Consider the following 144,179-nt stretch of genomic DNA (forward strand, 5'->3'; position numbering starts at 1 on the left):
TCCTTTTTAAATCATGCCAATATGCAGGTTCAGGATTGCCTTGTGCATGGATGGTAGGAAGAATCAGTAACTTGGGCCATCCATCCATTAGAAGGTAGAAAGAACAGGGTCAGGCTCTGAAAGCTTTCTCCCAGGTGAGTATTGCAACAGGAGCATTGAGGTATTCGCATTTTGATGCCCCATCTCTTCACTCTGAAAGGAGCTTGTTTATTGCAAGTAGCAACAGGATTTAAAAAAAAAAGAATTTTGTTGGCCTTCTCCACTAATTGCTGTTTTGGCATTCTCCTGTCCACTTCTTTTTTATTACCCTAGAAAATGATGATAAATCTATAGAACGTTTAAGACTGGTGCACACCTGAAGGCAGAGCAATTTCGGTCGGTTCCAGTGAGCTTGAGACGGCCCTATACGAGCAGACACTGAAAGTGGGCTTGGTTTTAAGAAACTTTACAATGAGATGTCAGGTAGGAGCCAGGGCAAGGCAGAATTTCCTGAGCGAGCCTCACTGCCTTATCTTAGTAAATCTGTGCTTCGCTTCAATTAAACCTTACACAGAGACTCCTGCTGAAAAAGTTCAAATGTTTCGAAATAGATAGAAGCAAGCTATAGACTGAGGCAAAAATACATACCGTATTTATCATCCAACACAGCTTTTTATATAATTACATCCTTGTGCACGTTTTATTTTTGGTTCCTGAAGAAAGTCGCTCAGATGAAATTAACGAATATGCGGGAGAAGGTGCTCCGGTGCTTCTTTTAGTTTCTATGGCAACCCTGGGGCATCTTCTTCAGCTGTCTCATTGACTGAGTATGCCCAAGTGAGGAGGGCTGGGACTTTCAGCTGAGCCTGGAAAGGCAGGGAGGAGAGCTCAGGCCACAAAAAAGAGCTCACTGCTGGACCGAAGAAAACCCCTGGCGTGTAGGATGCGCTTTCCCTGGTTTTCATATGAATGGTTGCCATCTGAGTGTGCTTTTGCCAAATGTTGGGAGGGTTGGGTCTGCACGTGCCTTTGAAATATCTCTATTGGTAAATGATCTATTTTTATGGGTCTAAGTACCTAATGCCTAATATTTATATATTTTAAAGGCAACTCTTAAAGATTGAGGGCAGGAGGAGAAGGGAGCGACAGAGGATGAGATGGCTGCATGGCAGCACCGACCCAATGGACTTGAGTTTGAACAAACTCCGGGAGGTGGTGAAGGACAGGGAAACATGCTGTGCTGCAGTCCATGGAGTCACGAAGAGTCCTACAGGACTGAGCAACTGAGCAAGATGCATTTTACTGAAATACACTCTGTCTGCAGGATCAAATAAAAAATTGCTTACCTGGGACTTTAGAAGTAGAAGTAAGTTAGCAAAGAGTTGAAAAACAAAAGCCAAATAAAGCTACACAGTGTGAGATTCCATTCATTTGTTGGTTATATGGGAGTGAACCCAATACCAGCCCAAAGGCAAAGATCATTTCACAGACCGAATCTAAGCAGAGTCTGGGGTCAGAGTGGCGCTAGTGGTAAAGAATCAGCCTGCCAATACAGGAGACACAGGGGACGCAGGTTGGATCCCCGGCTGGGAAGATCCCCTGGAGTAGGAAATGGTAACCCACCCCAGTATTCTTGCCTGAAGAATTCCATGGACAGAGGAGCCTGGAAGGCTGCACTCCATGGGGTCACAAAGAACTGGACACGACTGAGTGACTAACACAGACACAGATTATTAGACAGAAAGTTTTTATATATAAAACTCAATTTTAAGAGAAAGTGTACAACAGTTCCACCCATTTTCCAAACTATGACCTCTTAAAGACAAAGTCCATACCGAAAACTTCAAGTAACCAGAACCATAACATAATTCCTCAGTACATTTTTGGTCAAATTGAATTGAATTTTCTAGAAGTCAAACCACGTAACAGAGTCGACCCTTCAGAATGCAATCTCACACCGGAAACAAGGGACTTCTGAAAATTAGTACCATCACCACAAAAACCCAAAGCTGGAACCTCATCTTTGTGTGGTTCTCAGTCATATGACCTGTAGGATGGATTATCTGATTTCCTCAAAGCAGCAGGGAGAAGCAAGACCCTGAATGACGCTAGGCCAAAGCAGCAGCTGTCTGTTCAATGGACAGACTTCAACACACCCCACCCCCACCCCCAGAAAGAGGTGCCCCTCGCAGCCTGAATCACAAAAGGAAACATTAAATAATACACACTGCTCTTTGAATGAGGCAGAGAATTGTATAATATTTTAGCAAACCATCCCTTCAAAACAATGAATGCCCTCGAGGCCACAAATTTCAGTTACTCGAGGAGAACCACTTACATGTAATTATTCATCATTATTATTCTTACTGTTTAGTAACGCTCGTGCAGAATCTGGCTCATCTTCCTAAACTCCTCCCTTCCACAGGCTCCTTAACTGTCCCTCTTTTCACTTCCCAACTGTTTCTCCTCTGGCTTCCAAAGCAGGTGACTGACTTTTCAGTTCTAGGACTGCCTATATTGCATGCTTGGGAAATCCTTCATCCCAGGCAAACCAGGGCAGCTGGTCACCCTAGTCCAGAGCCAGACAATACGGGAGTTCTGTTGCACCCATGACAGCTAGGTATGGCCTTATAATAACGTAACAAGTTTTGAGCCACTACAACAAGACTCATATAGTAGCTCAAATCATCAGATCCTTAAGGTCCTTGATCCAAACTATTTTGGAAAAAAAAAAAAACTGGCTTCTTGAAATATGCTAATCATGGGCTTAGTTCTTCATTTAAAATGCATAAAACTAGGCTTCTTTTCCTGTATTTTTTCCTTCCTCCTTTCTTTTTCTTCTTCCCATCCTTCCTTCTTCCCTTTCTTTCTTCTTTCAATTTAGGAAACCAAATCTGATTGATGCAGTCAGTGTTTCGAGCTTTAAAATGGACATTGCTAGAGAGAAAGATGCTTTCTCCTTTGGGAGGATTACCTGGGGGGCTGTTCCTTTAAAAGGCTGCAGTTGGGAGGTCTTATTCGGCTGTCACTAAGAAGAAGCCCTAAGGAGAAAAACTCTGAAATTCCACCCTTGATTTTTCCTTTTGTATATATATATATGCGTGTGTGTATATACATTTTTTTTATAGTGGTGAGACATATATATATATATATATATATATATATATATATATATGTCTATATATTTCTTTTTTTTTTTAAGTACTGGTGAGACCCATAAAGCATTGAACTTGTTGCCTGGAGTCACCATTATGCATCTTGTTGAATGGGACCAGCCACCAGGAGGCTCTCCCTAAACTTGGCGGCTCCCAGCTGGAGGAAAACAGAAGCCTGTGATGTGGTGAGGTGCCTGCCGCTTGGTTAGTAACAGGGCTTTGTGGTTTCACCTCGGGACAGGCCTCAGCAATTGCTAGTTAATTGAAATTAATCTGAAGTTTGAAATGTACCCACATCCCACAACTGAAGCTGAAATTTGTCATTAGTCTACCTTTGTGAGCTGTGCCCTCTCCCCAGAAACCGAGGGAGCAATCGTGGAGCAGGTTCTGAAGGAGGTGGGGGGTCCTGTGTTCACGGACTCTATGCAGACAAAAGGCATGTGTGTTCCCCACCGAAGAGAATAACAACGGAGAAGCAGAAAGGCCTGAGACAAAATGCTGAAACTCGCCAAGAAGGCCTCCACATGGAAAGCAGAGAGTAGTGATGAGAAAGCCCAGATAAACGGCCCCAGTTGTTCTTCAATTGAAGTACAGTTGATTTACACATATGTGTACAACTGAATCGCTTTGCTATGTAGCAGAAATTAGCACAACACTATAAATCAACCAAACTTCATATACATATATATTCTTTTTCATCTTCTTTTCCATTACGGTTTATCTTGGGGTACTGAATACAGCTCCCTGTGTTATAGAGTAGGACCTTGTTGCTGATCTAGCCTTTAGGTAACAGTTTGCACCAGCTGACCCCAGACTCCCAGGCCACCCAGCCCCCAGCCCCGCCCCCTGGCAGCCACAAGTCTGCTCTCCCAGTCTGAGAGTCTGTTCCTGGTTCATGGCTAAGTTCGTTTGCGTCAGACTCCATACATAAGTGACATCACATGGTGTTCGTCTTTCTCTTCCTGACTTACTTCACTTGTATGATCATCTCTAGGTTCATCCATGTTGCTGCAAGTTAAATGTCTTCTGTTTAAATCTCAGCTCTAATTCCTAATAGCTGTGTGTATTCACAAAAGACACTCAACCTCCCTGAGCCTCAGTAGCCTCATTTATTAAATAAGGATAATAATAGTGCAGACGCCACTAAGATTAAATTATTTAATACTCATAAAGAGCTTAGAACCACTTTGAATCACACTAAGGACTTTATTGAAGGAAAAATATTTGTTAAAAGGAAAAATATCGAGTATTTATTAAAGGAAAAATTTTAAGGAGCAATCCATATTTCAGAATGGAGATTTTCCGCAGTGTTTCCACTGGTGAAAAACAGTTAAGCTATTCAAAATCTGCCAGAGGAATTGATGTTTTCTCTGAGACCCACATATCCTTGGTAACTATGTTCTCTAAAACACCTATAGAGCTTAGTGGATTAAATGAAATTTAGAGGCAGATAAAACCTGCATTTGAGTATCAGCTCAATGATTCATTAGCTTTAAAATCCAGCCTTGGTTTCTTCATCTATAACAGAGGTCAATAAATTATAGGCCATGGGCCAAGTCTGGCCCACCACCTGTTATAAGTAAAGTTCTATTGTAATACAGCTGCACCTTTTTTTCATATTATCTGTGGCTGCTTTTGTAGTATGAGGGCAGAGCTGCATGGTGGAGACAAAGAACTGTTTCACAAAGCCAAAAATGTTTACTATCTGGCCTTTGATGGGACATATTTGCCAACTCTGATTTATTATACGGGAATATAACAACCTGATTTGGTTTTGGGGAAATGAGCTAATATAAAGCTGAACCCTACACAGAGTTAAGCTCAACAAAGTAACTTTTATCATTACACAGAGGCTTAAAATCTAAGCCTTCTATTCAATAGTTTTTTGTTATTTTTGTTTGCTTGTTTTTTGGTTGTTTCTCTCTCCTCTCCACCCAGGGCATTCTGTCCACAAACAAAATCCGGGCCCGACTTCCTCCTACTGGGATTAAGGTAACTTGCCACTGCCCCACGCCTGTTCTGGAGATTTCTATGGTCCCATTCATCCCATCTATCCGGGTTTATGTCCTCTCATTTGGGAACCTTTGGTTTCTATCTGAGATGCTACAAGAATCACACAGAGAGCCCAAAAATTTCTTGCACTGATTTGTTTTCAATTTTTAACTTTTTATTTAGAAATAATAAAATAAGACATAATATATAAAAATATGTACAATCCATGGTTTGTGCAGTACATTAGGAAGACTTCAGATACAAAAAGATAGGAAATGGGAAGATGATAATTCAGGATTGTCAAAGACTGGGGTTGTTCAGTTCACTGCAGCCCAGAGCTTGAAACCCAACATAACTAGAAAAGGGATTTGTTGGGAGTAAGTGACTATGCAACACTTGTTTTTTTTAAAACAACCTTAACTTTATTAGATACAGAGTGAAAAAAAATCCACTCTGCTTCTCAGAACAGGCTTTTTGCTTTTACTGTGTGGCTTATCATCAAATATGAACCGACATTTGTTTTCTTGCCAGGGTAACAATATTCAGGGGACAAAATGCACTGAATAAACACCGAGGTTTGAGATGGGAGCTGACAGGGAAGAAAGGACAGGAAGGGACGAATAATGCACTGATAGAATTAAAAAAAAAAAAAATAGGTAAAACAAACTGAACAAATTGTCATCAGGAATTTGGAAATGACTTCAGAGTTACGGTGACATCCTTAAAATGTCTGATTCAAGTATAATCCTAGAGGGATAGAAAACTATTAATATTCCTTTCTCAATAATCAAAATAGAATTCACTTTGTCTACCTTTTATTTAAAAATAGGATACCCAGGAATCTAAACCTCCTCCCAAAAATATAATGCCCATCCAGTTACGGGCACAGATTCTTCACAAGGGGATAACTCCTAAATAAATTCAGTGGGGGTTTGCTTGCAACAGAGAAGCAACAAGAATCTGGCAACAGACCCCAGATACTCAGTGTGAGTGTCTTCAGTCTGCTTTCCCACGACATGTGTGCACTAAGTAAGGAGACCCAGTCAATAAAGACCAAGGTTCTGAAGGTAAAATGCAGCAAAAAAAAAAAAAACATTGTGCATTACTGTGTCTTGGCTCTTGACAAAAAAAAAAAAACAAACACAAAAATTGCCATTTAAAGCTTGTAACTGTTAAAATACTAATACCTAGGAAAAGTTTTCAAATGAACAGTCCATGCTGAAATAAATAACAGGAGAACATAGCAAGACAAACCTTATAAGGCTGGTAAATATTTGCTAAAACCATGCTAACCGGTAGCATACAGGTACTAGCTCTCAGAAATTGCTGCACTGAAATTATACTTTCTATGGCAATTTTCTTCCCTTTACAGACTTCTATTTACATTTGGCTTTAAATATGAAAATATCTGATAAACTTTATAAAATGTACACTTTAAAAACATAGCTTCTGCAAAATTTTCTTGAAAAAAAAAAAAAAACAAACCTGTGCACCAGAAATTTTAATTTTTTTTTTCTCTTTTTAGAAAGAAGTTGCAAGAGTTCCCTCCCTCGTTCTTGCCCCCCTCCATCCGCCCCACTGCAAATATGTCAAGTGTTTAAGTGGCAGCACTGTGCGACAAGAAGGTGCCTTTGTCACCCCCATCCTCCACTGTATCTTCATGTAACTTACAGATCACGGAATACTCTTTGGTTTGATTATTTTCCTTTGCAAAAGTATCGGAATAGCAGCAGCTGAAACCCTCAACACCCTCTCCCTATCAATGGCAGGATGGTCGCCATGTACAGAAGGCTGTACATTCTATGTCCACTCCATCCCAATTCCTCTAAGTCTCTAAACAACTTCCCCCATCGGCCTGTAAGTCTGGACTTCACATATCATCCCCTCGCTTGATGGCTCTAATCTGGTTTCCATGCAAATAACCACACAGGGTTCAAACCCACCGACTCGAAAGGCAGACAAGAGCAGAGACTGTCCTCTGACTGCAGGCACCCCATGCAGATACGGCTGGTCAGGAACCAGAGGCCATCCCAGACACGGGCTGATGAAATACAGGATTCTAGAACAAGCTGTTTTTTAATGGCATACAGGGGTGTAATACCGTAAAGAGAGTTGATTTTGAGACTCCCATTGAAAAAGAAAAAAATCAGTGACCCCAGAATTCACAAATAAGGAACTTTAAACCAAAACAGAGTTCCGTTATATCAAGCTAGAGCGGAAAACCAAACCAAACAAAATGTTCCTAGCGAGTCAGGCAGCCAGGCAGGAGAAGCTTCTGGGAAATGATGTGCCCCAAGTAACAGGCTCCAGGTCTGCACAGGCAAAAGGGATCCACTTGGTTCAAAGACGAGTGTGGATCCACCGGAGGGAAAGGACACTTTTAGACCATTATCTCCTTTACTTGTGACGCTGTTAGGATTGTTGTGGCTCTTGTTGACCCTAAAATACTGAGACATTTTCATTCCTGCTCTCTATCATTTAAAAAAAAAAAAAGGCAATGTTCCCCTTCTTCCTAAATACTTAAGTTGATGAGCTACATCAAAACGGCTCTTCCACATCTTGCTAACTTCTCACTGGGGCATTCACAACCCTCTCAGATATTGGAGGACTCGGTCCAAACAGTCTGATGGGAAGAACCAGCCCACGGGCCAGGCGTGGCATCTTTTAGAAAATAAACTCAAGCCAGAGATGCACCCACCACCAGGGCAAGGAACTCAGCCTGAAGGTTTAAACCTACTGATCTTTCGAGTTGGATGGCTCAGCACGGAGGGTGCCAACTCATGTCGACCTAGGTCTTATCTTCTGGGATAAATTTTGGAATGTGCAAAACATGGAAAAATCCAGAAAAAAAAAATCTAAGGGGTCATCATCATCGCTCAAAGTTGTATTCACCTGTCCAGCACCACCTCGAAGGAAAGGAAAGTTGCTTATATCTTTCGTGTGTGTGTATGTGTGAATTTTACTTTCCCCTGTCTTCTTCCTATGACATGAAAGTTACATGAAAGAGCAAAAAATTAAAAGCACCACACTTAACTCTGTGTGTGATGTTCTATTTTCTCAATAAGGTGCAAAAGGAGAGGGTAGTTCAAGGTCTTGCTGAGGTTCAAAGTTCTTGTCTCTTGATTTCAAGGCAGCCGTGGGGCTTTCTTTCCCTTTTAGTGTAAGCTCCACTGTGCAAAAATGTGCATTATCTTTGGTATTTATTTTAGGTAGTCTAACTAAAAATTTGAGATAACCCATTAACATCTTGGAGGGGAAAAAAAAAACAAAAACAAAAACATTAACAACAGCCCGGAGGCTACCATTTGGCTAGTGTTACATAATGCCCTTATGTAACCAGAGAGACAGACAGCACGAGAGGGAGAGAGAGAATCAATTCTAGCAAACAAATTACTGGCCTCAAAAAATCAGGCTCTCGTTTGGCAGCTAATAGCCAAATACTTGCCACTTTGAAGCGCATATCATGAGCTTTCAACAAAGTTCAACACTGACTTTTTAAATTACACACAAGGAAAAAAAAAAAAACTACACTGCAACAATACGACACGTGTTGGTGTAGTTAGCAGCTTTTCAAAAGTTAAGGCAGAGTCTTGCCTTTAAAACATTGAAAAATGTGATGCCATTTAAAAACATTCTTGTTCCCCAAAGAGAAGCGTTCTGGAGAAGTCAAACACCCCACCAACCAAGGCTTGCCTGCAAGTTCAAGTTTGGTTCAAAACACAAAACACAAACACCCCATAACTTATTCTACAACGTGTTATGCGCCTTTGGGCCACGGGGAGGCCTGTTTAGTGCTTTAGGTTCGTCTTCGCGCTTACAGTCTTTCTCTAAAACCACCGCGCTAGCCCCAGTCCCTTGTGGTCACTTGCCTCGAACCACCTGCCCCTGGTACCGTCGTGTGCGTAACTGTTTTGGGCCTTTGACCAACAGACCGTGTTTCAGAGGAAGCACTCCCCAGGAGGACTCAGTCATATCTCCGACTCCCGTCGTAACGGCCTGGGCTCTAGAGGTACACTGGCCTGGTTGTGCAGGTCTATGTCCGGGGGCGTGTCCGTGCTTGTGCTCTCGGGGACCCCGTTCTCACTGTCGTCTTCCTCTTTGCTCGTGAGGGCGACCTCATTTTCGTAGCAAAACGAGTTAGCGTTCGACAGGATGTATTTCTTCTCCGCTAAGTCCCTAGCGCTGCACAGGGGCGTGTTGGGGACTTCGTACGTCTTGTGGAACCTGGAGTAGTCTACTTTGTAGTAGTGTTTCTCCTCGAAGAGCACCGGCTCGTAGCGGTGACCCCAGAGGATCTCGTTGGCCAGGTACGAGCTCCGGCACTGCGTGGTCATGGCCGTGGCCTCCACCATACCCTCGAGGATGACCACGATCTCAAAGTCTGCGTTGTCGATGTCCTGCTTGCTCAGATCGTACAGAGGACTGTCCTCATCGATCTCGTGGACGATGGTGATGGGAGACACCAGAAATATGCGGTCGATGCCGCTGTCGAAGCCCACGTTGATGTCTATCTGATCCAGGGGGATGTACTCCCCCTCGGAGGTGATTCTGGACTTGAGGAGCTGCGCGCGCACGTGCGCCTCCACCAAGTGGCTCTTCCGGAGGTTGCCCACCCGCCACATGAGGCAGAGCTTGCCGTCCCTCATGGCGATCACGGCGTTGTGGCTGAAGACCAGCGTCTCGTTTCTCTTTTTGGGCTTGGCCATCTTGGCCATTACCGCACCGATGATGAAGGCGTCGATGATGCAGCCCACGATGGACTGGAAGACCACCATGAAGACGGCCACAGGGCACTCGTCCGTGACGCAGCGGAAGCCGTAGCCGATGGTGGTCTGCGTCTCGATGGAGAAAAGGAAGGCAGCCGTGAAGCTGTTGACCTCGGACACGCAGGCTTTGCTCTCCTTGGACGCATCCAGGTCCCCGTGGAGCAGCGCGATCAACCAAAACACACAGCCGAAGAAGAGCCAGGAGAGCACGAAAGCCAGGCAGAAGATGACCAGCATCCACCGCCAGCGGATGTCCACGCACGTGGTGAAGATGTCCGCCAGGTACCGCTGGCCCTTCTCGCCCACGTTGATGAACTGCACGTTGCAGTGTCCGTCCTTCTTCACGAAGCGGCTCCTGCACTGCTGGCGGGTGTGGACTTTGCTCTTGCCATTCCCGAATCCGTTGGCCACCGCCAGGGTGGCCAGCTTCATGCCGTCCTCCTCTGAAGAGACGATGCTGTAGCGGTTGGTGCGCACGCTGCCCATCGCTTCTGCTGTGGACGCCAGCGCTTCTGCTTTGGGAAACAGTCTCAGTTTTTGCAAAACCCTTTGGAGAAACAGGTTTGAATGTTCAGTGAGGACCCACACGCACAAAAAAAGAAGGAGGGATGGGGTCTCCAGGGGCCTTGAGATTCTGGCTACCAAGGTCTGTCTCTTGACATGCAGAGTCACCTTAGTAACTCAGCTGACATCCAGAGAACAGGTCCTGCAAAAAAGAGAGAGAGATCTTTTATTACAAAAGAAGTTCATTAGGAAAGGGTTCTACTCTCTAATGCAACAGTTCCTAGCCAGAAACAGAGACAGATACACATCAATGTCCTTTATGCTGAATTGCTGGGGTTTTTATTTCTTTGTGTAGCCCTAAAGAAATAGAAAGAAAATATTTTCCTATATTACTTAAAAACATGATGTGGCTAAACACAGAAGAGGTAGTTGTTCATGAAAATGTTTTTTTCTAACTTTTAAATTTTATATTGGAGTATAGCTGATTGACAATGTTGTGATACTTTCAGGTGGACAGCGAAGGGCCTCAGCCATACTTATACATGTATCCGTTCTCCTCCCAACTCCCCTGCCATCCGGGCTGCCACAGAACATTGAGCGGAGTCCCCTGTGCTGTACAGCAGACTTTTCTTGGTTGTCCATTTTAAATATAGCAGTGCGCACATATCCATCCATCCCTAATTATCCCTTCCCTTCATCCAAAGTCTCAGATTCCTGTTCCCTATTTTTGGCCAGAAATCTAGAATATTCTACTGTCTCCTTTTATGCTCTTCTTTTGCCTTCTCTACTTGCTAGGGTCCCTGGTGATTAAGCAGAAGAAAGACTTTTCTAACTCTCAGGTTTGCCATGAAGCTTTAAGTACTCGGACATGTCAGAGAGCATTTCACATGAATGCAGAATGTTCATATTCATCGGGCAGCAGGTGCATTGTGGAAGAACATGACAGCCCTCAATGACGAGGCTGAAATTCAAAAGCATTGACTAGTTCATTTAACAGACAAAACTGAGCAGACAGCCCTTCCAATCATCTGAAAGGGACGCAGGTTTCTGGAGACATTTTGGGCTTATTCCATCATGTCACACGCTGACAGCAGCCACCAAAAGCGGCAGAAACTCCTGATAACATCTCTGTTCCTGCAAGTGATTCTGACTTGAAGATGCAGGCTCACTCTGGGGGATACAGAGTGATCCTGTTGCTTAGCAATGAGAGACTTGAAATTCTCTGGAGATGGGACTGCCGTGTGTAATGACAGGCAAGGAAGTAAGCACCTTTGTGCTCAAGGATCAGGTCTTCAGTGGATTGAGATAAGGCTGGGACTCATTTCACGGGAGTTCAACTCTGTGTGTTTTCAAACCCAGACACCTCTGTAGCAGTAAGTCACAGGCCCCCCTCAGCTCACTTGCACTTTGCAGCGTTGCTTTCTGACCTCTGTTCCTGTAGAGAAGATGCTCACCTTTACCTAATGTGAACAAATAAACAGCAGTTTCCAGTTTTCCTCTCTCTGCTCATCTCCCACCCCCTGCACCCCCGCCCCTGTAGTTAAAAATCATCTACTGACTTTTGACTTTTCATGTTTGGTCCAAAGGATATAATTTTTCCTGGATTTGCAAAAGGCTGGGAGAAAGTCTAGGGTGTTTTGACAACCAAATATAAATTTTAAAATGAACACAGCAGAGAAATGAAAAATAGGAGGAATGCTTGACTTTCAAACCACCAAAGCTGTCTCCTGGATTAAAGGGGGACAGTGAACAGCAGATAGACAGGATCAGAGATTCATCGACACCCTGATGACGAAGACACCACTTTTTCTTTCTCCCCCTAAACCGCACTCAGATGAAGCAGTTAACAGAACCACGTGCAACCAGACCAGCTGCAAAGACAGCAAATCACTGATTCGTTTTCACGCACCCCCGGAGTAAAAAGGCAAGGTGCACTGTCTTTGAAAATGACTTGTTACAGTCGTTTCACTTCTGCCTCTTTATCCAAGTTATTATGCAAGAATGTGCCCCAACACATTTTTCCTGAGATTAGTCATCTGTGAAAATTGCAATGTGTGTTACATTTTGGCAGCTTTTGACACCTGAATGATGCCCGATTTGAAACTGCCTTTGAATTACTTTATAAAAAGAAAGTACTGTGTCTTCTTACCCTTCCACCTGCTTCAATGTTTTGTCTGCTTCCCATGAAGTTTGCTCTTGGACAAAAGAAACAAGACTCTGATTCCTCAGGGTTCTAGACCCTGGACACAGAAAGAATTTTTTTAAACAAAGATTTCAGCTCATTTGGCTCATATGAAACTGCCAAGCCCTTCGACACACACACAAATATAGACAATAATATGACACCAAGTGCAGGTGCATTTTCCAAGAAAGGGGCAGCAGGGAGGCCTCGTTTAAATAGGCTTGTATCTGTGAGTTCTGACTGACTTCAGGATCTTATAAGCTGACACCAAGAAATTCCCTTTTCATGATTCAAAATAATCGTTCCATCTGAGTTACCATTACGGACCAAGAGTAGACAGTCTCAAATTTCATCTGACTGATTTCTGCTCTTTCCAGATTAAAGCATAACAGTCATATGAAATCTAAAGACCGAATTATGACTTTCTAAAAATCCTGACCCCAGGACATTCGTCTGAATTCCACAAAACACACACGACCAGCTTCCTACGAATGAATAGCTTTCCGCATTTAGATTCTTGAAGAGAGCCTGTATTGAGTGACTATTATTGTCTTATTTCCCTTGCTAATGACAGAATTTGTTCCATATGCGGAGCATCATTTAGAAATTTACCATTTCTGCCTGGAAAGGGGGGGGGAGAAAGATTTTTCTGGCAAAATGGAAACTTTTGTCACCTCCAGCAGATACGTTCCAAAACAGATTCGTGTGTGTATATGTGCACACGCATGATGTGTATTCAGACTTTGGTGGAGCTGATGATACAGCAAAAGCTGAGACGCTGCCAAAGTCTGATAGGGTAACTGTCTTAATATTCCACTCTGAAGACTGTCTTTCCTATTAACCTGCCCACATGCCTGAGTGGCTGCGGGCAAGCAGAAAACTTCCTTGCCTGCACTTCTCACACTGAAAATCACCAATTCATGAGCATCTGGGAAAACACTTTAATTAGGAATAGGGCTTTCGTGCAACTTCATTTTAGGGCCACATTCTAAGTAAGTTCTTGAGAATCATCTGATTAAGAACCGATGAAAACCCCCAGTGATTGCCCTCCTTGAGGGGCACAGCTTGGGAGAATTCACGTGTGATCTGATGAACAATGTGCAAATGCCCCCATTTTCAGCCAGAATATGTAAGGGCCTGAAATAAACTTAATAGACACAAACAATCATTTTTACCCAGGGCATAACCAGTGAGGAAGAAAGTATTTCTGGGAAATGGAGAGGCTACATGTGCTGCTCTTCATGTTAAGACTATTTATAGGCTGAGCCCAAATTAAGCATAAGCAGTGGAAAAAAATACTTCAGGGCTTCCATCTCAAGGTAGATGTTAAAGGAGAGAGAGCTGGAGACAGAGATGAGGCCAAAGAGATAATACGGTGTAATGAATGTATCCAGATCATTTTTACCATCACCGAGATATTCCCAGGATGGATAATCCAAGAACAGAGACATGCTAACCAGGAAGACTAAATGAGAATAAGTGGGCCCCCTCTTATGGTCGTGGTGTGGAGCGGATAAGAAAGTTTCTGAGTAAAGAGAGGAGACAGGGATGGTAAAAGGACTGAACGAGAGGTCTGCTAATGAGTGTTTAGAGCAGCTATTCCCCAGCTGACGCCATATAGACCAGCCTGAGTGTGCTCTGGGCACACGGTTGCTACGAGAGCTCAAGGCTGGCAAAGCAACCTCTCAGAAGCTCAGTAAACAAAAGGGAGGGGGAGGGGCTCTTGGAGAGGAGGGGCACCCACTCATCTATGGGAACCCCACATCTTTCATACTCAACAATGCATATAGCATCACTTGGTATGCGCACATACTGAACTATATATCTCTATAGCAAACAATAATAAAGACTAAAAAAAAAAAAAAAAAGTTTGAAACTGTCCTTCTGTCCAGGTAAAGACATGGTCGGTCTTTTATGCTACTCAAAAAGTCATGCAAGGACTCGACAAGGATTGGGCAGCCGGAAAGTCTGAAGGAAGTAGAAGGAAGCAGAAATACCCCGCGTGCTATTTTTTTTAAGGTCAGTTTACAAGAGCTCAGAACAAATATTCCTATGGAGAGCAATAACACAAAAAGAAAGTGCCAGCAGGGGGGAGGGGCAGGGAGTGCAAGCAAAGTGACATGACCTTGACCCCGACTCTGACCCCTCCCACCATCCTTAGAGTCAGTCTCTTAATTCCTCAGCCTGGGGATTTTTCTGGATCATGACAAATAAAAATAAAACACTTGGAGCAGGCGTGAAAGTGAGAGGGAAAAAGCTAGCAAGCATACAGGTAACACAGAGCAGGCATACAGCAGTCCTTAGTGGGAGAAAATGACAGCCTACCGATTACTAACGGAATGAAAGCAAGTGGCACAAAGCAATAGGCACTCTTTGAATACCCAAAACACGCTTTCAAATCAGGCCTGATTTCCTAAAAGGTAAATTCTTGGTTAATAGAAATCCCAGGATTCACAGCCGCATCTTAGTTACCATCCTGCTGACAGGATCACCCAGACACAGACAATAAACTGCCCACTTCCTATCTCGATTTTTTTTCCAACTGTCATGATGACTCTATGTTATGATGCAATCCTTTGCAGAATCAAGTCGTTTCGACCACCGTGCTTCCCTGAAACCTGACCGTCTTCAAATTTCGGTATTAACGTGATTATTCCAAAGAAGAGCAAGCTGCTTAGGGGAGGTGTGCAAGTTTCGCGATCTTAGGGCTCAGATCCAGCGCGAGCTCCCGTTCTCTTCCCCAGCAAAGCAACTTTGAGAGAAGCTCGCTGGGTTTGGAACTCAAGCTACACTTGAAGCAATGACAGAGGGGGTGGGGAGGAAAGACGCCAAGGATCGAGACCGGCGCTGAGTCCCGAGGTTTGCCAAGGTTTGAGACCGGTTTTCTAGACGCATCCACTGCTTTTTTTTTTTTTTTTTTCCTCCTGAGAGACAGAATCGAACAGAGGCTCCCTCGCCCGGGTCTCCCAACTGAGTATCTCGCTACAGCTGGTGCACTGGAAGTTATGAGCACAAACAGATGCTGCAGAGAAATGTTTCTATTGCTCAACTGTTCCAAGCATGTCTCAGTATTTTTAGCTCTGAGGATGTTCTGGTGCGCACACAAACTCTATAGGCAGGCTCTGGGACTCCGGCGCGTGGGGGAGAACTAAAGGCCGCCTGACAGCTGGGCACCTCTGGGGCGGCCGGGCCGGGCCGGGTCGGGGACGGAAGCCCGAGTCCTCTCCCCGGGACCCACAGGCAAGGAGAGCAAAGGAGGGAAGAAAACACGCAGCAGCCCTTACCTGTTGCTGGCGCAGGAGCATGGGGACATGGAGTGGAAGTGGGGGTTACAGAGGCATGTGAGATCCAGGAGTTTGTACAAGCGAGGGAGCCAAAGCGAACCAGCAATTCCCAAGACCCAGCGGGCCGGCGCCGGGGCGGACTGAGCGCGGGCTGGGTCTCCAGTGCGCTCTGCGCTTTCCTGGGCTCTTTTGAGGCGTCCGCGAGGCACCGGGCCGCCCGGCCCCGCCCCCGGCCGCGCCGGCCAATCGCCGCGCTCCCGGCCCCGCGGGGACCGCGCCGGGGGGAGGATGCTGCGCCCGCGGGGCCCGCGGGGCCGGCGCGAGAACCTGCCGCGGCTCCCGCCCCGCGCGCCCCCAACGCCCGGCCGCCGGGAAGAAGGAGGCGGCCGCGCCCGGCCGGGCCCGCAGCAGGTGGGACGCCGGCGGCCCGGCTCCGGCGGCGGCCTAATTGCAGCCCCGCCTGTGGGCCGAGCTTCCCACCCCGGGGCCAGCCCCACGCTGGCCCCTTCCTGTCCTCGGCGGCGGCGGGGCCGGGCGCGCGCCCCCAGGGGCTAGCGGAGGGCCGGTATCCCGGCCGCCCGGTGGCCGCCTGGGAAGCTTGCCTGTCAGCTGGGGGCGCGTCTTCCTTTCTCCTTCCCTCCCACCCGGGGCAACCTCCCACCCCTGCCCCGCGATCCTTCCCGCCCCCCGAATCCTGGGCTGAACCAGCGGGGCGAGGAGGAGCCGCCGATGCAACGCGGAAAGGGGCCGCGAGCGGCGCGCAGAGCCCGACCGGGGGCCGACGCGCGCCGGGCCGCCCGGCCCTTCCCTCTCCCGACTGGGTGCGAGTTACTTACAGAGCGCCGGGGCTCCTCGGGAGGGTGAACGGCCCGTTCCCTGCCGCGGGGTCCGCCCTCAATCCCGGTATCCACCAGCGCGCCCGGCACGCTCTGCTGATCTAAACCCAGAGCAGTTAGACTCCTGAATTCTCTGCAGGAGCAACTCCTACGGGCGCTCAGCGCTGCCACGCGCCGGCGCCTCCCAGCCCTCCCGCCCAGCAACCGGGCGAGGGCACGGAGACCCTTTCACAAGCGCTGTCAACCGCAGTGTGAACCGGGCGTGGACCCTGGAGCACTGTGTGTGTGTGTGTGTGTGTGTGTGTGTGTGTGTACACTGCGGAGCCGCGCACGCCTGAGCATTTTGGTGTCATCACGAAGCTTTGCTCTTAAAGAATACTTAAGAATCCTCCTTATACCAAGTTTGCCGTCCCTATGTGTGTGTGTGTGTGTGTGTGTGTGTGTGTGTGTGGTGAATGTTTATTTCCTCAAGCGATCAAATGTGTCCTCCGCGTAGTTTAAACCTCTCCAGGGCCTCCTGGAGACGCCAAACAACTTCCACACGCTAGCTCGTCTTTCTGGGCGGTACCGCCGGAGTGGCTGTGCGCGAGCGCGAGAATGAAACCGACCGGGAACCGGGGTTCGCGCCGGGACCCACCTCCGAGCCTCCTTCGCGCGCTCGGCCCCTAGGAGGTGCTGGTGAAGTGCGCTTGGGCTTCGCGGGTCCCTCTGAATCCTGCCTCAGCCAGCGTGCCGCTCTTCCTAGTCACTTTCCTAAGACACAGACATTAAAAGGGCCTGAAATAGGTTCTGCAGGCGGTGTGACTCTGACAGCCAAGCGCCTGGCTGTTTCATTCCATTGGTGGCCATGGTACAGTGGTTCGAGCCCTGCCACCAACTTTCTTACCTTTTAAAGCCCTCTCCGTGGGAATCATGGGTCACACCATGGAGGTCTCATTTAACCTGTGGGAAGCCAAGTGCTATTTATAGGCCGTTTGGATTAACTGTGCCAAAGGGGTGGATGTATAGGAAGCCAGGCCGTAGCCTAAAGCTGAAAGAGCCTGGAGACAGACAAGCTAAGTCTGCGTGACCAGTGGACAAAGGATGCGGTGCGGCTCACTGTGCTGCAATGAGCTGCCTCTCAGACGGGTTTCCTCGTGGATTTCTTAATTGGACCGGAGAGGCCTGATGAATCCTTCAAAGCATATTAAACCTAAATGGAAAGAGGAAATTCATCGTTTATAGATGATCTCTTCTGTTACTGTGATTCAATCTATGCATCTGTAGATGGCTGAGGATTTTCCAAGCCACAAAAATCCAACACTCTTATTTCCAGGTAATGAGCTCTTTTTGAAAACCAGTCACCCAGAAAGGGATACCATTTCTCTGAAATTACGATTGAAATGGTTTTATTTTAATATGCTACTCTAAGTAAATTGAATACACCACAGGTCAGGATGGTTGCATAGGATAGGAAAAATCTTTTTTAAAAAAATGAATGCAAAGTTCTCAGATGATGGTTGTTTGTATAAATTTACTGATGAGAAATAAATTGCAAATAAATACGTGTATCCTAGTCCTTCTTACCAACCTCACTTTCACCTCCCATGGAATGATATGCATCAAGCCTTATTTATTGAAACCAAAAATTAGAGACAGGTTGACTTTTAACAGGAAGCTTCCCAATCTGAATAGACTGTTTCCCTTAGTTATTTAGCTAAATAAGGAAACATGAAGAATTACATTTTGTTTATAACTGAAACTTTATAAATGCAGGAGAGCATTGATTAACTCTATTGCTTCATCTCATAAGAAAAATATAAATGTGCATTTTAATGAATGAGACCTTTCACTATGTCCCTATTAGGAAAATTCTAGTGTTCCAAACCATTCAGTGCTTGGATAAGTGTACTTTTTTGGAGCGAGTATGTGATATAGATTTCTCTGAGAGTATATCTTTTTGGCTGAATCAGTCCTTATTTAGCAAAAAACAAAAAAAAATCTCCAATGCAGTTGGACACCAGTACAGTTGGGTGTTGGGATCCATCTGTAGATTACATTTTTCCAAGGAAGTGACAAGTATGTCCCTACCGATTCCCTCCAGAGTAACCACTTATAATATTAGAGCCAAATATTAGTCACAGTCTAGATCTGCAGTCAGATTATGAATGGTCGTGTGACGCAGAAGGACATTGTTCTGCCAGGAACACAAATCTCTCTTTTGTGCTTAAGTAAAGACCACCAGCAATTAGTTTTATTTTCAAGGGTCCATTAACCGTCACTGCAGTCCAATTTATAATGAGAAGAGAAGAGCAGCTCCTGTTATTTGCATCTTCCTGGTAGCAAGAATCACTCATTAGTCTTTGCAGTAATAATTAATAGTCATAATAAATAGATCAGTAAGTGTGTGTGTGTGTACGCTCTGTCACTCAGTCATGTCTGATCCCGTGCAACCCCGTGGACTGTAGCCCACCAGGCTCCTCTGTTCATGGGATTCTCCAGGCAAGAGTACTGGAGTGGGTTGCCATTTCCTCCTCCAGGGGATTGTCCCCACCCGGGAATCGAACCAGCGTCTCTTGCATCACCTGCATTGGCAGGCGAATTCTTTACCACTGTGTCATATTGACTTGAAATATAGACAGGCTGGGTATGCCATCTGCTACTATGAGAACAAGTCACCTGCTAGGGTATTTTAAGACATTGAATGTAATCGTACCTGGGGGAAAATTGCTTTGGCAGTTTCACTTACCATATTGGTAAGATTTCATCTTCATAATAAAATCCATAAAGGTACTTGTTGAGAAGCTACTTTGTACTTCGGCCATGTGCTCAGTGATGTGGGAGACAGAAGAGGTCTGAAACAGGAACAGTTACTCGCCTTCAAGGATCCACGATCTCTGAGCAGACAGACAATGGCTACGTGGAATGACTCAATGACACGATAAGGCACCTATGATTAAGTGCTAAAATGGGTTGGTGAGGAAAGAAGCATCTGGAGGGCTTCTGGGGAGTGGAATGAAATGGACGGGAACGTGTGGGGAAGTCTTTAGAATGGAAGACTTCACACGCTTGACATAATACTCACACAGTTGTGGCAAGGATGTTGAGCGCACACCAGGAGATGGGGTTGCCCCTCACTTGGATTGCATCCTAAATGCCCATTATGCACTCAGCTCCGTCTGTATACATGTAATTGTGTGTATAAATTATAAGCTGCCTCTAAGAATGGCATGTCCTTCCTGCATGCTGCTGCCTGCGTAACTTCCTCTAAAGCACTGGGATTTAGTTCACGAGCCTTATTTGTCATTTGTCATCCCTGTAACACACAGTGATGTCACCTTATTTATCTGGCAGCCTGGGAATGCAGCATATTACAGAATGGCTTTTCTAAATAATTGAAGTTTGTTTGATTGGGAATGATTTTTCCCTTATCGTATGCATCCTCAAACTCTTAACTGGTGGCTCCTGTAGCATTCTGTATGTATTTCCAGTATCGTATATTCTGTTCCTCTCAGGCTATTACAGATATATTTTCCCCTATATCTGCTTCCACCTACCAATCGGGACTGTTTTGAAGTTCACGGCCAATTTTTTATCTTTATATCCTTGTTGCCTTGCACATGGCTGAGCAAATAAATCAGGCTCAATAAATGTCAGCTGAATGATGAAAAGAATGAAAGTAACAATATTTCTGAGTATAAGATGACTTTTGAATAATGACTCAGTAATGATTCATTATAATAAACATAAGCCATTTCATTTTTACCTGCAATAGACAGCCTATCAAAATACAATAAGAACAGTGTCTTCTACATTAAATGACCCCAGACTGAGCTTATTTAAGCTGTTCTGCTTGTTTTTCCTTCTTCTCCATCAATGAGCCTTCACTTCTCATTTTTGCTTCTGCCAACGTGCTTGGAATTTACTAGGCTGTCACTTTGTTCTGTCTAATTTGTTGATTCTAATATGCACTAGGCTGAGAAATTATGTAACCAAGGTTGTTTAAAAATATAGGCAAAGTAAAAGTAAATATGATTTAAAGGGCTTAAAGTGGATGTATATTTTTGAAATAGTATGAGCATATGCTAAATTTGGAGTTACCTTGTTTTGGTTGGTTTCCTTTTTGGATAAAAAAGCTTTGGGATATGGATTTATGGCATCTATTTTAGCTTCTCAGAGCACTTAAATGCTTCAGACCTTGCATTTGCTGTGTTATGAATAGTTGAGAAAGAACTCTGGAAAAACAAGATTACCTGTCTGCCTGCAACTGTGCATATGTTTGTATGTTTCTGAACAAGAAAATCATATGCTCGTTTATTGAGAACTCGTTCGCATGCTCACTTTGTCCATTTATAGGATCTTTGTTTTTCATCAAATATGTTAAAACCAACAACAATAAGTGGGATGGTTCTTTAAGAAGTTCACACTTCTAGAGCTGCTGAGTGATTACTTAGTAAATTTTCTGTCAGGCTCTGGAAACCTTTATTTATCTCATGCGGGTGAGACAATTACACTCTGAAATTACGATATGCATCTGAGGGCCAGACCTCACCGTTATGGTGGCTCTTAACACAATGATTGCGATGATCATTTTGCGTGTGTGTGTGTTATCTGTGGCATGTTAGCTCTCTTAAAGGTGAAAAGCCTGCAACTTTGGTGCATTCTCTTATGGATGGTGGTGCCTTCAGCAGGTAGCCCTGCCATGAGATGCATGCAACTTGGCTTTTTCCAAAACTAACAACAAAACCAACAATTTCAGACAATCAAAGCTCATCACTATTGTAGACATTTAAGGAATGTGCCACAAGCTACAAAGAAATTGCACAACACATTTTGTGTAAAGTAAACAACCAGTCATCTCCAAGTCTTTGCGACCCCATGGACTATAGAGTCCATGGAATTCTCCAGGCCAGAATACTGGAGTGGGTAGCCTTTCCCTTCTCCAGGGGATCTTCCCAACCCAGGGATCAAACCCAGGTCTCCCACATTGCAGGTGGATTCTTTACCAGCTGAGCCACAAGGGAAGCCCAATGTCAACAATACTTTAATGATATTTTTGAAAGAAAGGGCACATACATACCTGAATATCGAGGTTTGGGGTTATGGGTTTTAACAGTGTGTGTGTGGGGTTTTTTAAGTGTAATGTGTATTTAGGTGTTTTTGTTTTAATTATCAGAGTAATATATGCCCATTGTGAGAAATGTACGATATAAGCATTACAAATACAGAAGAGTGTAAGAACATAAAATAAGTCCACATTCCCACCATTGTAAATACTTTGGTTATTTCTTACACTTTGTCTTACAGTTCTTTTTCTAATTTTTTATCTTTATTTATTTTTCATAATTTTAAATCAATTGTTCCATACTTTTTGAAAAATGAGTACCATACTTTTTATATGTAAGCATTTGTCATATCCCAGAGCTTCCCAGGTAGCACAGTGGTGAAGAATCCATCTGCCAGGGCAAGAGGTGCAGAAGACACGGGTTCAGTCCCTGGGTTGGGAAGATGCCCTGGGGAAGGAAATGGCAACCCACTCCAGTATTCCTTCCTGAAGAATCCCATGGACAGAGAGAGGAGCCTGGCGGGCTACAATCCACAGAGCTGCCAAGAGTCAGACACAGCCAAGCGTGCACACACTTGTCATACAATCAAAAACCATTTGAGAGAATATATTGTAATGTTTGCATATATTTTATTTCCATAATGTGTATGAACTATACTTTGATGAATCACCCACTCTTATACTTCTGTATTCATTTTTGTTTTATGCTCACAAGGATGCATTAACTGTCTTTGTAGACTAATATTTATCTTCATCTCTTGCTGTTTTCTTAGAATATGTGTCCAAATGTGGAATTACTAGGTTAAAGTTTATCATCTTTTACAACTTTTTTTCATTGCAATTATTTCAAATCAAATTCCATTGCATTGAATTTCAAGGATATTCTAAGTTATGACCTTGCCAGTAGTGATAGCATTGCACAGTGGGGAGAGTTTCTGGGCTTTCAGTCAGCCTGATATGATCTGTGACATTGATCCAGCTAGCTGTGAGTGACTGTTATAGGGATTAGAAATAATATACTTGAAATGCCTGACCTGTAGCAATCACTTAGATCGTGGTAGTTTATACTACCACTGTTGCTACAAGATGAGAAAATAACTTAGTTTGAGGAAAAAGATATTTAAAAGAGATATTTGGGAAGCCCCACTTTTACATAAGAAGCCTTTAAATAACATAGTAGTCAATGGCAGTGCCTGATTATGTGCTAAAATCATAAAGAGGTAAGTGTCTGATGCATTCAGGAGAATATTACAGCTATATCTGGAAACAGAAATTGACATTCGATAAGTGAGTAACATGAATTTTTCCAGTTGGTGGTCAGCATTTGTATAAATTCGTGAATAAAGGGATATGAGAATTGAACATGAAGTGTGAGCCAGACTTTAGACCCTTAAGGCAAGCAGGACGAGTGGACACTTTATTCTGTAGACAGATGAGTGAGTGAAAAGATAAGAGGCGTGAGCAGGCCTGTTGGAACCTTCATCTGTCATTTCTTCCTCCACTGCTTCTGGCTACAGTCCTACCATGGGATCTTTTGTTCTTTTTTTTTTTTTTAATATGATTTACCAAGTTCCAATTTTAATTCATTAAAAAGAGAGTTATAGAAATCCCATTTCAAGAGAGCTCGTTGTGTGAGTGGAACCTGCCAGGATGGCTTCTGACCTGTTGATTTCAAATCCAGGACCTCCTCCTCCACTTTCTGCAGAATATAACTTTTTATAGCATCTCTCCTCAGAAAAATTGGGAGATCCTAGAGTACGACCTGTGTTTTTCACAGGCGCTTACTAATTCCCTCCAAATTTCTACCCTGACTGTAGTATATAAAGTTTAGCCTTTTTATCCTTATACAGAACCTAATTCCAAATGTTTGGACCACTTTTCCTGCTGTGGCAGGATTTTTTTTTTCCCATTTTAAAAATAAATTTGATCAGTGTCTGAGGATTCAATTCAATCCTTCTTCATTGACCAGTTTCCGTACTGAAGGCCTACAACCTCAGATGATATTTGGCTCCAGGCTTTTGATAAAGTTTTGTTTTAACAGCCACAGCCCCTGTGTATCAGTTGCAAATAAATAAAACCTGTATCACGACTATGCAAAAATAAAATGCTTGTATCCTACTATTGCCAATAACATGAATGCCAAGTGGTAAGAGAAAAATAACATTAATAGCATTATATGATTAAAGAAAAAATTATATTATTATTATATTATAGTATATGATTAAAGAAAACCCAAGTTATGGCATTACTCATTGGATAGGTGTTTGCTTAGATGTTTTAATGTACTAATTAGGACCAAATCTAGATATTGCTTTTCCTGCATGTGAATTTTCAAATGTTAAAGAAATTCAAATGAATTATCACTGTGAACAAGAATTTTAGAAAACAGCTTCCATGGTTAGCAGAAGAAGGCCTCTGAATTTACAACAGGCTTACATTCTGTCCCTGGGTTTCAGCTTCTGATCTTCTTTTCAGCAAAGAAGATCTCGTTTCAAAACTTGTACTTATACCCAAATCTATTCTTTTACAGGGCTTGCATAACTGAGTCACCACGTTTCAGCCAGGCAAGAACTTGTCAGTTATACATTATAAATAAAGCTCTTTTGTAACCTGACTGTCATTTCCCTGCATGGAAACTGAAATATGTGAGCACTCACAGTGTACCTGTTAAGTCAACTTGGGGAAAAAAAAATCAGTTAGGAGATCTAGCTGTCCTGTTTACTTACATGAAACCTCTCATCTGTGCTAACACATGCAGTCATGCTTCTGAAAGGAAAATCCTTGAAAAACAATAATATATTTCCCACATGGAGGAAAGGGCAAACCCCAGGGCTATTGCTCTTAATGTCTATTATTTTATATAAAAATACAGCGCCTCCTCAGTGCAGAATTAGGTAAAGGAAGGAATATACTTAAAAATGAATTGGCAGAAAGCAAAATGAGAGTATCTATAAAATGCAGACACTTGCACACACACGTACACACAGGGTTGCATCTGTTGACCGAATGATGACACAGCCAAGAAACCCCTTAGAGGTTGGAGACGCTCAATTTTGACTTGTAGTTGCTTCATTCTGACGGAAGAGCTGTAGTCAGCATCGAGGCTCTGTTTCTCGGAGACTTGCTGTCATGATTCTCGTCTCACGGTGTTCAGAGTTCAGTTATATTTTACAGTTTGCAATTTTAAGAAAGCATCTACTCACCATTGCACCCATATTGCTTAGGCATTAAAATATGAAAGCTTCAAAGCACAAAGTAGCAACTCTCTCAGTATTTTCCAGCAGCGATCTATGCAGCTCTGAGGCTAAGCAGCTTCAGTATTTCCATAGGACACTAGCTGAGCATACATATCTTAGGCAGTCTTCTAAGAGGAGAAGACAATTATGAAAAGGCGATTTGCATTTTCTTGCAGAAGTGATCTGAACATTTGCCCAGTCAAAGCATCATTTAGCACAAAAGACTTAGTCAGCGATGCCATGTCCGCAGTTTCAAGATCCGAGCAGTATAATTGAAATTTATGCAAGCCTCTTTAATCCTGGGCTCGGAATGAATCAGTGTTCTTCCCTAAGTGAATTAAGCACAGAAATTAGTTTACCCCTTTCTATGCTCTGTCTTCTTTGCTCCTGCATTTCTTGTCTTGGTTCATTTTCCTTTTCTCCATGGTCCATACCTTATTTCAAATCCTACCAAAAAAGGGAGCTGGGAGGCAGGGACCCAAACATAGTCAGTAATCAAGGCACAGCGCTCAGCACGGTCTGACTGTCCTAATGAAGTATTTGGTTCATCTCTGCACAGTTCCAGCTCCACATGCTGCTTCGCACAGCATAATCTACAAGGTAGCATGCTGCCGAAGCACCAACACGCTCGAGCACCTAAAACGTCAACCGTCTTCTGCAGGTGAGACAGTCCAGGCCACGAAAAAAAAATCATTTCTGAAATTATTCCTCCTTTAGGGAAAGCCTTCTCTGTGAGTTGACTTACAGGCCATGACGTCAAATCACAAACAGAAAGAAAACAAGAAAGAACCCTAGGCCCTGATGGATGCTCTGTCCTTTCTCGGGTCTCTTGAGCCCGCTTCCCCATCTCCATCTGGAGCTACCTGACCTGCAGCCCATGTGAAGCCACGTAAAAACTGGAGGTCTCTCCTACCCAAGAATTCACCCCTAACTCCTCTGAAGACCCTCTAAGACCAAGAAAAAATTTTTCTCACAGGCTTGATTTTGAGAGAGACTCTGAGTTAAGTGAATGGCATAATTTCCTTTCTGTGCAAATACCAAGGTATTTATTTCTCTTACGTAATTTCCAGGGAGTCAGTTACATGACCTGACTTCTATTCTGTTGGACAACGGAGGGATCTTACCGTCAACCAGTCACCCTGGGTGAGAACATACCCAAGGACTGGTCTATGACTGCTAAGAAGCCTAACAATTCCTGGAAGGAAAAGGGTTAAGTGCCAGTAAAAACAGCATAAATTTACACATGACCTGCTGTGATTACACTTTTATTCTCTTCCTTGCAAGGAACAACAATGGACACCCTCATAACTAAAGCTTCTGGTCGAAAAACCTTCTCCCTAGAGGACCTGTTTGAACTCACTTTAGATGATCTCAACAACCTTCTGGTTAGAAAGGATCTCTAGACAGAGAGATGTACCTGCTGGTGAGTTTTCTTTCTGAAGCATCTAAAAGGTTCACTGTATGATGGGAAAATCGTCTCTACTATTGGGCTGTAGGGAGCAGCCTTCTGTGATTGGTTTGTGATGGTTTGATTCTGCCTGAAAGTACTAGAAAAATGACTGCTTTGTCCCAAACTTAAATTGCTAGGCAAGAAGATGGTTTGAATAGCCAGGGAACTTGGCTTCAGAAAGAATTATGGGCAGATAAAAGTCTTAGCAGTGACTTAAAAAAAAAAAAAAAACTACTTCTGATAATACCACCTTTCATCAATCACACTCTGCCCTCTTTCTACAAAATATAAGAAGAGGATTTTCCAACAAGGGGAAAGTATTTTGGGAAAAATTTGTTGCTGTTTCTGTTGTTTAGCCTCTAAGTGTGTTTGACTCTTTGCAACCCCATATAATATAGCCCGCCAGTCTCCTCTGTCCATGAGATTTCCAAGGCAAGAATACTGGAGTGGGTTGTCATTTCCTTCTCCAGGGGATCTTCCTGACAAGGGATCCAGCTCACATCTCCTGCATTGGCAGCTGGGTTCCTTACCACTGGGCCACCAGGGAAGCCTCTGGGGAGAAGGATGCCATGTTTATTTCCTTTATGATGAGAGCAAGTGCTTCAAAGAGTTGAAAGTGTGACAGGTGCCTACACTTCCTCTGCCCCAGCCCTGTGGTGGAGGCTTCTTTACATAAGCAAGTGTACTCTTGCAAACCGAGCTTTCAGTGAGGGATTTACTGGGACCAGTAGAGAGTGGGCAGGGCTGGGGGGTCAGCCTCTCCCTCTCTCAGCTCAGGTCTCGTAACCAGTCCCCCCCTCCTTTCCTTTCTTCTCTTCTCTTTCTCCTCCAGGAATTTTCCATCAGCTGGAGAGCAAGGACATCAGTCGTCACGCTGATGGGTGAAGCCACACTTTTTGCCCTTGGCTGTGGGTACATCTGGCGGCCTGTGTTCGTGCAGCAAGAGCTCAAGGGCTACCCTGCCAGGGCCACCCTCTCCTCCTCCCCCCCCCATCCCGCCTCCTCCTTCCCTGCTGTCTGCACACCGACTTCTCCAGGAAAATCTCCACGGTGTTTCCTGGCTCAGGTACTGAGATATGCAGAGATTGCAAAGAGCTGGTCTTGGGAACTTTTGAATATGGTTAATTCAAAAGAGAATTCAGTCTTAGAAGTTCTCCATGAACTGAATTAAAATGGGAAAAAGTAGCAACCCAGGAGAACATACACAGAGATAACATCACTGGAAGGTTTCTCTTTAAAAACCAATTCTTCTGACAACAACAGCCAAGTCAACAGACTCCCCGGGGGCCAAAGGCGAAGAGGTCAGGACCACGTGAGCGTGGACCTTGTGGTCAGATGCCCAGGGTTGAGACAGAGCCCAGAGGGTGGGCACCACTGATCCCCCAGCCGTGGGCACTGCAGGAAGAGTCCTAGGGTTCCTGAGAGTCACAGGTCCACTGTCTAAGTGACTGCTCTTCTTCTGCTTTCTGTGACAATAGTCTTAAAGAAATGGGAGTCTGTTTCATAAATGATGGAGCTCCATAAATATAATGCTGTTTGAAAAAACAAAACAATTCTTCCAAAATTCTTTTATGGAGAGACTTCCCTGGCACCAAATACGGCCAACTCTGAAATGAGTTTTCTCCCAAGCATATCCTCCTTCTTTTGTTCATGAGAAACAATATAAGTTTGAACATTTTTCATGGGAAATTATCTGCAGCAAGAAAATGGCCCAGAGCAGCGATTCACACTTGTTACAAGAATACCCTTATATTAGAAGACCAATAGGAAATAAAGCTTTTCTCTGAAACCTGGGTCTGTCTAATATTTTAAATCAGGAGGGTCATCCCTTCCGTAGTCATAGAACAGGGATCTGCAAACCAGAGCCCCCAGACCAGATGTGGCTCGTGGTCTATACAGCCTGTGAGCTAAGAATATTTTTATGCCCTTAAATAGTAGGGGAAAAAAGACGAGTTTGTGACGCTTGATGTGTGTGTGTGTGTTGGGTCTTTGTTGCTGCACAGAGGCTTTCTCTAGATGCAGCGAGCAGGGGGCTACTATTTAGAATAACATGCAGATTTCTCTTTGCAGTGGCTTCTTTTGTCACAGAGTGCAGGTTCTAGGCTGGGGGGCTCCAGGAGTTGTGGCTCCCGGGCTCCAGAGCATGGGCTCAGTGGTTGTGGCACGCGGACTTAATTGCTCAGTTAAGTGGACCTTCCTGGGCCAGGGATTGAACCCATGTCCCCCGCATTGGCAGGCAGATTCCCATCCACTGTACCACTTGGGAAGCCTGACACTTGCATATCTCATAAAATTCCAATTTCTGGATTTATAATGTTTTATTGAAACAGAGCCGTGCTTATCTGCTTACATACTGTCTCTGATTGTTTTTGTGCTATAACGCAGAGTTGAGTGGATGAGACAGAGATCATATGGGGCCCACAAAACCGAAACTCTTCACTATTTGGCCCTCGAGTGGGGAAAGTCTGCTGACCACTGGCCTGGGCTAAACGTACGGAGCATAAGACCAAGCTGAGTCGGAAAGACAGATATGCTATTCCCACCCCTCTGATTCTAGGCTGAATAAATGTAACTGAAGGATCTGTTTGACCGTTGAGGCCTTCTTGTTAAAGTGAAGATGAAATATTCGTAGATTTATTTTCACATTAAGCATGTAATGATGGTGAAATATGTATTCAGCCATCACATATTTTCTGTTCAAACTAATTATCATTGATATATCTTGGTCAAATTAACTTACATATTACAATTAAGTGGCTTCCAAGTGGATTTGTAAAATAGAATTAAGGTTAATATCAAGCCTTAAAAGCAATGAATGTCAAAACTGATTCCACAGAGGGACTTCCCTGGCAGTCCAATGGTTAAGACTTCAAGGCCTCTCAGTGCAGCAGGTGAGGGTTCTGTCCCTGGTCAGGAAGCTAAGATCCCACATGGTTCATGGCCAAAGAAAACCACAGACAAACCATAAAGCAGAAACCATAGAGTGAGAAATTCAGTAAAGACTGTAAAAAAAAAAAAAAAAAAAAAAAACGGTCCACATTAAAAAAAAAAAAAAACTGATTCAACAGAGATTGAATATATTTTGACCTATTTTTCAACATTGCTAATTTTCTTGATTTTTGCAAATCTATCGCTAGACTTTTGCAAGTACACTGTTCTATAAAGCAGTGGTCCCCAGCATTTTTTGCAAGGGGTACTGGTTTCATTAAAGACATTTTTTTCAAGGATGGGGGATGGGCGGGGGTGCGGGGATGGTTTCTGGATGGTTCATTTATTGTGCACTTGATTTCTGATCTAATGCCACTTCTGATTTGACAGGTGGTACCAGTCCGTGGCCTGGAGGTTGGGGACCCCTGCTATAAACGGATCTGAGAGTCTGTGAAACCACCAGGTAATTATTTACCTTTGGGTTGCTTCAATCCAACCAATTCTTAATTCGATCTCATTAGCAATCATTAAATGTTGCAATTAACAGTGTGTAGCGATTGAAAAACATCCAAAACTACAAATAATTGTATGAATTGGATTATTTTGCAAGTTCTGGTACATTTCCTCTAGGAACTGAAGTGCAAATTTACCTAAAAACTTATTTCTCCTCAATATTTCTAGGGATTACTTGAGGTTTGGTCTCTTCTCCCTGAGACCACTGAATGGGCCTACAAGTCTAATTTAACCTGTTGGGTAAGAGTTAAATTTCCTTTAACATCAAAAGCTCAGTATCGAAGACATAAGGGTTTTGAACTTCTGCTCATTTTAACGTTTTCTTTAAGAGGAAGAGAAGCTGCTGCCCATTTCATCATGAATCCCCTACCCCTTTTCTTTCCTTTTTTTTTTTTTAATTATTGACAACATGAAATGCTAAACCCATAGGCAGACTCTGTAAATCAGATTCTAACACGTGAAAATCTTCCTGAAAATACTGATTTCCAGTGAGCTTGTTTCTGATAGGCAGACAATATATTTTTTCATAACACAATTACATAGTAAGATTAATGGCTATACTTCCATATAGAACAATTTGCTGTTCAGATTGTGTGGTATAGGTGGGTAGATTTTTAATAACTGCCGCTAGGAGTCAATTGCAGAGAAACATAACAGAGGGAAAAAAATCAAAGAGGAAGATGATGAGATTTTAAATATAATAAATGGCTGCATGTCATGAGGAATTCTAGGAAGAAAATTCATCAAATATTAAAAAGAAATAAAGCCAACTCATTCCATCTTAATGAAATTTTGAGTTCCAGAATCTACTCTAATGAAATGAAAATGATGATATGAATTACCTTAATATAGGATTCCCCTGAATCCATTATATTTAACATCAAAATATTTTATTTGAAAGAGGGATCTGAGTGATCATTGGGGTTAAATATTCACTCAAAAATTCATGGCAAATTAATTCTCTTTTTAACCCTGAAGAAGGAGTTGAACAAAGTTCTGTCTAGAGTTATTGTTCTATGATCTCTTTGGTGAAACTAAAATGGCATAAAGTTTACTTTATTGGATCTCTTACCAATTTGATCTACCAGAAATAAAATTGTTATAGTCAGTTTTTAAAACCCCTGCATGGATTTAAGTCCCCCGGAAGCCATATCCTTTAAATGATTATGATATAAAATATGAGTCATTACCTTAGTTCTCCATGAACTGGGCAGTCTCAGTTCTGACACTCGAAATGGCTTAACTATACTATTTCTTCTCTTTGGTTTTGCAGTTACTTGAAGCTGGTGATCTCTGAAGGTTGATCTGGAGGTGTTACTATAATTAATATTCTTATCATCATAGTTTTCAATATAGAAAATACTAACTTAGGGACCACTACCTTGTTTCTGCATATTGCATACAGAGTTTAAAAACACTGATCTTGTGTCTCTTCAACACAATGGTCTTACAGGAATGTGAATTTCCTTCATACGCACTCTTGAAAAGACTAAATAGTCTGGCAACCATCATTGCAAGTAATCAGAGCACAAGAAGGATGTTTTCAAGAGTGTTTCCTTTGTAAACAAGCACACCAGCAAATTTTTGGAAAACTTTGTTGTCTGTAGAGTGTGATAATCAACAAAAATCAATGATTTATTTTAGTGACCCAGTAAATAGCAATTCGTGTGTGTGTGTATGCTCAGAGGCTCAGTCGTGTCTGACTCGGTGACCCTATGGACTGTAGCCCGCCAGGCTCCTCTGTCCATGAGATTCTCCAGGCAAGAATACTGGAGTGGGCTACCATTTCCTTCTCCAGGGGATCTTCCCGACCCAGGGATTGACCCGTGTCTCTTGTGTCTCCTGCATTGGCAGGCAGATTCTTTACCACTGGGCCACCTGAGAAGTCCCTTTACTGTAAGCTAAAGCTAAATGCTCCCCTCATTCAAACATCAAAATTAAATTTACAATAACCACAAAATATACATTAAAATAGAATTTCATTTACAATGTTTTTCAATATTTTTAAGATTACGCATGCCCCAGTAATCAATATGGTCACCTATACACTAATGTACACTCGAGCATGGCTTTACAACTGTTTCATTTATTCACATAAAAGCCTATTATCAGACCTGACTCCATCACTCTCTCCTTAGAACACTTTCAAGGAACTTATTTAGCTTTTATGTTCTAATAAATTGGTTGCAAATATCCCCATTTGATTTTAACCTTCATTAACTGTGTGCTCTGTAAGAGGAAATTTTAAAAGTGTGAAAAATAAACTTAGAAGTTGCATTTAAAAAAAAAAACTTTATTTTAAAAGGATATTCCTACTGTAGAGCACAGGGAACTCTGCTCAGTGTCATGTGGCAGCCTGGATGGAGGGGGGTTCAGGGAAGGAAGGACATGAGTGTGTGCAGCTAACTCCCTTGGTTGGCCGCGTGAAGCTATCACAATGTTGTTAATCGGCTATATTACAATACAAAGTAAAAAGTTTAGTTGAAAAATTAGGGCTTCCCTGATGGCTCAGATGGTAAAGAATCCACCTGCAATGCAGGAGACCTGGGTTTGATCCCCACATCAGGAAGAACCCCTGGAGAAGGGCATGGCAACCCACTCCAGTATTCTTGCCTGGAGAATCCCATGGACAGAGGAGCCTGGTGGGCTACATCCATGGGGTCTTGAAGAGTTGGACACAACCGAGAGACTGATGCACACACAAAAAAAAAAAAAAGAAAGAAAGAAAGAGAGAGAAGTAAGAAACAAAAGGATATCAAAGAATATGTCCCAAATGAAGGCAGCAACAAATCCATGATGATTTCTCCCCTCCCCTCCCCTCACAAACTGGCTATGGAAAGGAAGGATGGATGGATGGGAAGGAAGTCTACAGCAGTGGTATGCAGAGGGGTACAGGACTTCACAGGCGGTGCTAGAGGTAAAGAATCCGCCTCTCAAGGCAGGAGACACAAGAAACGTGGGTTCCATCCCCAGGTGGGGAAAATCCCCTGGCAGAGGGAATGGCAACCCACTCCAGTGTTCTTGCCTGGGAAATCCCATGGACAGATGGGTGTGGTCAGATGTTCTTCTTGAGCCAAAATGGTGATCTAGTGCTAATTTCTAAATGCTGGAGTCCATGTGTCAATAGCTGATCAGCTCGGTTTTCTCTGTTATTGAAACATGTAAGTGCATATGCATGTGGTCAGTCACTCAGTTGTGTCCGACTCTCTGCTACGCCATGGACTATATAGCCCACTAGGTTCCTCTGTCCATAGGATTCTCCAGGCAAGGATATTGGAGTGGGCTGTCATTTCCTTCTCCACCGAATCTTCCTGACCCAGGGATCAAACTCTCATCTCTTGCATCTCCTGCAATGGCAGGCATATTCTTTACCACTGCACCACTCTCATGCACCCCTCACAAAAAGAAAGCATACTAATTTGCAAAGTTGGACTTTTATATGGATAAATTATTGGGAACTCAGCTGGATAATAAATGGTCTAGATGAAGAAAAATACAATCATGCTGGCTGGTGTTACTTTGAATATGATTACTAACCTCAGAAGAACTGTACAAAAAAGATCTTCACGACCCAGATAATCACGATGGTGTGATCACTGACCTAGAGCCAGACATCCTGGAATGTGAAGTCAAGTGGGCCTTAGAAAGCATCACTACGAACAAAGCTAGTGGAGGTGATGGAATTCCAGTTGAGCTCTTTCAAATCCTGAAAGATGATGCTGTGAAAGTGCTGCACTCAATATGCCAGCAAATTTGGAAAAGTCGGCAGTGGCCACAGGACTGGAAAAGGTCAGTTTTCATTCCAATCCCAAAGCAAGGCAATGGCAAAGAATTCTCAAACTACCTCACAATTGCACTCATCTCACATGCTAGTAAAGTAATGCTCAAAATTCTCCAGGCCAGGCTTCAGCAATACGTGAACCGTGAACTTCCAGATGTTCAAGCTCGTTTTAGAAAAGGCAGAGGAACCAGAGATCAAATTGCCAACATCCGCTGGATCATGGAAAATAAAGGGAAACAGAGAAGAGAATGTCTTCAGCTGTCAGCCCCTCCCTCTAGCCGAGCGTGAAGCCCACCTCTCCCCCTCGACCTAGACGCGTGGTCTCCCATCCTGTCCCTACGGTTCCCATGCTGCCCGCCCTCCACCTGTAGTCCAGTTGCCACTCCCCCTCATCTAGTCAAGGACTCCAATTCTTTAATTATCTCCTCTCTCTCCTACATCATCTATTTTTTCCTCTCTACAGGATCCTTCCCATCTGCTCATAAACATGCTCAACGACCTCCCGAAAACAAAAGAAAGACACAGCGGAAAGCTTGCTTTGACCCTGCCTTTCCCTCCAGCGCTGAGTCTCCCACTGACCTTCTCCCCTTTCCGTCAAGATTTTTCCAGAGTGGTCCTTTATCTCTCACCCCTTGTTCTCCGCTGAAGCTCCTGGAGTCAGGTGTTGACTCCAGGCAGATGCTCAAGTCCAGGGGCAGCTCCTCCCTCTCACCCCTGGGATCTGAGCCACATCCACAATCAACCTCTTGTCGCTTCCTTTTCTCTGCTTTGCTCTTCGGTAACCACGCTTCTCTGTCTTTTCTGAGACCTCTTGGCTGGCTCTTTCTCATCCCCCTTGAATGAGTGTCCACTGTGTCTCTGACTCACAATATTTCAGCGTTCCCAGCTCTGGTACCCTGTTCCCCATCCTCTATCCAGCCTTTGGGAGAACCCTTGCAAGCCTGTACCCCTCCCTACAGATCTATGCAGAGGCATCTGGGCGTACACCCTCAGCTCTGATCTTCTGCTCCAAATCCAAACTCACGGATACACAACCTCCTACCGACTGTTACCCAATGAGTGTCAAAGAGCCATCTGGAACGCAAAACTGAGCTCTTCATTTTTGCTGTTATCCCCAGGTTCTCAACCTTGCTTCTGCTCTAGCGTCTTTGCACTGGTTTGGAATTCTATTTCTCCAGGGATCCACTGGGATTGTTTTCTCTATTCTAGGCTTCTGAGAAAACATTGCTTCAACTGAGAGGCCTTCCCCAATGGCCCTACCTAAAATGACATCCCCCCATCTTTGCAGGAATACACACCTTTATTTTACCTTTTTTTTTTTTGGCCCTTAACTGTGCCTGGCCTTAGACTGTTTCTTTCCTTCCTGTCTCTCCCACTAGGTAGTTCTTCCAAAAGGGCAAGATTATTTTTCTGGTTAGTTGCCTTCAGAGTGTCTGTGAATGATCAGACACAAGATAAACCTCAGTGTGGGAAGCCACGAAGTAATGAATTCCAGAAAAATCAGGTACTGTGACTGAAAACTCTTATCTCACTGGCTGCAATAGTTCTAGACCTGGAAAGCAGACAGATAGGTAGATGGATCGATCACTAGATAGATCTGATGGATGAATGGACAGATAGCTACGTGGATGATTGATAGATGATAGAGAGACGGGACAGAGAGATGGATGGACAGACAGTTTTAAACTTCTATGAGGTGTATCTCTAATTCGTGGTGTCATTACACTCCTAAAAGAGGCAGCATTGCAGTGTCTTTCAATGGCAGGGATTTGAATACGGAAAAGAGATGTGTCATTCAGACTATAAACATAGAGACGGTCTCCAGCTCTGACCATTTTCCCTGTGTGCTACTGTCTCGAGTGCCTTTGCATGCAACCCACCGCTTAATCATCCCTACAACTCGATGAGGTGAGAACTCTTATGCCTGTTCCACAGATGAGGAAACTGTGTCTGAGTCTGAGTACCGTCTGCCTTTGTGTGTGCCGCTCCCACACCCACAGGTTCAGCCAGTCCTCAGGGTATGTGAGGGGACATGGAGTCCACGGAGACAGAGGGCGGACTGTGCTCTGCTCTGTGACGTGAGGAGCTTGAGCATCAGTGGGGTTTGGCACCCGGGGGGTCCTGGGAGCAGGTCCCCTTGGAGGCTGAGGGGTGACTGAAGTTGGCCAGTGGGCGCCCTGCTAGTGACCCAACAAGCCGGGGTTCGATGCTAGATCCGCCCCGCTTCTAGATCTCAGGTATGTGAATTAGAGAGTGTGACAAGGAGATACCCAGAAAGACTGGGAGGTGAGATACAGATGACGAGAGAGATGGAGACAGAGAAGTTCACAGATGCAGAGAGAAGGAAACAGGCCAAGGGAGAGACGAAGAGGCTGGAAGCCCTCGTGAGCAGGGCAGCGCATCTACTCCACTCCATTCCACACCTGTAGATTCTATGAGAGCCTGTTCCGCTCTCTCACTCTCCACACACGCTGTTTATGGTGAAGGATTGCTGGAGCTTCACTTCGCTCTGCTCCCTTCATCCCAGATAAGACACTATATGCTTGAAACAAGCGCTAACAACGAGAAACCGTGGCCAGTCCACGTCTGAACTGAAGACAAGATACATTACTCAGTCGCTGTGTGAGAAGGTGACCAGTGCTCAATTGTTCTATTTCTCACATCTGGATGCGGCCACACATGGAATTCAGAAAACGGAAAAATCCTTTAAATCAATATCACAACTCTTTGAAATGCATAAAAAGTACGAGATGAGATCTCTATTTACACAGAAATCTCTGATAATATATATATTTATAAAAGCAAATCTGTACTCGTGTTATTAGAACCGAGTTTCTTAAGATGTTTCCAGGTATGCTAATACAGCATTGGTCATTGATCCCTAAATGGCTGGCTACTGTCTCATGCTATAAATAGATTGCTAAATTATTTGTTAGATTCTCAGTGGAGATGACCCAGACTTCCATGTCTATATTCGTAAATTGAGAATGACATCTAAATGAACCTGATTTCATCTACTGTTTGTAAAATCCATGTCCAGATAGCAGAGGGGAAACCTGGCCCGTGGAACTCATCCTTAGACCATTGTTAAATTTGTTCCTTTTACGCCTGTGCGATGTTTGACTTGAATGATGCCCATGAGATTTTGTTTCTAGGCTTTATTGGCAACGTACTTCCCACGCTATGCTTCCAAATATCATCTCTTGGCTGTCGGGGGGGATAAAAGCGCAATGGATTTCCTTCATGGAAAAAAGCAAGTGTTCTCTTGTCACCACAAGGTGGCGCAGTGGGGACCAAAAACCCTCAGCCTCCTGGTAGGCGGCAATTACTGGAGGCTCTGACATAATTGCTGTTATTAACCCTGCAGTTATCATTATCATTATGATGCGCCTCAAGACCAACACATAGCCCTAGCCTCCGGGGAACGAGACGGAGCTTTTGTCTCTGTTTTTACCCTTCTTCCCTCTGCCTGCCACAATCTTTGATATTTTGCTTTCTTCCAGTCCCCAACCCTAGGCGTCCCCAGTTTGCACAAGTGGGCGTGCAGATCCTTCGTTGATTGAGACAGCTGGGTTTCCCTGGCAGCTCAGCGGTCAAGACTCCGCCTGCCAATTCAGGGGACCCGGATTCGGTCCCTGATCTGGGAAGATCGCACATGCCACGGACCAACCGAGCTTGTGCACCGTAAGTACTGAGCCTGTGCTCGTGAGCCCGGGAGCCAAAGTACTGAGCCCACGTGCCACAAGTACTGAAGCCTGAGCGCCCCCAGAGCCCGCGCTCCGCAACAAGAGGGGCCCCCGCAGCAAGAAGCCCACCACCGCAACTCTCATCACAGCTAGAGAAAAGCCCGTGGAGCAACTAAGACCCAGCACGGCCAAACATAAACGAATAAATAAAAGTAAAAACAAAAAAGAAGTAAAAACAACAACAAGAAAAGCTTAGATAATAGCAAGTTACATTTCTGGAGATGGATAAACCATGCTTTGTACTGTTGGATGAATCTGAGGCAGCTGTCAAGGCTTTAGTCTTCCATGACTACTCTGATATTTATTTATAAGAATGAAAAAGCCATTTTGGAAACTTTGGTTTACAGTTGGGTCCAGGTTTGCTCTTCACAAACTGCTCGCTCTCTGGGTTCCACGCCAGATGGAATACTGGAAAGAAACTCCAAAACACTGCAATATGCTGTCCCTTGATTTTATGATTGGTGCTGAGATTAGACCATCTCTCCTCAGAGCTCAGGGACCAGAAGACGACTGGGGTCTGGGAATCGAGGCAGGGCAATCGTAGGCAGTTACATACTCATTGGGAGCATATTATTCCCACAGGGAAATGAAACTCAGGCTGGCCAGGTGCAGCTGCTCAAGTCATTCACTGCACAAGTCACCGATCTGCAGATGCAGCTCTTAATAATAAACAAAGGGCCAATAGCCTCCTTGGGGAACATTGTCCCCAGCTTCCGTCAATCTAGCATTTAGCGTCTCGAAACTTAGTAGCATTTTTGATGCCCTTTGTTAGTTATAAATTCAGGTTGCCCTCATCAGAATCATAGTGCTCTGTTTTAGTGACTACGTTTTTTATGCCACTACTCACTTCTGGCCTTTGTAATTGCAAAAGCAATATTTCATTTTTTTAATCAATCAGACGTGTCATTTTAAATGCCTGAACTTTTATCATTTCAAGTAAGTCCAGTTTTAAAAAGTACAGTAATGTGGGATCTGGAAACTAAGTTCAATAGATATTACTATTGTTAATGAATTATTGATCGATTATCATGAAAAATATTCAATTACATCATAGTTAGCTATTCATTAAGGAAAGATTTGAAAAGAAGCAGAAAATAACATGAATCAGGAATTTTTCTCAATTTTTAAACTGAGATAGTTCAGCAATTATAAAATAGAAATAATTATAGTCAAATACACACATCAATGAAAAAAGCATAAAAAAAAACAAGAAACAAACAAACAAACAAAAATCAAGGGTAAAAGTATAGAGTGAGGGGGCAATCATCATATTTTGTGGTTTCAGAGAATGAAGAAAAAATATAAAGCAAACTGCAAACCAGAAACGTTTGGAAACAGTGAACCAGGGAGGCTGAGTAACTCCCTAAACTGCACAGCTTTGTTTAGTGACAGTGACGGGACTAAAATCAATTACTCTGGGGAGCGGGAAGATAACACGTTTAGGAAGTTGACCTCAGCCATCAACCTACACGTCACGATGAAAACATGTATATTTAGGAAAAAAATATATTATTTTGTGATCCTTACTAAAACAGCATAATCTTACAGCCAACAAAGCTTTCACTTCCAAGTGCATTTGAAACATGCTCCTGTGATGGATCCATGTGGAGAAAAACAGAGAGTAGCCGTTGACTGAGCAACTCCTATAAGCCACAGAGTTGTGTGCATGTGTGTATCTTTGAACACAAGCACACACACACGTATACATGTGAAGACTTTAGCAGGGTATGTGTGTGTGAGGATCCTGATAAATTCCAAGGTAGTAGCATCACCTCTATTTATACTCACGGAGAAAGGGAGGCTCAGCGACAAAGAGGGAGTTGCCCAAGTTCACACCTGGACTCTGAGCCCACGTCCATCTGATTGAAAGTCCATGATCCCCCACACAGGATGTCACAGCTTAGAGAACACCTGCCTGGCACCCGAAGTTTGGTTGCCAGTCCCCTGGGGGCTCTGCACATTCCCGGGGCCCACCAGCCCATCACAGACCGAGTTTCTCCAAGTTCAATTCACAGAGGCTTATCTGGGTTATAATAGTTCACTTTCAGACACTGGGGGCTTCCCTGGTGGCTCAGATGGTGAAGAATCCGCCTGCAATGCAGGAGCCCTGCATTGTCGGATCCCTGGGTTGGGAAGATCCCCTGGAGGAAGAAATGGCAATCCACTCCAGTCTTCTTGCCTGGAGAATCCCGTGGATGCAGGAACCTGGTGGGCTACAGTGTGTGGGGTCACAAAGAGTTGGATATGACTTAACAGCAACATCAATATTTAACAGAGATATCAAAGGGATTGCTTTTCCGGTTGAATGATTACACAAAGGAAATGTCTCAACCTCCCGCAGCATCAGGACCAACCATCGCCTCTGAGGATTATGGAGAGCGCTGGTCCTCGGTATTTGTGGGGTTTTTTTTCTGCTGCACTTCCATGGTTTCGTCTCTATAAGAGAACTTAACTTTTCCTCCTACAAAAGATGGATTCTGACCCGATGAGCTGAGGTCCCTCTAGTATTTTAGAAGCCCTTGAATCTGGAATCGGCAGCGACTGGCAGACGCTCCCCTCTTGCCTTAACCCTGCCCCGTGGCCAGCCTGCCTTCCCAGGCTAGCTGGTATCAGATGCAATCAACGGGCAGCACAGTGCATAGTAAATAATTGATCTCCAACATGTGCTTCTAATTCAAATAAAGAGCCTTGAACCACAGTGTGCAGCGCATGTGACTCAAGTATTTTATGTGGAAATTGGAAGCTTTCTGATCAGTCTCTGTAAAGACGTTTTCGCAGGGTCTGAACCTCTGGGGACTGTTTGTGTTTCAAGTTCAAGTTACTTAGCTCATGATTAAGAAGCTTTTATAGGCCCCAGCGGTAAATGAGAGAACAGAGGGAAAAGCATTCTTTGGCTGCGTAATTTAGCAAGACTTAATCTATCTGTTTGGGTTTTCATCCACCGGGCTTGCTGAAAACTTTAAATGATTAACCTGTCTCTCTGCGGCCAGCAGACTCTCCAGGGCTTCCATCAAGAGCCTGACAGCAGAGATCACCCAGCTCGGGTTACCTTAATTATTGAGAAGCCTCTCAATCTCAGTCCAGCGGCTTTTTCTTGGGATAACAGACAGACTCTAAATCCACTGTTCTTTTACTTTGCAGTATTTAGCAAATAAAATAAATCAATGAGACCAAACAGCAAGCATTTATTTAACTTTAAATGTTCCCTGGTAGGTGCTCAGCAACTCAGAGTCTACTGAACTTTGAAATATTCAGCCATGTTGACTTAAGTCTCCCGACTTGGCACAAAAGATCCCAGACCGCAAGCCTGGATATCCCCGGAGGAAAGGAACCCGGGGCGACCTGATGGAGCAAGATGTTGTTTGCCCCCGGCCAGATCTCATGACCCAACCACACCGCCCTCAGAGGACTGCGTGCAGTTGCTTTAGTAAACTAATAGCCGTGAAAAAGGAGCCTGCGAATTCTCTCCTACTTGGGGTTTCTCTTACTGCAGAAAAGCTTCCGAAGCGATGCAGGCGAACGATGGTGTTCCAGCTGCAGGAAGATGTCGTCTCCTTGGGAGAGCGTCCCCGGAGGCTGCCTTGCTTGCGCTCTGCCCACACTTGGATCTGAACTGCGTCCCAGTTACTAACTTTTATTTTTAAAGCTCTGCCCTCCCAGGAGGCCTTCACAGAGAATTTGCCAAGCACCTCCCTGCTGCCTTGGCTGTTGGGCTGTGTGATTCCTCCCTGCGTTCTGTGTGGAGTACCCAAGTGTTTGCATCCCGTTCCCTTAAAAGTGAAAGTAAGAGGAAAGAGAGAGGTGGGTCACAGCAAGTGTAGGGCTGTGATTTAGCCGGGTTTTGTGATTTAGCCGGCTTCCCTGGTGGCTCAGATGGTAAAGAACCCGCCTGCAATTCAGGACACCTGGGTTCAATCCCTGGGTCTGGACGATCCCCTGGAAAAGGAGATGGCAACCCACTCCAGTATTTGTGCCTGGAGAATCCCATGGACAGAGGAGCCTGGAGGGCTACAGTCCATGGGGTTGTAAAGATTGCCCCAGGTGTAGGGGTGGGGATTCCAAAAGTCCACAGGTGAAGCTTCCTTTTTAAAAAGTTCCGGGGGCTCCTGGGCATACATCCAGAGAAAAACATGATCTAAAAAGGTACACGCACCCCAGTGTTCAATGCAGCACTGTACAATAGCCAAGACATGGAAGAAACCTAAACATCCAATGAGAGAGGAATGGATAAATAAGACGTCATACATACAGACAATTACTCAACCATTGAAAAGAATGAAATAATGCCATTTGCAGCCACATGGATGGACCTAGAGATTGTCATACTGCGTGAATTCAGATAGAGAAGAAGTGTCATATGACATCCCTTATGTGTGGAATCCAAAAAGAAATGATACAAACGAACTTACTCACAAAACAGAAGGAGACTCAGAGACTTAGAGAAGGAACTTATGGTTGCTGGAGATAAAGGATAGTTAGGAAGTCTGGGACGGACATGGACACACTGCTCTGTTTAAAATGGATACCCAACAAGGACCTGCTGTACCGCACAGGGAATTCTGCTCAGTGTTCTGTGGCAGCCTGGGTGGGAGGGGAGCTTGGGGGAGAATGGATACATGTGTATGCATGGCTGAGCCCCTTCGCTGTCCACCTGAAACATTGTTAATTGGCTATACCCTAATCAAAATTAAAAGTTCAAAGAAAAAAAAAAAGCTCAGGTGTTTATACACACGCCTTGCAGAACATTTGAAACAGAAGAATCAGTGCTTAGACGGAACTAGTAGAATATTTTAAACTGAGTAGAATGAGTGCCTAATCATTTAAATAAGAGTGGTCCAGAGAAGCCGCTTGGCATGTATCCTGGCCAACTCTGAAGAAATGAAATAAAATATTTAAAACCAGGGTCTGGGTTTCTTGGTATATACACTTAGAGTTCATGTAGATGAATTCATGCCGTCTGACCTTGCCAGGAGCTCTTCTTTTTTAAATTAAATTTTTATTGGCGTATCATTGCTTTACAAAGCCGTGTTCGTTTCTACTGCGCAGCAAAATGAATCAACTATACCTACATCTATATACGCACATATATCTATATCCATATATCCCGTCCCTTCTGGACTGCTTTCCCGTTCAGGTCACTGCAGAGCAGTAAAGGGAGCTTCCTGTGCTATATGGAGGTTCTCATTCGTTTTTGCCGAGGATTCTTAAACACAGCCTCGGGGAGTTTTGCTTTTCTGCCCAAGCTGCACAGCACTTGCCAACCTGGGTCTCTGTAGGTTTCACCAGCCCTAGTGAGGGCCCCATTCAAACACGGAACCTAATCTGCAGGAGGGGCAGAAGGAGAGGAAGGGCAGCCCACCGGAGCCAGGCCCACTCTCCCATCGAGGTCACTTAGTCCTCGGTGTCTCCGGGGCATTCCCAGGCCCAGAACAATCCTTTTGTATTTGTTTTACAATCATAGTGGCATTTCCTCAACCCTTCCAGAAAATCTGTGGTTTCCACAGAGACCCACTCCATCAAAGGCCATCTCCAAGTTCAAGTTGGATGTAACTTGTACATCTGTTTTATTTTTCCTTCCGAGTCTTTGCTTTCTGGATAATTCCTTCTAGTATTAGTTGCTCAGTCATGTCCAACTCTTTGTGACCCCATAAACTGTAACCCGCCAGGCTCCTGTGTCTATGGAATTCTCCAGGAAAGAACACTAGAGTGGGTTGCCATTTCCTTCTCCAGGAGATCTTCCTGACCCGGGATGGAACCCAGGTATCCTGCATTGCAGACAAATTCTTTACCATCTGAGTCACCAGGGAAGCCAATTCCTCTAGATCTATGGCTTACTCTGAGTCTCATAGTTGTTCAGTCACTAAGTTGTACCTGACTTTCTGCGACCCCATGGACTGCAGCACACCAGGCTTCCCTATCCTTCACTATCTCCCGGAGCTTGCTCAAACTCATGTCCATCGAGTCAGTGAAGCCATCTAACCATCTCGTCCTCTGTCACCCCCTTCTCCTCCTGCCTTCAATCTTTCCCAACACTAGGGTCTTTTCGAATGAGTCGACTCTTTAAATCATGTGACCAAAGAGTTGGAGCTTCAGCTTCAGCGTCTGTCCTTCCAGTGAATATTAAGGGTTGATTTCCTTTAAGATTACTCTCAGAAATTGTATTTATTGTCATCTCTACACAAGTCCGGAGGTGTGCTACCTAGGCTCACACGCTTTCCTACTTGTCCAGTTTCCCTTGTAAGGAATATCCCTGATCCTCACACTCAGGAGATGGCTGCAGGAGCTCCAGCTACCATGACTGAGGTCCAGGTGAGGAGAAGGGTGAATGCATGAGGGTAAGAGGGCATTTGACAGCTAACACAGACCCAGCCAAAAAGCTATCTGTATTGTTTAAAGATTTGCTTTTGATGTGGACCATTTTTAAGTTTTTATTGAATTTGTGACAATATTGCATCTTTTTTAAGTTGTTTTTTTTTTTTTTTTTGGCCTTGAGTCTCCCTGACCAGGGATTGAACCTGCAGCCCCTGTGCTGGAAGGCAAAGTCCTGACCACTGGATGGCCAGGGAAGTCCCAATGAGCTTTCTTAAAGGTCACATTCAGAGAGTTCTGCTGACATCTCAGGAACCAGAACTACATCACAGAAGCACAGCCTCCACCGTACCCCACCCTGCAAGAGAGACTGGGAAATGCAGTTGGAATTTTCTGTTTTAACCTAGGCACTTGGTTATCCCAGCTGGGAATTTGTCAGTCAAGAAGTAGTCAAGAATGAGATATTTGATGATGTAGAAATTAAAAATATCCACCCCACTGTTTTTGTGTGGGGATTAAGTGCATCTGTGGAAAGCACCTAGTCGGTGGTACAGGAAAGAGCTTTTCTTTCTCTCCTCCTGTGTTCCCTCCTCCCAGGCTGAAATACACACGACAGCAGAGCCTCGATGCCACGATCTATTTTCTGTCTAATTAGGTCTACTGAATAATGTCATTTTTTTTAGGGGAAGAGGCATGCCAGAAAAAAGAAAATTCTCATCATTGACAGAATCTTTCAAACTAGAAATGCTATTTTGAAGACTGATTTCTTTCAATGCTTACAGGAGCACTTAACCATTCATTTGAATAGAACTGTTCTGCAAGCTGTTAGAAACCCATAAAAATGGTTTCTAATTCTGCACATATCCTAATTCAAAGGAACAGGAATCTCGTGTTTGGTGCCCTGTCCCAGCACTGACCACATCCACAGAGTTCCCACCAGCCTAGGCACACACTTTTTGCACAATTTTAAGATCTTTATCATAAAGTAACTCATTGGGGCATCAGAGTGTGTTATCAATCTAAACAGAAAATGAGAGATACGTATTACACAGGATGCTGGTCATATTAATACATCTCATCTGGGTAAGAGGGTTTGCTGGACAGAATGTATTTATTGGACATCCATGCAAGACCAGGACAGACAGCATCCAGGAAGTAAAGTGAATGGAACTAGACTGGTGTGAAGCAAGCTATAAAGGGGGAGAGGAACAAGTCTGCTCGTTGTTCTGGAGGTGGTTTTCTACTGGGTAGATGGCAGTACTCTAATTTAGCTGAGTAACTGCCACTCTGAAATCCAACTTGATAGGGCATGTGCAATTTAAAAAATGGATTTTGCATTTCTGAAGCAAGATGAGAAAAATAAATTGCATGATTTTTCTCTCTGACATTAAGCTCCAGGACAATGTTGCAACCTGTGATCTTCAGAGATCTCTTATCCACACAGCAGCAGAAATAAAAGATTTGCACGTGTGCATTTAGAAAGCGACGTTATTGCTCACAGGCCAAGGAAAGAAGGAGGAAACAGAGAGAAGGCAGGGAGGGAGGAAAAGCAAGCAAAAGAAAAATAGCTTAGGTACCCATATATTTTACTTCTATTGGTAATCTGGTACTCTGATTCAGTAAAATTTACTTGTGAGCTTTAATTTAAACGGTGAGAGGGGAGAATTTTCCAGAAAAAAGCAAAAACTATGTGTATTCATATTTATATTTATATAAAATAAACCAAAAGAGAACTGTGGCATATACTTAATGTCAGCTCAGCAACAATGGAAAAAAATCACACAGATAATTCTGAAGGTAGCTGATAATTCTTCAGTTGATAAAGCTTAGAGTGACTCTTCATTCCTAGGTGATCAGGTTTGTGTTTAAAGTAATCATGATTAACATCTCTTAACATGGACATAGTGTACACATTTATCTCCTGCCCTACAATTTAAGCAATTCCGAAGCACTTAGCTGATCTGCTTCAAAATGTGCATTCAAAATTAAGGTGATTCACCTTAATTATATTTCACAAAATCCTTCATTTAAATGATGGTTCCAAGTTCCAAGGAAGGGTTTCTTAAAATTCAGAGTTTAAGTTGTTTCTGTTTTCTAAAGTGACCGAGATAGAAAATATACATAATTGCTCGTAGGCGAAAATAACAGTCTCCCCACCTCCTAACGCCCCACCCAACTGCCTGAAAAATAAAAATGAAAAAGGTCCCATCCCATGTGTAACCAGAGCTCCAGTCTTTCAAGATACAGGGACATGCTTTCTCTCAGAGAGTCTGAGACTGTTTATGGCTCTCCAGGATCCCAATCCTTCCTCCTGAAGGTGGGGGCAGGTGGCTGGAAGAAGCCCCCTCGTCACCGGCCTTACAAAACTGTTTGCCTTACTTCTGCTCTTCCACATACAGCCACTCCTTGGAGTCAATCTCCCAGGGCGTTTGAGAGAGAAATTTCTCTCTGAAAAGTAATGCCAACGTTTTTTCTGCCTTACAGACGAGAGAAAAAGCAACTTCTAGCCCATTTTGCTCCAGTACTCTTGCCTGGAAAATCCCATGGATGGAGGAGCCTGGTGGGCTGCAGTCCATGGGGTCGCTAAGGGTCAGACACAACTGAGCGACTTCCCTTTCACTTTTCACTTTCATGCATTGGAGAAGGAAATGTCAACTCACTCCAGTGTTCTTGCCTGGAGAATCCCAGGGATGGGGGAGCCTGGTGGGCTGCCGTCTATGGGGTCACACAGAGTTGGATACGACTGAAGTGACTTAGCAGCAGCAGCAGCAGCAGCAGCAGCAGCAGCAGTAGCCCTTTTTGATCATTCCCTGGCAAGTGGTATGTAGGCTCTGTCAGAATTTGGTGATACCTTACTTCTTACAGACACATTCTCTGCCAGCTGATACCAAGCCCCTGGGAGGGGTAAACACGGTGACTCAAACGGGTCGGGTGAGTGCACAGTGAAACAGCTCAACATCACAAGTTACTGAATGCACTCCTTGCACATCTTGATTGTAAGACATAAGGTCTTTATAGGTAGCTCATTACACTATCAGTTTGGATATGTTTAACATTTTATCATCCATTCTATTTTCCTTTCTAGTCTCTATTATTGTTTCCTCGTATCCTATCTTTGCTCCTTATTACTGAAATATTAACTTCCAACTGATAACACAAGTGTATGGAATGATTAAAAGAGATGAAATTTAATCAATTAGGCTTCTTGATAGCCTCCCTAATACAACAGTTGCTAGCCAAAAAAAAAAAAAAATTAAACAATTGTATATAATGTAATGTTTAGATATCTTTTATCATGCTTAATCTGCTCTATTTACCTTTCATCACCATCAAAGATAGGTGTCACATTCTTCAAAAGCTCTGTTTATATATAACTACTTGCCTTACGGTGATTGGCTAGAGAGTAAGAACCGCTGGGTGGTAGGTAGCCCTCACAGTTAAGATTCAGGACTACATCTGGGATTCTACGGAAATCCTATTTAAAGTCAGCAGGGCCTTCTGGTACGGGGCTTCCTTACATTCTTCGGGGGCAGAGGGGGTGGTCTCCTCCGGGTTTTCCGAGCTGCTGACAATGGCCACAGCGCTGAACGACCTTCTTCTGACCTTGGCGTCGGGCGGGGCAGATGCTCGCACAGGCGGGGCCTTTTCCACGCTGTGGAGGTGCTGGTCTTTCCAGTCGAGCTGCTTGGCGCTGCAGAAGGGGGCGTAGACCTCCACGCTGCCCTCGAACTGCAGGCAGTTCACTTTGTAGTACTTCCTCTTCACTTCCAAGACGTCGTGAAACCTGTGGCCCCAGAGGATTTCCCGGGGGATGTAGGAGCTCCGGGACTGGTGGGACGTCCCGGTGGAGTCCCCGGTGTAGATGAACGTCACCAGGATCTCAAAGTTATCCCTGGCCACGGCCTTCCGGTCGAGCGCGTAGAGGGGGCTGTCGCGGTCGATCTCGTGCACGACGGTCACTGGGGTGACGAGGATGATCTGGTCGTTGAGCAGCCTCAAGTCCTTGAAGGCCATGGTCATGCGCCCCTCGCCGTCCTCCGCGTAGCGCAGCAGCTGCGCGCGCACCGTGCCCTCCACCACGTGGTTGGGGCGGAAGTCCCCGATGCGCCACATGAGGCAGAGCTTGCCATCCCTCATGCCCACCAGCGCGAAGTAGCTGAACCGGATGGTCTGCGCCCTCTTCCTGGCCGTGGCCATCTTGGCCAGGGCCGCCCCGATGATGAAGGTGTTGATGACGCAGCTCAGGATGGACTGCAGGATGACCGTGAGCACGGCCACCGGGCACTCCTCGGTGACGCAGCGGTAGCCGTAGCCGATGGTGGTCTGGGTCTCCAGGGAGAAGAGGAACGCCCCCGTGAAGGAGTGGACGTTGTCCACGCAAGGCGTGGCGTCCGGGCCATCGTTCTGCAGGTCGCCGTGGTGGAAGGCTATGAGCCAGAAGACCGAGCCGAAAGTCAGCCAGGAGAGGATGTAGGACAGCGAGAAGATTACAAACATGTGGCGCCACTTGGTGTCCACGAGGGTGGTGAAGATGTCCACCACGTAGCTGCCCCACTCCCCGAAAATGTGCTTGAAGTACACGTTGCAGCTGCCGTCCTTGTGCAGCAGACGCCTCCTCGCTCTGCGCTTCTCGGCCAGAAGGTGCTCCGGCGCATACCCTGGGCACTTGGGGTCCACGCTCACGATGGGGTAGCTGCTGCAGTAGTGGCTCATGCTCTCCAGCGCCCTTGGGGGTATATCCGGGTGACTGCTGGGGAAGCAAGGGTCCTAGGAGCGCGGCTATTTGCGAGTTTGGGTTTTTTCACTTCAAACCTGAAAAACAGAAAATTCCACACGCTTCTTTAGCTTTCAATTCCCGTCTTTAGAGCAATTGGCCCAATTCGAAGCAATTTGATGCCGTCTGAAACAGCTCAGACTTTATCTGAACGGCAGAAACATTAAGTATTGATCACTCATTTCAGTTTAGAATCCAGCTCAGTCATTACGGGAACAAAATATGCAATTAGAGAAAATAACATTTTTATATATGCATAAGGCTTCAGTAAACACTGTGATTATCCCAAATGAGGCCTCACAGCCTCTTCTGACCCAGCGTTAAAAAAAGAAAAAAAAAAAAAAAAGTCTTCATTTTGTAGACTCTTCTGGACTGAGGACATTTAGAAAACAAAACAATCTATAATGTAAAAAGGCAAAATAGAATTCAGGTATTTGTCTAGCCCTCTTAGAGGCTTTCTGTTTAAGTCAGATGGTTTTCCTTAGAAAAGGGAGGCAATTAAGAGTTTCTATGTTCCAAAGGGTGGTGAGCAGGGAGGAATTGGGAGACTGGGATTGACACATATATGCAATTGATATGGTGTATAAAATATTATAAAATAGATAACTAATGATCACATATCGTATAGCACAGGGAACTCTACCTAATGCACGGTGGTGACCTGAGGGGGAAGGAAGCCGAGAGGGAGAGGATACATGTACACCTGTGACTGATTCATCCTGCTGCACGGTGGGAACTAACATCATAAAGCAACCGTGCTCCAGTAAAAATTAACTTAAGAAAAGGGGGGTTTCTACATTACTGTTACAATGCAACTTACGTACGGGTTGTAGCGTACACAGCCCCTTGCCTTCTGGATCCGCAGCCTCTTCTCTCTTCCACGGAGGTATTTCTTCCTTGTCTACTTCCCAGGCCAGAACAGAACTGACAAGGATGCTATTTCAGACTCAACTCCTTTACCCTAACTCCTCCTTTAGTTTTGAGAGGAAAAAAAAAAAACTTTCTTAACCCTGGAGGAGTTAAAACCACTCCCAGGTAAGCTTTCCATAAAGTGTAAAACTGCTCCTGCCTTTGTTTCAAAACATCCATCCTTTTTTTTTTTTTTCTTCTTCTGTCTTTCTTTCCTTTTTTTCTCTGACACTGGAAGCTCTTCTCTTTCTGAATAGAAGCCGAAGATTTGCCAAGGCCGCTCCTCTTGCTTCCCTCTTAAAGGGAGCATGCTGCGGTTGGGCCCTCTCCCCCAGCTCTTCACCGTGTTGCTAAGGTTTTCACGGCCCTGCCTGGGCAAAGGCATTTTCCTCCCTCCAAATCCATTCGGTCTTTAAAAGATCAAGTTATATTGATACCTACAGTTATTATTGCTTTCAGCATCTTCAGTATAGGTCAATGATTTTCCCGCTCAAGTCTGAAAGTAAGTTTGAATAATTCAATATTGAATGGTCTTTAGTTACTTATCTGCCAAAAACGCCAAGTCCCTGGGACCCAGTGCTAATGGTTCACTAGTTACTAGGACCTGTTTTCTGCATCATCTACCTGTGCCAGGTAGGGGAGAGTGGAGGAAGGGGGAGACGTTGGACTAGAGGATCCTGTTGCTGGACTGCATAAAAAATTTCACAGGAATAAATATTATTGTAGACAATTGAGACACCTCCACCTTGAAACCAACCAAAGAAATTAATCACCAAGTATTTATCCAGTGCCTTCCCACTATGAAAGGGAGGAATGAGTTAATCCACCCCCACCCCCCAAGTCGACAGGCATCATTTTTCTTCTTCTCCAGGGACCAGGCCCACTTTACAATAAGCACTTTGTCTGGTGGCCCATTGTGAGGACGGAGACTCTGCCTACAGCCAAGATGTCCTGGGAGGCACGTCCAAGCTCTCCCCGTCTATCCGTCTGCTTCTGGCCGCTTCATCCATCAGCCTTCAGAGCTGCCTTGATTAGCCACATATCTTTGGTCAGCATTTCTGTCTTTGGTCAGCTCTTCAACTGCATTTTGGGGAGACAGCCACATACTTTCAGGATGTGGCCCATGGCTGAGCAAACACATCCTGAAATGTTGGAAGCTAAAATACCCCATGGCTTGTGACAACCTAGAGGGTGAGATGGGGCTGGAGGTGGGAGGCGGGCTCCGGAAGGAGGGTCATGTGCGCACCTACGGCCGATTCACGCTGAGATATGGCTGAAACCAACACAATACTGCAAAGCAATTATCCTCCAATTAAAAATACATTTAAATTAAAAAAGAAAAACAAACAACTATTTCCACAAATGTTGCCCACAGGATACGGGGTTCTTTGTAGGTTTGTCTGATGTGCCTCGGATGGACATCTTACAAACAGGAAGCTATTCAAGGTTGTCAGTTTCTACTCCCTCATCTGATCCTTGGAGGCATGAGAATGCAACAGTCTCATCAGAGGCCCACAGGACTGCAAATTAAGAAGCCGATTCAGAGATAGGGCTATTCTCTTCATCCATGCTTCCTTCTAACCCAGTTCCTTCAAGGGAACTGCACCCGTTGTGGGAGTCATAAATCAAGAGCTGCTGTGAGACACTCTGCTCTTTCCTGCTGCCAAAAGGAAAAAGAGAGGTTTTTCTTTGAAATGGCATTTACTTGGCATCGCTCGGAGTTTCGGTAGTGCCAACGACTGTTATAAACAAGCCCTTTTAAAAAATACCTTCCACAGTATACTAATTGGTGAATGAAGTTTCAATTAATACAAGCTACAAGTGAGCAAATGTGAATCTGTGGAAAAATTATTTCTGCATAATGTAACAATGTCAGGGATACAAGTTAAAAGCTGTGAGAATTCTATTCCAGAAACCATCAGGTCTTCTACTGTGGTTTATTATCCTGATCATTCATTTCAACTTGTCCAGAGAAAAGTGTTCAGATTCTGCTTAAATGTGTACAGTTTATTCATCTATCCTTCAATTTCCCCACCACGTAAATGATGCATTTCCTAAAAGGCAGTTTCTTTTAAGCTAAATGTTAGATCATAGCCAAACTGATTAATTTAGTGTTTACCATTTCTCAGCCTACCCATGTGCTAAGATGTTTACAAAGGTCCTGTTGTCAAAATGGCTAGAAACAACATAGGTGTTTTTTATGTTTAGACCCCTGTTTTATATGTTGTGTTAACTTGAGCACTTTTCTAATAGTCTATGGATAAAGAACAGAGGATGAGGTTTGCTGATTGGACATGTCTATAGTTAACATTTGTTTTCCTCAGAATTAAAACTGGGCTTTAAAATTACCTGAATGCTTTCAAAACCATCTTGTCACCATCATCATGAGAAAGTATTTTCAGGGCTTCCCAGGTGTGCTAGTGGTAAAGGATCCACCTGCCAATGCAGGAGACACAGAGACTCGGGTTCGATCCCTGGGCCAGGAAAGGACCGTGGAGTGGGCAGTGGCGGCCCACTCCAGTACCCTTACCTGGAAAATCCCCCGAACAGAGAAGCCCGGGGGACCACAACCTATGGGGTCCCAATAAGTTGGACACGACTGAGCAACAAACCACGCGTGCAAACCATCCTCAGTGTTCCTGCCTCTGTATTTCTTTTTGCATGCTTTATTCCTTGGTCTCCTAAAACTAACGGTGGCTATTTCATTGCCTGCAAAACTCCGTTTTTTTTTTTAATAAAAATGGAAATTTGAGCACTGCAATTACAAAATGGTGGGCTATAAAGTTCAAAAACAAACGCTAGACCTAAGGTTTCAAACTATCTTTCCTGGCGATGAGTGAGAGAGAGAAGAAAGGATCTTCAGTGTGACACGGACTTGGTCCTGATGGGGAGTTCTTTTATAGATGTGGCTTGAGTAGGAGGCAACACACAGTGAGGAGGGTGGATCTCCCTGAAAACAGCATCCAAGTTCATCACAATTTTCAAAGAAACTTAGGAGGAACTCCTGACACACAGGTGAGAGAAAGAAAGTTAGAAGGGCGAGGCGATCCAACCCTGATAACAACTTTTCTCCAACCTTGCTCATTGTGCTAAGTCAAGACATTAAAAAGCGTTCCTTGGTCTGCTCTGACTAGTGACATCTGCTGTTAGGCCCCAGGTTTTTCAGATCTTGGTGTGAATTCAGGGAGAAACCTTTGCCAATAAAGTGCATGGGCTACAGAAGGTGGCACAGTGGTAAGGAATCCACCTGCCAAGGCACAGGAGATGGGGTTCCATCCGTGGGTCGAGAAGATCCCCTGGAGGAGGAAATGGCAACCCACTCCAGAATTCTTGCCTGGCAAATCCTATGGAGAGAGGAGCCTGGCGGGCTGCAGTCCATGGGGTCACAAAGAGCTGGACGCGACTGAGCTTCGGAGCATGCACGTAGAAACGACAGGGAGTATTTTCAGCAAAAGGAAGGAGCAGCCTGCATATCTGTCCCCTATTCTCAACGCACAAAAGCACCTCAGTCAGGCTTACCAGTTTCGAAGCACTTCTGCCACTTTGCTATATGCTCTCAAACTCAGTTGTTTACCAAGCAGAATACTCAGTAAATAGTTCTTCAGGCCTAAGCTTCTCTTTAGCACATTGAGGGTATAACACAGTGGCTAAGACGTTACAATCCTCTGTCACTTTCGGAATAAAATCTGATCTGGTCACTAGCATCTACTTAATATAAATATATGAATAGCAACAGTAATCATCTCTGTATAAATGGAGAGGCAGAACCAATAAAAGTCTAAAATATCTTGGATAAAATTCACTTATTCACATCCGTGGCCTTTGAGATGAACAAGCACTTTCTTTCCCATGTACATGACTTTCATGAAGTCATCCAGAATCAAGTTACTTTCCTGGCAAAACTATTAGATGGGGTAAATTTTAGTGGAAACGTGAGAGTTGACAGGGTAGAGATTAGAAAGGGTGGCCTGAATTGTCCATGCAGGTCATGGTCTTTGAGGATCTGCTCGTAGGAGTCAGGGCGGGAGGGAGGGGAGAGGGAGTACAGGAGAGGTGTGATCCAGGGGCACGTGGGTGGGCTCTGGTTGGTGAAGAGGCAAGAAAGAGGGATGTTAATAAGTTAGGAGAGAACCCAAATAAGCTATTTTGCACAAAATCTACCCCACAACTTCTTGTCTTGGAATTAAGCCTGAGCCTGACCTTGCCTGGAATCGTCAATAAGACACTCAGATGCTCTTAGGAGGGCCTGACCCTCAGTCACTGAATGTCTGCTTCACCCACTCCCTGCAAGATGCTGCTCGTCCTCCTCCACGTACCCCCTGTCTGCCTGATTTCAGTGTCTCCCTTGCTGACAAACCCATTTCATGTTTCCTTCTCAGCTGCTCTCACACCCCCCGGAGTAGCCATGGCTACACATCGAGCTTCCATTCCTCCTCTGTTCCCTCTCCCCTCCTACCCCTACCCCTCCAACCCGGGTCCAGCTTCTCAGTAACCATGGGTTTTACCTCTTCCCAGATAGAATCTTACAGCTTCTCTTTCTGAATCAATTTACAAAGTTTTACACTGAATAGAGGGGTTTCATACTCAGTGTCTCCTTAAGTTCACTGATAACAGGTATGTTACTAAATATATAAATACATATATATTATAACATATGTTATAATATGTTATCAGCAAACTTAAGGAGAAGCTGAGAAGGGAGATGCTAGACACATGCAAAAATCCAACCCTGATGATATTGCTATTAGCTTTATCTGGAGATCCTTTTTTTCAGCCCACTTTTCCTTTGGGCTTCCCTCATGGCTCAGATGGTAGAGAATCTGCCTGCAATGCAGGAGACTTGGGTTCCATCCCTGAGTTGGAAAGATCCCCTGGAGAAGGAAATGGCAACCCACTCCAGTATTCTTGCCTGGAGAACCCCATGGACAGAGGAGCCTGGTGGGCTACGGTCCACGGGGTCGCAAAGACTGGACTGAGTGAGAAAACTACAAGAGCAGACAGTGTGTGGTCCCCGAGAGACGTGGATGTCATCACTGCTTCCTACTGTTAAGCTGCCTGGGCCATTTCTCTTTTCTTCCACCACTTCCCCAAAACCCTAGGGGCTGAGTCATTTTCTTTCATCTTTCACAACTATTCAGTTCAGTTCAGTCGCTCAGTTGTGTCTGACTTGTTGCAGACACAACTTAGGGGTTGCAGACACAACCCCGTGAACTTAGCCTGCCAGGTTCCTCTGTCCATCACCAACTCCCACTGCTTGCTCAAACTCATACCCATTGAGTCGGTGATGCCATCCAACCATCTCATCCTCTGTTGTCCCCTTCTCCTCCTGCCCTCAATCTTTCCCAGCATCAGGGTCTTTTCAAATGGGTCAGCTCTTCACATGAGGTGGCCAAAGTATTGGAGTTTCAGCTTCAACATCAGTCCTTCCAATGAACACCCAGGGCTGATCTCCTTTAGGATGGACTGGTTGAATCTCCTAACAGTCCAAGGGACTCTCAGGCGTCTTCTCCAATACCACCATTCAAAAGCATCAGTTCACAACTATTACCAAATAGAAAATCCCCTAGACCTTGTTCTCAACACACACACACACACACACACCCCTATGTACATGACACATATACTTCCAGCTTAGTTTAAGAATTTTATTGCTATTTACTCTGAGGAACCAACCTAAAGGAAACAAGACTGACAAGCTCAGCAATGTTAACAAGTTAATTCTCAAACAGCTTATCACACTGTCTTCTGTTAAATGCTATATACCTGCATTGCTGAGCCCGCTCTGAAGGTATTTATTGTTCTTATCTTGAAAATAAACCTGCCATCCCATCTTAGTTGTTAGCATGAGATCTTAATGTCTCTTTGAGAGACCACAGTTCAGTTTCCCCTTGTTGTGTAAGGAAAGCCCTTCCCCAGCGGTCTCTAAAACTCTCCAGCGGAAAATTTTTGGGTTTTTTTTCTTATTTTGCATTTTTTGAATTAATTTTTTTTAATTGAACTTCTGCTGTGTGCTTGTCCTACCCGCCTTCAAGAATGAGCCAGCCACCTTTGTGGTGCTTCCCGGGTGGCACAGGTAGTACAGAGCCTGCCGTGCAAGAGACACGAGAGTCTGGGGTTCAGTCCGGGGGTCAGGAAGATCCCCTGCAGGAGGGCATGGCAACCCACTCCACTGTTCTCGCCTGGAGAATCCCACGGACAGAAGAACCTTGTGGGCTACGGTCCACGGGGTCACAAAGAGACACATGTGACTGAAGCAGCTTAGCGTGTGTGCACACACCCACCTTTGCATTTGCGAGCTGGGCATTGATAAATAATAAAAGGAAAAGACCACAGAGAGTGTGGAGTAAATACCACAGAGAAAGCCAGATGAGTGAGGGATCTGGGGAGTGGCTGGAGCCTCAGGGGCGGTGCCATTTCCCGAGGGGAGCAGAGCAGGTTGGGTCCAGGAGCTGGCACCGGGGCTGAGAGAGGCCCCTCAGTCCTCCTGGCCCCTTTATGGGGGAGGGAAGAGTCCATCCACCAATCCCGGGGAGCGGAGCAGGTCGGGTCCAGGAGCTGGCACCGGGGCTGAGAGAGGCCCCTCAGTCCTCCTGACTCCTTTATGGGGGAGGGAAGAGTCCATCCACAAATCCCGGGGAGCAGAGCAGGTCGGGTCCAGGAGCTGGCACCGGGGCTGAGAGATGCCCCTCAGTCCTCCTGGCTCCTTTATGGGGGAGGGAAGAGTCCATCCACAAATCCCGGGGAGCAGAGCAGGTTGGGTCCAGGAGCTGGCACCGGGGCTGAGAGATGCCCCTCAGCCCTCCTGGCTCCTGCCATGGGTAACGATGCTCTCAGCACAGGCCCCTTGCCCTGTTCTGCCAGTTTGCGTCATTCTCCTTGTTGAGGCTCTCAGTATTGCTAGCTGTAGGCTGGCTGCAGTGTCCCTTGTTCTTGGACGGTTTTAAGACCTGGTTCTCACAAGAACCTACTGCCACAGGAACTCTGTGTTTTGTCGCTGAATTCACGCTTTCCTGATCAGGTAAGAACCTGGGCTTTCCTGGTTTCCACAGTGGCCATCATCTCTTGTCACTTTCATCCAGTGTGATTATCCTGAAATGTAAACAACCCTTCTCCTGTTACCATGGGGAACGGTCCAAGCTCCACAGTACAGCCCTCCAGCAGTGAAGTCAAAGGGTGAGGATATGGAGATCCATAAAAAAAAAATGTCTGGCACTAAAACGTGCTTAATAGAACTTGTTAAAAAGATGATTGAATGATTAGAAATGTGGTTCTCCTAATGCAAATGCGTGCTATTATATTTATATTTCAAAGATAAAATATAGGGCTTTCCCAGGTGGTGCAGTGGTAAAGAATCCACCTACAGGTGGATATATATATATATATAATTTGAACTGTTTCTGGAAGTGAGTTGGCTACATGTGACAACAGTGTGTGAATTTGGTACAGTTTCAGGACACACAGGACACACATGGGATGTGAGTTCAACCCCTGGGCTGGGAAGATCTCCTGGAGAAGGAAATGGCAACGCACTCCAGTATTCTTGCCTGGAGAATCCCATGGACAGAGGAGCCTGGTGGGCTATAGTTCATGGGATGGCAAAAGAGTTAGACATGACTTAACAAATAAACCACAGCATATACATATATATATATATATACATACACACACACACACACACACACACGCATGTGCATGTGTGTGTGCTCAGTCACTTCAGTCGTGCCCAACTCTTTGTGACCCCGTGGACTATAGTCCATCAGGCTCCTCTGTCCATGGGATTCTCCAGCAAGAATACTGGAGTGGGTTGCCCTGCCCTCCTGCAGGGGATCTTCCTGACCCAGGGATGGAACCCACGTCTCCTGCATTGGCAGGGGGATTATTTACTACTAGCACCACCTGGAAAGCCCATATATATGTGTGTGTGTGTGTGTGTGTGTGTGTGTGTGTGTGTGTGTGTGTGTATGTATATAATTCGAACTGTTTCTGGAAGTGAGTTGGCTACATGTGACAACAGTGTGTGAATTTGGTACAGTTTCAGATCTAGCAATTTCACTTGTAACAATTTATCCTGAAGAAACCATCATGAATGAACAGAGAGACCTGGCTAATTTGTAGGGCTGTTTGTAGAAGCAGATTTTGGATATGGCTTACTATCTAATAAATGTGGGCTTGTTTCGTAGGTAATGGTACAATTGTATCATTACTCATTACTTTTAATGTAGCCATTAAATGTGATAGAGTAGAAGCATGACAGAAAAAATAGAAAACATATTGTTTGGTGGAAAAAAATGAAAGAGGACTATAAAACATCTTGTACGATATAATTTTTTTAAGTTTAAATACATTTAAACATGGAGAAAATACAGAATGATATAAACAAAATATGGATTGTGACCCTCTCTGGTATGATATACTTTTTCTCCCCTTTTCTCCTTCTAATTTGTCTATCTACGCTTTCTAAAATTTTACAATGAACATGCATTCCTTCTGCAAAAAATAATATAGAATAAATAGGTATTTTCAGCTGGTACTTTGAAGCATCCCGATTCTGAGGCTTCTTAAAGGGAAAGGAAACCAATCGCTCTCTAAAAGCATTTATTAGAACTTTTAAAAGGCAACTAAAAATAGCCCAGAGAGGCTGACAGTCTTGCAGACGTTCAAAGTCAGACACTGATGCTGTAAGTTCTGCTGGAACAATTCACAGAAACAAATACAGTGACATTTAATTCATCTAAGTAAAACCAGATCTCATTTAAAACAAGGAAGTGGGGGAAGAGAGAGTTGGGTCAGATTTGGCTGCTGGAGAAACCATGCAAGCAGCTGGCCACAGATGAGGACTACATACAGCGGAGTTCAAGTTCAACAGGCATTTGAAGCGATTCCTCTCCCTCAGGGCCGCCTTCCCTCCCCGACCCACTCCCAAACCTACTAAGCTGCTGATGCCTGCACTGCTCAGCTGGTGTTTGCAAGTCTGTTTTAAGGATCCTTCTTTCATCCTAATATTTGCAATCGTTTTGGAAAGAAAATGTTAAACATTGTGCCATTTTCCAACCTGACTACTTTAAGGTCTATGTCAATGGATCTTTAAGACACAAGGAAATGATCTTTGAGACAGGTGAATTTGAAGAAGGCAATTAGATATTTATGATGCTGTGGTTCAGTTGCTGAGCCCTGTCTGACTCTTTGCAAGCCCATGAGCTACAGCAAGCCAAGCCCCTCTGTCCTGCACTATCTCTCGGAGTTTGCTCAAATTTATGTCCATATCCAACCATCTCACCCTCTGCCACCCTCTTGTCCTCTGCCTTCAGTCTTTCCTGGCATCAGGGTCTTTTCCAACAAGTTGGCTCTTCGCATCAGGTGGCCAAAGTATTGAAGCTTCAGCTTTAGCATCAGTCCTTCCAGGATTGATTTCCTTTAGGATTGATTGACTGGTTTGATCTCCTTGTTGATTGGCCTAAAGAGCTGGCCCTAGCCAGTTCTTCATAACTCATCCTCAGGAACCTAAAATCTCCTTCAAATACCCCTACAAGCAGGAGGGTATGAGGGCTGTTTCTTGTTCACTTTTGTGTTTCAGTGTTTACTGGAGTGTAGTTGATTACAATGTTGTCTCAGTTCCTACTGTACAGCAACATGAATCAGCTATATGTTTACATATATCCCCCCTTTTTAGGGTTTTCTTTCATTTTAGGTCACTACAGAGCATTGAGTAGGGTTTCCTGAACTATATGGTAGGTTCTCAAGTTACCTATTATATGTGTAGTACTGTACATACATCAATCCCATTAGAGAAAAACAAACATCATATATCAATGCATATATGTGGACTCCATTAATAGAAAAATGGTACAGATGAACCCATTTGCAAAGCAGAGATGGAGACATGTGTTCTTTAAAGTGTAGTCTATTAACCACCTCCTTCTGAGATTCTAGGGAAGCCTATTACACCTGCAGATCTCCGGGTGCCACCCCTATCATTCTGCTTCCATCCCCGACTCAGGTCCCTCATATAGTCCTCACATAGAACTGCCATATAGTTTCACGACTGAGCTCTACTGTCTTGAAACTTCAAGAACTGAGATGCTGGGTTCTAACGGACATGACTGAGCTCAGAGGCTTGATCACTAGCAAGACTGTGCACTTCTGCCTGATAGTCCCTGAGCCTCTGCCTGCCCTCGCGAAAAGCGGCAGCTCACAGGTTGCTAGGAGGAGTGAATGAGCTATGTCCCCAAACCTGCTTTCACAGTCCCTGGCATTTAATGAGGAGTTAACTGCAGTGCGCGTAGCTATGGCTACAGTCCATTCAAGTATGGATCCAAATGAGGAGAGAGAAAGAGTGGAGCATGGACCTGGAGATGATAGTAACTAAGTGAAGTAAGTCAGACAGAGAAAGACAGATATCACATGGTGTCGCTTATATGTGGAATCTAATTAAAAGGGATCTAAATGAAATTATTTACAAAATAGAAACAGACTTACAGATTTCAGAAACAAACATATGGTTACCAAAGGGAAAACATGGGGTGGGCGTAGGGATAAATTAGCAGTTTGTGATTAACATACATACACCACTGTAGATAAAATAGATAACCAGTGCAGACCTACAGTATAGCACGGGGAACACTAGTCTACAGACTGTAATAACCTGCATAGGAAAGAATCTGAAAAAGGAGGGATGCATGTATATGTATAACTGAACCACTCGCTGTCCACCTGGAAACACAACTTGTAAATCAGCGATATTCCAATAAAATTAATAAAAAAGACTGAGAGATTGAGAGTTATCTGCCATTTTACTTTTTCTAAGAATGGTTAGAGTGTCAATTTCCATGTTTGTTTAAAAGTTCCCTCCTAGCACATAATTGCCTTGGTAAAACTTTGAAGGCTTCCCAGGTAGCTCAATGGTAAAGAACTGGCCTGCCAACATAGGAGATGAAAGGGACGTGAGTTCGATCCCTGAATTGGGAAGATCCCCTGGAGTAGCAAATGGCAACCCACTCCAGTATTCTTGCCTAGGGGATCCCATGGACAGAAGAGCCTGGCAAACTACAGTCCCTATGGTCGCAAAGAGTCAGACACGAATGAAGTGACTTAGCATGCCCACAACCTTCCAGGACCTGTGCCAGAGTAGCCCAGAAGAATCACAAGTATCACTCAGAATAGAACCCATTTCCCACTAACCACTCACGTTCCTTTTAAACACCAGGTCATCTCTGACAGACCTAGGATGGCTCCCATGTAGTCTGGTTTGGGAGCTGCATTGGGAGAATCTAACTGCCCGTTCCAAAGGAAACAGACATTATGGCAAGTGTGTGTGCTGTCAGACTTGACCTTCTCCAAGCTTGGTATGCATGGGATTCCAACCAGAAACCAAGTCCTATCTCTCTGTGGTTATATTCCCATTTTGTGAGAATCACCTGCAAATTATCTTCTTTTTTTGACACAGAGAGTCTGTTTATTAATCTGTTCAATCTTCTGGGTATCATTGAACTAAAAAATGTCATTTGCTCATGGACCAGGAACTCCTTGGATAGTATCTACTGCATCTTTGACCTTTAAATGATTGAGTGTCTGTTCTAAGCTGTCAAAATGAAAACTCAGGACATCTTTACTGGGAAGGAAAACAAAGCAACTGTGATTGGCTCTTATTTCAGTTCCTGTTTTCCTTCGTGGATACAGTCAGATGGAGACGGTCTTCAAATAAAAGACAAATGATTTCTCTAGGAAGATTTGAATAGACAGGCCATGGAGACAATACCATAAGCTGTGTGTTGCCTGTCACATGAGATTAGTTTTCTATTAGCCTGAGCCTTTTCAAAGGCACTTGGCAAAAAAGCATTGCCACTCACTACAGAAAACAGAAGACTTAGGTAGCTGTCAGAAGTTAGTGCATTTGATAGACTCTTGAGTTTCCATGTATTTCATTTCCTCTACTTCTCCTCTGATTGTGCTTCAGTTTCCACTAGAGTGCTACAGAAGAAGAAGAAATCACCCTACCTAAGTTGGAAGGTTAGATTTCATTACCTGTGAATGCCTATACAACCAGGGCTGACCCAGGTTAGCAATGTTATGTTAATCGCTCAGTTGTGTCCAACTCTGCAACCCGGTGGACTGTAGTCCATCAGGCACCTCTGTCCATGAAATTCTCCAGGCAAGAATACTGGGGTGGGTAGCCTTGTCCTTCTCTGAAGGGTGTCTTTAGAGACACCCTTGGGAAGGGGGAATCTTCCCAACCCAGGGGTCAAAGCCAGGTCTCCTGCATTACAGGCAGATTCTTTACCATCCGAGCCACCAGAGATTAGCAATACTTAGCTTAAAAACAGAAGTGATTCCTCCAGCTCCGTTTTTGTTTTTCTTTCTCAAGATTGCTTTGGCTATTTGGGATCTGTTGCATTTCCATACAAATTGTACATGTTATTGTTCTAATTCTATGAAAAATGCCATTGGCAATTTGATAGGAATTACATTGAATCTGTAGATTGCTTTGGATAGTACAGTCATTTTCACTATATTGATTCTTCCAAGCCAAGAACATGGTGTCATCTCTCCATCTGTTTGTGTTGTCTTTGATTCGGTAACCTAGGTGGGTGGGATGGGGGTATGTGGGAGGGAGACCCATAAGGGAGCAGATCTAAGTATACATATGGCTGTTTGCTTCACTGTACAGCAGAAACTAACACAATATTGTAAAGCAACTATTCATGTTAAGTTGCTTCAGTCGTGTCTGACTCTGCAACCCTATGGCTTGTAACCCACCAGGCTCCTCTGTCCATGGGATTCTCAGGCAGGAATGCTGAAGTGGGCTGCCATTTCCTACTCCAAGGGATCTTCCCCACCCAGGCACTGAACTCAGGTCTCCTATGTCTCCTGCATTGGCAGGCGGATTCTTTACCACTAGTGCCACCTGGGAAGCCCCAAGACAACTATACCCCAATAAAAAAAAAGAAGAAGTGATATGTTCCCAGCATTTCTTGGGTGGGAACAGTCACCGGGTTGAACACTGGGGAGTTGAGTCTAAAGCAGATGGATGTACTTTCCCCTTAAATCTCCAGGTAAGATGTCAAGTCAGTCTTCCACCTGCAGTGTAAAAGGCCCTATCCTACCAATGCCTGTAAGGAGCTGGAAAGGTCATGGAAACAGCCTCTGTGTATTCTTCGATGCAATCAACCTTTAACTAGGTTGGCACGGGTTGGGAATATCCCCAAGGATTACAAGGATGATTACTGCCCTTGAGCTGGTATCAATCTTGCCAAGGACACCCCACAAGCTCTTTGCAAGGCAGGGGACGTGGGTTTGATTCCTGTTCAGGGAACTAAGATTCCACATGCCGAAGAGCAACTGGCCCCACAGGCCACAACTAGAGTTCAGAATATGAAGGTGGCATCATGGTGTAGATCCAAAAGAAAGGTGTTTAGGTTTGAGACCTCTCCCAGCATTTAAGGCCCAACAGGCGCCTCCCCAGGGTTCAACTTTTGTACTTAATACTTGATTTTCTAGGCAAATGAAGAAAGACGGTGGCATAGATAAACCATAGGAGGAAAGAAGTGAGAAATCGATTTGCATTTGGCTTGGAATAAATCACAGGCTCCGAAAAGCGTGCCCCATTTCTGTACACTGCTGGCTTGTAAAATGACTTTCTGTTCCCTGAATTCAAGCTATCAGAGAGGCAGGATGTAATCAAGGGGAACATTCTCGGTAGTGGAGCAAAAAGTGGTTTATAAATTTTTATTTTTAATTCCTTGGGCTAATTCATCCAGCAAATAATCTGCCTATGGAAATTCAAGAGGTACTGGAGAAGGCAATGGCACCCCACTCCAGTACTCTTGCCTGGAAAATCCCATGGATGCAGCAGCCTGATAGGCTGCAGTCCATGGGGTTGCTAAGAGTCGGACACGACTGAGTGACTTCACTTTCACTTTTCACTTTCATGCATTGGAGAAGGCAATGGCAACCCACTCCAGTGTTCTTGCCTGGAGAATCCCAGGGACGGGGAAGCCTGTTGGGCTGCCGTTTGTGGAGTCGCACAGAGTCGGACACGACTGAATCGACTTAGCAGCAGCAGGCTTGAACAAATACATAGATCCCCCTCATCCAAATCAAAATTCATTTTTAGCCAAGAACGTACACAGCACAGCGACGTGGAGAGAGATTTCCAATATGTTTTGAAAATTCCACAATTTTTAGCTACTGATTTTATTAAAAATCATTCATAACTATTGTTAACTGTAGCTGCCTTTCATTTGAGGCTGACTGGAGGAGGTGACAAAGAGGCATCTTTTCTCTGGTAACAAAATAACTTTTGGCTTCGACTTAATCAAAATGCCAGCTTGCACCCATGTAAGGGAGATAACATTTCTGAAAAATTCATTCAATTGATGAGCCTTGGCGGTACTGCAGAAGTTTAAAATCTTAACAGAAAGAATATGCTATGAACTAAAATAACTGTTTCCCCTTCATAGAATCTAGGACCAGAGGAAGAACTATTGGTTTTTAAACTGAGAAATGTAAATATCATTGACAATTTAAACTCCCAAACCTCATGCAAATTTCCTATAGAAAAATAGACTGAATGCCATTGAAAAAAATCAGAAGCCTGCCCTCAAAGACATGAGTATATTCAACAGCTTGTGAATATACTCATGCCAGATTCCACACCCAGAGACATTCAAGAGAGGAGATGTAATAGGTTGAGGGGATATTTGCTCTCTTAATCATTTGGATTTGGCTATCTGGCACCAAAATCTTGTGAATTCCACTCCCGAGCACCACCAACCAAGAGCTGCCATTTGCTTCTTGGGTTCTGGGTCCCAGGGCTGAGACACAACATCTATGTCTGTGCCATCAGGCCAAGCTGGTGTCCCCTGCAGGGCCATGCGTGACCTCTATCCTTGTCATCTGAATCTAAGAACACTCTTCGTCATGAAGCAACACATCAGGATGTGTAGGCATATCCCCCCGATCCATCTCCACAAGGAAACTTTACTGTCAGCTCAATAGAACAGCATTAATCAAAATCTCAGCCCTCTAATAGGTGATGGCCAGGCGGTTGAGTGATGCATCCCGGGAAGTCCCACCCACAGGCCACGTGCAATGCTCACCAAGTCCTCCAAGGCGCTCCCAGCCTCCACTGCCAGCGACACAGGCTCCTTGGTCCTTCTGGGTTTCTTCTCGAGGGTCCTCAGTTCTGGGGCACTCTTTCCTAGTCCTAAGAGCAAGCCCCCAATTCCCGTTTTATTACACCTTCTTTTGGTTTGCAAATTAACAAACTAAACCTTAGGGAAATGGAGTTGTTCACTGCCTATCATAGAGGTGGAAAGTGAAAGAAAGGACTGCAGCCCAGGTCTCCAAAGCTGGGTTCTAGATGGTGCATGAGAGTGAACGTCATCATCTTCGGTGTACATATCCTTTGTATAAAGGCTTGAAGCAGGTTTCCTAGAATTAAGTGTGCTATTCCTATTAAAAAGCCAAGACACCAGAGGTGTCAACAAAGGTCTGCATAGTCAAAGCTATGGTTTTTCCAGTAGTCATGTATGGATGTGAGAGTTGATCATAAAGAAGGCTGAGTGCTGAAGAACTAATGCTTTCAAATTGCGGTGCTGGAGAAGACTTCTGAGAGTCCCTTGGACAGCAAGGAGGTCAAACCAGTCAATCCTAAAGGAAATCAACCCTGAATATTCATTGGAAGAATTGATGCTGAAGGTGAAAGTCCAATACTTTGGCCACCTGATACTCATTGGAGAAGACCCTGATGCTGGGAAAGATTGAAGGCCAGAGGAGAAGCAGGTGACAGAGGATGAGATGGTTGGATGGCATCACCGAAAGGACATGAGGTTGAGCAAGATCCGGGAGATAGCCAAGCCTGGTGTGCTGCAGTCTCTGGGATCGCAAAGAGTCAGACACGACCGAGCCACTGAACAACAATGACAACGCTATTCCTGTAACTCGCAGGTTGTGGGAACATATTTGAGCATCTGAGGTTGGTTTTTGTGCTTTCCTGAGCTATGTCTAGCCACTCCACTGATAAGATCAGCCCTGGATGTGCACTCAAGCCTCAGGGACCGCCAGCCAGCAAAGCCACCTGACGGAGGCACTCAGAATGGAAAGAGGCCGGCAAGGGAGGAGGGCGGAGGAAGCCCAGCGCCGCGGTGCGGGTGGGGTAAGGCCGCCATGGGAGCAGACTGGGCGATGCCTTTCCACGGAGAAGAACGTCCCCGGGTGTGAAATGACAGAGCCCGCGGGTGGGTTGGAGGGAAGGCCTGTTGCCTCTGGACGCCCTTTGGAATTGAGCCAAAGTGGGTGAACTCAAAGGGAAAACAATCCCGTGTGGGTGACGCCACAGAGCGCCCTGACGAGAGGGGCGAGGGTAAAGCTCCGTACTGCTCCCGTCCAAAGAACACAGGCTGGTTTGGGCCTCAGTTCCTTCTGCAACCAGAAGCATGACTCTTTTTTTTTTTTTTTTTTTCCTTTTAAGTGCTGGGTCTTTCCTGCTGCACAGGGCAGGCTTCTCTCTAGCTGTGGCAGGTGGAGGCTCCTCCTTGGGGCGGTGCGTGCGCTTCTCATTGCGGTGGCTTCTCTTGTGGCAAAGTCCAGGCTCTAGGGCACGCGGGCTTCAGGAGCTGAGGATCCCAGGCTCCAGAGCACAGGCTCAATAGTTGTGGCACATGGGCTTAATTGCTCTGCACCACGTGGGATCTTCCCAGATCAGGGATGGAACCCATGTCTCCTGCATTGGCAGGTGGACTGTTTACCACTGAGCCACCAGGGAAGCTCAGAAGTTTGGCTGTTAGGTCCATCTGATGAGCCCATGTGTGTGCTCAGTTGATTCAGTCATGTCTGACTCTGTGCAACCCCATGGAGTGTAGCCCGCCAGGCTCTTCTGTCCCTGGGGATTCTCCAGGCAAGAATACTAGAGAGGGTTGCCATGCCCTTTTCCAGGGGATCTTTCTGACCCAGGGATTGAACCCCAGTCCCCTGCATCACAGGCAGATTCTTTACCATCTGAGCCACCAGGGAGGGATAGACAATTCTTAAAAGAGACAGAAAGGAACTCAGTGGGGAGCACAACTCTGATACACAAATTACCGCACCCAGGACCATGTCTCCTCCAGGTGGCTACAACCCCCGAAGGTAATATTCCTCTGCCTTCTCATCCCAGGGCCAGGTATGAAGCAACTTGGAAGCACCCTTAATCACCCAGAGTTCTCCTAAGTCATTTGAACTCGCAGCTACAAAACCCTCTGGCCTTTCCCACGCAAACCCCGATAGAAGCCGGTTGTGACCTGCCCTTGACCTTGCTGCTCTCTGCTGCCTCCCCGCTCCCTCCTGTCCTCCCCACGTGGTCTGCGCTGCACGCACCACAGGCCTCAAGGACCTTCAAGTCCATAACGCACTCGATTTTTCCCTGAGACTCATAGCCACACCTGACTGCCCATCTCATAAAACAATACAAAGCAATCTAAGGGTGGGATGAGAGAAATCACATTTCTACCTTCACTGCAAAAGAAGTGCCCCCGGGGAAAGAATGCACTATGTTCCAGTCCAGATTTTTTTAGAGGGGAAGGAGTGCCTTCTTCCACTGCGGAGGTTCACCTTACAGCCCTGCGCATGGAGGACGGCCATGTTCTGAGCCTTGCAGCCTCAGAGGTCATCATTAAGCCTGATGCAGGAGCTGGTGGTGGAATATGGCTGGCTATGCTCACGGCTGCAGCCTGTGGGCCTGGGGAGCTCCGAGGGTCAGCCCCATGGCTGGGAGCACATATTTAGGGAGAAGACGGCCATGCCTTTCTCGGAACCAAATCTAATGTGTGGGCTGAGAGGCAATGGGATGGCCAGAGCCCAGAGGTCAGTGGTCATGGATTTGGGATTGTCCACCAGAGTGGGACACCAGCTGTGCTTGGAGGGAGGCCCCCCAGTGACCATGGACAGCAGGGTGAAGGTGGTTCTTTGGATTTGATCTCATCAAAAAAAAAAAAAAAAAAAGAGGAGGCTCAGTCACTAGGACTGGGGAGCTTGTTCAGAGCAGCACCTGGTACTTGGCTGAGTTCTTTGCGACATGTTTTTGAGCCACTCAAGAGCAGTCAGGATTGACCCATCTCAGAACAAGCAGCTGATGGGCGTGCGCGTGGGGTCCAGTCCCCTAAGCCCCAGGCACCGGGAAAATTCACAGCAAGGAAATCAGGCAGATGCTTCCACTGAAAGCTGATCCATCCCCAAGCTCAGGAGGTCAGCAAAGAGGATCAGAGAGGAAGGGAGGGGTGGCCAACAAGCTGAAAAATCTTTCCCAGAAAATCGAGGCCAAGAGTCAACAAAAATAGATTTTCATCCACACAGAGCTCTGCGTGAAAGTAATAAAAGTTTGTTGAACTGGAGAGATTCCATCACTGAAGTCTAATGTACAATTCTGGATGTTCTGCTTTTCAGGAGAAGTCATGGCAGTAGTAAGGAATTGGTACAGGAGACCTAGGAAAAGAATGGACGAAGCAGGAGATATTCACTCGTGGACTCAAAAACACTTTGCTGTTGTTGCTAAGTCGTGTCCAAGTCTTTGTGAACCCATGGACTGCAGCACGCAAGGCTTCCTTGTCCTTCACTGTCTCCCGAAGTTTCTCCGATTCATGTCCATTGAGTTGGTGATGCCATCCAACCATCTCATCCTCTGTCGTCCCCTTCTCCTCCCGCCTTCAATCTTTCCCAGCATCAGGGTCTTTTCCAATGAGTCAGTTGTTCACATCAGGTGGCCAAAGAATTGGAGCTTCAGCTTCAGCATCAGTCCCTCCAATGAATATTCAGGACTGATTTCCTTTAGGATTGACTGGTTTGATCTCCTTGCAGTCCAAGGGACTCTCAGGAGTCTTCTCCAGCACCACAATTTGAAAGCATCAAGTTCTTCGGTACTCAGCCTTCTTTATGGTCCACCTCTTACATCTGTACATGACTACTGGGAAAGCCATAGCTTTGACTATACAGAATTTTGTCAGTAAAGTGCTATCTCTGCTTTTTAATTTGTTGTCAAGGTTTGTCATGGCTTTTTCTTCCAAGGAGCAAGCATCTTTTAATTTCATGGCTGCAGTCACCACCCGTTTTAGAAGCTGTAACAGTCTGGTGAAGAGCGAGGCAACTGATTCAGAAAATGGATGACCACTTGAAGAATATATATATAGAAGAATTTCCTGAATTTGTTAGCAAGTTGAACTAGGCAACTCTGAAGGCTTCTTTTTATACAAAGATTTATGGTGTTTTTCGCTAACTAGTAAATAGCACTTCATGAAATGAACGACTTTATGAAATGAACAATGGTGAAAGACAGTCCAGGAGGATTAAAAATGAAGTGTAAGAAAGACATCATCTTCTCATTAAAGTAAAAACAGTTGGGTCTACTTTTTAACTTTTAATAATTATGAGCCACACTTTCATGCCAATAGGAAAGATCAAACTGGCCCATGTTTTGGTACTGCTTATGTCCTTGTTCATTGCATCAGCTTTTTAGCTGATCTGTCTTTACTTTTATTTTGTATTTCTGTGTGCACCGTAAATTAAAAAAAAAAAAAATCCCAGGCCAAATCATAGATTTTTCTTAAGAGAAAAATTAGGGGAAGCCCAGAATAATGGCTGGCAGGGAAGCTCCAAAGGCAGGAGGTGCTTGTGGGTTTGTTAGTCTTGTGTTCCAGGCTGCTTATTTGTGGTCTCTTCTCTAAGTCGTGTCTGACCCTTTGGGACCCCATGGTCACGTACCCTGCCAGGCTCCTCTGTCCATGGGATTCTCCAGACAAGAATACTGGAGTGGGTTGCCATTTCCTCCTCCAGGACATCCTCCCCTCCCACGGATGGAACCAGAGTCTGTTGCATTGCCAGGTGGATTCTTACGGCTGAGCCATCAGGGAAGCTGGTTCCAGGCTTCCCCTCAATGCAAATGTGAGGGATCTTGCAGGGAAACCAACTTCAGGTTTTGATGGTTTGGGTCCCAGAAAGTCTTTATCAGGTACTTTTCACAACCTGTTATTCCATTTATATTATTTATGTAATGCAAACAAATGAGTGTCTTTCTCTGAATCATTTAGATTTGATTTTTGGAGTCTGACTGATTTCTATGGGAATCTCATCTGTACCACTTACCTATGTGAATTCTGACCAGTTATCTTATCTCTTTTTCATCCCGGCCCCTTTAAAAGGATACTGATGGGAATGAAATCAGGTCGCGTTATAAAATGATAGGTGTGCCCCAAATGTCAGTGGCTTTCACCTGAACCAAAACAGGAATTTTGCCTTGACTGACTGGAAGCAGTCACAGTGATCATGATGGGGGTAGATGCTTTTGATGTTTTTTTAATTGGAGAATAACTGCCTTACAGCCTTGTGTTAGTTTCTGACGTACAGCACGAATCATCTATATGGATACATGCCTCCTCCCTCTGGGGCCTCCCGCCCCGCCATCCCCCGATGCCGCCGCTCTAGGTCATCACAGAGCACTGAGCTGGGCTCCCTGGGCCACTCAGCAGCTTCCCACTAGCTGTTTACACACGGTGGCGTGCACGTCAGTGCCACTCTCCCAGTTCGTGCCCCCCTCCCCTTCCCATCTGTTCTCTACGTCTGTGTCTCTACCCCTGAGGGGCAGCTGTTTTGATTTTTAAAAAGATGAAAATGTGAAATGGCTGATCTGTCTTTATTAAATCGCACGCTCACAGAAGAACGTCCCTGGCCTGTACTCTTGACCCTACTGACCCTTGACCTTCCTCTGGACTCTCATCACCCCTCATGCCAGCCCCTCCTGCATACCTTCCCGGACCCCGGCTGCATCACTGAGAAGCTTGGCCTCATCAGAGAGGCGCGGCCCAGCCATGGAATGTGGGCGTCTGGAAGCGGACAGTGGAATACTGCTGCTCGGAACACCACGTGAGTAGTGGGTCGAGGCTGGTGCGAGCTGCCAGGACCAAGGGGTGCAGGTGGAATCAACTGGGAGGTTGGGACTGACACATATACACTGTTGACACTGGAGATCAAGCCAGAAAATCCTAAGGAAAGAAACCCCTAATATTCACTGGGAGGACTGATACTGAAGCTGAAGCTCCAATACTTCAGCCACCTGATCTGAAAAGCTGACTTGTTGGAAGAGCTGACTCCTTGGAAAAGACCCTGATGCTGGGAAAGATTGAGGGCAGGAGAAGAAGGGGGCGACAGACGATGAGATGGCTGGATGGCACCATCGACTCCATGGACATGAGTTTGAGCAAACTCTGGGATACAGCGGAGGACAGGGAAGCCTGGCATGCTGCAGTCCATGGGGTCACAAAGAGTTGGCCACGACTGAGCATGAGCAACTGAATGATACCAGCATGAAATAGACAACAAATGGGAATCTACTATATAGCTCAGTGAACTCTACTGTGCTCTGAGGTGACCTAAATGGGAGGAAATCCCAAGAAGAGGGGGTATGCATATATGTGTGGCTGATTCACCTTGCTGTACAGCAGAAACTAACACAACATTGTGAAGCAACTATATGCCAATAAAAATTGATTTTAAAAATTGCCACAACTTTGACATCACAATATTCGACTTTCCTTACTGCAAAATTGCAACTGGCTGGTCATTTTCTCAAACCTGAGAATAAGATGTATGTTCCTCGGAGTGGAGCCTCAGAGTTGAGATACGACTTTAAGCTTAGCTCATAACTAGCACTGTTTGTATCAGAGTTTCCCTCTTCTCTAAAATGAAGCTGATAATAATTGTCTCCATTGAGTCTGTGCTCGCTGTGTGTGCCAGGCATCATGTCAAAGGAGATTAACTGATAGCTAAGAGAGAGAAAGGTTATAAACGGCTTTTGAGAAGGAGGCAGATTGAAGCAGAATCACGTGGGAAGGGCAGGCTGTACCATCACGGTTATGGGCTTTCAGGACCTCTAGGGATATTCCCCAGGCCCATCTGAATTCTCAGAAGGATTTCTAGGCTCACCAGAAGATAAAGGAGGGGGAAGGGCTTTTGAAAAGGAAAGCTTAGGAATGTCTTTGGTGCTCCAGTGGTTAAGACTTCTTCCAGTGCATGGAGTGAAGGTTCAGCCCCTGGTTGGGGAGTTAAGGTCCCACATGGCTTGCGGCCAAAAAACCAGAATATAAACAAGAGAAACAATACTGTAACAAGTTCAATAAAAGACTTAAAACTGGGGCATATCAAAAGAAAATGAAAAGCTTCAAGAGTTTCATAACTAAGATGTATTTATGGTTAAACCTGGGCTTCTCAGGTGGCTCGGCGGTAAAGAATCCGCCTGCAATGCAGGAGATGGAAGACCCCCTGGAGGAGGGCACAGCAGCCCACTCCAGTATTCTTGGCTGGAGAATCCCACCAACAGAGGAACCGGCGGGCTACAGTCCTTGGGGCTGCAAAGAGTCGGACACAACTCAGGGACTAAACAATAAAGACAACATGGCTAAACCCGGAGACCTGCATCTGCCCAACCCTGGAATTTCGAGGTAAACAAATTACATGCGTATCAGCCTTTGCTCACTTCACCAGAGAAACAAAATCTGAAGCCATGGGCTGTTAATCGATGTTATTGACTCCATGGCAACCCTCCAGGTTGCAAACCAAAAGACAAGAACAAGCAGAAGAAGAACATGTGAAGTGTAAAAGCCCAGTGCTTTCCTACCCTATCAGACGTCAATGCCCGAAGAGCTTACTATTTATCGACGTTACCTTTCGGCAGTTTTTTTTTTTTTTTTTTTCTAACGAGTCTTTACAGTATTTCTGTCTGTATTAGCAGCTGTAAAGGCATGATAAATGCCAAATCAACGACAGCATATCTTAGCACGCTGCTCTGTTGTCACGTGGGGCAGGGGAAGAGCGACACGGACACACAAAAAGAGGGTTTCGTGAAAGACTGTTCCCACAGGGAGGACACGTTCTTTGCCACATTGACCCACGTCAATAAGCCATGTTAGGCTGGATAAGTCATCATGCTTTTAAGTCTCTCTCTCTGATGGTTACTTCCCTGCTTGCTTTCTAATCTGCTTGATTCAGCTCTCCCCAGAGATTATAGGAAGGAAAGAATGACTACTAGCCCTAGACTGGACAGCAATACACAGAACCAAAGGAAGCATTGCAGAGACGCCCACCCAAAAGAGAATGAGCTTCCGAGAGCAGAAGAGCAATTCGTTCAAGCTAGGTTCTCTCTGAAACCGACTACGTGGTCTCACCTTAGTGACCGGTGGTGCAGGTCAGCTCAGACCCCGTGTCCTGCGCGTCTTACAGGAGCGTGGAGGCTGGCGCTTGGGGGTTCTTTCCACTCTGCTCCTCCAAGCTCTCTCTGCAGCCATCGGCGCCCACGGCCATGGAGATGAGAAAGCCCACCAGGGAATCTGGCTCTCCTTTGCCTTTCCGGACGCATTCAGCAGACACAAAGGCCGCTGAGTTCTCCGCTCGCCTCCAGTGAATCAACACTTTCTTTCCCTCGTTCCCATGCCTACCCGTAGTACACAGTCTTGCCAATGGTGACTTCCAGAAAGCAAGAGTCCAGGAGAAATAGCCTCCCTTCCTGCCCATCGATATCTTTGTCTTTTAAACTTATTTAACAAGGCTTGCCCCCATTCACAAAACAACCCAAAATTGCCCTTAAACATCTCATAGTCCCAGAGGAGGGATTTTTTTTTTTCTTCTCACTAACAACTCCAGGACTTGAACAACTTCTTCCAAGTGTGTTCTTAAGTGCGGGTGCCCTAGATTGTCGCTGTAAGGATTTTTCTGTGCAAACACACACCCTGTCTCACTGTGAAATCGTACACACAAGGCAAAGAGAATTTCATTTGGGTTCCAAGGACGTGTGCCCCAGAAGACCACTGACAACCTCAGTAATGGTTTCCAGGACAGCATTTAGATTGTTTTTCTGAGAATCCAGTTTTATTTCCTGGCTTGTCTCTTTGTTCTCAGTATGGGATATGAGAGAATAAGTCTTACTCAGTGTCCATTTTTTCACCTATTGGAAGTCTTACAATTTGGAATGAACTAGTCATGAAAATGTGGCCATTTCCAAGAAATTGAGTGGATGCTAGTACCAATTAGTAAGATGATGGAAGTAGGAGAAGGAATTTTGAAGTGGGGACTCTGCAGCTGAGGTTTTATCGTGGTAATTGGACACACTGGCAACCAAATGAGGTCAGGTAGACAACGCACATGCATTCTTCTCTAATTTCAGGAGAGGTGTAGGATTGGAAGTTACGGGTACATTTACAGCATTTACAACTAGGAACATGGATGAGACCACACAAGGAGTGAGGGCAGTTAGAAAAGAGAAAGCTTCCAGTGACTGAGGTCTGGGATGAGTCAACTTCAAGTTGGGAAGATGAGGATGAGCCAACAGAAGAGACTGAAAAGGAGAATTTCTTGCAGTAGGAAAAAAACCTGTGAAATGTGGTATGAGGAGAAGACAATAATACAAGAGAAAGGATTGATCCTGTGTGCCGGAGGCTAGTGAGAAGTCAAGACGAGGACTAAGAGCTGACTGTGGGACGTTTCTCTGAGATGTCCGGTAGTTCTGATGAAAGATGTGTCAGTAGAGTTTGGGAAACAAATGCCTAACTAGATCAGGAATGAGAGGAAGTAGAGGTTACATGCATCTGCTTTGTGAGGAGCTCTGCTGTCAAATGGAGTAGAAAACGGGGTGGTGGGCTGGGAAGGAAGGTGGGGCTTAGGAGGGGCTTATTTTTCCGGGAGTTTTTTTGTTCTAACAGGAGAGACGGACAGTTTACTGTATAAGATGCTGTCAGCTTAGTAATTTTTGATTAAGTAAATGCCCTCCAATGACTCTCGTGCATCATTTTTACTAAAAAATAAGCCCTTCTTGGGACGTCCCTGGCCATCCAGGGTTAAGGCTTCACCTCCCAGTGCAGGGCATGTGGGATCGATCCCTGGCTGGGAACTAAGATCCTTCATGCCTCCCAGACAAGAAAACAAAATATAAAACAGAAGCAATGTTGTAACAAATTCAATAACGACTTTTAACAAAAATGATCCACAGCAAAAAAATATTTAAAAAAATATATTTCTTTTCAGAGTCTTAAAGAAGATGTCTTAAACACAAGAGAATGAAAAGACCTACAAAGAATAAACCCAAAACAACTAAGAAAATGGTAATAGGATCATACAGAGAGGTAACTACTTTAAATGCAAATGGATTGTGTGTGCTAAGTCGCTTCAGACGTGTCTGATTCTGTGCGACCCCATGGACTGTAGCCTACCAGGCTCCTCTGTCAATGGAGTTTTCCAGGCAAGAATACCGGAGTGGGTTGCCACGCCCTCCTCCAGGGGATCTTCCCGACCCAGGGATCGAACCTGCTTCCCTTCCGTCTCCTGCACTGACAGGCAAGTTCTTAAATGCACCAAACAAAAGACGCAGACTAACTGGGTGGATGAGAATGCGCGTGTACGCACTTCCACTTGCCGCATCAGTCTGCTTAAGCCCCCAGACTGCCATGCCGCCCAGCCTGTGAGATTGTGCTTTCCCAGCCCGTGACTGCACTCAGCCCCCAGCAGTGGAAGCAGCACGTCCTAACCCCCAGACCACCTAGAAATTCCCCCAAAGTGACCACAGTTACAGTTGGTTGTCATTCAGGTGCTTAGTCGGGTCCAACTATTTGCGACCCCATGGACTGTAGCCCGACAGCCTCCTCTGCCCATGGGTTTCTCCAGGCAAGAATACTGGAGTGGGTTGCCATGCCCTCCTCCAGGGGATCTTCCTGACCTAGGGATCGAACGTGTGTCTCCTGCACTGGCAGATTCTTTACCACCAAGGCATCAGGGAAGTCCTATTTGCTCTCACGGTTTCATTATAGAATCAAGAGGAAAGAATGAAATCCTATTACTGGACCAATAACGGTCTCTGCTTTAGGCAAGTTTCATCACCGACCACATGTGGGTGAAAAGTGAGTGATCAAGTTTTAAAACATCTTTTTTGTCCTACAGTATGCAAAATACTTTGCTTAATTCCATCTTAATAAAACATCATTTATATCATTGTATACAACCATATAAACCACAGAAAATATAAAACCTTTTAACACCTTCTCAGTAAAAATTAGTTAAAATAGCTCTAACATTCATCTACAAATTAATCACAGTCTAATCCTGGTGGCTCAGTGGTAAAGAATCCAAGAATCCTCCTGCCAATGCAGGAGACGTGAGTTTAAACCCTCGGTCAGGATGATCCCTTGGAGGAGGAAACGGCAACCCACTCCAGTACTCTTGCCTGGGAAATCCCATGGTCAGAGGAGCCTGGCGGGCTACAGTCCATGGGGTCACAAAAGACTTGGACACAACTTAGCAACTAAACAACAACAACAAAACAAATGTAGACACTAGGTAACGGGCAGAATTATTTAACACCATTTTCCATACCTAAGGGAAAATTCTACATTGTTTGGCATAGTTTCAGTTCCTGCTGAAACCATGGCTTTGGACAGACCCAGACAAACTTCACAGGAGTCACTTTTGCTGGCTGGAGGGCTTCCTGCTGTTCTAACAGTCCTGCGGGTGAAGGAGGAGACAGAGGAAGCGTCTGAACCTCTCACTGCTAAACAGGGCATTCTTCTCCAGCCACTCAGGGAAGTCTCGTCCATTACCTACATCCTTAGCTTATTTACAACTCACGGACTTATTTTCCTTTCCCTGGCCACACCGTACCAAAGTGGAGTAGATGATGGTAATAGATTTCAACATCTGGACTCAGAGATCAATCCGTGGTTCCTCTCAAATCAGTGATCATTGTCCCATTTAAAAACTTAATGAAATTTTCATTTGTTTCTATGCATATTTTGATTTCTTGATTTATTCTGTGGTTTGTTGGAGGGAGAGGGTGGGATGATTTGGGAGAATGGCATTGAAACATGTATAATATCATATATGAAATGAATCGCTAGTCCAAAAAAAAAAAAAAAAAACTTAATGAGGCGCCATACAAAATTCTACTTGGATTTTTTTCCCCCTGAACTGGAATGAATCACTTCTCCTGCTGGTTGTTGTACCATCTACCAAACACACACATTCCCAGGCGAAGACCCTGTAGGAATGGCCGCAGTGGCTGTCAGGTACTGTCAGGAGAGTTGTTATTTTGGTTTAGTTTCTCTGTTGTGTCCAACTCCTTTGCAAACCCATGGACTATACAGCCTACCAGGCTCCTCTGTCCATGGGATTTCCCAGGCGAGAAGACTGGAGTGGGTTGCTGTTTCTTTCTCCAGGGGATCTTCCCTACCTAGGGATTGAACTCACATCACCTGCACTGGCAGGCAGATTCATCACCACTGAGCCACCTGCGAGAGGTCATCTTAAACCCTCAGAAGCCTGTAAGCCCACCTTACAACTGCCCCTTGAGGTGGCCCTCGGTCTCTGTGGGGACATTGCCATTGACAAGGACCAAAGTGCCCGGCTCACGCCCTCTTCCTCTTTTGTGATGACTCACCTCTCTCAATGAGGACATCCTTCCTTCAACTCAGATAAACATGTGTCTCCCGTGGCTCTTATAGGAGGTTCCTGTCCCATTCTACTCCAGATAGCCAGTTCTTTCGACAAAAATGGTAAGAATCTCACACTTACTTCTTACCTTCCAAGTCAGATTTCACTTCCTTCAGGGAAAACCCCCCAAAGCCTCCTAGGATCCTGATATGCAGACTGATGATTTAACTTGTCAGGTTTCAAAGTGAAGAGGGTTGGGACCAATGACAAAATGATGAGTCACCAAGAGAGCAGGTGTCAACCAAGGCTGCTGGGATGTCCAGCTTGTTCATGAGCAGTTGTGTGCAGGCAAATTTTAATGATAGGTTCTCCATGGGGAATAGAAAGACTGGTCGTAGAATTCACCAATTTCTTTTTTTTTTATTTTTTACTGTAACACAATTGATTTACAATGTTGTATTCATTTTAGGTGCATGGCAAAGTGAGTCAGATAGGTGTATCTTTCTTTTTCTCTGTTCTTTTCTCCTATAGATTGCATTGGGAACCTACACTGCATAACGAGTAGATATATATACTGTATAATATGCCATACAGTTATCTACTTTATGTATGGCACTGTGTATATGTCAATACCAGTCTCCTCATTCATTTCCCCCACGTCTTTCACCTTTGCAAACCATAAGTTTGTTTTTCACTTTGTTGTTCAGTCACTGAGTTGTGTTCGACTCTTTGTGACCCTGTGGACTGCAGTACGATAGGCTTCCCTGTCCTTCACTATCTCCTAGAGTTTGCTTAAACTCATGTCCATTGAGTTGGTGAGGCCATCCAGCCATCTCATCCTCTGTCGTCCCTGTCTCCTCCTGCCCCCAATCCCTCCCAGCATCAGAGTCTTTTCCAAAGAGTCAACTCTTCGCATGAGGTGGCCAAAGTATTGGAGTTTCAGCTTCAACATCAGTCCTTCCAAAGAACAAACAGGACTGATCTCCTTTAGAATGGCCTGGTTGGATCTCCTTGCATCCCAAGGGACTCTCAAGAGTCTTCTCCAACACCACAGTTCAAAAGCATCAATTCTTCCTCGATCAGCTTTCTTTATAGTCCAACTCTTACATCCATACATGACCACAGGAAAAACCATAGCTTTGACTTGATGGACCTTTGTTAGCAAAGTGACATCTCTGCTTTCTAACGTGCTGTCTAGGTTTGTCATAGTTTTTTTTTCAAGGAGCTTTTTCAGTTCAGTTCAGTCGATCAGACATGTCCGACTCTTTGCAACCCAATGAAGCTTTCTATATATTTCTAAATCGGTGACTCTATTTTAGTTTTGTACAGAGTTTGCCTAGCTCTGTGGTGTAGACTGTGACCCTGACTGACGCCCAGTTGCTGATGGGATGTGTCAGAGAGCGGGGAGGTAAGAGGGTGTACCTCTTACCCAGTGCTCCTGGGCACTGACAAGGGTCTGCTCCATCAGAGCCCTGGGTCACAAGCTGTGTCTTAGGCTTTGTTCAAGGTCCTAGGTGCTCGTCTCTAAGCTTCTCTTTTAAAATCTGATGTATCTTAAATCACAGTTGCTGCTGCTAAATCACTTCAGTCGTGTCCGACTCTGTGCGACCCCATGGACGGCAGCCCACCAGTCTCCTCTGTCCCTGGGATTCTCCAGGCAAGAACACTGGAGTGGGTTGCCATTTCCTTCTCCAATGCATGAAAGTGAAAAGTGAAAGTGAAGTCGCTCAGTCGTGTCTGACCCTCAGCGACCCTATGGACTGCAGCCTTCCAGACTCCTCGATCCATAGGATTTTCCAGGCAAGAGTACTGGAGTTGGGTGCTATCGCCTTCTCCGAAATCACAGTTACTGAGATGTTATTTGTAAAGTCCAGAGTCTGCTCAGATTCCACTCAAAATTCCACTTTGAAGATCCAATTTCATCAAAATTCAACTTCACAACTCCTGGGAATGAGGATAGGGAGGCAGAGAAAGACAAAGTCCCAGAAAAAGCCACGAGCTTCTAATATTTGGGTCAGAATAAAAAAAAAAGTTAGCCTTCAGTGTCTGTACTGGAAATAGAATTGGGCAAAGCTGATATATATTAAATTATATATGTATCACTAAGCAATGATTAGATACCACTAAGTCTTAATCAAAGTCGTCATTTTCTTTAATGGAATGAAAACCTGGATTTTAAAAGGCTGGCTTGTTAAGAGGGGGAGTACAAAAAGTGATTTAAAGTTTTAACTGCTTTGTTCTGAAGTCAGTCAGAGAAGGAGAAATACCATCTGATGTCCCTTAGATCGAGAATCTAAAAGTAAATGATACAAATAGACTTATTTATAAAAAAGAATCATAGACTTAGAGAAGAAATGTATGATTGTAGGGGGCAAAGAATAAGGGTAGGAGGAAGGGACAGTTAGGGAATTTGGGATGGGCAGGTACACACGACTCTACTTAAAATGGATAACCAACAAGGACCTATTGTACAGCACAGGGAATTCTGCTCCGTGTTCTGTGGCAGCCTGGATGGGAGGGGAGTTTGGGGGAGAAGGGAAAAATGTATCTGTATGGCTGAGTCCCTTCACTGCTCACCTGAAACTGTCACAACATTGTTAATCAGCTATACTGCAATATAAAATAAAAAAATTTTTTTTCAAAAGAAAAGCAGGCAAATTTTCCTTTCCACCAAAAAAAAAAAAAGTTTTAAATGTTTCCCTGTAATTCAGTAAACCTTTATGAAGTCCTTATCATGAATTAAGAAAACTCTATAAATATTTAACTTAAAATTCTGCAAATGAATACACTTCTTTTCATGTGGTTCCTTCCTCACTCTCGGGTAGACAGCTGCCTTCTTTAAAGCTGTGGGTGTGCTTGGGACCATTCTTTATGGAATCCACACTGCAGTAGTTACTTATGAGTCACTCCTTCCCAAGGGTGTAATTTACACCCTTCTTCTGTTCATCCTGAAGGCAACTGGTGGAAACAAAGTCTCTTAACACAGAATAGGAGTTAGCAGAGAGAGTCAAAGTGTTTATTTGGCTTGATGGCTGGCTCTAGGATGCAGACAAGTATGAGACAGAGCTGGAGTGGTGAACTGCATCTGGCAAGTCAGGTCCAAGAATTTCAATTATTCTCAGCCAGGATGCTAGAGCTTTGATCAGGGGAGTAAGACAGTTTGATTAGAATTTAAGAGCATGTGTTCTGGCAGCAATGGTGAGACTGGATTGGCCAGACAACAGATAGGGAGGAAAGTGAGGAAGATACTATTTTCTTGGGCTCCAAAATCACTGTGGACAGTGACTGCAGCCATGAAATTAAAAGACGGTTGCTTCTTGGGAAAAAAGCTATGACAAACCTAGGCAGTATATTAAAAAGCAGAGACGCCAGTTTGCAGATCAAGATTCACATAGTCAAAGCTATGGGTTTTCCAGTAGTCACATATGGATTTGAGAGTTGGACCACAAAGAAGACTAAGCAATGAAGAACTGATTTTTCAAACATGGTGCTGGAGAAGACTCCTGAGAGTCCCTTGGACTGCAAGGAGATCAAACCAGTCCATCCTAAAGGAAATCAACACTGAATATTTATTGGAAGGACTGATGCTGAAGCTGAAGCTCCAGTACTTTGGCCACCTGATATGAAGAGCCAGCTCATTAGAAAAGACCCTGATGCTGGGAAAGATTGAAGGCAGGAGGACAAGAAGGTGACAGAGGATGAGATGGTTGGATGGCATCACCAACTCAATGGACATGAGTTTGAGCAAACTCTGAGAGATAGAAGAGGACAGGCAAGCCTGGCGTGATGCAGTCCATGGGGTCACAAAGAGTCATATACAACTTAGCAACAGAACAACAACCACAGCAAGGGGAAGAAGCAGAGGGAACAGACTCAAGAGGGACTTGGGGATCTGAATCCCCAAGAAGCAGAAGTTTTTCAGGGAGGGAGAGAGAAAAGAAAGAGGAATTGCTCAGAGAAGGGAGGGGTTGGGGGAGAGTCAAGGAAGATCTCAAAGGAAAGGTGGGTATGGTTGCAGTCAGGTCTGCAGGGTGGATGGCAAGAAGCTGGTGACTTTATTTCCTGGTTCCATAAGGGGGTGGACAGTGGGTACAGAAGGCAGGATCTGAGATTTAAAGAGGATGGAAAATATTTGAAACCATCAGCGTAGGGAAGTTAGAAACTATGCTATTGCGGGGCTGTGTTGAGGGTTCATCCTTGGGAATGTTCCATGGGGTATCTGACATGTTTTCATGTGGTAGCCTTTGTTAGGAAGCTACAGAACCTGCTGTAAAAACACATCATATTTAGAAAAAGTTGCTTCTCTAGTGGTTCAGAAGGTAAAGAATCTGCCTGCAAAGTTGCATCAGTATATCTAATTCACTGTTTTTCTTTTATTGTGAGAAAGCTGAATTGGAAAATTGCATTGATAAAAGAAAAGTAATTTATAACCATCCTGAGTGATACAACAAATACAACAAATTGACAAATACAACAAATTAAAAAAACAAACCATCTGGTTGAAAATGTGCATTTAGAAATGCTGTTTGACACACTCCTGTTCGGGACCCCCTCCCCTGTAACGACCTGTGTCTCTCCTTCTCAGTGAAATTCACCAAGAAAAACCAATGCTTTGGGATTAAAGAATTTTAACAAGGTAACTTATTCCAGCCTGGGTTTCCAGATTGACCACTAAATGGACTTTATGACAAAAACAGTGAACTTCCCACAAACGCTTGTTCCGAAAACATTTGTTAGGCAGCGCCACCGCACCCCCCACCCCAGCTGCCCCCGCCCTCAAACAAGCCCCTGACATCAGCGATGGGAATGGGAGCGAACAGGCAATTCGACGCGTCCTGGTGTGGAACTCCGAAATTTAGTCGGGGAACAAACCCCAGTGAGGTCATGTCTCGCTCAGGATTAAATGGCTAACTCCAATTCTGTGATCATATTAAGAAAAATGCACGTTAAAATGCCCAGGAATTTTTCCTTTGTTTGATTCACAATTAAACTTGCACACACGTCATGTCTGCAAAAGGAGCGTTTCCCCATGTCAGATGCTTTCTCTGACTCTCATAGGATGCGAAAGAAAATAAAGAGCACGCTACCTTCTTCAGCTGGCTGGGTCGTGTACCTTACCACACCTCTGGAGTGGTATAGACAAATGTAGATTTGTGTATCCTCCAAAAAGGCAAGTCAGCAAAGCAGAAATAGAGATACAGACGTAGAAAACAAATATATGGATACCAAGAGGAAAAGAGGGGAATTGGGAGACTGACATATATACACTATTGATCACATCTGTGGTTTTTCCAGTCGTCATGGGCAGATATGAGAGTTGGACAATAAAGAAGGCTGAGTGCAGAAGAATCGATGCTTTTACATTGTGCTGGAGAAGACGCTCGGTGGTCGTTTGGACAGCAAGGAGATCAAACCAGTCAATCCTAAAGGAAATCAACCCTGAATACTCATTGGAAGGACAATTGCTGAGACGCCAATACTTTGGCCAGCTGATGTGAAGAGCCGACTCCTTGGGAAAAGATCCTGATGCTGGGGAAGATTGAAGGCAGGAGAAGAAGGAGGCGGCAGAAGATGAGCTGGTTAGACAGCATCACTGACTCAATGGGCATGAATTTGAGCAAACCCCGGGAGATAGTGAAGGACAAGGAAACCTGTATGCTGCAGTCCATGGGGTCACAAAGAGTCAGACACGACTTAGTGACTGAACAACACAAACAACCACATAAAATACATAACTGACGAGAACACACCACACAGCACCAGGAGCTCTACTTAATGCACTGTAGTGACCGCGCTGGGAAGAAGTCCAAAAGGGAGGGGATACACGGATATGGATGGCTGATTCATGTCGCTGGGCAGTAGAAACTAACACAGCATTGTAAATCCACTGTAGTCCAATAAAAATTACTTAAAAAGGCAAGTTTGTATCAAAAACCTTAACCAAGTTGCTCGCTATTAACTGCTCAGTCTGCACAGGTCATTGAAAGCCCTGAGGTTAAACACAGCCCTGCCTCCCCAACCCCAAATTATCCCAGGTCTGAGAGACATATTTTTCAGTAGAGCAAGTAAACATCAACTGATTTATGAAGACAATTGCCTTTATTCTCCATATGACATAATGCTTAATTGTTAGGTATCCATGCTTGTCTGACGGCTAACACAATCTGGAAAACTAGCCAGTTACCCAGTTTATAAATCTTTGCTCCAAATGTTCTGTGCTGTCACATGAGATTATTTCCTTTGGAAATGTGAGCCATTATTTTGATTAATAGGGGCTTCCCTGGTGGCTCAACTGGTAAAGAATCCGCCTGCAATGCAGGAGACCCAGGTTTGATTCCTGGGTCGGGAAGATCCCCTGGAGAACGGAAAGGCAACCCACTCCAGGATTCTGGCCTGGAGAATTCCTTGAACCAAATAGTCCATGGGGTCGCAAAGAGTGGGATGTGACTGAGTAACTCTTATGTATTGCATATATGAGTGCTGTGCTGTGCTCGGTCACTTCAGTCATGTCAGCTCTTTGCGACCCCATGGACTGTAGCCTACCAGGCTCCTCTGTTCATGGGATTCTCCAGGCAAGAATACCGGAGTGGGTTGCCACTTCCTACCCCAGGAGTTCTTCCCGACCCAGGGATCAAGCCCACGCTTCTTCTGGCTCCTGCACTGGCAGCTGGATTCTTTACCACTAGCACCACCCGGGAAACCCACGGCAGGTATGCCACATACGTATGAGTACTAAACCTTTGGTAGCAACTTCACAGAAATTGCTTCCATGCTTAAGCAACCCATAAGATAGCAATTTTTAAATAAAACAACCATATCGATAGACTTTCCCAAAGAATAGACGACTCTCACTATGAATCAAAGTTAACAGAAGGATTAGAACTGAAGCCTTCTAAAAATTCAAAGATCATGTACTTCTCAGTTAATAAAGGCAAAATAGACCACCTCAAAGAAATAGTCAACTTAAACTCAAATACTAAACTTAAACTTCATCACAGGTGAAGTCATTTCACAAAGAAATTGCTTCCATGCTTAAGCAACCCATAAGATAGCAATTTTTAAATAAAACAACCATATCAATAGACTTTCCCAAAGAATAGACGACTCTCACTATGAATCAAAGTTAACAGAAGGATTAGAACTGAAGCCTTCTAAAAATTCAAAGATCATGTACTTCTCAGTTAATAAAGGCAAAACAGACCACCTCAAAGAAATAGTAAACTTAAACTTAAATACTAAACTTAAACTTCATCACAGGTGAAGTCATTGCACAAAGAAAATGACCCCCATTCGGATTGTGTGCAGGAAGCACATGGAGCGATGGCTTTGCTGCAACGACCTGGAAAGAGAACTCTGAGAAATGCTGAATTATCACCCATCTGAACCAGGTCACAGGAGTCTTGACCCAAGTTTGAACCAGTTCCAACAGTCCGTCCGGTTTTTAAAATTACTGGCACTCCACTGAATGTCCAGTGGCCCTAAGTGATTATCTAATCTTGGGCAGGGCTCATCCTGTCATTTAAAGGTTTGGCTTCCCAGTTGACGCAGCGGTAAAGTAATCTACCTGCCAATGCAGGAGACACAGGTTCGGTCCCTGGGTGGGGAAGAGCCCCTGGAGAAGGAAATGGCAACCCACTCCAGTGTGCTTGCCTGGAGAATGTGGGCTACAGTCCACAGGGTTGCAAAGAATCAGACATGACTTAGCAACCAAACAACATATAGAAATAATAAAATATTGTAGAAATGAGATGAGAACAAGCAGGGGCTGTCATTCAGTTTGCTTTAGCAAGCTAGCCTGTGACCATCACTCATGTTTGGCAGAGACTCAAACGGAGGCAGAAGAGTGGGAAAGAATTACAGCTTAAAACAAACAAACAAAAAATGGTTTCAGGTATGGTCTGATCCAGGGCTGTAGGCTTGAGAAGCTGAGATCAGGTTAACTGGAATGAGGTGTCTTCTGCAATAAGCAGTCCTCTGGTTGGTTCTAAGTTAGAAGTACGGGAAAAACTTGGGGATGTTGCAAGTCAATGACCAGTTCTTGACCATTGTGGATCCACTGCTACAAAAATGTATTTTTCAGGGGTGTTTGCTACAGAACTCAGTGGTCAGAGGTGTTGTGTTGTATAAGATATTGGCCTTCGTTTGTATACTCAACCTCTCAAAACAATCATTACAACCTGGTTGTGGGAAATGTGGGAAAACCACTTTACAGACATGTGTTTCATGAAACTGTAGCTTCCATAACAACACTTAAAGCTGCTATTGTTGCCATGAAAAATAAGGACCAAACAACAGGGTTGGCCAAATATTTGAGCCTGTTTTTCCCGGCAGATACTCTGTGAAGGTTACTTCTATATTCAGTTTGATCCTACCCCAAGAAGCCTTAAGTAAATGCAAATGTTACTATTGTTATTTTATTTTATTTTATTTAGGCTAGGAAGTCTGGAAAATATAGAGGGAGCTTCAGAATGCAGGGCAGCTGTCTGGGGCCCACGAGAAAAGTTATGGAAGAAAATCTGAGTCATGAATTACTGCGTCAAGACCCAAATCCCAATTTTCTTCATGTTTACAGGATAAGTACTTCAGAGAACACTTCATGCCTTCCACCTTTCCTTAATCCATGGTTAAATGTTCCTTTTATTTTCCCCTTTCTATGTTGCCTTTCCTTTCCTCTTTGTGAAATGTATTTTTCCATGTTGTTTATGGACAGTATTAATGTTACCTACTTCAGTTCAGTCATTCAGTCGTGTCCGACTCTTTGCAACCCCATGAATCGCAGCACACCAGGCCTCCCTGTCCATCACCAACTCCTGCAGTTCAAACTCACGTCCATCAAGTCAGTGATGCCATCCAGCCATCTCATCCTCTGTTGTCCCCTTCTCCTCCTGCCCCAATCCCTCCCAGCATCAGTGTCTTTTCCAATGAGTCAACTCTTCCCATGAGGTGGCCAAGTACTGGAGTTTCAGCTTTAGTATCATTCCTTCCAATGAACACCCAGGACTGATCTCCTTTAGGATGGACTGGTTGGATCTCCTTGCAGTCCCAGGGACTCTCAAGAGTCTTCTCCAACACCACAGTTCAAAAGCACCAATTCTTAAGTGCTCAGCTCTCTTCACAGTCCAACACTCACATCCACACATGACCACTGGAAGGCTATGACCATAGCCTTGACTAGACAGACCTTTGTTGGCAAAGTAATGTCTCTGCTTTTCAATATGCTGTGTAGGTTGGTCATAACTTTCCTTCCAAGGAGTAAGCGTCTTTTAATTTCATGGCTGCAGTCACCATCTGCAGTGATTTTGGAGCCCAGAAAAATAAAGTCTGACACTGTTTCCACTGTTTGCCCATCTATCTTCCATGAAGTGATGGGACCAGATGCCATGATCTTCGTTTTCTGAATGTTGAGCTTTAAGCCAACTTTTTCACTCTCCTCTTTCACTTTCATCAAGAGGCTTTTTAGTTCCTCTTCACTTTCTGCCATAAGGGTGGTGTCATCTGCGTATCTGAGATTATTGGTATTTCTCCCGGTAATCTTGATTCCAGCTTGTGCTTCTTCCAGTCAAGCATTTCTCATGATGTACTAGTGATGATTGATCGAATGCCAATAGTCAGGATGAACCTTCAGAGTGATGAGTCAGAACTCTAAGCAGGAAAACAAATGCTTCCCCCTCATAGCAGCTTACCATTCCATGCTGGCCAACATCAACTAAAAGCCTAACAGTAGAAAGAATCTAGAAAAAGAAAGTAAAACCACTCTTCATTTTGTTGTGCTTCTCTTCTCTTTTCTGGGGCTTCCCTGTTGGCTCAGTGGTAAAGAACCTGCCTGCCGATGCAGGAGACGCAGGGTCAATCCCTGGGTCAAGAAGATCCCCTGGAGAAGGAAATGGCAACCCACTCCAGTATTCTTACCTGGGAAATCCCATAGACAGAGGAGCCTGGCAGGCTACAGTCCAGGAGATCACAAAGAGTCAGACACGACTGAGCAACTAAACAGCAGCTCTTTTCTGAGGCAAGTCTGGAGCCTCTCATTTGTTTCTGTCATTGTCTTTTATGGACTGAAGTGTGACCTCCCAGAAAGATATTCTGAAGTTCTAGCCTCTGGTACCTGTCAGTAACCGCACCTGATTTGGAAACAGTCTTCACAGATGTAACCGAGTGAAGATGAGGTCATCAGAGTCGGCCCTCAGCTGCTGTGAAAGTTGTCCTTCAAAGAAGGACCACACGCAGAGCGACGAAGCCTGGGAAGCCCGTGAAGATGCAGACAGAGACGTGGCCACAAATCAAGAAACGCCCGGGGCTACCGGAAGCTGGACGCGGGAAGGGAGGGGCTTCCTGTGAGGCTTTGGAAGGAGGGTCGCGTTGACTTCAGACTTCCGGCTTGGGAGCTGTGAGACAATAGGTTTCTGTTTTGTTAAGCCAGCCAGCTAATGGTGGGCGTTGCGGGAAGCTGATCAACATCCATACTGGGATCTGAAAGCGTCTCCTGTGTCCTTTAGGACTTTCTCCATCTACCTCTTCCTCTCTGAGGAATCTGCTACTACCTTTCAATCTTGGCAAATTGTTAGATGAGTAAATTCAGTGATTTCAAACCAGCTGCTTGACATAAATCAACGTGTTTTTTTTTGTTTTTTGTTTTTCTCCAGAAATGCCATTCTGGACATTAAACTTACTCTTAGGTTGTAACATATCACATTATCAAGAAGTGACAGAAATCTTTAAAAGTTGCTCTTCAGTTTTACATGGTACCTACAGATCACTAGATATCTTTTTCCTAGGGGTAAATCTGCTTTTATAGTTTTATCACATAAATCTGATTATACAGGCTAAAGGGAGCAAGAACATATTTGGAAGATGTGGTTTAAGTTATTTTGTTCCCATATGGAAACTGAGATTCATAAGACAATAAAAAACTAACAAAATACATATGTATATATGTATATATATATATTTAAGAGCACATTTGCATAAACTGTAGAGGGATATATGTATATATATCCCTCTACAGTTTATGCAAATGTGCTCTTAAATAGATATTTTCAAAGTTTTCATTTGTAACTCAGACCACATTTTAGACCTTCTGGTCTAAAAAAACACCTGATTTTCTGGTCCATAAATGAGGTTCTGCTTACACAGGATAAATAACCGCCCCTCCCCCCCTCACTCGCTCTAAGTTAAGCTCCCCCGACCCTGCCCAGGTCATCATAATACCTGATTGTATAGTTGATGTAACAGAGAGTCTCAAAATAAATGTATCATAGGAGAGGGTAAAATAAAGGAAAGGTCACTCTTCATGGAGTAGGGGGTCAGAGTGATTCTGAGCCACCAGGGAAGCCCTTTGTTATCAAGGAATAAATCCTGAATATTCATTGGAAGGACTGATTTTGACGCTGAAACTCCAATACTTTGGCCACCTGCTGTGAAGAACTGATTCATTTGAAAAGACCCTGATGCTGGGAAGGATTGAAGGCGGGAGGAGATTGAGCCACTGAACTGAACCAAAATCCTATTATATATAATTCCTAGTTAGTCAGCGTTAAGTCTCTCGGTTATGTATGACTCTTCTCGACCCCATGGACTATAGCCTGCCAGGCTGCCCTGTCCATGGGATTCTTCAGGCAAGAATACTGCAGTGGGTAGCCATTTCCTCCTCCAAGGGATCTTCCCAACCTAGTATCGAACCCAAGTCTCCATTGTGGCAGACAGATTCTGTATCATCTGAGCCTCCAGGGAAGCCCAATAAGCCTAACTTTTTATTCTTTGCCCCAAAGAAGTAAATGCCGTTCCTTGGCCCCCTCCCACCCCATTTATTGGGTTCTAGGTGGTCAGTATGAGACAGGCTGAGACCTGGGACCTGGAAGCCTTTGCTGCAGCGCCTGGGCATGAACACACATCTCCCGGAGCAACAGATAGAAAGAAACTATAAAGGGCTACAAATGATCCAGTGCAGGCAGATTTGGGGCAAATTATGAACAAGTTACAAAAAAGACTGAATAAAAACCAGCTGCCACTTCTGAGGTGTTGGAAGCAAAGCAGGGTACTACACGTGATTCCTACACACAGCACCAGGAAGGAGGTGGGCTAACCACCAAAGCCACCCTTCCACTTGACCCACCAGTCTGCCCCCATTAAGGCCCCACAGAGATGGAGCAAGGTCACCTTACCCACCCGATCCTGCTGCAGCATAACCCTTCTGTAAAGCCTCCCTGGAATTCCTCTTCTTAATTCCTACTGATTAAAGAGTTGAATAGGTCAATAACAAGTAGGCTACTTGCAAATTTATGATTTATAAGACATGATGCCAGTCCATAGGAAGTTAGTAAGCAGTTTCGAAGACAAGAGGTAACAAACAGGAAATAATCACTTAAGTTGTATTTTTATTTCAGTTATGTTTCCACAGTCAACTGAGTGGGAAACTGTCATGGAGGATGGTGGGTAAGCAGAAGAGGAGATGGAAACCAGCATGAATTCGAAAGGAGCTCCTTGTTGGTTTATTTCAGTTGGAAAGGTATCCTGTAAAAGGTGGATGTAAGTTGCTTCAATCGTGTCCGACCCTTTTGCGATCGCAAACCAGGCTCCTCTGTCCATGGGATTTCCCAGGCAAGAACCCCGGAGTGGGTTGTCATTTCCTCATCCAGGGGATCTTCCCGACTCAGGGATGGAATCCATGTCTCCTGCATTGGCAGATGGATTCTGTACCACTGAGCAACAAGGGAAAAGAGGACTTGGTTCTAACTTTGAGACATCTGTTCAAATAAGAGGGAGGGGGCTTACATACTCCAGATGGGAGGAAATAGCCCCGCATTTTTGTGAAGTGAGAAAGAGAAATGGTGGCAGCGAGGTCCAAGACGTGAATTTGGATCCCAAATGGCAAAACTTTTACTTGCCTGGCTAAGGACTTAAAGTCTTTTTTCAGTAGCCATAAACCTGCTAAACAGCATTTCTGAAAGGTTTTGGTTACATTTCTGGCCATCGAGGCAAATGAAATGGAGGACATGTCCATTTTTCAGATTCTCTCTTTGACAAACTCAGCAAAATTGCATGGTACTTTATACATTCCTGGTCACTTAAGTAGAGAAACTGCAGATCATTGAAGAGAGACTAAAGAATTTGATCATTCCCAGTGACAACTATGGGCTTTTAAGTATCTTTAACAGATGAATATGCTAAATGAACCCAATGAATTAAACTCAGCGTGTAAGGAAGACTCTGTGCGTCTAAATGAGGTCCATAATCCAGCCCAGAAAAGAAAAGTACCTGGGAAAATAAATTCCAAAGGTTTCCACTGGCCTCAATTACCCACGTGCTGTGTCAATCTTACCCAGCCAGACTGTAACAAAGATGACCTGTTTTCTACTAGCTGGAGGTTTGTGAGAAAGCACAGAGTGTTTTGCGGTAAACTTTCCCCCTTATCTTAGAGCTTTCAAGCCTGCAGCATTTTCTTTCAAGGGGAAAACAAAAAACCCAGAACAATTACCCCCATTCAATTATAAAATCGCCATCATCAGCCTTTTTGCCACTGACCCTTAGGACAGAAGCAGAATCAGCAGGATCTGCCTGGATCCAGTCGCCCTGTTTTACCAGCACAAATACTTTGGCAGATAAGTGTGTGATTAAATTCAAGGTGGAGCCTAAAAAAATAAATGCTTGAGCACATGACGGAACAGCTTTCCTGCTGTGCAAAGAGGCAGCTGAGACCGGACCGAAGTGGCCCCTTCCAGTCCCGGTCAGAGCTCTTAGCTTAAAGCTTCCCCAGGATGTCAGCACCAGACCTTGGATGATGGAGACAGTTACTGCCAAGGTTAGAGAGTGCTAAGAATACACACTCTGCCTTTATCTTGAGTGTGATATAACTAGAGATTCTAAACAGAGTTAGTCAGAGCCGTGTGTTCTCTGTAAATATTGAAGTAACTAGCTTTTAATGTTTTATCTACATACAGATTTGGTAAACAGAGATGTGGGTAACCTTCGGGGAAAATGTTACACTTGGTGGCAAGCCTAGTTTGCAGCTCAATATTTTCCCTTCTTCCTAGTGAAGTTAGTTTACGTATTAGTGGCCCCTCTGGTTACAAACCACCGCATAATGGAAACCCTGTAGGTTTACACCTCAGTAACATAAAGTGTGTGTGGTTTTTTTTTTCCTCGCGGTCTCCTCCCAGTCAAAAATCCCAGCTTTAGGAGCTCTGGGAGCAAACAAACAAAGACCCATGGCTTTAGGTGGTTGTTTCTCTTCCAACTTCGAGCCCATTTTTTTGGGAGGGGGGTGGGGGGGAGGCAAGAATACTGGAGTAGGTTGCCATTCCCTTCTCCAGGAGATCTTCCTGACCCAGGGACTGAAGCCATCTGAGCCACCAGGCAAAGCTAAATCATCTGCCTGCAAGGTGGGAGACCTGGGTTCAATCCCCGGGTCGGGAAGATCCCCTGGAGAAGGAAATGGCAACCCACTCCAGTACTCTTGCCTGGAGAATCCCATGGACAGAGGAGCCTGGTGCATGGGGTCGACAAAGAGTCAGACAGGACTGAGTGATTTCACGTTCACTTTCTCTTCCAACTTCAGGAATCTGGGCATAGGGAGAGTTCACTGAAAGCAGGCATAAGGTCTCATTGCTGGCGGCTAAAATTCATGTACAAATTATGCAAGGTTCATAGTTCCATCTAGACACAAATATTTAGGTGGCCAAATGATATGGCTTAAATACCCAAATCCTGTTACAGAACCCTTCTGAGGTCTTCAACAAGTGTTCTCTACTATTGCAGGTCCATGAAGAGGACAGAGGACTCAGTTGTTCTGCCTGTTCATACCTCTACAAATATATATATATATCTACAGAAGAGCAACTTTCATACTTTTTGGTAGACACAAGGCTATCATTTTTCATCACTGAGTTTTCAAATTGAATTTGTAGTTTATTTTAAACTGAAGACTTTAGGGACTTCCCTGGTAGTTCAGTGGCTACGACTCCACACTCCCAGTGCAGGGAGCCTGGGTTTGATCCCTGGTCAGGGAGCTAGATCCCACAGGCAGCAACTAAGAGGTCAAGGGCTGCAGCTAAAAATCCTGCCTGCTGCAACTAAGGCCTAGTGCAGCCAAATAAATAAATGTTTTAAAAAATGGTGTAGGATAGCGATTCAGCGAACATGTATATATGTGTGTTTATGCATATATATACATACATGATTCATAATGATTCATATACGATTCCGCAAATATTAATAGATATGTATATGTATCTAGGTATACATATATGATTCAGCAAACATGCGTGCTTATTCACTCAGGCATATCTGATTCTTTGCGACCCCGTGGACTGTAGCCCAACAGGCTCCTCTGTCCATGGGGATTCTCCAGGCAAGAATGCTGGAGTGGGTTGCCATTTCCTCCTCCAGAAGATTGTCCAGATCAAATCTGGGTCTCCTATGTTGCAGACAGATTCTTTACCATCTGAGCTACCAGGGATTCAGCAAATATATATACATATATATATGTATATGTATATGTATTCAGCAAATACTTGTTAAAAAAACTGAAGACTTTTACTGAACCATATTAAGATCTATACATTTTAAATAATTCAAGAACATGGACCTAAAATTGGCCATTGAGCAAAGGTACAATGACAGGCCTGGCAGAATCCCATGAACAGACAACCAATAAAATGTTGGTGACAAAGACAGGGATCACGCCTCCTCCCTGAGCTTTTACTAAAGCCCCAAGTAGGAAAAAAAAGAAAAAAAGCACTTGACTTCATTTGATTTCTTTTCATAGCAGCCACTAATAACTTCGAATACCGCCACAAAGGACCATCCAGTTTATTCATAAATTAGAAGTGGTCCTGTCTTTCACGTTTAGAAATAATGCAGCATCCAGCAGAGGCTGTCACTTTGCTTCTGTTCTCACAGAGGACCAAATTCACTAGATGAGTCACTCACAGAATTAACCTTTTTAATGAAATCCAGTCCCCTGAGAATGTCAGCATTTCTAAAGTGCCAGTCCGCCACGTATTTGCTGTCTCATGTTCATTCCCCCCAGACTCATAAGGGCTTCCCTGGTGGCTGAGACGGTAAAGAATCTGCCTGCAATGCGGGAGACCTGGGTTCCATCCCTGGGTCAGGAAGATCCCCTGGAGGAGAGAATGGCAACCCACTCCAGTATTCTTGCCTGGAGAATCCCACGGACAGAGGAGCCTGGTGGTCTGCAGTCCATGAGATCCCAAAGAGTCGGACACGACTGAGTGACTAACACACTCACAGACACACACTCTTAAGAGCTGTGTATCTCAGCCATCACTGACCAATTTAAAGAGAAACACAAGTCTGGCGGTGGTGAAGTGCCTTGGCCCACATATTCTGCTGGTTCCCAAACCTGACTGTGGGTGTGAATCACCTGCAGGCTTTGTTAGATGCACTGGGCTCCCTCCCCAGAGCCGATGGGGACTGGCTGGGACCTCGGATGCTCTGCTGCAGAGCTTGCTCCTGGACACATGTCTCCTCCAGCAACAGAATACAAGAAACTGCTCGGAACTAAAATCAACAGTGTGCATGGGCAGTGGGGGCAAAGTCTGGACTGCAGGGACACAAAGAGACCAAAACCCCCAACTGGCCCCTCTGAAGATCCAGGCGCAAAACCTTGAGTGTCTCCTGCACACAGTACCACTTCAGAGGCTGGGCCAAACACCTAAACCACCCTGACTTGACCCCTGGACACACTCCTACCCACCACCTCAAATAAGGAACCGGCCCACCTTGGGGAGCGAGCAGACAAGGGCATCTATTGCTTGTTCTCACTCCCTCCTGCCACAGGAGGGACCCCAATAAAACCCCACCTGAGCTTCCTGTCCAGCCTCAACTTCTATTGATTCAGGAGGCCAAGAACCCTGGCTGCTGACAGACTCGGAAGAGCTGAGATGGAGCCTGAGAGTTTGCATCTTTTACAAGTTCTATTTTACTGATGCTTTTGAACTGTGATGCCAAAGAAGACTCTTGAGAGTCCCTTGGACTGCAAGGAGATCCAATCAGTCCATCCTAAAGGAAATCAGTCCTGGATATTCACTGGAAGGACTGAGGCTGAAGCCGAAGCTCCAATAATATGGCCACGTGATGCAAAGAGCTGACTCATTGGAAAAGACCCTGATGCTGGGAAAGATTTAAGGTGGGTGGAGAAGGGGATGACAGAGAATGAGATGGTCGGATGGCATCACTGACTCAATATACATGAGTCTGAGCAAACTCCGGGAGATGTGGAGGACAGGGAAGCCTGGCGTGCTGCAGTCTATGGGTTCACAAAGAGTCAGCTACTGAAAAACAACAAACAAGAAGTTCTCACCTGATCTGAACTCTGTTAGAGCCAGTCCACACTTTGAGAACCTCAAACGTAAGTCACAAAAGGCATCAGGGGCAGAACCTGGATTAAAACCGAGGTCTGTCTGATTCTATGGTACAAATTGCCCACTGAGAAGGTAGCTGTCATCCTCTGAAGACTTCTCTCTTGCAGAGATCGAGGACAAGGAGGAGGAGACATGTGGTATTCGAGAGAGACGTGGATATGGAAGTGACACCCTGGGATGTGGGTTGCCTTGTCTGCCTTGTATCACTTGACCGACCTGATCCTTAATGTTTCCACCGATATCCTTAAGAATTCTATGAGTAATGTTACTCAGCCATAAAAAGGAAGGCACGTGAGCCAGTTCTAATGACGCAGATGAACCTAGAGTGTATTATACAGAGCGAAGTAAGTCAAAAAGAGAAAAACAAATTTCTTATATCAAAGCATACATATGAAATCTAGGAAGATGGCACCAATGAATCTATCTACAGGGCAGCAATGGAGTTGCAGATACAGAGAAGACACTTGTGGACACAGTGGGGGAAGGAGAGGGTGGACAAGTGAGAGGAGCGTGGAAGCATAGACAGTAATATATGTAAAAGAGACGGCTGGTGGGGGCGTTGCGGTATAGCAGAGGGAGCTCAAATAGGTGTTCTCTGACCACCAAGATGTGTGGGAGGGAGGTTCAAGAGGGAGGGGACATGTGTATCCCTCTGGCTGACTCATGCTGATGTATGGCAGAAGCCAACACAATATTGTAAAGCATTTATCCTCCAATTAAAACTAAAATTTTTTTAAATGTCAAAAAAAAAAAAAAGAATTCTGCTACTTTATTCTCACTGATCTCACAGAGTTGTTTTGAAGATAAAACGTGATTATTGTTGTAATAGATTTGTCTAAACTTTGACGTGCTACCACAGATCTTTTTGTTATTTTCGTTAGGGATCAAATCAGGAAAAGAGTAAAAACAAACAAAACAAGAAAAACAAAAAGAGGCGACTGAAGGATCTGGTCTTTAGTTTAAAAGCTGAGAGTACGTAAAAGGAAATACCACGCACGACAAAGAGGTTTATTGGAACCCTTAGCAGCTCAGGGTCTTTAAGACGAGTGCACTGAAGGTCCTGAGGATTGGGCAGCTGCCAAACGTGTCCAACGGTGGATTTCTTTTCAGCTTAAAATATGAACATCCTATTTCTTCAAGAGACATTCTTGTGATGAGTGCCAGAAAATGATTAATTATTGGAGGTGCTAGTGGTAAAGAACCTGCCTGCCAATGCCAGAGACATAAGAGACCTGGGTCGGGAAGATCCCCTGGAGGAGGGCATGGCAGCCCACTCCAGTGTTCTTGCCTGGAGAGCCCCATGGACAGAGGAGCCTGGCGGGATACCCTTCATGGGGTCACAAAGAGTTGGTTGGACACAACTGCAGCGACTTAGCACAGGACAAGCTATTTTCCAGTAGCATAGCACATTTTCAAGTAATTAGTTTTGAATAGTAAAAATGTAATGCTAACAGCTGTCTTTAAAATATATATGTATTTTTTCATTCAGGGACTACTGAAAATATTTTACTCTTAAAAACACAATTCCATTACACTGATCCTTGTCTCTATCAGCTGCTCTTCTTCAAAATATAAATTTGACTTCATCTGTAATAAATGAAATACAGGATTTGCTATGCAGTGAGTAGTTAACACAGGTGACTTCATATAACTGTTATTCTTAATTATTGCATTTGCTAAAAATTTTGTTTGGGTATTTCTGTAACATACTGTGGAAAAATCCCAAACATTTTGGCCAATGCAATAATTTTAATGCAAGAGTGAAAACTAAAGGCAGCTTCTACTTTTTCCATGAAAACTCCCATTGGAAATATTTGCATACCATGAGCAGTAACTTCTAACTATTGAGGTTAATATTCACTGGCAGAAAAAGAAAGGGGTCTATTTTATACTGAATAATTAGAGACTTCAAGCTGTAAACTAAAAAATCTGTCAAGGCCCACTGGGGTCTACATTTATTTATGCTTTTTTCCCTCAAACAAATGACCTGTTTGGTATTAGTTCAATATTTGGTATTAAAGCCTGCAGATTTCCATTTGTCATTAGGAACATAAAGAATGACTGTATTTTTCCCCATCAATGAAATATTACTTTCCTTAGATTGGATATTATACTTGCTCAGTGGAGTGAAATCCTTGTTGATTTATGGTGCTAAAATTCTTTTTGTGTTTATTAACTTTTGATGAAAATGACAAATCCATGTGCCGGTGAGGCTGGGGTTCTGCCCGTTAAATAGAGTACAGATATCTTCTTTTCTGTTTCTGATTTGCCGTTTTTCTATCCTTTGAATGTCTTTGATAGAGAAAGTACAATTTAATGCTTGGCGTGCAAAAGAGAATTCTTCAAAGAAGCCAATAAACAGAGAGCAGAGAACAGGGTCTGGGGGCAGCGTTTGAGTCCGTTGTCTCAGTGCCTGCACATTTCTCAGGTTTCACTTGGAGTTGCGTGCAAAGGTTTCTCGAATGTTGGGTGAACCATCCAAATTACGTGTTAATATTATTCAGAGTTCCTAGTAAGCACACAGATATGAATTTATGGGGAAAGGGCTGATGCTAAAGCTGAAACTCCAGTCCTTTGGCCACCTCATGCGAAGAGTTGACTCGTTGGAAAAGACTCTGATGCTGGGAGGGATTGGGGGCAGGAGGAGAAGGGGACGACAGAGGATGAGATGGCTGGATGGCTTCACTGACTCGATGGACGTGAGTCTGAGTGAACTCCAGGAGTTGGTGATGGACAGGGAGGCCTGGCGTGCTGCGATTCATGGGGTCGCAAAGAGTCGGACACGACTGAGCGACTGAACTGAACTGAACTGAATGGGGTTCATTAGAGCACATGGATTAGTGGTTAAACACATCCTATAGAGAAAGAAAGCCTGCCTGGTCCAAAGTCAGCTATTCCATTTACTACTAATAGCTGTGTGACCTTGGGGACATTTCATGGCTTCTCTGAGCCCCTGTTTTCTTCTCTGTAAAAATGAGCTTTCTCATGGGGGTAGAAGAATGAATGCTTGTAAAACCTTTAGAACAATGCACACACGTAGTTAACACCCTGTGTTTTTATTGTTAAATAAAAATCAGTGAGTAAAGTGAATTAACTCTTTTAGCTTAACTGTAGAAGCTATCACAGCATTGTAAAGGAACTATACTCCAAGAAAATTTTTGAGTCATATATATACCAATATTAGTACATATAAAACAGATAATCAACAAGGATTTACTGTATAGCAAAGGAGGTCTACTCAGCATTCTCTAATAACCTTTAGGAAAAGAACCCAAAGATGAATAGATATATGTGAGTGAACCAAATTCTGTGCACCTACAGCAAACACAACATTGTCATCAAGTTAATAAAAAGTTAAATCAAAAACAAAGAAGAAAAGAAAGCAGGGAGTAAATTGAAAATACTATTTCCGCTGTGAAATGACACATGCTCCTCTGCTGTTGGCAGGCGAAACATTGCGTAAGTTTCCCCTCTTTGGGAAACTCAGCAGAAACATCCGCTTTCCCTAACTTTGGTAACAGAAAGCTTGCGCTGTGGACACAAACCCTTATGAGAACTGACGAAGCCACCTGTTCTCACGATACAGAGAAAACATGAAGTCTTTGTAAAACACCAAATCCATCCTACTAGACAGCATCAAAGAAGAGCCACGGGCCGAAGGTGAAGCTGAAAGAGTATATCAAACATAGTCTAATCAAACAGTAGAGAAAACCCATTTAGGATGGTGACGATAAACAGGTGGTTTTTATGATACAGTTTGGGCATAGCATTTTGATAGCCGTAACTATTTCCTATTCAGTGCTTTTTTTCCCTTTATCATCCATGGTCAAGAAATTGTGCCACCAGCCAAGGCATCTCTTGTATTTATTTCCTCAGTTGGTTACTTTGCCTGGGTCTTCGTTGCTGCGTGCGGGCTTTTTCTGGCTGCAGGAAGCCGGGCTACCCTTTGCTGCTGGTGCTGGCTGCTCGCTGCGGGGCTCCTCCTGGGGGCCGGCACAGCCTCCAGGGCTCAGGGGTTTCAGCAGTCGTGGAGCACAGGCTTAGCTGCGCTTCGGCATATGGGACGGTCCCGGACCAGGAATCGAACCCGAGTCCCCTGTGTTGACAGGCGGATCCTTAACCCCTGGACCGCCACGGAAGTTCCAGGAATTTCTTAATTTTAATAGCTCTGGGTTTTTTCCCCCCTCAGGTAAAAGAGGAGCAAGTCATACTTGAGCAAGACAAACCTCATTCCTGTGGGAAAATGGTCGGCGTCTGAAACGAGCAAGCATCATGAGGAGAAGGAAGAGGTCTGGGTCAGTGTGGGGACGGGGCTGCTGATCATTTAACACCACTGTTCACCCACATGAAATAAGGTGGAGATGAGAGGATCTCAGGGAACACCATTTGTAATATTATTTGTTTTCCAGTTTTCCTTTCTGAAAAATAGAGGTGATCTAACACCAAACAGCCAAAGCAAGACTCCGGGAAGCCATCAGACAGGCAGCATGACCAGAGCCTGTTTGTGCCTGTGGGTCTCACCTTGAGCTTGGGCTCTATTACACTGTGCTTCTGCTGAAACACGCATCGGAGGGAACGAGGCCTCTCTGTCACCACACAGTCAGCTGTTTGGAGATTAGAACTATGCTTCAATCACTTCTTGTTTTTTCTTGTTTTTTTCTTGTTGATTTACTTTAAATTGGAGTGGGCTTCCCTGGTGGCTCAATCAGTAAAGAGTCCACCTGCAAATCAGGTAGACCTGGGTTCGATTCCTGGGTCAGGAAGATCCCCTGGAGAAGGGAATGGCAACCCGCTCCAGCATTCTTGCCCAAAGAATCCCCTGGACAGAGGAGCCTGGCGGGCTACAGTCTGTGGGGTCGCAAAAGAGTTGGACACGACTTAGCGACTAAGCCAACCGTAATTGCTTTTCAATGTTGTATTAGGTTCTGCCATACGACAACTTGAATCGGCCATAAGTACACGTGGGTTCCCCCTGCTCTTGGGCCTCCCCCACCCATCCCACCACTCCGTCACAGGGCTGGTTTGTATTCTAAATGGCAGGTGTCGGGGTGGTAGGTTTGGATTGTATCAGTTTAGCAAAACTGGGGCCACACATTCCAGAACTGAATTTCCTGTATCGTTTCAGGCTATCCTGGGCCACAAGAAACATTCTGCATGAAGTCTGTAAGGCGCAAGGAAGCCAGGAAAGCGTTCCCTTTTTCTTTACACTGAAACACAAGTATTAGAATTACGTCCACTGTGACACTTCCCTCAATTTCCCAGCAAAGTTGATTTTTCTGCCCTCACGCTCCTTGGAGAGGCTTTGTTCTTGTCTTTCCCAATGGCAAAGAGCTTACAGGCTTACCCTTGTATACCCTAGTGCCCAGTGGAATGAGTACTGCACACTCACTTGGAAGAACAGAGATATGGTTTGTTCAACCTGTGAAGCCAAAGTGTAAAAGATGTTCTGTCTCCTGAGTGGCGGTGGGGTCACTCGCATGCTGATGCCTGCAAAGACCAGACCCATGGCAGAGTTATCATGGTTCCACTCTGTGCATAATTAACACAGTCACTTTTCCCCACATAAAATTCCAGGCACAACTGCAGAAGCAGGGTCCACTCTATGCCGACAAAGAACGGGAATGGGGTGACACCGGTATTTAGGAAAAGCCCACACAAAATATCCCGCTACAGCAACAGAAGGCGTGGACTAAACAGTGTTCCGAGCCCCGCTGTGAGCAGAAATCACAGTATGTTTTGCTTCTGTTGAGTTTGGTTTGGGGCGGCTTGTTTATGGTTTCCCTTTGTTCAGATTTGTTTCTCTGAATGTTTCTTTAGCTTTTAAACTTCTGGTGTAAATGCTGTAATCTTATCTCCAACTCAATATTGTTATCTGGTACAGTTAAATAAAAATTTTAGTCATAAGGAAGTGCAACGCCTTCCCTTCCCACAAAGCCTAAATTTAAATATGTGTAACTCATAAGTCTTAGGTCATCTGCTCAAATTAGCCACGCTACTTTCTCCCTGAGTGTTCTCCAACCACCCACAAGCTGACTCAGTCCTGACCTGAACAAAAGGACCAGGCTTCTCGATGTGGCAATCCTGGTGTGTCGCACACAGCCTCTAAGACTCCGGCATCTTCTCAAATTTTAATTGCATGTCCTGGGAAAGATTTTCTTGTTCCGTCTATAAATAGAACTCAGTGGTAGACGATGAGAACGTTAAAGGTCAGTTAATAACCTCATACTTCATCAGGATAGCTGAGTGCATCTTTCAGGTAAGTGCAAGTTGACCAGTCTTATTAGTATTCCCAGGCGGTGCCAGTGGTAAAGAACCAAAGCAGGAGACATAAGAGATGCGGGTTCGATCCCTGGAGGAGGGCATGGTGACCAACTCCAGTATTCTTGCCTGGAGAATCCAGTGGAAGAGGAGCCTGGTGGGCTATAGTCCATGGGGTTGCAGAGTTGGACGTGACTGAAGTGACTGAGCATGCATACATCAGTCTTAAGGCCTTCTTCAGCAGACTCAAGGCAGTGGCTTCCACACAGGAGAACTTTGAATCAGAGATCTACTGGACATTTTGAGGGGGCGGGGTCTGGCCATTAAGCAGGTGCCTTGTTTCATGAGGCTGAAAGTGTTAGTCCCTCAGTGGTTTCCGACTCTGCAACCCCACGGACTGTAGCCTGCCAGTCTCTGTCCATGGGATTCTCCAGGCAAGAAAACTCCCTGGAGTGGGTAGCCATTCCCTTCTCCAGGGGATCTCCCCAACCCAGGGATCAAACCCAGGTCTCTTTCATTGCAGACAGATTCTTTACCACTGAGCCACCAGGGAAGCTGGTTACTTTGGATTATTTTCCTAAAAGTAGAGACAGAATGTCCTGAAAACTACTGTTCAGGACAGTCTCACATGAAATAAGTACATAATTGTGAGAAGACTGCCAACTTTGTGGGTGAGGAGCTGTTTTCGTTGGGGGTGAAGGTGGGCAGAGCCCTTTAACCAATCGAGTACCAACCTATCCCAGGTATTTAGCCTCACAAAAATTCCCCTTTTATAGTGCTTCTCAAAATTGTTCATTAAAAAACAAAACCAAAAGAGAAATGAGTATATGACCCTTATCCTGACCTCTAAAATCCTAGGAGATCTGAGAATATAACCCAGAGGACTGGGCCCAAACTCACAGTATTCCAGTCTTAAGGTTTTTCTTTAAAATACATGCTGCATTACAAAGATAATTTTTTAACCAGGCTTATCAGTTAAATGCTTCCCTTCATCTACTCTCCCTGAAAAAGCTGAGTTAAATTAATGCTTCAAAGATACACCCTGCTTATCTTGTGGCTTCTCATTGCTCCTGAGATGCTGCTACTCCTGTGAACACAGTCCTCTGGGGGCAGGACTCATATATATGAAAAATAAATACACATTTTTGTTGTTTGGTTGCTAAGCTATGGTTGATTCTTTGCGACCCCATGGATGTAGCCCGCCAGGTTCCTCTGTCCATGGGATTTTTCCAGGCAAGAATACTGGAGCGGGTTGCCATTTCCTTCTTCAGGGATCTTCTCGACCCAAGGATTGAACCAAGTGTCCTGCCTTGGCAGGCGGATTCTTTTCTGCTGAGCCACCAGGGAAGCCTGCAAACTACACATACTTAGCTATAAAAAAGAATGAAATGATACCATTTGCAGCACATAAATGGACCTAGAGATTATCACACTAAGTGAACTAAACCAGAGAGAAAAAGATAAATATCATATGTTATCACTTATATGCACAATCTAATTTTTAAGATGATGCAAATGAACTTATTTATGAAACAGAAAGAGACTTACAGATATTAAAAACAAACTTACAGTTATGGAAGCGGAAACATGGCGGGGGGAAGCAGTGAATCAGAAGCTTGGGATGAACATGAACACAGTACTGTCTACACCACTATATGTTAGATAACCAGCAAGGACCTACTGCATAGCTCAAGAAACTCTACTCAATATCCTGGGATAACCTATATGGGAAGCGAATCTGAAGAAGAAGGAATACATGTATATGTGTGACTAAATCACTCTGCTGTCCACCGGAAACTAACACAACAGTGTACATCAACTCTACTCCAATAATCTTTTTTTTATAAAAAGAAAAAGTAGACTGCACAAAAATCTAGGAGAGACTATACAACAGCTGAAATACATGGTAGGGAAAATGAAAGAGAGACCATGCCATTGGGAGGCTGGGGTGAATTTTAAATAAAGTACATTTGTTCTTTGTCTCAATTAAAAGAAAAAGAAATTTTTGTCTTTATCCAGATTGTCTTATTAAAAAGTTGTAGCGCTGAAGGTGCTGTGTCGAATACTGGATGCTTCTATACACAAATGATGGCATTGTTAGGCATATCCGTTTTGTGGAATTTTAAATATATTTAACAAGTAAAATGTAGTTAATCTCTTTTTATAGAAACTAAGGCTGCAAACTTAGAATGTCTGATAGCTACATGGGAAAATACAAGCATGGTGAAGACTCCCTGTGTCCTGGGAGGGACGACTTCGTGCGCCAGCTTGGCCAGGCCACGGAACCCAGTTTGGTCAAACACCCTCTGGATGTTGTTGTGAATATGTTTGCTAGATGTGGTTTACCTTTACAATCTGTAGACTTTGAGCAAACCAGACAGCCTTCCATAGTGAGGGCGGGCTTTGTCCAATCAGGTGAAGATATTAAGAGTCAAGAGTGAGGTTTCCCAAAGAAGCAACAAAAGAAATTCTGCCTCGAGGCTGCAACATAGTCCACCAGTTTCCTGCCTGCTGGTCTACCCTGAAAATTCTGGACTCAGGACTGCAATATTGACTCTTAATTTCCAGAGTGCCAGCCTGCCTCACAGATTTCAGACTTGCCAGCCCTCACAATCATATGACCCAAAACTTGCATTAAATTTCTTCCTATGTCTCCCTCTCTCTATATATATGTGTGTGTGTGTGTGTGTGTGTGTATCATATTGGTTCTATTTTTTTTGGATAACCCTTATACAGTTACCAAACTATAGTGGAAAGAAAGCAATAATTCTAAAAGAATTGTCAGACTAAGCTTTGGAAAAAAAAGTCTTGTAAAAGAGTTCATAGAAAAAACAGTATTCTTACCACGTACAAGTTCTGAATTCCAAAAGCATACCCAGGACAAGAGCAACAGGCCACTCATTTGTCTCTCACCGTATTGCTTCCATGAAAAAAAGTTCAATTCGTTAGTGTGCTAATTGTATCTTATGTTATGGTGGTACTAGGTCATTGAATGACCCTTAATTATTTACAGATCTGCCTTTTTTTGCCAGACTGAGGATAGGGACCGGATCTTCGTCATCTTGGTACCAGACCCAATAAATGAGTATTGATTGCATGGGAACATGGTTCTAATTTAAGATAGAATAGGATGAAAAATGAAAGTTCATTGTGATGAAATATGGTTTTGGTCATGTTTGCCGGAACATAGTTTTTTTTCTTAAAAAAAGAGAAAAACTGAATATTTCTTTTTGAGTTAAAAGAATAAATCTTATGGACTATAATCTAAAGCCTTGCCACCATTTGAAGTCTTTAAAATTATACTCACAGAGTTTAAATAAAATCAGAACTTGTGATATTTCTTGACATTGTTAAGAGAAAAATCACCTTCTTTATGTGGAACTTTTGGGTAAACCTGTTCTGGGGGCTGTTTCTTACTCAGATTATTGACTTTTTTTCAGTTTTCCCTGCTTTGTGGACAGTTTCAGGTCTATTTTTGAAAGACAGTGAGTGTGGAGCCAGAGAAAGCTTTAAAAGTCAAATCCTCTTTGAATCACTATATGCATGGTGCATCTGAATCCTTGATCTTAGAGTAGAAAGCCCCTGGAGGACAGGAGGAAAAGAATTGATCCCGTCTCCTTCCCTGAAGAACAGCTATAAGAAAAGTCAAGTCATCCACTCATCCAGCCCGTATGTGTAAACAGCTCCAAACTCGAGGGTGCACATGCGTAAAAATGATGAAAAAGACTTCTCTGGCACTGGTTTCCTAGGAAAGCAGGATGCAGATGACCCTGCAGAGGGCTCCTCCAGTGCGACCATTATACGGTCCAGACAAGCCTTTCTTTCCCCCAAAGCGGAGCTCTTTGGCCTAGAAACTTAACTGAAAACAGTCTTGTTGTACAGTTGCTCAATTGTGTCCGACTCTTTGCGACCCCATGGACTGCAGCACGCCAGACTTCCCTGTCCATCACTATCTCCCGGAGTGTACTCAAATTCATGCCCATCGAGTTAGTGCTGCCATCCAGCCATCTCATCCTCTGTCATCCCCTTCTCCTCCTGCCTTCAATCTTCCCCAGCATCCTGGTCTTTTCCAGTGAGTTGGCTCTTCGCATCAGGTGGCCAAAGTATTAGAGCTTCAGAAGCTTCAGCGTCACTCCTTCCAGTGAATATTCAGGGTTGGCTGCTGCTACTGCTAAGTCGCATCAGTCGTGTCCGACTCTGCGACCCCAGAGATAGCAGCCCACCAGGCCCCCGTCCCTGGGATTCTCCAGGCAAGGACACTGGAGTGGGTTGCCATTTCCTTCTCCAGTGCATGAAAGTGAAAAGTGAAAGTGAAAAGTGAAAGTGAAGTCGCTCAGTCAAGTCCGACTTGTGGTGACCCCATGGACTGCAGCCTACCAGGCTCCTCCATCCATAGGATTTTCCAGGCAAGAGTACAGGAGTGGGGTGCCATTGCCTTCTCCAAGGGTTGGTTTACTCCCCAAGAAATCTACAATTGCCTTGTAGTTTCCCATCTGTTGGCAACAGCTGGCATGAGTTTCTGTGTTGATGAGACCGGGGCATTCCTCAGAAGTCTCAGTTGGTGAGCACAGCGTCATTTTCTGTCAGTCGAGTTGCAGGAAGCAGGGCTTCAGTCACCTTCACTCCCACCCCTGTATTTTGTTCATCACCATCACCTACCTGCCATACACAGTATTCTTGCTCCCTGTCTAACTATTGAAATCTATACCTACCCTGGTCTTTTTTAACATCTCAAAAAAGAAAATCTCAGACATATCTCACTTGCAGAATCCTCTCCATCTTGGAAAACAATCCTGGCACATAGATGATTCCCCCAGGACCCCTCTTCCCTTTGTAACTTTCCTTCAGCCACACTGGTCTTGTTGCTTCTCAAATAGGCCCAGCACGTCAGAGCTTGCACGGGCTGTTCCGTTTACCCAACCTTCTCTGCTCCAAGGTATCTGCCTGCTCAATTCCTCACCACCTTGAGTTCTTTGACCAAACATCACCTCCTCGGTGAAGCTCTCCCGGGCTGTCCTACTTAAACATGTAAACCTGTGGCAAGCAGCTTTGGCACTGGCCCCCTGTGACGCCCCGCCTCCTTCAGGCTTTTGTGAAATCCCTCCCCTTGAGGGCTGGCTGGAAGAAATGACTCATTCAATAGAACGTGGCCAAGCTGAGGGGTTGTCACGTCCAAGATGCGGCTGGAGAAAGACTCTGTCTTCTGTCTTGCTTACTCCCTCGCTTGAGTTAATGGAAAGCAGCTGCCATGCTGGGCGCTGTCTTATGGAGAGGCCCAAGTGGCAAGGAACTGGAGGAGGACTCGAGCCAACAAGCCATAGAGACTGAGCCCCCCGCCAACTGCCCCAGAGGAGCCAAGTTCTGCCAGGGACTGCGTGACTGAGCTTGGAGGAGAATCCTGCTTGGGCAAGGCTGGCGATGCCTGTGGTCCCACTGGACTCTTGACTACAGCGGGGGAGACGCTGGTCCCGAGGACCCAGACAAACTGGCTTCCTGACCAACACCAGCTCTGAGACAACAAACGCTTGTTGTTCTAAAATACTAACACAATATCCACTCTTCCACCCCCGCACCTGATTTCTTTCTCTTTTATGTTTTCTTCTATAAGACGTCACCATTAATGTTCAATGTATTTCACTTACTGACCGTCTTCCCACACATCTACTAAAATATGAGACTTCTGAAGGCAGAAACTTTTGTCTTTTTCTTTTCATCAGTATATGTTTGAAGTCTAATCACTGCCTGGCTCAGAGTAGTCAACAAATATTTGTTAAATACATGAAGCATTATATCACTCAATGGCAAATTGTTTTTCCTAAGTTCCTAAGGAAAATGGCTTCATTGCAACAATCTCCCACAGAACCCTCATTCTTTCACATGTTTTAATATTTAGTAAATATTTGTTGAGAGGATCAATCAATGAATAAATTACAGAAAATTGGATTTTTTTGTAAGTGCAGTAACAATCCAGTCAGGGAAATGATCAGATGACCCATTATTTCCATGTCACTGTCTTATAGAGGTCAAGAATTTGAGACTGTGGTGGCAAGAAAAAAAATTAGAATTCTAGAGTTTTCATTTTTCACACAAAATGTATGTCTTTGTCTTCTTTAGGACATTAACTTATTTATTTCCCATTATTCAAAACAATGATACTAGCAGGAAAGACAAACAGCAAGATGCCCTCCATTCTGGAAGAAACGCATTTATCAATGTGACATAAATGCCTGGAAAAGAACAGTGTCAGTCATCACCTTATAAAAAGGATCGGGTAGATTCTTGAGGGTTAAGGTTTCTGCTATGTAGAGGGATGGAGGCGCGATGACAGGTACCTGCCAGTTTGCTGAAACTGATATCCATGGAGAAAACATCACTCACTCATCAGTTTCAGAGAGGGTACCCATGCGTGTCCTCAGCCACTCTACAGACAATGGCCACACGTATGACATCTGTAGAGACAGTTCCTCTCTGCGGTTGTATCAAGCCTAATAACTGTGGGTAACATCATACTAGGAAAAGGTAGGAGGTCATCTGGTAATGAGAAGCACATGTATTTTGGAATTCAGACAGGAGTGAGTTTGAATCTGAGACCTGAAGAAGTTACGGGGCTCTCCCCAGATTACACAGCTAGAGTGGAAAACCTAGATCTCCATCTAAAAATGAAGACAGTAGCTCCCTCCAAACTTGAAGTGAAGAGCCACTTCACCCAGAACATAGTAAGCATATGAATGCCCATTTCCCCACGCTGCCATAAAAATATTTATAGTCCGTGTGATGCCCGAAATAATGACATTTTCCATCTACTGTTCCTAAAGTTAGATTTGAGGCTACTTTTCCTAGAAAAAGAAAGTAACATAAGGTGCTCTAGGATAAATTCATGGGGGATAAAAGCCAAACCATCCGCTAAGTGATGGGTTTTACAAATTCAGAAAAGAAACAATTCAACTAAATCCCTGGGTTGTCCTGGTTATAAATATTTACTCCAAGTACTCGTTCTTTATATATCTATTGTTTTCCCCCAAACTATGCTTTTCGCTAATTTCTTTCAACTAATTTATATCCAAATCTTGATGTGGACTCACCACTCACATGTATAATGGGAAAAGCATACTTTTCAATGTCCTTGAAAACTCTTGTTCTTTTGCAAATAAAAATATACTTATTTGGGAAAACGCATTAAAATAGCAACTTGTGTGCCCCTCCCACTTCAGTCTTTTTGTCCGGTATCAGATGTTGTCATAGTCTTATTTTGCATGGGACTAATGTCTTGGATTTATCACAGATGCTCATGTGTTCTAAAAAAACACTTAAGGAATTGCTTCTGTTAGTTACTCTGGTTTTTCCCCTGTCTCTGTCTTTCTGTCTCTCCCTTCTTTTTTTGAATTGAATTGAACTCTGGACCCTGTTCACTTTTATACTTATTTTTGGCTTAATTTCCGGAACTCTACAGTGGTATTCAACAAAAGAGCTGTGGCAAAGGGACTTCAGGTCACTTTGTTGGTTAAAATCTGACAGAGAGCGGTTGGTCTACATTTTCCAAAGTAAAGTGGCAAAAGGGCATCAATATGCTTTTTCTTCTTTAAGGTCTGTCTCTTGTAGCTGGAAGGGGTAGATGTTTAGAAGAAACACTCCAGTCCCATTTCCCTAAAGACCTCTCAATTCCTATAACCATATAAGAGTATGATGCAAATGACCAAAATCCATTGGGTTTATAAGACAGTTCTTGTTTTCCACTTATACACTTCCATCCGGCAACAAGGGAGACAATTTGATTTTACATGTTAAAAGATTCATAGTGTCCAAAGAGCAAGAATTGATAAGTCTATAGTTTTCTGAATAAATATTCAAAGACAAAAGGTCTCAGGTTTTAATGGACAAGAGAAAAGGCTTTGGAGAAATTAAGGTGAACATACAGGAGAAATAGAAATTAGAATAGAAACTCTCTATTTTGAAGCTATGTTAAAATCAGTCTAGAGAAATGGATGTTTTTATATCATCTCATATACAATCCTCAGAAAATAATCAACCTACTTTCTTGAAGTATTTTCAGGGGATGCTTAAATGTACATTTCACTGAAGCCATATATTCATAAATGTGTACATATATATGGATGCCATGATTTGCTTTTGATAGCAGTTATGAAATACTCCATCTGCTATTAAATATGGAATCTGAAGAAGTCACTTTTAGATATCTACATATATAATGGAACATTAGGTCTCTTTCATAAGCTCTTTATAGACCAATTTGAGACTATGTTTTACCAAAGTTTCACAAGACGCCTACTTAAAGCCCTCACATAGGGAATTAAATTGTCTTAATTGCATTTGATTCCACACTGATATTGACATTGCTGGATACAGAGTTTTGCTGCTTTCTGATCAGTGGGCAGCATGAACAAACACAGACTGAATGACTTTGAATAAGGACAAAAACAGAGCCAGGCTTACCTGTGTCCTTTCTCCCGAGGATCTAGGAGCTAGGAACTCACAGCTGGGCAAGAGTGAAAATGTTCTTTAGTTAATAATACAGGCAAGAAAAGCTCCAGACCCCAAGAACCTGGGTTAACCATTGACACCGGCTTGTTCCTACAGTTCCACCCTGGGAACACGCATAGGTAGCCCGTGGCATCTTAGGAAGCCGGCGCCAACCGGTCAGCTGAGACCACGGCTGGGGCCCCGCCCCTGCACCCCTGGAGGAGGTCCGGGGAGAAGGTCACCCAGGCGTCCCCTGACTCACTGTTCACTTGCTTGGGAACACAAAGGAGGAAGATTTCCTGGGCCAGAAATATGTTCAGCAGTGCCCGTAAGTGACTCAAATATTTACAGACAGGGCTATTGGAGGCTCAGTTTTCAGACTTTGAGCAATGCAAAGAAGCTCTTTTTGTCAGAGTTCTTTGCATACATCTGAGCAGGTCAGAGTTGAAAGGGGATGCCGATGAAAATGGAGACGAGACAACCTGCAATGGCTAAGCAGCCACTCGTCCCTTTACTCAGCGTGCCTTCGGTGGTCATCTACACTGTGCAGCGCAATTCCAAGTGTGGCTTCCCGGGTGGCTCAGTGGGAAAGAATCTGCCTGCAAAACAGGAGACGCAGGTTTGATCTCTGGGTCGAGACGGTCTCCTGGAGAAGGCAATGGCAACCCGCTCCAGTATTCTTGCCTGGGAAACCCCATGCACAGAGGAGCCTGGCGGGCTACAGTCCATGGGGTCGCAAAGAGACACACACGTGCACACATGCTCCCAAAGCACAGGCATCCACAGTTGAATAAGCCTTGAGAAACAGAAGAAAGAGACTAAGGCTGAAGGTTTCTCCTGCCCACAACCTCAAGAGTCAGAGTTTAAAGGACTTCCCTGGTGGTCCAGTGGTTAAGACTTCACCCTCCAACACAGCAGGCACAGGTTCCATCCCTGGTTGGGGAGCTAAGACCTCACACGCCTCGTGGCCAAAACACCAAAACAGCAAACAGAAGCGTATTGTAACAATTTAATAAAGACTTTAAAAACCATCCACAACAATAACAACAAAATCTTTAAAAAAAGAATCAGAGTTTAAGACAGAGATGATAAAGAAAATACAGGCTGTTGTTCAAGTCTAGAGCGTACAATCTGATGGTCCCTCTGCCCCAGCAATCAGTCCTCAGGGGTGAGATGAAATTTTGAGGCAGTCATGGGGTCAAGCTGACTGACCGAGAGTCAGAAAATTGAATAATACGCGACGAGGTGGTAGAGTCAAGAGAAAGGTCCAGAAGAGGTGAAAGTCAGCCACAAGAAAGGAAAGAAATAACAATCCCAGCTCTTCAGAACCTGGGGGCGGGGAGGGGAGGGCGGGGCTGTATGCAGAGGGTTGCCAAGGGAGGTTTGTGCTGGCCAGAAACCAGCATTTTTCTTTCCTGGGAAGAGCGCTGGTAGGCAGGGGTCTGGAAGCCTTGTCCAGTTTGGTTAACCCTCCAAATTTAAGGGGCAGTGCCTAAGTTCCGACCAGAGTTGCTGTTGGGGTGTTGTTGGGTGTGTGTTTTGCATTTTTTTTAATTAAAAAAAAATGGAGTATAGTTGCTTCGCAACGTTGTATCAGTTTCTGCTGTGCAGCAAGGTGAGTCAGCTGTGTGCACAAATTATCTTCTCCCTCTCAAGCCTCCCTCCCCCTCCCCATCCCACCTCTCTAGGTCATCACAGAGCACCGAGCTGACCCCGAGTCAGAGCTCTGAATTCCTCCCACCTGCTCCTCTCCCTGCTGTGTCCGCAAGCCCATTCTCTATCTGTGTCTCTTCCCACCCTGCAAATGGGTTCATCAGTGCTGTCTTGCTAGATTCCATAGCTATGCATTAATGGACAATACTTGTTTCTCTGACTTACTTCTCTCCGTATGACAGACTCTAGGTGTTCGCACTTTTAACAACATGAACACTTGAGGAGGCAAGATTGGATGTCGGTGTTGGGACTCACTGGCTTTGTGACACCGGGAGCTGCTTGACCGCTCTGTATCCATCTCCTCATCTGTAAAGTGGAAATAATAATAACAACAACTACAACCGCAGCTCCTACTCAGGCTGGTACTTGGTGTTCCAAGCCTGCGAGCTCTCCATCAGGCTTGGACATTCTGATAGGAGGGCGTGATCTGCAACCTGTTACTCAGTAACCCAGGAGAAGAGCTTAAACCCTTCAAGGGACATATCTTTTTAATCACCCATAAATGTCAGGGAGGCAGCAGACCTGGAGGTGAGCCTTTCTGCCAAGAAATCTGAAGACTGGAGGGATGTCTGCATGCCCACACACATGGAGGCCACTTCCGTTGCGGGGCATTCACAGTAAGGCAGGCTGACTGCTTAGTGAGTGTTATCAGTCACTCTGCTCTGTTCCTGGATGGGGAGCTGGGATTTTTTTATTAGTGGTCCGTAGGAAAGGACTGAACGGAACACACATGACTCTCTCTACAAGGACAGTCTCAGGGAAGGTGGCTTTGTCTGGCTGACTGCCGAGGAGACAAGGCAGCCGAAGACGGATGGCATAGGAAAGACCCTGCAGGAGACGAGGAGGCAAGATGGGGACCTGGATGGGCTCCCAAGCCCGAGTCAGACCATCGCTGCCGCCTCGTCCCTTTGTTTGAAGTAAATTCCCAGAACACCAGGCACGCCCATACTCACATGTAAGCAGAAAAACACTTGCCAAAGCCAAGTCAAATTATCATCTGGATCGGCTTCTCTGTCACATTCTGTGCTTCCTAAATCTACCTTAAACTAAAACTAAACGTCTTGAAGTTCAGCTTTGGGGAACTACAGGCCTCCTGGAAACACAGAGAGAAACTGAGGCAAATCGAAAAAAGCCTGTTTAAAGATTTGACAAATGAGAAGATGATGAAAGAATTCATTACTCAAGTGGAAGAACTCTGATACCTTTTCCAATAATCTGTACTTTGTTGCTGCCCGATGATTTTAGTCATGGCCTAAAAAGAAGACAGACTCTAAAAAGAAGATATACCACACAAATTCTATACCCCATCCAGCATTCTAGAGTATAGAATTGAGCTGGTGCTACTCTAGCTCTGTCCTGGACGAACTATTTTTGTTTGTTCGGCCTTACTTCTGCTTTTGTAAGACCTGAGAGCTAAGAATAGTTTTTACATTTCTAAATGGCAGGGAGAAGATTACTAGAGGAGTAATATTTTGTGATGTAAAGTTATATGAAATTCAAACTTCAGGATCCATAAAATTTTTTTTTTTTTTTAAACATAGCCCTACTCTTTAGTTCATTTACATGTCATCGATGGCTGTACTCACCCTATGGCAGCAGAATTCTGTGACCCTCAGAGTCTCAGCAGAGACCAGGTGGTCCTCAAAACTTCCCATATTTAGCATCTGGCCCTTTGCAGAAAAAAATGTTTGCAGAGCCCCGAGCTAGTTAAACTATGCAATTTGCATTCTTCAAAGATGATGTTCCTCTTTCCTGGTTAATGATTAACATATAGTTAACTCCAAGTCAACTGAAATTCTAGAATTTAAAACCTTATTTTTTTTACATCCAACCCAACAATCATGTTCCTTGGTCTTTACTGAGACCAAGAGTTAAAAACCTAAGTCCACACAAAAACCTGTACACAGAGTATTTATAGAAGTTTTATTCATAAGTGCCAAAACTTAGAAGGAATCAAGACATCCTTCAGTAGGTGAATAAACAGTGCTACACCCAGACAATGGAATATTATGCAGTTCTAAAAAGAAATGAACTACCAAGCCCTGAAAATACACAGGGAAACCTTAAATGCATGTTTCTAGGTGAAAGAAGGCAATCTGAAAAGCCTGCATAAAGTATGATTCAGAGTATATGGCATTCCGAAAAAGCTAAAATTATGGAGGTAATAAAAGATCGGGTTTGGTGAGGAGCAGAGGGAAGGAGAGATAAACAGGCAAAGCCCAGAGGGTTTTTGGAGCCGTGAAAATTCTCTGTATGATTTAACAATGATGGATGTATAGCATCGCATGCATGTGTGCTAAGTAGCCTCAGTCGTGTCTGACTCTTTGTGACCCCATGGACTGTAGCCCCCAGGCTCCTCTGTCCATGGGATTCTCCAGGCAAGAATACCGGAATGGGTTGCCATTTCCTTCTCCAGGGGATCTTCCTGACCTAGAGATCGAACTCAAGTCTCTTGCACCGGCAGGCAGGTTCTTCACCACTGAGCTGCCTGGGAAGCCCCATGTCCTTTCGTGTCTTCCCTCAGTGTTACTGGAAATCTGAAACTGCTCTATGAAATAATCTTTTTTTGAAAGAATAGTTTTTCCTTCAAGGTTCCTTTGACTCAGTTTACCCTTGTCTACTGCATTGATTCATCAGTATTTTTAAATGATTTTGAAAAATAAACTTTTTAAAGGCATTCTCCCTTTGATCTCTACATTGTGGCCCTTTGTTGCACGTGTCATGTCCTTCACCACGTTTTATACACTCGTGGGTCAGGATTGACTGAAACTTATCCCCTGGTGAATCCAACAGAGTGTCTAGCAGAAAACTGCAACACAACAGATCCTAAGGGATGAACGCTTGTTTAAAAAAGGAAGCAAGTATACCATATTTGGAGACCAAAGCCTTTGGAGCGGTTGATTGCAGTGTTCTTGGCTCTTTCCTTCAGCTGTCTTTCTAAGCTGGCTTATCTTTGTCCATCTCCAGATGGACAAATCAGTCTCTCTGAAATTCCGAGACTCTCTTGCTGCCTGTTTGAACCCAACCAACATCATAATTTTTGGATTCTGCCTGGGTCTTTTCCCTCTTTTTATCATCCCAACTCTCAAAATCTTCCTTCACTGTGTCTCACTTCCACCTGAAGGATTCTCTGTTTTACCATGTCCAAGCCCTCCATGATAAGAGGCAAAGGAAAAAAAAAAAAATAAAAGGTTAACTTGAATTTGCTTCCTCAAGGTGCAATCCAGTTCAGCATTTTATAAGCTGACCCACACTACTGCAGCAAGAGATTTAAATAGAAATGATGCAACTGACTATCATTCAAATGAGCTCAATACGCTGAATGAATCATGCTAACAGGTTCTTCCCAGAGCGGGGGAGGGGCGAACAGGAGACTACCTTTGAGAATCTCTCTCAGATATTTAAGTTATGTATGTTTACCGTAGACACTATGAATAAGAATGTGAAAAAGCTGATAAAAATGATTCAGCAGCCTCAATTTCTTTTGGCAAAGTTATTCCCACTCTTCCCCACTGTGCTTTTAAGTAAAAAATCGAGATTCAATTATATTCACAGTTTTGAATCTTGCTTTTTAATCACTGGCAAAGAGCTCTCATCTTAAAGCAAAAGCATGCATTAGTAACCATGGGATTCCTGACATCCCAGAAAAGCAGGTGAAGAAGATCTGGTGAGACAGGTGCTGGATTTCTGGTACTCCACAGTCAATCTCCACCCGTGTTTACTGGTAGGATTTACTCTGAGCTGTCGGCGTCAACTGGAACTGTGCTCTGAGACAGGTTTGTAGATGCTCCAGCATGCTGTTTGAAGGTGTGCCCAAACACTTGTTGTTCAGTCTCTAAATTGTGTCCAACTCTTTGTGGCTTCATGGACAGAGTTGGCTCTAACTCACGTCCATTGAGTCGGTGATGCCATCCAACCATCTCATCCTCTGTAGTCCCCTTCTCCTCCTGCCCTCAATCTTTCCCAGCCTCAGGGTCTTTTCAAATGAATTGGTTCTTTGCATTAGGTGGCCAAAATATCGGCACTTCGGCTTCTCTGGTAGAGGTGCTTATCCACCTAAAAGCAGGAGATGGTTAGATAGCAACACCGACTCAGTGGACATGGATTTGAGCAAACTCCTGGAGATGGTGGAGGACAGAGGAGCCTGGCATGCTGTAGTCCATGGGGTCGCAAAGAGTCAGACACGACTTAGGGACTCAGCAACAATCCTCCAGGAAGGTTGATTGGATTACATAGGATGCCCTTATTCTAAAGACCATATTTCTTTTAGGAACTCTTTATCTCTCCAAGGGAAGACTGAGATAATTACTTGAATACTTGAAGCCCCTGACTAGCTTCATTACCTCCTAGATTATTTCATTAGGAAATATTAAAAGGAGACCATTTACCTACACAAGGTCCTCAGCCATCTTCGATTTTCATATGGCAACAGAACTGTCTCTCCTCTCCTTAACTCCCCACTTGTCTTGTTTCAAGCTACAGAGACAGATTGTCAAAAGGGAGGTCCTCCCAGCCTCCCTCTCCTCCAAGACATATTTTCCTCTAATGCTTTCCTTCCCCCCTAAATAAGAATTAAAAGTGATATTTCTTTTGACAGCTGGTAACTAATCCCACCTTAGCAGGAAGGAGAACAGGAAGCCAGCAAAGGAATTTTCCATTCCTATGTCTCTCTTAATTTTTTTCCACATCAGGTACTTTTCAAAATCTAGACATTTCCCGTGAGTCTGTCTATCTTCTTGTTTTGTCTACTAGAGTCACGTGCTTTTAACTTGTCCCGTGCGGGCTGCGGAGAAGCCTGACGGAGCTGATGTTTGTCTATGGAGGAGGGAGAACTTGAGAGCCTTTGAATCTCCAAAGGGAATAAGACTGAAATGTGATGCCTTTGCTTATGCAAACGGGATTTTTCCTCTTGTAAAGATAAAGTTCACACAGCTAGTCCCACAAACCACAAATCAAAATGCCTCGTGTTGTGAGGACAGCTACAACTCTGACTCAAAGTAAGTTTCTGCTCACCCATGCTTTGCCTGCCAGACAGCCTTGCCTCCTTGATTCCTTCCTGCCTTCCTCTCCTCCATTTCCTCCTCAAAACAAAGCAAAACAAAACAAAAAAAAAAAACTAACAGATTCTGTGTACTCCTCTCTGTTCCAAATCTTCCACAGCATATGTGACAATAGCTGGGGGGGGTGGGGGTGGGGGGCAGGGGGGCGGGTAGCGGGGGTGAGGGAAAAATAATCAACTTGAATTTATTATTCCAAGGAGAAATACATTTTAGCATTTTTTAACATAAGGCACAATATTTCAACAAATGATTTTTTTTTTATTTTTTTAAAAGGGTAAAACCTTAATTTCCTAAAGGCAGCGATTTGTACAGAATGGGAATGAAATGCATCTATATCAGTGTCTTTTCAAATGAATTGATTTAATGAAGGAGACATCTACTCCAGCCTGTTAGATTCTGTATATAAGTGACTAAAAACATTGCTCTGAAACTAAAGAGAAGGGACTTCCCTGGTGACTCTGCCTTTCCAATGCAGGGGTCCTGGGTTCAGCCCCTGCTGGGGAACTAGAGCCTACACGCTTCATGGTCCAAAAGTAAATAAATAAACAAAAAAGACAGAAGAAACAAAAGACACTGTAAGACAGAAGACAATAAAGAATGGCTTCACAGTTAAAAAAAAAATAAAACTGAAGATAACTTTTTTTTTTCCCTGAAATTTTCCAACTGTGTATTTTTACTGTGGCAATAATCATCAGAATCAAAATGACAGTAACAAGAAATGGTGGTGGTTTAGTCGCTAAGCCATTTCAGATTCTTTGAGATTCCATGGACTGTAGCCCGCTGGGTTCTTCCGTCCATAAGATTTCCCAGGCAAGAATACTGGAGTGGGTTCCCAGTATAGATCCCCAGGGGATTTTCCTGACCCAGGGGTTGAACCCAGGTCTCCTACACTGCAGACAGTTTCTTTACCAACTGAGCTACCAGGTAAGCCCAATAAGAAATACTTATTGAGCAGATTCAGGTAGTGGATACCCTTTTACACTGACTTCCCTGGTAGCACAGTGGTTAAACAACTGCCTGCCAATGCAGGAGACCTGGGTACGATCCCTGGGTTGGGAAAATCCTCTGGAGGACAAAATGGCAACCCACTCCAGTATTCTTGCCTGGAGAATCCCAGGCCAGAGGAGCCTGGCAGGCTACAGTCTACAGGGTCCCACACAGTCTGACAGGACTGAAGCAACTTAGCATGCACACAAACAAGATAGCTGGATGATATTGTTTACCTCTAACAAAGATATCTGATTGCCAGGAGAAATATCAATAACCTCAGATATGCAGATGACACCACCCTTACGGCAGAAAGTGAAGAAGAACTAAAGAGGCTCTTGATGAGAGTAAAAGAGGAGAGTGAAAAAGTTGTCTTAAAGCTCAACATTCAGAAAACTAAGATCATGGCATCCGGTCCCATCATTTCTTGGCAAATAGATGAGGAAGCAATGGAAACAGTGACAGATTTCATTTTTCAGGGCTCCAAAATCACTGGAGATGGTGACTGCAGGCATGAAATTAAAAGATGCTTACTCCTTGGAAGAAAAATTATGACCAACCGAGGCAGCATATTAAAAAGCAGAGACATTACTTTGCCAACAAAGGCTCGTCTAATCAAGGCTATGGTTTTTCCAGTAGTCATGTATGGATGTAAGAGTTGGACTATAAAGAAAGCTGAGCACCAAAGAATTGATGCTGAGCAACTTAACTGAACTGAAGATATTTAAATGGTTATATCTAACGAGTTATATACTATCTCATCACAATCCTTAACCCACTACCATTTTTTCTTTTTTAAAAAGTTAATAATGTAAGGAATTAGATGTTCAAAAAGTTCAGTCTAAGAGTGATGTTGGGATTTATAAGATCTCTTCCGGGCACACAACCCCTAAAACCCTGGAATTTCCTGTGATAAGAGCAATAAAGTTGTCTTTTTTATGCTAATGACATAGCTTTTGGAAAGCCTGCAGGTAACCTAAATTGGTGAGGGTTGGAGGATTGGTTACCAAGGTAACAACTGTAATTAGAGGTTGAGACTACCAGTTCCACCCTCTTGAACCTCTGGGGAGGAGAGAGGGGCCAGAGGTCAAATCTACCACCACAGGCCAGTGATTTAACCAGTCAAGACCACGGAATGAAGCATCCATAGGAACCCAAAAGGAGGGGTTTCAGAGAGCTTCAAAGCTGATGAGCATGTGTCAGGCCAGGGGTAGTGGTTCACCTGGAGGGGGATGGAAACCTTGCACCTCTTCTGCCCTGTGCCTCTCTTCTCTCTGTTCCTGAGTTATATCTTTTTCTAATAAATGGGTGATTTAGTAAGTCCTGTTTCTCTGAGTTCTGTGAGCCACTCTAGCAAATCAGTCAAACCCAAGGAGAAGGTTGTGGGACTCTCTGATTGACAGCCAGTTGGCCAGAAGTACAGGTGACAACCTGGACCCGCGGTTGACATTCTGAGTCAGAGTGGGGTTGTTGGAATCTGCAATATGGAGCTAGTTGGTGGTCAGAAACACAGTTAACAATCTGGGCTCATAACTGGTGTCTGAAGAGCAAGGGAGGCAGTCTTGTAGGGCTGAACACTTAACCTACAGAATCTGATGCCAACACCATTTCAAAATTGAGTTAAATGATAAGACACCCAATCAGTGTCTGGAGAATCACCCGTTATTGGTGGGGGAAACTGTTCCCTACAGGATTGGAACTGGGTCCTGAAACTCAAAAGACTATGATATAGTCTAAAACTATAATAAAATTCATTGGAAAGACTAATGCTGAAACTGAAGCTCCAATACTTTGGTCCCCTGAAGCAAACAGCCAACTCACTGGAAAAGACCCTAATGCTGGGAAAGATTGAAGGCAAAAGAAGAAGAGGGCAGCAGGGGATGAGATGGTTAGATAGCATCACTGACTCAGTGGACATGAATCTGAGCAAACGCCAGGAGACAGAGGAGGATACGAAAGCCTGTCCTGTTGCAGATCATGGGGTCGCAGAATCAGACACGACTTCAAGACTGGACACAAAATAATACCTTCAAGGATGACATTTAATAATATCCAAGTAAGTAAATATAATGCATTCATTTCAATAATTTATAAATTACAGAGAATTGTATAGTAAATTTAGCTCAGATTAAAGCATTATATGCTCAGATATGCAGATGGCAGCACCCTTATGGCAGAAAGTGAAGAAGAACTAAAGAGCCTCTTGATGAAAGTGAAAGCAGAGAGTGAAAACGCTGGCTTAAAGCTCAACATTCAGAAAACTAAGATCATGGCATCTGGTCCCATCACTTCATGGCAAATAGATGGGGAAACAGTGGCAGACTTTATTTTGGGGGGGCTCCAAAATCACTGCAGATGGTGATTGGAGCCATGAAATTAAAAGACGCTTACTCCTTGGAAGAAAAATTATGACCAACCTAGGCAGTATATTAAAAGCAGAGACATTACTTTGCCAACAAAGGTCCATCTAGTCAAGGCTATTGTTTTTCCAGTAGTCATGTATGGATGTGAGAGTTGGACCATAAAGAAGCTAAGCGCCAAAGAATTGATGCTTTTGAACTGTGGTGTTGGAGAAGACTCTTGAGAGTCCCTTGGACTGCAAGGAGATCCAACCAGTCCATCCTAAAGGAGATCAGTCCTGGGTGTTCATTGGAAGGACTGATGTCAAGCTGAAACTCCAATACTTTGGCCACCTGAGGCAAAGAGCTGACTCATTGGAAAAGACTCTGGTGCTGGGAAAGATTGAGGGCAGGAGGAGAAGGGGACGACAGAGGGTGAGATGGTTGGATGGCATCACCAACTCAATGGACGTGAGTTTGGGAAAAGTCTGGGAGTTGGTGATGGACAAGGAGGCCTGGTGTGCTGCAGTCCATGGGGTCACAAAAAGTCGAACATGACTGAGTGACTGAACTGAACTGAAAGCATTATATTATTTATCCAGAAAGTATTTTATTAGATTCAGTGTTAAAAATCGTTATATTTCCTAATAATTAATTTAGAACAGAGTTTAAATAAATCCATCCTCCAATCTTATGCAAGATGATATATCTAGGGGGAGTGTGTGTGTGTGTGTGTTAGTCACTCAGTCGTGTCCGACTCTTTGCGACCCCATGACTGTAACCCACCAGGTTCCTCTGTCTTGGGATTTTCCAGGCAAGAATATGGGAGTGGCTTGCCGTTTCCTCCTCCAGGCTTGAGGGAGTGGGGGTTGGTAGAAAAAAGAAGCATCACAGTATATGTGTTTGTGTGCATGAGTGTGTGTGTGTGCGCACGTGCGCATGAGTGTGTGTTGGCTTCAGTTGAAAGTCGAAGAAACTAATGAAATCATACTCTTGTTTATAGGAAAAGAATGTTCCTTTTTGTGGGGGGTGATTTTTTTATAATTGATTTTTACTGGAGTGTAGTTGATTTATAATGTGTTAATTTCTGCGATTCAGAAAAGAGAATAAGTTATACACATCTATATAGCCCTCTTTTTAAAATGCATTCCCAGGTAGATCATTGCAGACCACTGAGTAGAGTTCTCTGTGCTGTAGGTCCTTATTATCTGTTATATTTAGTAGTATGTGCGAGTCAATCCCAATCTCCCAATGTATCTCTCCCCACCTCCCTTTCTTCATAACCACAAGTTTGTTTTCTACATCTGTGACTCTGTTTCTGCTTGGTAAGTAAGTTCAGTTGGGGAATAGAATGTTCTGGAGCTGGTGTGACGGCAGGCTCTCCAGAAGGCAGGAAATGAGAATAGGAACGCCCCACTTCCGGTTCCTGAGCCCGTCTATCTGTCTCCGACCGCCCACAGAGCAGAGAGGCATAGATTGTTCTAGCTGAAGAGAGAAGGCAGAACTGGACTTCTCCCGCCCCTTGAGCTGATTTTCACAGAATAGAACCCACTGAAAGAAAACACAGAGCTCCCGAAATGCGTACTGAAAAGTAGCCCGTTTCTCACTCATCAGATAGCAGCACTTACTGACCTGGGCAACCCCACTTGGCTTCTCTATGGCCTTAATGAAAAGGCCAGTTCATTATTTCATTTGGAAATCAGTGAGATGAATCGTAATGAAAAGCCAGGGTTCTCTGCCAGGATTTAGCAAAGGCCATGAATAGCCCAGCTTAAAAGTTGAATTTCTTGTTTTCCTTCCTGTGTGGCTCTCTTTGAAAAGGCAAGAAAAGAGTCCATTTGGTCTTTGGAAAGCCCATCTCAGAGTCCGAGGCATTGCCAACTGGTGAGGTTCACCCTGTGGCAGTGAAGCCGAGGGGCCCTGAGGAATGGCATGGCCAGAGGACAAGTTCAGACATGAAGAGGAAGTAACACGGAGAGATTTTCGTGCTAATGGTGAGGGTTGAGAGCAAATCCTTCATAGGAAACAGCATAACCCAGGCAAGAGGGTCCTGGTGCAGTTCAGTTCTCTATAGTGTAGCAGTTAGTTCTGCTGTAACATGACATGCCTATTCTTAAAAATCACCATAATCTACCAAAATAATAATGATAATAATGAACTCCAAAGCTAGGACTTATGGAGGAAATAGGGTTGAGGCATAAAACAAAAATTTAATCACCAGGAACTTCCTTGTCCCTGGCAGTCCAGTTGTTAAGACTCAGTGCTTACAGTGAGAGTGAAAAAGAAACAGGCAGATACTTCATAGGAGAACACTGTTTCCTTAAAGGTATTAAACCCCTTTGCCTGTACTTCTTTGAAGACAAATATCTCCATTCCCTTTATGGAACCAGTATATTTGGCTTTCTCAGAGTAGCGTGGTACAATTCTTTGTAAACTATCAAAGACTGTGAGTCATGCTTCTTTCATTTTTTTTCTCCATAGAGATGAGAGATTATCAAAACCTGAGACTTCCCTGTTGTCTAACTGTCCTAGCGTTCCCAGCATTGCCCGCTAAATTTCTGAAGTTTTAAGCAAAGAAGAGAAACACATTACATTTAAAAACTCAGATTATTTTTAAAGTGGGAACTCACATTTCTAATGCCCTGCCCTTACTGGGTTCCTGTTGTCATTCTACATAGGAGATTTCTCTCATATGATTGTAATTTCCAGCATAACCCAGCTATTGGAATACAGCATCATGGCTTGCCTGTAATACCACCTGGGGTGATGTATGTAGAGAGCGCCCGAAGATGAATGGGCGCTTGAAACCCTAGGGATTCAAGAAGCAGAGACTGAGCTGGGCAGCGTACGGGGCCAGGCAGCATTGTATCAAGTTCACTTTTTGGCTCTGCTCCTGTCTCAGGACCTGGAGGAGATCAGAGAGCAGTAATCAGTCGCAAATACTCCTGTCCGATCAGCTCTAGACCTGTGACAGGTGATGGGCTCCACAGGTCCCCGGGGAAGAGGAAGCAACACATGAGAACAGTCCCAAGGCAGAAACAGCCAGCTGAAACCCTCAAATGGAAGTTATTTGAATGTAAAAAGAGAAAGAAATAGCATACTACTGTTGACAATACCAATGCACAGCTACTTTCAGTAAAATGTAAAAAATAACTAGCGGAGAAGTGATTTCTGAAATATAATAAAAGGTAAATTCTGGGTCACTTTATTCAGTCTCATCAAACAATCAACATGTCTGGGCTTTAGAGAGCGTTCAAATGAGATGCGTGGACATAGTGTGGGAAACAGTAGATGTATATTAAATAATTGAAATGGAAAATGTTGAAGAGAAGATACACTCGGATTATATATTTGGAAAAACACTGGTCTTACGGTTGAGAGCTCTAGCCTGTGGTCCCAACTTTGCCACTTACTAAACTGTGACCTTGAGATGTCCTTTAACTTTCCTTCCTCTCTGTTTTTCATCTATAAAATGAAGATGACTAAAGTCAAATCTAAGATTTCTTCCAGTCTAGAAATTCCGTGAACATTCCATGTTATCGTCCAGAAATTTATTTGTAATGTATTATTCAATGAGCTTAAGCTAGAACTTTAGCCACCTCCTTCTCTCTTACTTTCTTTTTAACATACAACCCGATTATCACACAGTTTTTAGTGTGGTAACAGATTTGAATAAACCAAGTCAAATTACCAGAAAGATGGCCGTGTAATATGCGGTTCAGATATTTGGTAATATTGCTGGCCTGCTACTGCTAAGTCACTTCAGTCGTGTCTGACTCTGTGCAACCCCATAGACGGCAGCCTGCCAGGCTCCCCCGTCCATGGGATTCTCCAGGCAAGAACACTGGAGTGGGTTGCCATTGCCTTCTCCAATGCATGAAAGTGAAAAGGGAAAGTGAAGTCGCTCAGTCGTGTCCGACTCTTCGGGACCCCATGGACTTCAGCCTACCAGGCTCCTCCATCCATGGGATTTTCCAGGCAAGAGTACTGGAGTGGGATGCCATTGCCTTCTCCATTCCTTCTCCTAGAACATGCCAATCAATTCTCTCTGTAAACAGAGCTCTAAGTCTATACATTCTAACTCAGGAGTGGGATTTTCATCTGCAACAAATAATATGGTCTCTCAACACAGTGAGTTGGAAATTACTTGTGTTTGAGGAAAGACTGGCATTTTGCAGTCCAGGGTTGCAAAGAGTTGGATACAATTTAGCAAGTGAACACATACACAGAAATGGTAGTAAGTAGAGAATATAATTTACACAGGGACCTGCTCCCTTAGCTTGTCCCAACTTGGAATGAGATGATGATGGTAGTATTTGGAGGGGTGGAAAAATGTGTGTTATTTCTAAAAATGAAGCCAAATTCTGTCACAGAAACACAGCCATCCTGGCACCCGGATCCTGAATATTTTTGTTCCTCACCGTTTACTATTTGTTGGGTTGGTCAGTGAACAAAGGGAAGTTATTCCAAAACAACCAGATGGAAAATCATAAGCTCAGTGAAACCTGAGAATGTCTGAACAAGTGCCACACGCAGCAAAGTGACGGTGCCAGAAACCGACTGCAACTCCCCAAGCCCCAGAAGTGTCCTCTGCGTGCTACAGGTGGGCTGGAAAATCTGTAATCTCATTATCCCTCCAACTTCCGAAAAGCAGCACCTGCTCTGTGTGTAGAAGAAATCAGTGCCTCTTCATCAAGCAGGACTCGGTGGGCATTTAAAATTCATAAAAGAAAATCACTGGAAATTGTAGAGTACGGAAAACGACATCTTTATACTATTGGTAAGGCCAAGGTACCCACTTTCTAGGGAGCAGAGTTCTCTTCAGAGCTCTCTAACATACTAACTATATGCTAATGATGCAATTCTAGTAATGGGAATTCACCATGAAGCCTAGTAAACTGAGGGAAGAAAAAGATAAGCCCACATGCTCAGTGGTTTCCGACTCTGTGCGACCCCGTGGACTGTAGCCCACCAGGCTCCTCTGTCCATGGGATTCTCCAGGCAAGAATACTGGAGTGGGTTGCCATGCCCTCCTCCAGGGGATCTTCCTGACCCAGTGATCGAACCCCTGTCTCTTGCACTGCAGTCAGATTCTTTACTGCTTGAGCCATCAGGGAAGCCCAATAAGCCCAGGGAGACAATAACACACATCTTGCCATGGTTCTTTGGTCTTTAGTTAGATGACCATTTGAGAATGAGGACCCTTTTGTACTGAATCTAAGTTGTTCTTGTTCTAGATATTTGCTGAGGGGAAGCGTATATCATAACAAAGGAATTAAAAAGTAGGTTTGTTCTATATGTTCTTATTTTCCCCCCAAACAGATAAAAACCCTTTCCTACCAACTATTTGAAAGAGAATCACCGCAGGAGGAAAAAACTCACTTGAAAACCACCCTCTGGAGCTATTAATAGCAGCTGCATTCTGTGTAGCATTTGCTAAAGGCCTGGCAGTATGTAAAGTGTTTGAAGTATGTTATCATATTTAATCCTTGTAACCTCAGGAGTCAACACAAAATTATCACTCCTGTTTTACAAATAAAACTAGGAGCCTTGAAGTGGACCTCAATGTCACGCGTCTAGACAGGAGCCTGGGGTCTCTTTATCATGACTCTTGCTAGTACATACACGTTAGCCTGAGGTTCTTGGGGACCAACCACCAGTGAACTTGGTGTCTTTAGGTGCGAAATCTCTTCTGGAACGAAAACGGATGTCTTGCAGGTATCCTTCAGGGAGAAAAAGGCAAACCGGCAGAGCCCACCTGTTGAGTGAAGGTTCATTATCCTGGAAGCGAGGAACTAGGAGTTGACACGCGTCCAAACGCCCGTCCTGGCCTCGTCGTCCCCGTGCGTGCTGTGCGCCTCGGTGTTGCGTTAGTCTCTTTTCTTCCTTGAATTCTCCCCATTGCATGAAAATCCTTGCTTTCCTCTGAGTGTTAGCAGAGGGCTTCCTTGCTCCCAGACATGATTTTCAAGGTCCTGGGGAGGAAACAACCAGGCCGAATTCCTGGCAGTCAGAGCAACTCTGCTGAGTTCCTGAAACAACTGAGCCCTTGAAACTGACGCCGATCTGGAAGTTCCTAGACGTTCCGAGCGCCCAAACCATGATGGGGTGGTGGAAAGAGAAAGTCACAAACTGTTTCCATGGGGTTTTCACTGGCCATTACGAGGAGCAAGTTGAAACTCAAGAACTTGACAAGAGCTCCGTAAAGACAAAGAATTGTGAGGCTGGAAAGAGTTGGATCACCCTCACTTCACAATCTACCGAAGGAGTTAGCCCCATTTCGTTCACTCCTTTAGAGTTTTAGGTTTAAGGTCTTTTTGGTCCCTCCCTTCCCTGCCCCTGCAGAGGTTCATTTCCATTCTAACACTAGCCATCCCACACTTTAAATCTTACTAGAATGTTTTCTTTAACAGTCTATTTTCTAGGCTGTGCCACTCATGTTATTTTTATCATGGGTAAAATGACCAAATTTTGTGGAAGAAAATCAGCAGAATATGTTTCTGATTTATGAGTTTATTTCTGAATAAACAAAATGTGATTATCCTTTTAATGAATTGCCTTTACTGAAAAGCATTTGAAGGGTCATGGCAGACTGCCCTAGAAAACCTGATTTGCATTGTCATGGGGCATGTTTCCTCATCATGAAACAAAAGCAACAATCACTGTTATGAAAAACCTTAAAGACTTAGCAACTCCAATTATCCCAGCAGTTTAAAACACAACTTATCACCTTGGAAGTAAGGAGCACATTCACATTACAACTCAAGGTCATTATTTGGGTTCAGGAAGATGTGGTGGGCTTCCAAAGTGGCACAGCCAAGGCAGGAGACATAAGAGACCAGGGTGCCATCTCTGGGTCAGGAAGATCCCCTGGAGCAGGGCACAGCAACCCACTGCGGTATTCTTGCCTGGAGAATCCCATGGACAGAGGAGCCTGGCGGGCTGCAGTCCGTGGGGTCGCAGAGAGTTACAACTGAAGCAACTGAGCATGCAGGCAAGATGTGCTAGTGTTTCTTATAAGATTCTGAAACCCATATGTTCAAAGCTATTTGTAAAATACGAAGGACTCACATGTTAATGCATTAAAGCACACAAGAGCCCTTTAGTAATTCTTCCCCCTCCCCAATTCTGTCTCCATATTCTGTTACCGGAGACCTTTCAAGGGAAATGCCAGACAACCAAAGACACCATTTAGTAGATGCAATCTGGTCTCACTCTGGCCTTTCAATTTTATTTTCTACTTTCTCACAGTACTCTGACCCATGGCCTTCCAGGAAGATGGGCTCCACACATAATCAGAAGCAAACAGACAAATAGAAAAATGTGGGGAGGGAGCAAGAGCTTGGAGGAGCAAGGAAACAGAGTCTGCTCCACGCTGGAAAAATCGTCCACTTTCTCACTTTTCAAATAAATTTTTTTTCATCTTGTTTTCCTTCCCTTTTGCCTTCAATATGTCCTTTTAGCTGGTGATGCCATCCAACCATCTCATCCTCTGTCATCCCCTTCTGCTCCTGCCTTCAATCTTTCCCAGCATCAGGGTCTTTGTCAATGAGTCGGCTCGTCACATCAAGTGGCCAAAGTATTGGAGCTTCAGCATCAGTCCTTCCAATGACTATTCAGGACTGATTTCCTTTAGGATGGACAGGTTGGATCCCTTTACTCTTCAAGGGACTCTCAAGAGTCTCCTCCAGCACCACAATTTGAGAGCATCAGTTCTTCAGTGCTCAGCCTTCTTTATGGTCCAACTCTTACATCTGTACATGACTACAGGAAAAACCACAACTTTGACTATATGGTCCTTTATTGCCAAAGTGATGTCTTTACTTTTTAATATGCTGTCCACGTTTCTTTCCTTTTATGGCTGCAGTCACCATCTTCAGTGATTTTGGAGCTCAAGGAAAGAAAATCTGTCACTGTCTCTGCTGTTTCCCCTTCTATTTGCCATGAAGTGGATGGGACCGGATGCCATGATCTTAGGTTTTTGAATTGAGTCTTCAGCCAGCTTTTTCACCCTCCTCCCTCACCCTCTTCTTGCTTCCTACTCCCACTGATCCCACAGAATCCACTTTGACCTGTGGAGACCAAAACGCAGGAGACCCCCGAGGACAGGTCAGCAGCCCCACACCAACTACTGGCCCCTGTGCCCACACATACAAGTCTCAGCCACTCCATCCTACTCTTGACTCAATCAAAGGGCCATCCATAGGAGGCAGAACATATCTTTAGTGTGGAAATGGGTTCATGTATTTGTCTAGTTGAGAAAGTTTGTAAAGTCCATAATAGCTAGATATACTGTACCATTGACTTACAAGAGATTAGTACATCCTTAATAAACCATCCCCTCCTTCCCAGGCAAAATATGTTCTTCCCCAGCACATCATTCAGGGTCTCCTATCACACTGATGACTGCCAATGATAATTGTTTATGAGCACAACTCTCTTCCTCACCATGCCATGAACTGCTCAAGGCCCTGAAAAATGGAATGAAAGTGAAAGTGAAACTCACTCAGTCGTGTGCGACTCTTTGGCAATCCTACAGACTCTACAGTCCATGGAATTCTCCAAGCCAGAATACTGGAGTGGGTGCCTTTCCCTTCTCCAGGGGATCTTCCCAACCCAGCGATTGAACCCAGGTCTCGCACACTGCAGGCAGATTCTTTACAAGCTAAGCCACAAGGGAAGCCCAAGAATACTGGAGTGGGCATCCTATTCCTTCTCCAGCGGATCTTCCTAACTCAGGAATCGAACTGGAATCTCCTGCACTGCATTGCATTTACCAACTGAGCTATCAGGGAAGCCAGAATGGAATATTTCCTGCCATATCAGTAAATAAAGGATGTCACAGTTATCAGCAACTGCAGTGACCATGGATGGTGAGCTGGTAAGCCCTGAGGGAATTCAGGAAGGAAAGAGTATATCTGCCATCCAGCAGCCATCAGACTGCAGCCGCTCTCCACGGTGAGCCCCCCAGGAAATGCAGGATGTGAAAATACAGGATACTGGCCCCAGAGAGCTGAGATGAAATATTAAAGGAATCTTCCCATCCATAGAGCAGCACTGAATTCCTTACCTTGAGCTCTCTGGTTTTCTTTAATTAACAGTAATCTTTACACTTTCAGTCTACCTGCCCTTTGTTGCAAAAGTTCTATCTAACCTGGCTTCTTCCCCAACCTCCTCAGAACAGTTCTCTCAGGGTCCCTTGAGATATTGCCTCCCAGGCTTGAAGTCCTCAACATCCCTGCTGAATAAAACATAACTCTTACCTTTGAGGTTGTGAACACCTTTTAAGTCTACAGCCCTGTCTCCATCACGTTGGAATCCACCACTCATCCTTCAGTCTCTCTAACTCTTTATGTCACTGACAGACAGGAGGCATTCCAGACTGGCTTTTTAAGTAAATATACAAATGAACAAATAAATCGCCTCTGGTTGTCCTTCACATGAACGAATGCCTTGTCCCTAAGGAAAATATGGCATATGTTATTTTGCAACTATCCTTTATCAGGAGGTAGTAGGAGATCTGAATTACTTCCTCAGCCTGATCCTGTTGACTCGACTGCACTATGAAGAAACAGCTGTGGCCTTCCTGTTTGCTAGCAGTAAGCGTGCTTGCCCTTGATTGGCCTTCGGCAGCCTGTTCCCAGCTCCTCAATGACCTGCTGCACACAGACAGAAATACAGCTTCTGACCTTGGCGTGGACACATTGTGACCAGGGAATCCACATTTTCTAGCTGATTAAAAATGACCTTGATTCTTTATCAACCCTATTCAACATGAAGGTGCTTTGAAGACCTATGAAGTCAGCCTCAGGACTCAAAACAGAAAAAAAGAATGGCATTGAAATCAATGGTTGTCATGAGATTAGATACATTCAAAGATTTTTTTTTAATTAAATGATTAAATTGTATTTAGAATCTAGGTTGGTATTATCTTCAATAACATTTCCCATTGCATTAGGAGTAAAATAATTAAATTGGATAGTCTAGTTTTCAAAGTCAATCATTCCCAGTTTTGCAGGAATTCCCAGAAAACAAAAATTGTCGCTAAGGTCAGAGTTGCTCATGTTAAGAGGGGAAAGTCCACAAATCTAATTTCCAGTCCCTGCCCCCATCCCAGGAAAGGGATCCTCAGCATTAGGGATCTGCCTCTGAAGAAGAAAGGATTCTAGAGACGCGGCTGAGAAAGAGAAACAAAAACCCAAAGTGAATCTGTCTTGGCACGTTTCAGTGAATAACAGTTGAGTTGTTTAAGTAATAATTGAGTGTTTAGTCTTTGACATAAGTTAGTTTTTTAAGTCTGTTTAGTGTTAGTGTTAGTCGCTCAGTTGTGTTCAACTCTTTGCAGCCCCATGGACTGTAAACAGCCAGCCTCCTCGGTCCATGGGTTTCTCCAGTCAAGAAGACTGGAGTGGGTTTCCATTCCCTTCTCCAGGGGATCTTTTTGATCCAGGGATCAAACCCAGATCTCCTGCCTTGCAGGCACATTCTTTACCATCTGAACCACCTGGGAAGCCAACATTTGAATGGAGGGATATTATGGAGCCACATTTCAAAATTTCTCCAATTACAAAATAAAATTTATTTGCTGAATTATAAGTCAAGGCTATAGTATTTCCAAAAGGCAGTGAGAGTCATATAAAAAAAAGGTTTATTTAGCTTCTGCACACGCATGTCTTGGCAATTCTGGCAGTAAAAACTTAGAATGCACCCATAAATGTCCTAATAGCTGATGAATTATGCTTCCTGCCAGGTAAAGGCAACACCCCTCAGAGGCTGCCTCCTACCACGGCTGTGATGCCTGTCGGGAATAAGTATCAGGGATTTGCCTCAGGTAAGCCAGTCTTAGTGACTGAGAGGGAGCCAGGGATCTCCAAGTCTTTTGCCTAATAAGAAACACGTTCAGAGGCTTCAGAGGTGAACCACCTGAGCTCTGCTCATCATCAGCACAGCATTACTAGGTCTCCTGCAATATTAGGATGAAAATACATCCGGACAAAAGATATTATCATCTGAGAGCCTTTGGAGGAATCATTGCGTCCATCATCTGGAGGATACCAATGGTAAGTTTACCAAAACAAATGAACAGAGAGCTCCCCAGGCCTCACTTACTTGGGTTGGCATCTTATCCTCTGATTCTTTAAATGCTGTTCCAGTCATTCCCTCTTGCAAAACTCATCTGCAACAGAGGTGACTGAATGTAACATTGTGGGCACTCCCCCTTCACGGGCTAATACATGATCAGAAATTTATTAAAGGGTCTCTTGAGATAAAATTTGAACTCTCATTCAAGAAAATGTAGGTTGTCAATTAATAATGATTTTGAGTTTGGTTTGGGGATTTTAGGTAAAATATTCAGGCTCTGTTTCCTTTTGACTTAAGAAATTATCTCTTATCTTCCAAATACATTTTTCCTCTGTATCATGTGTAAAGTCATGGTCTTTAGGAATTAACCATTTTAATATCTACTCTGCTCACACATGTGTGTAGCAACTTAGCTCAGGAATTAACAGGATTAATTAACTTCTTTATTGATGATTATCATGAATATAATTAGAATCAGGGAATGAGTTCCAAAGTCCAGTAGTTTCAAAATATCATTAGACTTGTATATGTCAGTCCTGTATTTCCCAAAGGATATTTTTGCCCCAAACCTGGACCAACTATGTCACTTGAATAAATCACTTCCTCTCTCTAAGCCTCAGATTCCTTATGTGTAAAATGAAAAGATTCAGAATGATTATTAATTGCAATAGAGCTTACCATTAAATAAAATATTATACGATGAATGATCATAGACTATCCTTATTAATACACATTTTAAAGACAATATTATAAGCAACATACTTATGACAGAAGCATCTAGACCAAAGCTGACAACACTAATATAATAAGTAGGAAAAAATATTTTTATTATTATTACAAATTATTGAAGTTTGAAGTTTTGACTTACCTATTTGCAGGCTCAAGACTTCCGGCATTAGCTCCTTCTTTAAATTTCTCCTGTTACTTCTGATTCAGGCTAAACAAAGCATGGTTCCTGCTTTGACCATTCTCCGCTCCATATCTCCTTTTATCAGAATCTCAGTCTGATGTCCAGCCCAGTCAGCCCCTTAGAACCCAGATAACTGTGAAATTCTGACGCCAATATTCTGCTGACACAGTATTCATGAAGTCTCTCCCCTTCAGGCAGACCACATGATCACCAAATATTGGAGGAGAAACTCATGTGAGATGGAAGTTTAGAGAAAAACTGGAGTGCATCTTATCACCCCATCATTGGCTCCCTCTGGAGAGCCTGCTAGCCCACATTGGGGACTGTGGTGCATCTTGTAGGGAGCCAGCGACCACTCCGAGAAGACTCTTAACTCAAGTGGAGGACGTGTGGGGGCTTTCCAGAGCCCCAGCTTCACGGAGAGTAACAGGCTATGTTTCCTCACACCTCCATAGGCAGATCTCAGGTTCGGACCTCACGACGTCCTTTGCTGTTCTGCAATCCTAGAAAGCGCTTGTCCGTCTTTCTATGCTTTCTTACCGTTGCTCAGTCGTTTAGTTGTATCCGACTCTGCGACCCCATGGGCTGCAGCACGTCAGGCTGCCCTATCCTTCACTATTTCCTGCAGTTTGCTCAAACTCATGTCTGCTGAGTTGGTGATGCTATCTATCCATCTCATCCTGTCGCCCTCTTCTCCTCCTTAGTTCTATGCTTAGTTTAATCATCAGCTCTTCTAGAAGGACTGACCCCATAAAACGGCTGTAAATTGTATGCCAGCCATTTGTTCCTAAGCTATTTTTATTGTAACACCCACCATTGTGGAATACAATCCCATTTGTACAGGTTTTTCTTTCCTCACAGACTAGAAGATTCTCAATGTTTCGAGCTGTGGCTTAATCTTTCTCTAAAACTTTCTGAGAGCCTTACAGAGTGTCTGGTACATGGAAGGCCCATATAAAATATTTGGGGGTCAATAAACGCATGATCCAAATTCAAGTAACAACAATTCTTTTTGGAAATTGAAAACATGACAATAGAATACACCTGGGAGAAAAAATTAATTCCAGGGGAAAAATGGGAAATTAGAGCAATGCCAAGTATTATTAGGTGTTAAAATTATTATAAGGGCTTCCCGAGTGGTGCAGTTGTAAAGAACCCACCTGCCAACATAGGAGACTCAAGAGACACAGGTTCGATCCCTGAGTGGGGAAGATCCCCTGGAGAAGGAAATGGTATCCCACTCCAGTATTCTTGCCTGAGAAATCTCATGGACAGAGGAGCCTGGTGGGCTACAGTCCATGGGGTCACAAAGAATTGGGCATGACTTAGAGACTAAACTACCACCACCCAAAGTTGTTATGAGGTCACAATAATTAAATCAGTGACAAAGAGGCCACAATAAACCAGAAGATAAATTTAAGACACTAGAGGCAGATCCTAAAATGTATTAAAGCAGAAGAGTTGATAAAGGTCACAGCACAAACTAATGGGGAAGGAATGTACTTCTTAGTAAAGGTTACTGCAATCATTGGCTGACTATTTGGAAAATATACATCAGTTCAGAGCTTGTCTTCATAACTTACACCAAAACAGCATCTGGGGAACTTTTAATTAAATCAAGATAAAGTTAAAGGAAAATACAGGTGAAGATCCATTTGATCACCAGATGAATAGTGAACATTTAAGTAATAACAGAATTGTGCCTTGCCCATCACTGTCACAGGTGGTATTCATTGGATATTCACCGTGTGTTAGGGAATGTGAAAAGTGTTTTCCATACTTTCCTCAAAGCCACACTGTGTAGACATTCCTACAGACTCCACTTCCAAAATAAATTAGGTCGCAAGGCTAGAAGTGGCGGAGTCAGAATATGGCCCTGGGTTTCTGATTCTAGAACATGTGCTCCTAGATTTTACCACCTAAACTATGCATGATGGGAACAAAACTGGAGCAGAAATGGCAAAATGGTAAAGGAGAAAAGGAAAGAAAGAAAAAGAGCAGGGGCCTGCCCTGGCGGGCCAGTGGTTACAATCCCGCCTGCCAGTGCAGGGGACACAGGTTTGATCTCCACTCCAGGAAGATCCCAGGTGCCAAGGGGCAGCGAAGCCCGGGTGCCACAGCTGCTGAGCCTGAGCGCCGAGAGCCTGTGCTCAGCAGCAGAGAGGCCACCGCAGTGAGAAGCCTGTGCTCCACCACGAGAGAAGGGTCCCGGCCCGCCGCAACTAGAGAAGGCTAGCAGGCAGCAGTGAAGACCCAGCACAGCAACACATGCAAATAAAGAATTGTCTAAAAAAGAAACGGGGCCAACAGGTACATGAGAACTTAAGCAGAAGACATGCAAAAGAATCATAACTTGGAAAAAATTAAACTTCTGTAATAAGTTGTATGCACATAAAAGGAATTCAGGGAGGCGCTTTTTTCCCTAACATAAAGTCCATGCACCTCTCTCTGTTTCCCTTTACAAAGAATCATACTTAGAACCAGTGAGACCTTGGGGAGGCATCAGTGAGGCTTGCCAAACTTTATTCCACAAGGGCCACACCAATTCACACTCCTCACAAGGGGCAAAAGAATAGGAAGCCTTACAAATGATTACAGCGTTGAACCTCGAAATTCTACTTCTAGAAATCTATTCTAAGGGCAGTTTTGGAAGCGCAGACTCAATTTTAATCACAGAGCCGTTTGCTGAAAAAGTTTTAGTAGAATACGATTTTTGCAATAATATGAATGCCCAGCATTAAGAGAATGGTGGAATAAATTAAGGTATCTTGGAGAAGGAAATGGCAACCCACTCCAATGTTCTTGCCTGGAGAATCCCAGGGACGGGGGAGCCTGGTGGCCTGCCGTCTCTAGGGTCGCACAGAGTCGGACACGACTGAAGCGACTTCTTAGCAGCAGCAGCATATGATGCTGTGGTGTACTGGGCCATAGGTTTGTACACGCACGGTTGAGTCCAACTCTTAGAGACGCCTGGACTGTAGCCAGGCTCCTCTGTCCATGGGATTTCCCAGGAATACTGGATGGGTTGCTGTTTCCTATCTCCAATAAAAGCTAATTTAAAAAATAAATGAAAATAAGAATGATTTTTATCAGACCATACTCCCCCTCCCTAAAATAAAATGAAATGGATCGATATGAAGATTTTGTAGACTCATTTAAACCAAAATATCTTTTTTTCCTTTTTGGAAATTCTTTCCCAGTACTAGTAATTCCCACAAAGTGCATTGTATCTTCCTGCCCCTACATAGCCCATGCTGCACAAACATGGATCTGTGATAATTTATGAAACTTCAGCCCTCAAACACGAGCAAGGCCGGGCCAACGGTGATGTCATCAGTCAGCTATCTTCTTCTTAAAGGGCAACTCTCCGCCCCACCGCCTTCTCGATCTGATGACCACGCTTTTTCACAGTACATCAAAATCTGGAATTAGCCGACTGACCTATTGGGTAACCCTTGCCTGGAAAATTAGGTCAGCGCACTACTCGATCTGTTGGTAGGTACTTAAGAAATTGCAAAGATGAGTCTGGACCTTCTCTGACAGCTCCGCCTTTGAAAACACACAGTGCCTCGCAGTGAATAAATCGCCAGGAAGGAGATGACAGCGCAGAAATCTGTGTGCATGTCTCTCGGCTGTTTTCGTCTGGTTCAGAAATCATCAGCACCTGATAGCGGTTTCGGTGTTCCCCCTGCACTGGGAGGAAGGGCGAGTCCCAGGCCAGCTTTCTGTCAGATAGGGGACAGTCTACAGAGACCGTGCCTTGCAAGCAAAGAGGCTTGCAGACTTTCAACAAGGGCACTGTGAGCCTTCCTCATAAGATTTCTCACATAAGGTTCAAGGTAGAAATGGCAGAAGAACAGAACTTCCACTAAGTCTCATTTATTGTTGTTGTTGACTTGCTAAGTCGTTTCTGACTTTTTGCAGCCCATGGACTGCAGCCCGCCAGGCTCCTCTGTCCATGGGATTTCCCAGGCAAGAGTACTGAAGTGAGTTGCCGTTTCCTTCTCCAGGGGATCTTCCCAACCCAGGGATTGAGCCCACATCTCCTGCATTGGTAGGTGGGTTCTTCACCACTGAGCCACCAGGGCCGCCCAGAAAATCTCATACCAAAGACAAAGCTGAACACGTCCTTGAGTATCTATGAAAGAACTGATAGATATTTTAGTTTCAAGAGGTGCGTGTGTTATTTCCAGTTGCTCTTACTGGCTGATGTGGGAAATGGAAAATCAGAATAGGCTGTGAATTCCAATAGGGCTTCTGATGCAAAATGCAACCATTGTATTTGGAAATTACATTTATTAGGAAATTGGTGTGTCTCAGATTTTCTTTTTCCAAATTCAAGATGGACAGTACTAAATGTTTAGTCTATATTGTTGTTTTATGGCTTGCTTGCTTGTTTATTATGTTTTTAAATAAACCTTTAAAGAAAGTTACACTCAACAAAAATGCTGGTTGGTTGCTGCAAGGTACTCTCTAAGAGGGGCTTCCCTGGCAGCTAAGCTCCTAAAGAATCCCCTGCCAATGCAGGAGATGTGGGTTAGATTCCTGGGTCAGGAAGATCCCCTGGAGGAGGGCATGGCAACCCACTCCAGTATTCTTGCCTGGAGAATCCTCATGGGCAGAGGAGCCTGATGAGCTACAGTTCATGGTCTCGCTAATAGTCAGACACGACTGAGCAGCCCACAGGTGCACACAAACAGTGTATAAAACAGAGAACTACTACTGAGAACCTACTGCATAGCACAGGGAAACCCGTTCAGTGTTCTGTGATGACCTAAATGGGAGGGAAGTCCAGAAGGGAGGGGATACGTGTGTACGTATGGGTGTGTCTAAATATTTATAGGAAACCAGAAACAGGGCCATGGAGATGTGGGGAGCGTGGACAAGAGCTCACCTTGCTGAGCACGCCTGGTGCTGCCTCTGTGCCTTTGGTCACGCCCCACAACTCTCCCCATCCACCCTCGACCCACCAGCAGACCCAGCTCCAGCCCCCTCCCTGACCCACCACGGGGCCTCTGTAACGCCCCAAGTCTCCAGGGGTCCCTGCCTTCTCAGGATGATCGGAACACAGAGCCCTTTGGGGAGTCTGTTGAAAACCCACGTGTCAGGATCCCGCATCGGGGGCATCTAAATGTATAGCCCAGCCTGCTGCTTCCTCAACTGTGGGACACACAGGAGAAGCCTGGGACCTTATTAAAAATGCAGAAACTGATTCAGTGGGTCTTGGGAGGGGTTGGGGGGAGGGGGCTACATTCTTCAACAAGCTTCCAGGTGAGGCTCTGAGGCTGCACTGAGAAGTGGGGGGCTAGAATAGGACTATGAAGCTGTGTTTTCATTTCTCTTCTGAACTGAATGCAACCCATCTGGAAATAGCACGTGGAAAAGCATTAGGAACTACCACTCTCCACACCTCTGGTTGTTAGCATTTGCTTTCCTGTTTTAATGCAGCTATTTGTCTGTGCCTGTGCTTGGCTTACATGTTCCACTGAACAGCAAATCACTGAAGACAATGCTATTCGACACCCTTTGCATCTGTCCACCTAGCAGAAAACCCGCTTCTCTGGGAGACCCAAACCAAAGTGATGTTTATTCATGGAAGACCACGCATGATATTGCTGCTTTAGTGCTCACATATCACAGAGATGTGTGTGCATGCTAAGTCACTTCAGTTGTGCAACCCTAAGGACTGTACTCACCAGGCTCCCCTGTTGGGATTCTCCAGGCAAGAATATTGGAGTGCGTTGCCATGCCCTCCTCCAAGGGATCTTCCCGACCCAGGGATCAAACCCATGTCTCCTGTGGCTCCCAAAATTGCAGGCGGATTCTTTACTGCTGAGCCATGGAGGAAGCCCACATCACAGAGACGGGGCCCCCAAAGTTGTCCCTCTAATAAATAGCGAAAAAGAAGAGAGATTCTAATTTTCAGTATTTCAAGTGAATAGTCACACATGCAGTTTCCATGAAGTATGGCAGGATACACATTGAAATCCGTTGTTCACCCACTCTGCCGACTCCGCCCGCTTCTCTGCTGCACTTATTACTCGTCTGGCCTCCAGTGAGCTTTGCCTGCCAGGTGTCTCGTTTCCTCCTGCCCACACCTGACCACAGGATGCTGGGGCCAGCTGCTCTCCTTTTCAAGAGCCCCGCATCGTCCTGCACTGCACCCTCTTAGGGACACCTGAAGGTTATAAAACCTAAGGTTAATGCAGTTTTTATGTCACCCTTTGGGGCAGGAAAATATAAAACCTGAGCTCCAGGAATGGTCTACTTCCTGTTTTTATTGGCCATAAAGGTCTCCTGGTGGGAGCAAATGGCACATACAGAGACACAGAATCGACTGAACTCTGGCAAGTCTCTTTGCTAGGTGAGGGCGAATCTCTCTTTCCAACCTTCAAATGGTGTTAGAACACCTGCAAAGAAACCCATGGCGGTGCTCAACCCCATTACAAGTATGCGATTCAAGAGTTTTCAGTAAATGTACCGAACTGTGCATCTGCCACTATAACCCTGATTTAGAACATTTCATCATCCTAATAAGATCCCTCGAGCCTCTTTAGAGTTAAGCCCAAGGTAGCCACTATTTTTTTCCTGTCTCTCTGTATTTGTATACTTATATTTCCGTACAAGTGGAGTCATTCAATATGCAGACTTTTCTGCCTGCTTTATTTCATTTAGTACAATGCTTTTGGCTTCACCATATTGTAGAGTATATCAGAAGCTTAATCTAATTGCCCATAGTATCTTATTGTATGGAAACATATTTTACTTAGCCTTCCAGTAGTTAGTGAACAATTTGAATTGCTTCCAGTTTTGGCTTATTAGGAATACTGCTGCTAGGAATATGCATGTTTTGGAGTGACCATACATTTTCATTTCTCTTGGGTAGATATCTAGAAGTAGAATTTCTGTTTTGTATGATAAAAAAGTTAGTTTCTCAGTCGTGTCCAGCTCCTTGTGACCCCATGGACTGTAGCCCCCCAGGCTCCTCTGTCCATGGGTTTTCCCAGGTAAGAATACTGGAGTGGGCTGCCATTCCCTTCTATAACCATTCTATGAATATGAAATAGTATCTCACTATGGCTGAAATTTGCTTTTCCCCAATAACTAATGCTATTAAGGTCTTTTCATATATATTCTTGGTGAGATATTTCCATTGAGTTGGTTTATTATTAATGTAAAATGATCTTAATGCTTTTTTCTCTAAACTGATCCCACTTATGCATGTGATGATAACATAAAACTCTCAGGGACCAAGCACCCTGCAAATAAAAAAGGACTTAATCATATTAATAGTAGATGCAGTAATAAATACATTTTTAGAAAATGTAAACTTTGTTTTACAGAGTGCCATAAAAACGCTTTGCTAACCTGAAAGTTTTCCATTAATTAACTTGAATTTCAATTGGCTTTAGTCCTTCTTTTTTCTTCTTTACTTTTTTTTGCCGTCTCTCTCCCCCATCAGATTTGTCAGTGTTGCTGTAACCCGAAACCTCAGGGCAGGCCATTATGGCATCAGCAACAGATGGCGAGGGTTTCCATAAAACAGAAAAGGAAGCAGACCTTTCTTCAGGGAGGCGAGTAAACACAGAGCACATGCACGGTGGGAACTGAAATGGAGTGCTAAGTGCAAATTAAAAATAGAAAGCATGACGAACAAACTTGTTTTGGAAAAAATTGTCTTTTTAGCACATGGCTATTCAAAAGCATGCATCAACTCAATATGATTGTTATTTACCTTTGGAACAGGGCCTTATGCTATTATTGGGACACCAGGTAAAATAGTCACCAACAGGGAAATAGAGTAGAAGAGACTATCTGATAATTTAGTAACAATCCACAGTTTTATAGGGGAAAGCCTTTTGTTTTGTATTTATGAAAATAAAAATGACTGCTTGTATGAATCAAGTAAGGAGATAACTATTCTTTCCTCAAGTTTTGTTTCTTTTTTAATGTGGTCACAGTCGTTCAAAGGAAGCCAGACAATGACCGGTTTTCTCCTTCTTTGTGTTTCTTTTACTAATAGGAAGAGAATATATAGAATGATCGTCACTGTTACCTGTCACATAGGTTATTGCCTTAGACTGAGCCGGAAGACTCCGAGTTTTTTTGTTGTTGTTGCTGCTAATGTTGTAGGTTTTGTTCTTTGTTCCTTGTTTGTTTTTTTGCTTTATGATCCATATTTTGGGAAAAAAAAAAAAAAGACTTAAGATTTACTCAAACTCCCATTTCCTCTTCACAAAACAGAGAGGAAAATGTGAGCTCTTCTCTTTGTGATAAAAGGAAACGCTGTTTTAAGTCTTTGGAGTCCTGTGTTGCTTTAGTGCAGAACTTCAAAGTGGCCCCGCACATGGAGGTTTGTGATTTCTGACAAGGAGTGTGATGCATCCGAAAGGCAGGAAGAAACACAGGTGTCAAACGTGCTCACAACAGTGTCTCCAACACTGACCAGCATCTCAAAGATGCTCAGAAACCTATACATATCTGCTGACTGACTCTATGACCACATGAAAGATAGATGAAGGTAAATTATTCTTGAAAAAATTAAATTAGGTCTTTAATTGGAAAGATACTCTCTAATATAAAAAGATAATAAATCACTGGCGGGGGGAAAGGAGAAAAAAAATCTCAAATTTGCAACATGTACATAGCACACATGGAAAGTATTTTCAATGGAATGTCTTTGTGCTGTCACTCAAGGCCCTTTAGGATACGAGACAACTCCCCATTAGACAACAGTTTTGTGTTCTGGTTGTTACTGTTTCGTCACTAAGTCATGCCTGACTCTCTGTGACCCCATGGACTATAGCACTCTGGGCTCCCCTGACCTCCACTATCTCCTGGAGTTTGCTCATATTCATGTCCTTTGAGTCAGTGATGCCATCTAACTATCTCATCCTCTGCCGTTCCCTTCTCCTCCTGCCCTTAATCTTTCCCAGCATCAGGGTCTTTTCCAATGAGTTACCTCTTCATATCAGGTGGTCAAAGTACTGGAATTTCAGTGTCAGCATCAATCCTTCCAATGAATAGACAAGGCTGATTTCCTTTAGGATTGACTAGTTTGATCTCCTTGTAGTCCAAGGGACTCTCAAAAGTCTTCTCCAGCCCCACAGTTCAAAAGCATCAATTCTTCAGTGCTCGACCTTCTTTACTGTCCAACTCTCATCTGTACATGACTACTAGAAAAACCATACTCCAATATAAAATACAGTTTTTGAATAAAATAAAATGGAAATGTTTGACCTCACTGAATATGTACTATATATTCACATGTAGTACAGACCTAGATAGCATATTGAAAAGCAGAGACATTACTTTGCCAACAAAGGTTCATCTAGTCAACGCTATGGTTTTTCCAGTGGTCATGTATGGATGTGAGAACTGGACTGTGAAGAAAGCTGAACACTGAAGAATTGATGCTTCTGAACTGTGGTGTTGGAGAAAACTCTTGAGAGTCCCTTGGACTGCAAGGAGATCCAACCAGTCTATTCTAGAGGAGATCAGCCCTGGGTGTTCTTTGGAGGGAATGATGCTAAAGCTGAAACTCCAGTACTTTGGCCACCTCATGCGAAGAGTTGACTCATTGGAAAAGACTCTGATGCTGGGAGGGATTGGAGGCAGGAGGAGAAGGGGACGACAGAGGATGAGATGGCTGGATGGCATCACTGACTTGATGGATGTGAGTTTGAGTGAACTTTGGGAGTTGGTGATGGACAGGGAGGCCTGGTGTGCTGCAATTCATAGGGTCGCAAAGAGTTGGACACAACTGAGCAACTGAACTGAACTGAACAGACTGAAATCTTTACTTGAAAGTGATTTCATGAAATTGTGTAAATATAAGGGAATACAGTGGCCTGTAACAGGCCATGGAATGCTGGCACAAAACGAACATTGTGTTTCCCCATTGAAAGTCTTCCTGCATGGCCACCAGCTTCTATGTTATCAGCTCACAAGAGTCTACACCTTTTCCTTTTAGTCACTTCCTATAAGCTGCTCAGTTGATGACGGTAATTAAAGAAAACTTCTTCCTATGTGAAGTAAGGTGTGAAAGAACAATTAAAAAAAAAATAGTAAAATGGTGGGAACATTTCTCCGGGCAAAAGCAATTTCCCCTTTGAAAGAGCTCACTTATTATGATCTCTGTGGAGGCATCTATTTTCAGTCTATCACTTCCCTCTGATGAAAAACAAACTCATCTCGGGGAACTAACACACCAGGATAAGTCATAATGAACAGCATTTTAGTCCTTGACAACCAAGACTCAAAAGACATAATGTCATTAAAATGAACTCAGAACAATAGCTTCCAAGGAGCAAGTAAGGTTCTTTGGAAAGAAAACTGTCCTCATCCCCTTTATTGCAGTATAAAATATAAATCTTCTCCTGAGATCCCTAATCTATTTATTGCTAGAACTTAGCTTGTAAGATTGTGAGGACCCTGCATCCAGAAACATGAAAGCCTGCATTTGACCTTGGAGGGGAAAACCAATATAAAAGATATGCAGGTAGAAAATCAGAAAATTTCCGTGTAATATGGGGATTCCCATGGCATAGCAGTAAAAGCCCAAAGGCAATTCAGATCTGCAAAGCAATTGCCAGTGTCCAGGGTTGCTGGACCCAGTTGCTGTTGTTGTTCAGTCATTCAGTTGTGTCCAACTCTTTGTGACATCGTGGACTGCAGGACACAAGGCTTCCCTGTCCTTCACCATCTCCCGGAGCTTGCTCAAACACATGTCCATTGAGTTGGTGATGCCATCCAACCATCTCATCCTCTGTCGCCCCCTTCTCCTCTCGCCTTCAATCTTTCCCATCATCAGGGTCTTTTCCAATGAATCAGTTCTTTGCATCAGGTGGCCAAAGTATTGGAGTTTCAGCTTCAGCATCAGTCCCTCTAAAGATATTCAAGACTGATTTCCTTTAGGATTGACTGGTTGGATCTCCTTGCAGTCCAAGGGACTCTCAAGAGTCTTCTCCATCACCATGGTTCAAAAGCATTGATTCTTTGGCATTCAGCTTTCTTTATAGTCCAACTCTCACATCCATACATGACTACTGGAAAAACCATCGCCTTGATTAGATGGGCCTTTGTTGGTAAAGTAATGTCTCTGCTTTTCAATATGCTATCTAGGTTGGTGATAGCTTTTCTTCCAAGGAGCAAGCGTCATTTAATTTCATGGCTGCAGTCACCATCTGCAGTGATTTTGGAGCCCCCCAAAATAAAGTCTCTCACTGTTTCCACAGTTTCCCCATCTATTCTCCACGAAGTGATGGGATCAGATCTTCATTTTCTGAGTGTTGAGTTTTAAGCCAAGTTTTTCACTCTCCTCTTTCACTTTCAACAAGAGGCTCTTTAGTTCTTCTTCACCTTCTGTCACAAGGGTGGTATCATCTGCATATCTGAGGTTATTGATATTTCTCGCTGCAATCTTGATTCCAGCTTTTGCTTCATCCAGACTGGCATTTTGCATGACGTACTCTGCATATAAGTTAAATAAGCAGGGTGACAATATACAGCCTTGAAGTACTCCTTTCCCAATTTGGAACCAGTCTGTTTTCCCATGTCCAGATTCAACTGTTGCTTCTTGACCTGCATACAGATTTCTCAGGAGGCAGGACAGGTGGTCTGGTATTCCCACCTCTTTAAGAATTTTTCACAGTTTGTTGTGATCCACTCAGTCAAAGACTTTTGCGTAGTCAATAAAGCAAAAGTAGATGTCTTTCCGGAACTCTTGTGCTTTTTTGATGATCCAGGGGATGTTGGTGCTCTGGTTCCTCCGCCTTTTCTAAATCCAGCTTGAATATCTGGAAGTTCATGGTTCACATACTGTTGAAGCCTGGCTTGAAGAATTTTGAGCATTACTTTTCTAGCATATGAAATGAGTGCAATTGTGCAGTAGTTTGAACATTCTTTGGCATTGCCTTTCTTTGGGACTAGAATGAAAACCAACCTTTTCCAGTCTTGTGGCCACTGCAGAGTTTTCCAGATTTGCTGGCATATTGACTTTCACAGCATCACAGCACTTTCACAGCATCATCTTTTAAGATTTGAAATACCTCAACTTAAATTCCATCACCTCCACTAGCTTTGTTCATAGTGATGCTTCCTAAGGCCCTTGATAGGAAAGGATGGGGAGACCACTTTCTCCCCCACCAAATTCATCAAAAGATCATTTGAATGCTGAGCAACTTCCACGAAACAACTTCTGAACACTGGCAGAGGACACCAGGCACCTGGAAAGGCAGCCCATTCTCTTCTAAAAGAGGTAGGACAAAATATAAAAGAAAAAGAGAGAAAAGAGTTAGGGATGGAGACCTGTCGTGAAGGAGAAGTTTCCACACAGCAGGAAACCCTCTCACTGGCAGGTCTGTGGGGAGCTTTGGAATCTCAGAGGGCAACATAACCAGGAGAAACACACACACACACACACACACAAAATACACACCTAACCCCAACTGTAGAAAAGAGAACTTTCCTGCAAAAGGCTCTAACCTAACAACCTAATGCACAGTCTGGCCCTCACAAAACAAAGGACTGAGCAAACCCCAAAGGAGATCTAACCAGTTGCAGACTGCCCCCTGCCCGCCTGGAGGCAGAGAGGCAGGCGGGTGACAGCCAGAGCCAGAAGGTGGGGGGCAATCTCCACCCCAGAGACAGCATTATCCACCAAACTGTGAGCAGGCTGCCAGCTGCTAACCACATCTTCCTGGGATCCTGGACGATTGACATTGCCAGGAGGGTCACAGCCTGAGATCAGTTCCCCAGAGAAGACACATGGTACACCCAGGAAACAAAATGGCTGGGACCGGGGAGGTGAGTAAGACCACGGCCCTCCTGGGACAGTGCACTCACCAAGCACCTGGTCACCTGAGCTGCTCAGGCCCGGGAATGGCACAAAACACACACTCAACCCACAAGACTGAGCCAGAACTCAGAACTGTGTCTGAGTGTCTCCTGTGGAGGTGTGGGTCAGCAGTGGCCTGCTACAGGGGCTCTGGGTGCAGCAGGCCTGGGTATGGCACAAGCCCTCTTGGAGGAGGTCTCCATTAACCCCACAATAGAGCAGCCAGGACATACACAGGACTGGGGAACAGACTCTTGGAGGGCACCAACAGAAACTTGTGCATTAGGACCCAGGGGAAAGAAGCAGTGACCCCACA

The 144,179-nt window shown here is 44.2% G+C and overlaps 2 protein-coding genes and 1 long non-coding RNA gene across 8 annotated transcripts; 1 reads left to right on the top strand and 2 right to left on the bottom strand.

Moving 5' to 3' along the window:
- Nucleotides 1-5,279: 5,279 nt before the first annotated feature.
- On the bottom strand, nucleotides 5,280-17,105 carry KCNJ2 (potassium inwardly rectifying channel subfamily J member 2). 2 transcript variants are annotated; one of them, XM_070774172.1, is made up of 2 exons: nucleotides 16,699-17,105; nucleotides 5,280-10,598 (listed from the first exon to the last, which is right to left on the bottom strand). In XM_070774172.1, exon 2 carries the CDS (start codon nucleotides 10,376-10,378, stop codon nucleotides 9,095-9,097), a length of 1,284 nt encoding a protein of 427 aa, XP_070630273.1. In that variant the 5' UTR covers nucleotides 10,379-10,598; nucleotides 16,699-17,105; the 3' UTR covers nucleotides 5,280-9,094. The 2 variants fall into 2 exon arrangements, with proteins under 2 accessions (XP_070630273.1, XP_019837496.1); XM_019981937.2 differs by lacking the exon at nucleotides 16,699-17,105 and adding an exon at nucleotides 15,863-16,051.
- Nucleotides 17,106-42,372: 25,267 nt separating this feature from the next.
- KCNJ16 (potassium inwardly rectifying channel subfamily J member 16) lies at nucleotides 42,373-109,088 on the bottom strand. 5 transcript variants are annotated; one of them, XM_070774174.1, is made up of 3 exons: nucleotides 72,572-74,260; nucleotides 64,484-64,590; nucleotides 42,373-48,517 (listed from the first exon to the last, which is right to left on the bottom strand). In XM_070774174.1, the coding sequence occupies exon 3, from the start codon at nucleotides 48,416-48,418 to the stop codon at nucleotides 47,156-47,158; it is 1,263 nt and encodes a 420-aa protein (XP_070630275.1). In that variant the 5' UTR covers nucleotides 48,419-48,517; nucleotides 64,484-64,590; nucleotides 72,572-74,260; the 3' UTR covers nucleotides 42,373-47,155. The 5 variants fall into 5 exon arrangements, with proteins under 5 accessions (XP_070630275.1, XP_019838204.2, XP_070630274.1 ...); XM_019982645.2 differs by lacking the exons at nucleotides 64,484-64,590; nucleotides 72,572-74,260 and adding an exon at nucleotides 108,908-109,088; XM_070774173.1 differs by lacking the exon at nucleotides 64,484-64,590.
- A 1,245-nt stretch (nucleotides 109,089-110,333) lies between these two features.
- LOC139177663 (uncharacterized) lies at nucleotides 110,334-113,324 on the top strand. The gene is made up of 2 exons (XR_011562205.1): nucleotides 110,334-110,549; nucleotides 110,830-113,324. It is a non-coding gene; the product is annotated as an uncharacterized lncRNA (long non-coding RNA).
- Nucleotides 113,325-144,179: the final 30,855 nt, after the last annotated feature.

Source organism: Bos indicus, chromosome 19 (assembly GCF_029378745.1).
Source record: "Bos indicus isolate NIAB-ARS_2022 breed Sahiwal x Tharparkar chromosome 19, NIAB-ARS_B.indTharparkar_mat_pri_1.0, whole genome shotgun sequence".
Lineage (NCBI taxonomy): Eukaryota > Metazoa > Chordata > Mammalia > Artiodactyla > Bovidae > Bos > Bos indicus.

Excerpts from the sequence above, each read along its gene's own strand:
- KCNJ2 (XM_070774172.1), bottom strand. The coding sequence starts at position 10,378 with ATGGGCAGCGTGCGCACCAACCGCTACAGCATCGTCTCTTCAGAGGAG.
- KCNJ16 (XM_019982645.2), bottom strand. The coding sequence starts at position 48,418 with ATGAGCCACTACTGCAGCAGCTACCCCATCGTGAGCGTGGACCCCAAG.